The sequence below is a fragment of the Oncorhynchus gorbuscha genome, linkage group LG07 (genome assembly GCF_021184085.1).
Source record: "Oncorhynchus gorbuscha isolate QuinsamMale2020 ecotype Even-year linkage group LG07, OgorEven_v1.0, whole genome shotgun sequence".
Taxonomy (NCBI): domain Eukaryota; kingdom Metazoa; phylum Chordata; class Actinopteri; order Salmoniformes; family Salmonidae; genus Oncorhynchus; species Oncorhynchus gorbuscha.
The window spans coordinates 44,116,044-44,260,222 of record NC_060179.1 but is presented as its reverse complement, the minus strand read 5'-3'; the positions used below and the strand labels follow the sequence as shown (position 1 = coordinate 44,260,222).

The following is a 144,179-nucleotide window of genomic DNA, read 5'->3' as shown; positions in this document are numbered from 1 at the left end:
ATGACTACAGACCCATAGCACTCATGTCCATAGCCATGAAGTGCTTTGAAAGGCGGGTAATGGCTCACAATAACACCATTATCCCAGAATACCGCACAAACAGATCCACAGATGATGTAATCTCTATTGCACTCCACACTGCCCTTTCCCACCTGGACAAAATGAACACCTACGTGAGAATGGTATTAATTGTCTACAGCTCAGCGTTAAACCCTCAAAACTCATCACTAAGATAAGGATCCCGGGACTTAACACCTCCCTCTGCAACTGGATCCTGGACTTCCCGATGGGCCACACCCAGGTTGTGAGGGTAGGTTGCAACACATCCACCGTACTGATTCTCAACACTGGAGCCCCTCAGGGGTGCATGCTCAGACCCCTCCTGTACTCCCTGTTCACCAACGACTGCATGGCCAGGCACGACTCCAACACTATCATTAAGTTTACAGATGACACAACAGTGGTAAGCCTGATCACCGACAACGACAAGACAGCCTATAAGGAGGAGGTCAGAGACCTGGTCGGGTGGTGCCAGAATAACAACCTATCCCTCAACATAATCAAGACAAAGGAGATGATTGTGGCTACAGGAAAAGGAATGGTGAGCACGCCCCTATTCTCATCGACGGGGCTGTAGTGGAGCAGGTTGAGAGCTTCAAGTTCCTTGGTGTCCACATCACCAACAAACTAGAATGTTCCAAACACACCAAGACAGTCGTGAAGAGGGCACGACAAAGCCTATTCCCCCCCAAGAAACTAAAATGATTTGGCATGGGTCCTGAGATCCTTAAAATGTTTTATTGCTGCAACATCGAGAGCATCCACCACTGCCTGGTACGGCAACTGTTCGGCCTCCGACCGCAAGGCACTACAGTGCGTATGGCCCAGTACATCGCTGGGGCTAAAATGCCTGCCATCCAGGACCTCTACACCAGGCGATGTCAAAGGAAGGCCCTAAAAATTGTCAAAGACCCCAGCCACCCCAGTCAGACTGTTCTCTCTACTACCGCAAGTCTAGGACCAAAAGGCTTCTCAACAGTTTTCCCCCCAAGCCATAAGACTCCTGAACAAGTAATCAAATGGCTACCCGGACTATTTGCATTGTCTCGCCACCCAACCCCTCCCCTACTCTGTTTGTCATATATGCAAAGTCACTTTAACTACACATTCATGTACATACCACCTCAATTATCCCGACTAACCGGTGCCCCCACACATTGGCTACCCGGATTATCTGCATTGTGTCCCACCACCCACCAACGGCCAACCTCTCTTTTACGCAACTGCTACTCTCTGTTTATCATATATACATAGTCACGTTAACCATACCTACATGTACATTACATACTACCTCAATTATCCCGACTAACCGGTGCCTTGCTTCTGTCTTTTACTGTTGTTTTTATTTATCTATGTATCTATTATCTGTTGTTTTGACTTATCTATTGTTCACCTAATACCTATTTTCTTTAATGAAAAAGGTATTCCCTGTTGTATTCAGGGGATAAATAAAATGTGATTTGATCCCCAGCAGAAATGTATTTGGCATAATACAAAAATCCTCAGATAAATCTTCAAAAATCCTCAGTTTAAATTAGAGATATCAGCTTTGCATTGGATCTGTCTCAATCCACCGCGTTCGCCTATGTCGCACTTCCGCATCTGCGGTGAGAGGTGACAGAGCGACAGCGGTGTTTGTCAGACCATGAGACATCCTGAAAATGGATCTTCTCGCAAGGTTTTTCGAAATCTCTTCACAAACTTTTTAGTTGACAAGCAACTTTGCCACTACTTTCTATCTACTTTGAAATCACTTAGCGTGTTAGTTAACCCTTCCCTTACCCCTAACATCCAAAAGATGACTGTCACGAACACAATGGTGTTCTCCCTTTCGCTCTACTACCTCCACAAGCGTATTGGGACTTGTCCTAAGTCGGTACACACGATCTACCAACTTCTGTCTGTTTAGTCCGAACAGTTTAGGCCACTAATTGGACTCCTCTGTGGAAAGTCTAATGTTAATAAAGTCTAATATGGTCTAATGTTGTTATGGTCTAATGTTGTTATGGTCTAATGGTCTAATGTTGTTATCGTAGAATGTATGCACACATGACTGTAAGTCGCTTTGGATAAAAGCGTCTGCTAAATGGCATATATTATTATATTATTATTATTATTATTATTAACTAGCAAATCTAGTGCAGTCCATGTTGTTATGATCTAATTGTCTAATGTTGTTATGGTCTAATGGTCTAATGTTGTTATGATCTAATGGTCTAATGTTGTTATGGTCTAATGTTGTTATGGTCTAATGTTGTTATGGTCTAATGTTGTTATGGTCTAATGTTGTTATGGTCTAATGATCTAATGTTGTTATGATCTAATGCTGTTATGATCTAATGATCTAATGTTGTTATGGTCTAATGTTGTTATGGTCTAATGGTCTAATGTTGTTATGATCTAATGGTCTAATGTTGTTATGGTCTAATGGTCTAATGTTGTTATGGTCTAATGGTCTAATGTTGTTATGGTCTAATGGTCTAATGTTGTTATGGTCTAATGTTGTTATGTTCTAATGTTGTTATGGTCTAATGGTCTAATGTTGTTATGGTCTAATGTTGTTATGATCTAATGGTCTAATGTTGTTATGGTCTAATGGTCTAATGTTGTTATGGTCTAATGTTGTTATGTTCTAATGTTGTTATGTTCTAATGTTGTTATGGTCTAATGGTCTAATGTTGTTATGGTCTAATGGTCTAATGTTGTTATGGTCTAATGTTGTTATGGTCTAATGTTGTTATGATCTAATGGTCTAATGTTGTTATGGTCTAATGTTGTTATGGTCTAATGGTCTAATGTTGTTATGGTCTAATGGTCTAATGTTGTTATGGTCTAATGTTGTTATGGTCTAATGTTGTTATGTTCTAATGTTGTTATGGTCTAATGGTCTAATGTTGTTATGGTCTAATGTTGTTATGATCTAATGGTCTAATGTTGTTATGGTCTAATGGTCTAATGTTGTTATGGTCTAATGGTCTAATGGTGTTATGGTCTAATGGTCTAATGTTGTTATGGTCTAATGTTGTTATGGTCTAATGTTGTTATGGTCTAATGTTGTTATGGTCTAATGTTGTTATGATCTAATGTTGTTATGGTCTAATGTTGTTATGGTCTAATGTTGTTATGGTCTAATGTTGTTATGGTCTAATGTTGTTATGGTCTAATGGTCTAATGCTGTTATGATCTAATGTTGTTACGATCTAATGTTGTTATGATCTAATTGTCTAATGTTGTTATGGTCTAATGGTCTAATGTTGTTATGATCTAATGGTCTAATGTTGTTATGGTCTAATGTTGTTATGGTCTAATGTTGTTATGGTCTAATGTTGTTATGGTCTAATGTTGTTATGGTCTAATGGTCTAATGTTGTTATGATCTAATGTTGTTATGATCTAATGTTGTTATGATCTAATGGTCTAATGCTGTTATGGTCTAATGGTCTAATGTTGTTATGGTCTAATGTTGTTATGGTCTAATGGTCTAATGTTGTTATCGTAGAATGTATGCACACATGACTGTAAGTCGCTTTGGATAAAAGCGTCTGCTAAATGGCATATATTATTATTATTATTATTATAACACTGGGGCCCATCAGGGGTGCATGCTTAGTCTCCTCCTGTACTCCCTGTTCATCCACTACTGCGTCGCCAAACAAGACTCCAACACCATCATTAAGTTTGCTGATGACACAACAGTAGTAGGCCTGATCACCGACAACGATGAGACAGCCTATAGGGAGGAGGACAGAGACCTGGCAGTTTGGTGCCAGGACAACAACCTCTCCATCAATGTGAGTAAGACAAAGGAGCTGATCGTGGACTATAGGAAAAGGAGGGTAGAACAGGCAGGCCCTCAGTAACGTAGATGAGGCTGAAATAGAGCAGGTAGAGAGCTTCAAGCTCCTTGTGGTCCACATCACCAACAAACTAACATGATCCAAGCACACCAAGACAGTTGTGAAGAGGGCACGACAAAACCTATTCCCCCTCAGGAGACTGAAAAGATTTAGCATGGGTCCTCAGATCCTAAAAACGTTCTACATCTCCACCATGGAGAGCATCCTGACCGGTTGCATCACCGCCTGGTATGGCAACTGCTATATACTAGGCAGTGTCAGAGGAAGGCCCAAAAAATGGTCAAAAACTCCAGTCACCCAAGTCATAGACTGTTCTCTCTGCTACAGCACGGCAAGCGGTACTGGAGCGCTCTGATCAGGCCCTACACCCAAACAAGGGCACTGCGTTCATCCACCTCTGGCCTGCTCGCCTCCCTACCACTGAGGAAGTACAGTTCCCGCTCAGCCCAGTCAAAACTGTTCGCTGCTCTGGCCCCCCAATGGTGGAACAAACTCCCTCACGACGCCAGGACAGCGGAGTCAATCACCACCTTCCGGAGACACCTGAAACCCCACCTCTTTAAGGAATACCTAGGATAAAGTAATCCTTCTCACCCCCCCCCTTTAAGATTTAGATGCACTATTGTAAAGTGACTGTTCCACTGGATGTCATAAGGTGAATGCACCAATTTGTAAGTCGCTCTGGATAAGAGCGTCTGCTAAATGACTTAAATGTAAAATGTAAAATGAAAGGTGAGACTCTCAAACACGTAGAGCCTGGTTGTTTTGCTCCAGGACGCCCACAGGCCTCACAAGACTCAAGACAACAAAAAAATCCAGAGACAAACAGATCCAGAGAGGGAGGGACAACAAACAGATCCAGAGAGAGAGAGAGAGAGGGACAACAAACAGATCCAGACAGGGAAGGACAACAAACAGATCCAGACAGGGAGGGACCACAAACAGATCCAGAGAGAGAGAGAGAGAGAGGGACAACAAACAGATCCAGACAGGGAGGGACAACAAACAGATCCAGAGAGAGAGAGAGAGAGGGACAACAAACAGATCCAGACAGGGAGGGACAACAAACAGATCCAGACAGGGAGGGACAACAAACAGATCCAGACAGGGAGGGACCACAAACAGATCCAGAGAGAGAGAGACAACAAACAGATCCAGAGAGAGAGGGACAACAAACAGATCCAGAGAGGGAGGGACAACAAACAGATCCAGAGAGAGAGGGACAACAAACAGATCCAGAGAGGGAGGGACAACAAACAGATCCAGAGAGAGAGAGACAAAAAACAGATCCAGACAGGGAGGGACAACAAACAGATCCAGAGAGAGAGAGACAACAAACAGATCCAGAGAGGGAGGGACAACAAACAGATCCAGAGAGAGAGGGACAACAAACAGATCCAGAGAGGGAGGGACAACAAACAGATCCAGAGAGGGAGGGACAACAAACAGATCCAGAGAGGGAGGGACAACAAACAGATCCAGAGAGAGAGGGACAACAAACAGATCCAGAGAGGGAGGGACAACAAACAGATCCAGAGAGGGAGGGACAACAAACAGATCCAGAGAGGGAGGGACAACAAACAGATCCAGAGAGAGAGGGACAACAAACAGATCCAGAGAGAGAGAGAGACAACAAACAGATCCAGAGACAAACAGATCCAGAGAGGGAGGGATAACAAACAGATCCAGAGAGAGAGAGACAACAAACAGATCCAGAGAGGGAGAGACAACAAACAGATCCAGAGAGGGAGGGACAACAAACAGATCCAGAGAGAGAGAGACAACAAACAGATCCAGAGAGAGAGAGACAACAAACAGATCCAGACAGAGAGAGACAACAAACAGATCCAGAGACAAACAGATCCAGAGAGGGAGGGATAACAAACAGATCCAGAGAGAGAGAGACAACAAACAGATCCAGAGAGAGAGAGACAACAAACAGATCCAGAGAGAGAGAGAGGGATAACAAACAGATCCAGAGAGTGAGAGAGGGATAACAAACAGATCCAGAGAGTGAGAGAGGGATAACAAACAGATCCAGAGAGTGAGAGAGGGATAACAAACAGATCCAGAGAGGGAGAGACAACAAACAGATCCAGAGAGAGAGGGACAACAAACAGATACAGAGAGGGAGGGACAACAAACAGATCCAGAGAGGGAGGGACAACAAACAGATCCAGAGAGGGAGGGACAACAAACAGATCCAGAGATAGAGAGACAACAAACAGATCCAGAGAGGGAGGGACAACAAACAGATCCAGAGAGGGAGGGACAACAAACAGATCCAGAGAGGGAGGGACAACAAACAGATCCAGAGAGAGAGAGACAACAAACAGATCCAGAGAGAGAGAGACAAAAAACAGATCCAGACAGAAAGAGACAACAAACAGATCCAGAGACAAACAGATCCAGAGAGGGAGGGATAACAAACAGATCCAGAGAGAGAGAGACAACAAACAGATCCAGAGAGAGAGAGACAACAAACAGATCCAGAGAGAGAGAGAGGGATAACAAACAGATCCAGAGAGTGAGAGAGGGATAACAAACAGATCCAGAGAGGGAGAGACAACAAACAGATCCAGAGAGAGAGAGACAACAAACAGATCCAGAGAGAGACAGAGAGGGATAACAAACAGATCCAGAGAGTGAGAGAGGGATAACAAACAGATCCAGAGAGAGAGAGACAACAAACAGATCCAGAGAGAGAGAGAGGGATAACAAACAGATCCAGAGAGTGAGAGAGGGATAACAAACAGATCCAGAGAGAGAGAGACAACAAACAGATCCAGAGAGAGAGACACAACAAACAGATCCAGAGAGAGAGGGACAACAAACAGATCCAGAGAGGGAGAGACAACAAACAGATCAAGAGAGGGAGAGAGGGATAAGAAACAGATCCAGAGAGTGAGAGAGGGATAACAAACAGATCCAGAGAGGGAGAGAGGGACAACAAACAGATCCAGAGAGGGAGGGACAACAAACAGATCCAGACAGGGAGGGATAACAAACAGATGCAGAGAGAGAGAGACAACAAACAGATCCAGAGAGGGAGAGACAACAAACAGATCCAGAGAGGGAGAGACAACAAACAGATCCAGAGAGGGAGGGACCACAAACAGATCCAGAGAGAGAGAGACAACAAACAGATCCAGAGAGGGAGAGACAACAAACAGATCCAGAGAGGGAGGGACAACAAACAGATCCAGAGAGAGAGAGACAACAAACAGATCCAGAGAGGGAGGGACCACAAACAGATCCAGAGAGAGAGAGAGGGATAACAAACAGATCCAGAGAGGGAGAGAGGGACAACAAACAGATCCAGAGAGGGAGGGACAACAAACAGATCCAGAGAGAGAGAGACAACAAACAGATCCAGAGAGGGAGAGACAACAAACAGATCCAGAGAGGGAGAGAGGGATAACAAACAGATCCAGAGAGTGAGAGAGGGATAACAAACAGATCCAGAGAGGGAGGGACAACAAACAGATCCAGAGAGGTGGGGACAACAAACAGATCCAGAGAGGGAGGGACAACAAACAGATCCAGAGAGGGAGGGACAACAAACAGATCCAGAGAGGGAGGGACAACAAACAGATGCAGAGAGAGAGGGACAACAAACAGATGCAGAGAGAGAGAGACAACAAACAGATCCAGAGAGGGAGGGACAACAAACAGATCCAGAGAGGGAGGGAGAACAAACAGATCCAGAGAGGGAGGGACAACAAACAGATCCAGAGAGGGAGGGACAACAAACAGATCCAGAGAGGGAGGGACAACAAACAGATCCAGAGAGAGAGAGACAACAAACAGATCCAGAGAGGGAGGGACAACAAACAGATCCAGAGAGGGAGGGACCACAAACAGATCCAGAGAGAGAGAGACAACAAACAGATCCAGAGAGGGAGAGACAACAAACAGATCCAGAGAGAGAGGGACCACAAACAGATCCAGAGAGAGAGAGACAACAAACAGATCCAGAGAGGGAGAGACAACAAACAGATCCAGAGAGGGAGGGACAACAAACAGATCCAGAGAGAGAGAGACAACAAACAGATCCAGAGAGAGAGAGACAACAAACAGATCCAGAGAGAGAGAGACAACAAACAGATCCAGAGAGAGAGAGAGGGACAACAAACAGATCCAGAGAGAGAGAGACAACAAACAGATCCAGAGAGAGAGAGAGAGGGACAACAAACAGATCCAGAGAGAGAGAGACAACAAACAGATCCAGAGAGAGAGAGAGAGACAACAAACAGATCCAGAGAGAGAGGGAGAGGGACAACAAACAGATCCAGAGAGGGAGGGACAACAAACAGATCCAGAGAGAGAGAGACAACAAACAGATCCAGAGAGAGAGAGACAACAAACAGATCCAGAGAGAGAGGGACCACAAACAGATCCAGAGAGAGAGAGACAACAAACAGATCCAGAGAGGGAGAGACAACAAACAGATCCAGAGAGGGAGGGACAACAAACAGATCCAGAGAGAGAGAGACAACAAACAGATCCAGAGAGAGAGAGACAACAAACAGATCCAGAGAGAGAGAGACAACAAACAGATCCAGAGAGAGAGAGAGAGGGACAACAAACAGATCCAGAGAGAGAGAGAGAGGGACAACAAACAGATCCAGAGAGAGAGAGACAACAAACAGATCCAGAGAGAGAGAGACAACAAACAGATCCAGAGAGAGAGAGAGAGAGACAACAAACAGATCCAGAGAGAGAGAGTGTCATGTTTTGTCTTATATTGTCTTGTCATTTTGCTTTTCCTTCTGTTCGATTTCCCCCTGCTGGTCTTTTTAGGTTCGTTCCCTTTTTTCTTTCTCCCTCCCTCTCTCTCTTCTCTCTATCGTTCCGTTCCTGCTCCCAGCTGTTCCTATTCCCCTAATCAATCATTTAGTCTTCCACACCTGTTCCCTATCTTTTCCCCTGATTAGAGTCCCTATTTCTCCCCTTGTTTTCCGTTTCTGTCCTGTCGGATCCTTGTATATTGTTCACCGTGCTGTGTCTTTGTATCGCCCTGTCGTGTCGTGTTTCCCTCAGATGCTGCGTGGTGAGCAGGTGTCTGAGTCTGCTACGGTCAAGTGCCTTCCCGAGGCAACCTACAGTTTATGATCGAGTCTCCAGTCTGTTCTCGTCATTACGAGTGGAATTGTTTTTTATGCTTTATTTACCGCTCCAATTTGTCTAGGAGTATTGCATATTTCCTTTACTGGATTAAAGACTCTGTTTTCGCCAAGTCGCTTTTGGGTCCTCATTCACCTGCATAACAGAGAGAGAGGGACAACAAACAGATCCAGAGAGAGAGAGACAACAAACAGATCCAGAGAGAGAGAGAGAGGGACAACAAACAGATCCAGAGAGGGAGAGACAACAAACAGATCCAGAGAGAGAGAGACAACAAACAGATCCAGAGAGAGAGAGAGAGGGACAACAAACAGATCCAGAGAGGGAGGGACAATAAACAGTTATCTGATTCAGTCCCTTCTTTCTATAACAGAGGGACTTCATACATCCTCTGTATTTGCCACTGATGTTTCAGTCCCTTCTTTCTATAACTGAGGGACTTTAGAAGTTCTCTGTATTTACTACTGATGTTTCAGTCCCTTCTTTCTATAACTGGGGGACTTCATACGTTCTCCATCGTGTATTTGCTACTGATGTTTCATTCCCTTCTTTCTATAACTGAGGGACTTCATACGTTCTCTGTATTTACTACTGATGTTTCAGTCCCTTCTTTCTATTACTGAGGGACGTCATACGTTCTCTGTATTTACTACTGATGTTTCAGTCCCTTCTTTCTATAACTGAGGGACTTCATAAATTCTCTGTATTTGCTACTGATGTTTCAGTCCCTTCTTTCTATAACTGGGGGACTTCATACGTTCTCCATCGTGTATTTGCTACTGATGTTTCAGTTTCGTCTTTCTGTGACTGAGGGACTTCATAAGTTCTCTGTATTTACTACTGATGTTTCAGTCCCTTCTTTCTATAACTGATGGACTTCATAAGTTCCCTGTATTTGCGACTGATGTTTCAGCCTCTTCTTTCTATAACTGAGGGACTTCATAAGTTCTCTGTATTTGCTACTGATGTTTCAGTCCCTTCTTTCTGTAAGTGAGGGACTTCATAAATTATCTATATTTGCTACTGATGTTTCAGTCCCTTCTTTCTGTAACAGAGGGACTTCATAAGTTCTCTGTATTTACTACTGATGTTTCAGTCCCTTCTTTCTGTAACAGAGGGACTTCATAAGTTCTCTGTATTTGTTACTGATGTTTCAGTCCCTTCTTTCTATAACTGAGGGACTTCATAAGTTCTCTGTATTTGCTACTGATGTTTCAGTCCCTTCTGTCTATAACTGAGGGACTTCATAAGTTCTCTGTATTTGCTACTGAAGTTTGAGTCCCTTCTTTCTAAAACTGGGGGACTTCATACGTTCTCCATCGTGTATTTGCTACTGATGTTTCAGTTTCGTCTTTCTGTAACAGAGGTACTTCATAAGTTCTCTGTATTTGCTACTGATGTTTCAGTCCCTTCTTTCTATAACTGAGGGACTTCATAAGTTCCTTGGATTTGCGACTGATGTTTCTGTCATGTTTTGTCATAGATTGTCATGTCTTGTCCTTGTGCTTCCTCTTCTATTCGTTTCCCCCTGCTGGTCTTATTAGGTTCTTTCCCTCTTTCTATCCCTCTCTCTCCCCCTCCCTCTCTCTCTCTCTCTCTCTCTATCGTTCCGTTCCTGCTCCCAGCTGTTCCTCATTCTCCTAACTACCTCATTTACTCTTTCACACCTGTTCCCTATTTTGCCCTCTGATTAAGTCCCTATTTCTCTCTTTGTTTTCACTTCTGTCCTTGTCGGATCCTTGTTTGCTGTACTGTGTCCTTGTTCCGTCCTGTCGTGTTTTTGCCTTCTTCAGATGCTGCGTGTGAGCAGGTGTCTATACCAGCTACGGCCTTCGCCTTCCCGAAGTTCTCTGCAGTCTGTGGTCGCATCTGATGTTGTTCCCCTTTCTAATGACTAGAGGGTTTCAGTTTTCCTGTTTTGACTTTACCTGTGATAGTATCCAGGATTATCGTTTTTGTTAAAGACTGGAATAAACTCTGTTTTGTTAAGATGTTTCAGTCCTCATTCACCTGCATAACAGAAGGATCCGACCAAGAATGGACCCTGTAGCGACTGATGGATTCTCGCAACTCAGCCGTCAGATCCAGGGAGTTTCAGTGCTCTGTGACACGAGCAGGAATTGTCTGCTGCTCGTCATGCCGTTGAGACCCTGGCCGACTTCAGGTCTCCGACCTCTCAAGTCAGTTTCAGAGTCTCCGTCTCGAGCCACCAGCTACTTCCTGGTCTTCCGAGTCTCCGGAACCTAGGGTTAATAACCCACCATGTTACTCTGGGCAGCCCACTGAGTGCCGCTCCTTTCTCACCCAGTGTGATATTGTGTCTCTCCAGCCCAACACATACTCAAGAGAGAGAGCTTGGATCGCCTCGTCATATCACTCCTTACTGGACGGGCTCAGGAGTGGGGCACAGCTATCTGGGAGGCAAGGGCTGAGTGTACTAACGAGTATCAGAACTTTAAAGAGGAGATGATACGGGTTTTTGATCGTTCAGTTTTTGGGAGGGAGGCTTCCAGGGCCCTGGCTTCCCTATGTCAAGGTGATCGATCCATAACGGATTACTCTATAGAGTTTCGCACTCTTGCTGCCTCCAGTGACTGGAACGAGCCGGCGTTGCTCGCTCGTTTTCTGGAGGGACTCCACGCTGAGGTTAAGGATGAGATTCTCTCCCGGGAGGTTCCTTCCAGCGTGGATTCTTTGATTGCACTCCTCATCCGCATAGAACGACGGGTAGATCTTCGTCACCGAGCTCGTGGAAGAGAGCTCGCGTTAACGGTGTTCCCCCTCTCCGCATCTCAACCATCTCCTCCCACTGGCTCAGAGATTGAGCCCATGCAGCTGGGAGGTATTCACATCTCGACTAAGGAGAGGGAACTTCACCAACCGCCTTTGCTTCTATTGCGGTTCTGCTGGACATTTTGTCATTTCATGTCCAGTAAAAGGCCAGAGCTCATCAGTAAGCGGAGGGCTACTGGTGAGCGCTACTACTCAGGTCTCTCCATCAAGATTGCACGCTTGGATTGCGTCCTACCTGACAGGTCGCTCCTACCAGGTGGCGTGGCGAGAATCTGTCTCCTCACCACGCGCTCTCACCACTGGTGTCCCCCAGGGCTCTGTTCTAGGCCCTCTCCTATTCTCGCTATACACCAAGTCACTTGGCTCTGTCATAACCTCACATGGTCTCTCCTATCATTGCTATGCAGACGATTAATCTTCTCCTTTCCCCCTTCTGATGACCGGGTGGCGAATCGCATCTCTGCATGTCTGGCAGACATATCAGTGTGATGACGGATCACCACCTCAAGCTGAACTCAAGACGGAGCTGCTCTTCCTCCCGGGAAGGACTGCCTCATTCCATGATCTCAGCCATCACGGAATGACAACTCCATTGTGTCCTCCTCCCAGAGCGCTAAGAACCTTGGCGTGATCCTGGACAACAAACTGTCGCTCTCAACTAACATCAAGGCGGTGGCCGTTCCTGTAGGTTCATGCTCTACAACATCCGCAGAGTCGACCCTGCCTCACACAGGAAGCGGCGCAGGTCCCGGAATCCAGGCACTTGTCATCTCCCGTCTGGATTACTGCAACTCGCTGTTGGCTGGGCTCCCTGCCTGTGCCATTAAACCCCAGCCCAACACATACTACAACTCATCCAGAACGCCGCAGCCCGTCTAGTGTTCAACCTTCCCAAGTTTTCTCACGTCACCCCGCTCCTCCGCTCTCTCCACTGGCTTCCAGTTGAAGCTCGCATCCGCTACAAGACCATGGTGCTTGCCTACGGGCTGTGAGGGGAACGGCACCTCAGTACCTCCAGGCTCTGATCAGGCCCTAACCCAAATAAGGGCACTGCGTTCATCCACCTCTGGCCTGCTCGCCTCCCTACCACTGAGGAAGTATGAGTTCCCGCCCAGCTCAGTCAAAACTGTTCGCTGATCTGGCTCCCCAATGGTGGAACAAACTCCCTCACGAAGAGGACAGCGGAGTCAATCACCACCTTCCGGCTCAGACACCTGAAACCCCACCAGCTTTAAGGAATACCTAGGATAGGATAAAGTAATCCTTCTCACCCGCCCCCCTTAAAATATTTAGATGCACTATTGTAAAGTGGTTGTTCCATTGGATGTCAGTAAGGTGAATGCACAATTTGTAAGTCGCTCTGGATAAGAGCGTCTGCTAAATGATTTAAATGTAAATGTAAGATCCTGTACTACCTTGTCGGTCCATCTACGCTGGACCGGTTCGGCAGCTTCCTGCAGTGCCTTGATAGACTCTGGGGCTGAGGGTTGTTTTATGGACGAAGCATGGGCTCGGAAACATGACATTCCTCTCAGACAGTTAGGGAAGCCCACGCCCATGTTCGCCTTAGATGGTATTCTTCTCCCCAGTATCATATGTGAGACACTACCTTTAACCCTCACAGTATCTGGTAACCACAGTGAGACCATTTCCTTTTTGATTTTTCGTTCACCTTTTACACCTGTTGTTTTGGGTCATCCCTGGCTAGTATGTCATAATCCTTCTATTAATTGGTCTAGTAATTCTATCCTATCCTGGAACGTTTCTTGTCATGTGAAGTGTTTAATGTCTGCTATCCCTCCTGTTTCTTCTGTCCCCTCTTCTCAGGAGGAACCTGGTGATTTGACAGGAGTGCCGGAGGAATATCATGATCTGCGCACGGTCTTCAGTCGGTCCAGAGCCGGAGGAATATCATGATCTGCGCACGGTCTTCAGTCGGTCCAGAGCCAACTACCCCGAGGGGGAGTGGTCCCCGGAAGGAGATCAATACAACAATCAACTCCCTTCCTCCTCACCGGTCGTATGATTGTTGTATTGATCTCCTTCCGGGGACCACTCCCCTCGGGGTAGACTATACTCTCTGTCGGCTCCCGAACGTAAGGCTCTCGAAGATTATCTGTCTGTTTCTCTCGACGCCGGTACCGTTGTGCCTTCTTCCTCTCCCGCCGGAGCGGGGTTTTTTTTGTTAAGAAGAAGGACGGTACCCTGCGTCCCTGCGTGGATTGTCGAGGGCTGAATGACATAACGGTTAAGAATCGTTATCCGCTTCCCCTTATGTCGTCAGCCTTCGAGATTCTGCAGGGAGCCAGGTTCTTTACTAAGTTGGACCTTCGTAACGCTTACCATCTCGTGCGCATCAGAGAGGGGGACGAGTGGAAAACGGCGTTTAACACTCCGTTAGGGCATTTTGAATACCGGGTTCTGCCGTTCGGTCTCGCTAATGCTCCAGCTGTCTTTCAGGCATTAGTGAATGATGTACTGAGAGACATGCTGAACATCTTTGTTTTCGTTTACCTTGACGATATCCTGATTTTTTCACCGTCACTCCAGATTCATGTTCAGCACGTTCGACGTGTACTCCAGCGCCTTTTAGAGAATTGTCTCTATGTGAAGGCTGAGAAGTGCGCCTTTCATGTCTCCTCCTTCACATTTCTCGGTTCTGTTATTTCCGCTGAAGGCATTCAGATGGATCCCGCTAAGGTCCATGCTGTCAGCGATTGGCCCGTCCCTAAGTCACATGTCGAGTTGCAGCGCTTTCTCGGTTTCGCGAATTTCTATCGGCGTTTCATTCGTAATTTCGGTCAAGTGGCTGCCACTCTCACAGCCCTTACTTCTGTCAAGACGTGCTTTAAGTGGTCCGGTTCCGCCCAGGGAGCTTTTGATCTCCTCAAGAAGCGTTTTACATCCGCTCCTATCCTTGTTACTCCTGACGTCACTAAACAATTCATTGTCTAGGTTGACGCTTCAGAGGTGGGCGTGGGCGCCATTCTGTCCCAGCGCTTCCATTCTGACGATAAGGTCCATCCTTGCGCGTATTTTTCTCATCGCCTGTCGCCATCGGAACGCAACTATGATGTGGGTAACCGCGAACTGCTCGCCATCCGCTTAGCCCTAGGCGAACGGCGACAGTGGTTGGAGGGGGCGACCGTTCCTTTTGTCATTTGGACTGACCATAAGAACCTTGAGTACATCCGTTCAGCCAAACGACTCAATGCGCGTTAAGCTCGTTGGGCGTTGTTTTTCGCTCATTTCAAGTTCGTTATTTCTTATCGCCCGGGAAATAAGAACACCAAGCCTGATGCCTTATCCCGTCTCTTCAGTTCTTCTGTAGCTTCTACCGACCCCGAGGGGATTCTCCCTGAAGGGCGTGTTGTCGGGTTGACTGTCTGGGGAATTGAGAGACAGGTCAAGCAAGCACTCACTCACACTGCGTCGCCGCGCGCTTGTCCTAGTAACCTTCTTTTCGTTCCTGTCTCTACTCGTCTGGCTGTTCTTCAGTGGGCTCACTCTGCCAAGTTAGCTGGCCACCCCGGCGTTCGGGGTACGCTTGCTTCTATTCGCCAGCGGTTTTGGTGGCCTACTCAGGAGCGTGACACGCGCCGTTTCGTGGCTGCTTGTTCGGACTGCGCGCAGACTAAGTCAGGTAACTCTCCTCCTGCCGGTCGTCTCAGACCGCTTCCCATTCCTTCTCGACCATGGTCTCACATCGCCTTAGACTTTATTACCGGTCTGCCTTCGTCTGCGGGGAAGACTGTGATTCTTACGGTTGTCGATAGGTTCTCTAAGGCGGCTCATTTTATTCCCCTCGCTAAGCTTCCTTCCGCTAAGGAGACGGCACAGATCATCATTGAGAATGTGTTCAGAATTCATGGCCTCCCGTTAGACGCCGTTTCGGACAGAGGTCCGCAATTCGCGTCACAGTTTTGGAGGGAGTTCTGTCGTTTGATTGGTACTTCCGTCAGTCTCTCTTCCGGGTTTCATCCCCAGTCTAACGGTCAAGCAGAACGGGCCAATCAGACGATTGGTCGCATATTACGCAGTCTTTCTTTTCGAAACCCTGCGTCTTGGGCAGAACAGATCCCCTGGGCAGAATACGCTCACAACTCGCTTCCTTCGTCTGCTACCGGGCTATCTCCTTTTCAGAGTAGTCTTGGGTACCAGCCTCCTCTGTTCTCGTCCCAGCTCGCCGAGTCCAGCGTTCCCTCCGCTCAGGCTTTTGTCCAACGTTGTGAGCGCACCTGGAGGAGGGTCAGGTCTGCACTTTGCCGTTATAGGGCGCAGACTGTGAGAGCCGCCAATAAACGTAGGATTAAGAGTCCTAGGTATTGTCGCGGTCAGAGAGTGTGGCTTTCCACTCATAACCTTCCCCTTACGACAGCTTCTCGCAAGTTGACTCCGCGGTTCATTGGTCCGTTCCGTGTTTCTCAGGTCGTTAATCCTGTCGCAGTGCGACTGCTTCTTCCGCGACATCTTCGTCGCGTCCACCCAGTCTTCCATGTCTCCTGTGTCAAGCCTTTTCTTCGCGCCCCCGTTCGTCTCCCCCCCCCCCGTCCTTGTCGAGGGCGCACCTATTTACAGGGTACGGAAGATCATGGACATGCGTTCTCGGGGACGTGGTCACCAGTACTTAGTGGATTGGGAGGGTTACGGTCCTGAGGAGAGGAGTTGGGTTCCATCTCGGGACGTACTGGACCGTTCGTTGATTGATGATTTCCTCCGTTGCCGCCAGGGTTCCTCCTCGAGTGCGCCAGGAGGCGCTCGGTGAGTGGGGGGGGTACTGTCATGTTTTGTCATAGATTGTCATGTCTTGTCCCTGTGCTTCCTCTTCTATTCGTTTCCCCCTGCTGGTCTTATTAGGTTCTTTCCCTCTTTCTATCCCTCTCTCTCCCCCTCCCTCTCTCTCTCTCTCTCTCTCTCTATCGTTCCGTTCCTGCTCCCAGCTGTTCCTCATTCTCCTAACTACCTCATTTACTCTTTCACACCTGTTCCCTATTTTGCCCTCTGATTAAGTCCCTATTTCTCTCTCTGTTTTCGCTTCTGTCCTTGTCGGATCCTTGTTTGCTGTTCTGTGTCCTTGTTCCGTCCTGTCGTGTTTTTGCCTTCTTCAGATGCTGCGTGTGAGCAGGTGTCTATATCAGCTACGGCCTGCGCCTTCCCGAAGCGACCTGCAGTCTGTGGTCGCATCTCCAGTTGTTCCCCTCTACTGACTAGAGGGTTTCAGTTTTCCTGTTTTGACTTTACCTGTGATAGTATCCAGGATTATCGTTTTTTGTTAAAGACTGGAATAAACTCTGTTTCTGTTAAGTCGCTTTTGGGTCCTCATTCACCAACATAACACTTTCTATAACTGAGGGACTTCATAAGTTCCCTGTATTTGTGAATGATGTTTCAGTCCCTTCTTTCTGTAACAGAGGGACTTCATAAGTTCTCTTTATTTACTACTGATGTTTCAGCCCCTTCTTTCTATAACTGAGGGACTTCATAAGTTCTCTGTTTTTACTACTGATGTTTCAGTTTCGTCTTTCTGTAACAGAGGGACTTCATAAGTTCTCTGTATTTGCTACTGATGTTTCAGTCTCTTCTGTCTATAACTGAGGGACTTCATAAGTTCTCTGTATTTGCTACTGATGTTTCAGTCCCTTCTTTCTATAACCGAGGGACTTCATAAGTTCCTTGGATTTGCGACTGATGTTTCAGCCCCTTCGTTCTATAACTGAGGGACTTCATAAGTTCTCTGTATTTGCTACTGATGTTTCAGTCCCTTCTTTCCAGAACTGAGGGACTTCATAAATTCTCTGTATTTGCTACTGATGTTTGAGTCCCTTCTTTCTATAACTGAGGGACTTCATAAGTTCTCCATCGTGTATTTTCTACTGATGTTTCAGTCTCGTCTTTCTGTAACTGAGGGACTTCATAAGTTCTCTGTATTTGCTACTGATGTTTCAGTCCCTTCTTTCTATAACTGAGAGACTTCATAATTTCTCCACTGTGTATTTGCGACTGATGTTTCAGTCCCTTCTTTCTATAACTGAGGGACGTCATAAGTTCTCTGTATTTGCTACTGATGTTTCAGTCCCTTCTTTCTATAACTGAGGGACTTCATAAGTTCTCTGTAGTTGCTACTGATGTTTCAGTCCCTTCTTTCTATTACTGAGGGACTTCATAAATTCTCTGTATTTTCTACTGATGTTTCAGTCCCTTCTTTCTATAACTGAGAGACTTCATAAGTTCTCTGTATTTACTACTGATGTTTAAGTCCCTTCTTTCTATAACTGAGGGACTTCATAAGTTCTCTGTAGTTGCTACTGATGTTTCAGTCCCTTCATTCTATTACTGAGGGACTTCATAAATTCTCTGTATTTGCTACTGATGTTTCAACCCCTTCTTTCTATAACTGAGGGACTTCATAAGTTCTCTGTATTTGCTACTGATGTTTCAGTCCCTTCTTTCTGTAACTGAGGGACTTCATAAGTTCTCCATCGTGTATTTGCTACTGATGTTTTAGTCTCATCTTTCTATAAATAACGGACTCCACAAGTTCCTCCAGAAAGAGACTGTAGATCTGGCAGAAGCTTGTTTCGGCAAACAAGCTGTATGTTACACACTGAAAGTTAAACGCACAGATGCATTTGCCATGTAACTTTATGACAGAACCAAAGCACTCTTTGAAATTCACAATATTCCAGAGGCAGATGCAGCAAGAAAGTGCAAACAATGGAAAATTAGAGACTTGGTGGTGGAGACCTCCTTGGGTTTAGACACAGAATTGTCATGTTCCCAAACAATTAAAAAGGAGTTGTTGCTCCCATGCTTGGAGAGGATGGTTCGTGAGCTTGACCAGTGATTCTCGACTGTAGATGCAGGTCCGCTCAAAGGCATACAGGCTTGCAACCCCAACTCAAACATCCTAGATACATCATGCTGAACTGAGTTTGCCAAGCACTACGGTACTGATGTTAAAACAGAAGAGTTGTTGGTGGCCAGAAACTTTCTTGCCCAGAAAAGAGAGGCTGGACGTCCTCCCAAAGATATGCTTGCTGTGTATAACCTCCTGGATGATGATATGTTTCCTTCTCTGAAGGAAATCATTCGGGTTGCCCTCACAGTTCCAGTGAGCAGCTGCTCCTGTGAAAGGTCCTTTAGTGCACTGTGCCTGCTGCACTCCTGGATGTGTAAGACAATGGGTCAGAAAAGGCTTGCAAGTCTTGCAGTCATGTCCATTGCGGGTGAAGTGCTTGGGTCACTAAGCCACAATAGTGTCATTGTCCGCTTTGCCACCTTTAAAAATAGGAGATACACTTTGATGCATCCAACCACAAAATAACCATCAAAAGAGAGAAGCAGGAAGAGCAGTTCTGTAATATAGGTTGTAATATTTGTTTGCGATCTTACTTTTTTTAATGAGATTTCATTCCTAATTATTTTTCTGTTTTTTACATTTTATTTGGCTCATTAGTTGAATTTAGTTTTGCCCCATTGTGGATGATACTGTTTTAAGATGTTCCATGTGACTGAATTATTGGGTTAATTTTTTTAGCAACAATTAACAAAAAGGTGAAATTTAAATAAATATTTTTTTCTACTGGTATAGTATGACCTGCATGTCTTTACATTTGTTTCTCTCTCTCTCTCTCTCTCTCAAAATAACATCCAAAAAGTATTTTGGCTCGATAGTACAGGCATATTTGTGCTTTTTGTTGGTGTTGGATGGATGGGGACAGAGTGGACTTTAATTTCATTATTTGGATAGAATTTAACCAAGACATATTAGATCAGTGTCTAACACAAACTATGAGGTATACTTTTAGCCAACCTTGACCAAAAATAACCTTATTTGAATCGATTTTACACCAGTTGTAACTCTAACAATACGTGATGAAAAGACGTTTTGGGGGCTTTAAATCAAATCCTGGGGGAGTATGCCCAGACCCCCCTAAAAGAGGCTTATCCCCCCCTATCCATGAATCTCTAGTGACGTCCCTGATACATGGAATTGGGTGCCAATTGGGACGCCATCCCGATCGTCTCTCGACGATGAGAAACTAGTCACATTTTCTGCTGTTTCAGCTTCATAATCCAGCCTCAATGATGTGTCCAATACATTACAATAGCCATTTTAGTCTCTCCGGGGGAAAAATACAAATGAAGTCCATTCTTGATCTATTTTGCAAACACAAATACATTCAGTCCATTATTCAGTCACACACATTCGGTCATCAACATTGATTTGTAGGTTTGAGGGGACATTGTGGGGGAGTTAGTTGTGGTCTTTCTATTGATTTCAATGCCGTGAATACCTTCTGACTGCTTGCTTGGCGGCTACTCTCGGGCCCAACCCTGTGTCTGTTATCACGGTGTGGTTTTGATTGGACGGCGTCCTTATCGGTTGGCAGCAGGCAGGAAGAGACCCGGACGCAGCCAAACTCCACAGCACTGGCAGCGGGCAACACAGTACTGAAACAACAACCTGCAGATCAAACATGATTAGTCAACTCCACTTTCTTAAAGGTGCAATCTGCAGTTCAAACGATGACAAAGCAGGTGCCTCGACACTGTTTTGGTAAATGGCTCAGGGATGGGCTGGAGAAATGTTACCACTCTCAAATTCATAGATGGAGCTATAGATGCAAGGACCGAATTAAAATGACAGTTTGATCCACGTTTTGCTACACTGTTTGTTTACAATTACATTGTTTGTAATTCTAGGAGTAAAGCAATCTACATGGTGAATGTAAGGTATTTGACTGACTGGTGGTGCTCTTTCCTCCTCTTCCTTACTGTCTCCCAAATGGCTCCATTTTCCCAATACACTGAGTGTAGAAAACATTAGGAACATATTCCTAATATTGACGAGATACAACAGTTGAAATAAGCTCTTGAGGCATGTATAAGTTATATTATTCAAGAATCAATGGCTGTGTGTATGTGTGCAGTGTATTCTAATAAATCTCTAATATCAACTGTGTCATAACTCTTCTGAGATTGTTGAATAATCTCAGTTTACTATAGAGAACATATGGGACCACAGGTGGGGTACTTGAAATCTGTAAAGCTGTTGGTCAAAATACAAGCTTTTGGAAGACCTTATAATACCAAACAAATGGAGTTTCATTATTATGTAGGAAAATGATTTCAGATTTCAGTAGCCTATGTCCTTTCAGTGTGTAAATGCATTGCGCTCCGTGGCTTCCGCTTGCACCATCATTATTTGTCATAATTGGCAGGATCACACGCTTGGATGAAGCCATCCATAGGCGGCCTCACCTTGCGTGTCGTGTCCCTGCCAATTTCCGATGGCTACAGCAGTGTTGCTTAGTTTTCTGGTTGCGTGGAAACTGAAAGGCTGCATTGAGCGAGCACCCAAGTAAAGGTACATTACTGTGTTGCGCACCGTTGTCAGTGTGGGTCTTCGCACAAATTGGCCGAATTGCAACAGAGGACCTCATTGACGCGATCGAAAATATTGGCGAATTGCAGTTTGGAGTGGAATGAATTCTGATATATTTTGACCATTTGAAACTGTTCTGAAACTAAAGTGATTATGTTGCGATGCGAAGGAGAGGAAGAATGCTAAAGATGTAAGTGATGCTTGTGCATGTTCTTATGCAAAATGCATGCATTTTACTGTGACTTCAATATACAGACATTAACATCTACTTTTAAATACAGCATGCAGTATCTTGTAGGCTAGTTATTTGAGATACACTTAGCCTATAACGGGGGAAAAAATAACTGCAACGTATTTAATACATTCAGGCTCAGAAAAGTATTGTTTAAGAATAAACCAAACCGTGTTAGCTTATCAAAAAGCTATCAATTCCCCAGGAGGCATTGGTGACACGCTTTTTGCTTACAATGACATTTCTGAATATTAAAGCAGAGAAAAGGAGTAGGTCAAATATTTGTGAGTGTGTAAATAACAGTAAAGAATAGCGTCATAATTTCCCAAGTGGTAATCATGTCATTATTTATGATTAAGTCATTTTATGTATGAATGTATTGTATGTCTGAATACCCTTCAAAGTGAACAATTTAATAAAAAACTTGATCCATCCTTAAATAATTCCTTCATTGCTTTCATTTGAATTGATAAAACATTTCAAAGGCAGGGGTAAACATTCAAAATGTAAATTAATTCCTGCAGCTGTATATTATTATATGGACTAATAAATCTAAATTGTGTTCTACTTAAAGGGACAATCTGTGATTCTTTTTATTTTATTTTTACTTTTCAATTACTTATATGTATGGTACCGATTGATTTTTGAAGAATATAACTTATAAATGCCTCGAGCTTACCCCATCACAACCCAAAATATAAGCTTGTTTTATTCCATGGTTTGTAAACAATGTAATAAAAAAACACTAACTATATAGCCCTATACTTGTATATATAATATCAAGTATGGTCAGTCCGTGTATCCATAGGTATGTGTATGAATTTGTGAGTGGTTACATTTCTCCAGCCTTATCCCTTAGCTGTTTACTTAAACAGTAGCGTGGTGACTCTTTATTATAGTTTAAACTGCGTATTGCCCCTTTAATGAAAACGTGTGTTCCTGTTTCTCTACCAGAATGTATTATTCTGTAAATAAATGCACGAGGGCTTCCAATGGAAATCAGGCAGGCATTCAACAATAATCTGAGTCCCTAATCAGACACAAATGTTTTTGTGATTTGGGTGGACAGGGACCGAAGAGTGGTGTTTGGAGAGAATGGTAATAAGGTTAGACTGATATCTAAGTGCCTGCATCTCAAAATAACATATTGATATTTCCCTCAAAGCTCTTCTCTATCTCTCTCTCTCTCTCTGCCCCGTTTCCATGTATCATCCTCATGACCTGCTTAGACAGGTCAGGCCTATCATTGGTTGTCTGGACAGAAAGATAATACAATTAACAATCACACCAAATCATACATGAACAACTTTGACAATCCTTTGCACTGAGGACATCGTAGTTGAATTCCTCAATGATTATTATGTTGATTAATAATGAAAAGGGAACCTGTATCTCATTCGGCTCAAGCTGTTGTTTGGCTGAGTTGTGGAGCAAATTTAGGACCCGTTTAAATGATTACTCTTGCGCACTTGGCGTCTGAGATGTATTATTGTAATATTGACTGCAGTCAATTTATGAACTGCCAAAACTGAGCTTTGGGCTCTTGTCTTGAGAGTCGTGTCAAATTAAATTATGAATCAACAATGTTTCCACATCATTTCAACAAAGACATTCAATGTGATGACGTTGAATTACATTTACGTGATTTAGCAAACGCTCTTATCTGAAGCGAATTACAAGAGCAGTTAGGGTTAAGTGCCTTGCTCAAGGGCACACTGACATTGTCCACCTTTTTTCTCACCCAACTTCTAAGCTAAATCCAATGACATGGTGACATTTTCTATTGGTTTAACGTTGAAGTCACCTTAGTTGACTATTCAACCATATGTAAATCAAAACTAGACATTGAAATTACATCTGTGCCCAGTGGGTTGTGGACAGAATGAATTTAACCCAATGTACTGATCTATTGATTTAAAGTCCCAGTGCAGTCAAGAACGGGATTTACCTGTGTTTCTAGATCTATTTCCACACTGAGGTTGAAAGTGAAAACGATGATAGTGTAAGAGCTGTTTGAAAATATTGTTTTGGTGGGAGGGAATTTTGGCCATCCACGGTGACATCACCATGTGTTAAATTCGTTAACAGACCAATAAGAAAGAGTTCCAAAACTCACTGCCAATTATTTGACATTGAGATAAACGGATTGGACCTTTTTGATGAGGTTGTTGTTGCTCTCTTTCTCTCCTCCTGATGTCCCATAGCTTTATCCAGACACTCACTCTTGTCTCTCCATCACCATATCCATCCCTCTGTCATCCATCCTCCACCTTTCATTGACAGACATGCAAATATTTCCCCCTTTCCGCTATACATTTCATTCATCTCTCTTCAGTGTTCCTTCCTCTGTGTTCATCTCCGTTGTCATTGTAATGTTACCTCCTCTCCTCAGACCCCCCCTCTCTCTCTCTCTCTCTCTCTCGATGTCATTCTCTCTCTTTGGACTCTCACAACTCTGTCCTCATGTGTCCAATTTCCTTTGGGTCTCCATAGCTCTGCCCCCTCCCTCCCCAAGTCAGTGAAATGTCAGGGCCACGTGGAGCATGATGGAAGAACGACCACTTGTCTTACACAGGAACACCGTGTTACACCCCGTTCAATTTAGGCAGCCTTTTCACATCCCTGGGCATTTGGTGTCATCTGTAGTCAGTGTTGTTCCACTATATACCCTTTCAATAAGACCGCAGACTAAAATACGTCGGGCTTCTTTGTTTAGCACTAAGGAAGAATTGGGGATAATCATCTGAGTGGGTCTTTGTGAGGAGGAAGTACAGGGCAGGGCTGATAGGGACGGTCTTGATCTACTCTGGGTGCTTTGGACATATCTCTCTTTCTCCCCAGACTCATTACAAGGGCTATTGCCCTGGCATTCCTTCAACTGGTCTGGTCTATTGCAATGAGTCTTATTAGGATGCGTCCCTTAGACGACTCCCTCCGTCATGTGATACTAAGAGGTACTTAGAGATCGATTTCATTTTTTAATCTGGGTAAGTGGATCTTGCCCTGGTCTCCAGCCATTTTGAAGAACCAGCCAAAGTCAGAGAGTTTAATGCTCTATTGTTTTTACAGGAGAGGATATGGCTGCTCGCACCACGTGCTAAGGCTGTTTTGATTGCCTTTGATGCTTTTTTAGCATTTAGCCGTACAATGGTGTTGGATGGCCAACGTACAATGACGTTCCATTGACATTAAGTTGTTTTTTTTCCCTAAGAGGATTAGTAATGGGATAGCAGATGGTTGGTGTTCAGGTATTAATGAAGTGTGTTAACGGTCGGAGGACAGACTATTTTTAGAGGCTTACATGCAAAATAAAAAGTGTGAATTACAGGACACACAAACAAGTTGTTACCTCAGTGTTACTTGCACTTCAGACAAAATGACCCTGGTTCTGAGCACATAAGTACGTTTATTGATTAGCCTAATGAACACAGTGGTGGCGCTGAATGACCAAATGGCCAAGCGGCTCTGGCAATGTTACTAAATACAGTAAACAATTTCGCAATAGCACAAAGAATATACAAAGCTCAAAGAGAATGATAGATTCTGGAGTCCTTGTTGGTAGAATGTTAGAGGTATAGTACAGAACGGCATTCCCATTGTGTATAATATAATGTGTCGGGTATTTTTGTGAAATATGTCTAAGGACGAAAGCATTTTGTTCATATCCCTGTCACTGTGGTGCAGACATGGATTATGTTAATGGGATCAGCAGCTCTGCACTGTAATAGGCCAGCACTGCAGGGAAGTCAATTATCATAGACTCACGGTGACACCAAAGCTCTCTTTGCTTGATGCTTGTTTTTGCCAGTGTGATTTTTGATTTGGATCCTCATCCTTTCCCTAAAGCTAGACCTGTAAACATGGTCTAGTCAACCAACTGTGCTGAAACAAGACTGCGAGATCCCCTCTGCCTCCTCACCGCAGGGCTAGTTATCCTGCATCTGTGTATAAAATAACTTTCTTGAGCACATCTACTTTTAACTTTTTTACATTACATTTTAGTCATTTAGCAGATTCTCTTATCCAGAGTGACTTAAAGGAGCAATAAGGGTTCCTTGCTCAAGGGCACGTCAACAGATTTTTCACCTAGTCAGCTCGGGATTCGAACCAGCAACCTTTCGGTTACTGGCCAAACACTATTTATCGTCGATTTTTTGCACGGTTGGTGACGAATTGCAGCTACTGGAGGGTGTTAATTTGTACCTCTCCTATCAGTAGGTTGTGTTGTCTCCCTCCACCAATCCTGCTTCCTGTTTCTCTATAGGCTTGACAGCCATTGGGGAGGTTGACACTGGCTCCGCCCCTTCTCCCAGGTTGGTCTTCTCTGGAACATGCCCATATCGCACCATGCCCCTTCTGGAGAGTGGCTGGCTACTGCGCCACTCGGTGGTCATGTGTCTGCTGCTGCACAGCCTGGTACTGATGACCTTCTGCTTCCACCATGCCTCCACCAGCTGCTCCCAGGGCTGCTACTGCTCCGAGAGCGACGGCCGTGGCAAGACGGTGCGGTGCAGCAACCTGCGTCTCACCGAGATCCCCCAGGACCTGCCCAATGATACGCAACGCATCTACCTGGACTTCAACCTGCTCACTGTGGTCCCCAGCAACGCCTTCTGGGACCTGCCCATGCTCAGCGAGCTGGACCTTTCGAACAATGAGCTGGCCCAGCTGGAGCCAGGGGCCTTCAGGGGCCTGGGGCCCTCGCTCACCTTTCTGGACCTGTCCTCCAACAAACTGGTCAACTTTAACCCTGAGGCTTTCGAGGGGCTGCGGGCGCGCGCCAACCTGACCAACAACCCGTGGCACTGCGACTGCAGCCTGCAGCTGGCCATGCCCTTCATCCACCTGGAGCCCCTGTCGCTGACGGGCATCGTGTGCGAGACGTCAGAGCCGCCCGACGTGGGGGCAGAGGGCGTGCCCTTCCTGCTGGCCCAGGACCTGGACCTGTGCGTGGTGATGAAGAAGACCACAGACGTGGCCATGCTGGTCACAATGTTCGGCTGGTTCACCATGGTCATCTCCTACCTGGTCTACTACGTCCGGAACAACACAGAGGACGCCCGCCGCCACCTGGAGTACCTCAAGTCTCTGCCCACCAAGCAGGAACAGTCCGAGGCCTCTTCTACCATCAGCACTGTTGTATAGCCCAGGGCCAGAGGGGAGCTAAGGCTGGAGGGATAAACCTGGAGGGCTAAGACAGGTGGTTATAGGGCTGTATGTGGAGGCGAAAGAAACTGCACACCTGTTTAGGCGAGGCCACTGTACTAGAATCTGCCTATACTGTATTCAGGCTAGCAGAGTAGAACACTTTAAAAAAGCAAGGAGAGCCGCACACTCTTATAGAGCCATAACCTAGCTATAGGGCCGTAACCTAGCTGCACCCACACCCCAGGCCATTCAGGGCCAGCCAAGGACAGCTCTGCCTGGCTGTTACGTGGGTGCCACAGCGGCTCCAGGATTTGTGCCCATGTATGCAGGAAGCCTGTCCAGACCTGGGCACCATACAGTACGTAATCCAGATGAATAATTCAACCAGAAGTGGCCCATTAATAGTTCCTGTTGACTGAGTGGATAGTCTGTCTGGGATTTAAAATGGATTAAATGGGATTCATCCAGTGATGCAGGCACCTTGATGCACTCTTATCAAAAGGGGGCCACTCAAGGGGCCTGTGATGGGTCCTTTGGACACGTCAAACAGCAATAACAACCGTATAGCAACAAGCAGCAACACAAACTCTATTAACAACTCTGTCACTCATATCCTTCCATGTAGTATTATTGTTTTACGTACAACATCCTTACAGTATACAGTCTATAAACAGGGGAATGTAGTTCTTTTCAATTAAATCATGTATTTTATGGATTTCATTTTTTATTATTGTTGGTTCTAAATTTGATTGGTCTTTTTCTACCTCAAGAAATTCAGCAAATGTATGTGCATGGGTGAACTAGACCATCAATTGAATCTGCCTATACTGTATTCAGGCCACTGTACTAGAATCTGCCCATACTGTATTCAGGCCACTGTACTAGAATCTGCCCATACTGTATTCAGGCCACTGTACTAGAATCTGCCTATACTGTATTCAGGCCACTGTACTAGAATCTGCCCATACTGTATTCAGGCCACTGTACTAGAATCTGCCCATACTGTATTCAGGCCACTGTACTAGAATCTGCCTATACTGTATTCAGGCCACTGTACTAGAATCTGCCTATACTGTATTCAGGCCACTGTACTAGAATCTGCCCATACTGTATTCAGGCCACTGTACTAGAATCTGCCTATACTGTATTCAGGCCACTGTACTAGAATCTGCCTATACTGTATTCAGGCCACTGTACTAGAATCTGCCTATACTGTATTCAGGCCACTGTACTAGAATCTGCCTATACTGTATTCAGGCCACTGTACTAGAATCTGCCTATACTGTATTCAGGCCACTGTACTAGAATATGATGCACATTAATAATTCATCAATGAAACACTCATACCGGTAAAAGGCTCAGAGATCTGATTGATGTACTGTACATAATTTTATACATGCAATTCATGCTTGCTTGCTTGCTCGCTCGCACACACACACACACACACACACACACACACACACACACACACACACACACACACACACACACACACACACACACACACACACACACACACACACACACACACACACACACACACACACACACACACACACACACGCACACACACACGCATAAATCAGTACACCTACAAGCTGCATTTCTTTGCAGTAGAAGGTCTATACAGAAACCCCTCCAAGCTGTACTGTAAGATCCTTTATTATTCTCACCAAGACAAAAAAGAAACCGCCATCCCTACGTACTATGGCACAATGATCCTTCATGCATAAATAACCCCTACTGTGTTCCTACTGTGTTCGCTCTTGTTCCTCGTGATGCTTCAAAAACTCTGGTGCGAGTCCGCCGGGACTAAAATTGTCCGAAAGAGCTCGTACTCACGTTCATTAGATAGAATATTTGAAAACAAAGGCTGAAAAGAAAAATGAATAATTAAATGTTTCAATTTTTATATTCAGCAGAACTAGCATCATGGTGGGTTCCAAGAAACAGAAAGAGATGAGATTGTACTTTATTAAGCCCCAAAGGAAAGAAATTAGCTTGTCATACCCTGGTGGGAAAAAAGCTGCTGGGACATTCAGGTAGTCCTAGTGAGAAAGTTTGGGAACCTCTGAGTTAGCGGTAGTCTATCCCTCTGTGGTGAGGGAAACACCACGACTGACTTACCTAGTGGTGAAGGGCGCAGTCAGTCAGTCTGCCGGTAGCTGAAATCCACAAACTTCCCACTACTGGCAGCCATAACATTAGTGTCACATGATCAGGAAAACATCCCAGACATATCACAAATGAAACGAGAAAAGGAATAGGAAGCTTAAGACTATTGGGACACCTCCTGCCCTCTTCTTCCTCCTAGTGTCTCTGAGAGGTCCTGGGGTCATGGTGGGATCCAAACTGTCTGCCGTGGCCATTCCCCTGGGTTTTCTCAAACTGCATATCAGAGTTCCATGACCTGCCAGTCCATTTGCTGCTGCAGTAGAGGAAATGCATGGAAGGAAACGCATGTCCATTTCTCCTCAATGTATTCTGATAGGAGAGGAAAGAGAAGAAATAGGATAAAGGGAGTTAAGTAGAGTGAAATAAAACATAATTGAACAAGACACAGCAGTGGGCTCCCAAGTGGCGCAGTGGTCTAAGGCACTGCAGCTCAGTGCAAGAGGTGTCACTACAGACCCTGGTTCGATCCCGGGTTGTATCACAACCAGCCGTGATTGGGAGTAGCATAAGGCAGCGCACAATTGGCTCAGCGTCGTCCGGGTTAGGGGAGGGTTTGGCCATCATTGTAAACAAGACTTTGTTCTTAACTGACTTGCCTAGGTAAATAAAAACATACACCAAGAGAGAGAACTCCTTATTCATTCTTGTTCTGAGGGCAACTCTGCCTCCAGAGCAGGTTGAATGGAAGCTCAACAATCAGCACACTGAGATTGAAATAAACAATAGGCTCACAGGTTGCCACACACAAGGATGTTAAAAGCCCAACCCCAACCTCTAAACTTAATCAAATGAAATGACCTGCCCTCGAGGCAGAGCTGCCCTTAGAACGAGATGGAATAAGGAAAACTCCAATTTGTATTTAATAACTTTATTATTACTATGCAGGTTGCAAAGGACACAACATACGGTACATACTTTAATCTCTTATTAGAACAAGTGAAGGAACACACGTAAAATGCTGCATTTGTGTCTATTCTACATGAATTGGTGAGATTTAACACAGAACATGATGATGAATAATGGAATTGGCTGTTGGAACAGTATGCCCGACAACTGGGTTTGTCAACAAGGGTATCCCTGCATCAAAAATACCAAATGCCTCCAGAGCAGAGCACGCCAATAAACTATGTATGATGGACATAAAAAGACTTGAGAGAAAGTCCAAAAGAAAGGAATCCATCAACTCGGTGTGACCCAGTTCTGGTGGTGAGAAGGGAAGAGTGTGACCACCTGGCCCTCTCTGTGTTGCCTGGCCAGGAGGTGACCTGCCTGGGTAGAGCTCTCTCCAAGTGACCTTGAGCTGCCCAGCAGAGTGGCCGCCTTCCGTTGTCACATCCTTCTAACTCTTCCTTAGTCCCTAAGGCAACACCTCAGCTTTAAGAGTCCTCTGTCTCCGGTAGCTTGTTCATCCATTTTGAACTCTTACTATAGAGGGTCATCTCAAGGACACTCTAAGACATTCTTTAATACCTTTGTCATTTGTTTGTTGTGATATGCTCCCTCATGCATCAGCATTTCTCCACATCACTGCTCCCCCTGGCTGCTTTACAGGGCCGTTTTATTGATCCTAACAGAGCTTATCTCAAGCCCAAATACAGCAGGCTCCCGTGATGAGCAGGAGGCTCAACAGCACTGAAATATAAATGGTAAGCCTCCCTCGCTGACATTTCTTACCACACACACAGCTAGCTGGCCTGTCCCGCCCTCCCCGGTAAGCATGCTTGTCTGTGTGTGTGTGTGTGTGGGGGGGTGTTGTGGTAGAGAAGAAAGACATTCTGTGTGTGTTTGAGTGTGTGACACAAATGAGTTCTGTGTGTGTATTTGTGTATCTGCATGTATTTCTTTGTGAGTATGTGGGGCGGCACAGATGTAATGTAACACCCCCTGTTCCCTAGCTGTCGCTGTGGTTCATTTAAATGTACATTTCAGGCCAGCTCAGCTCACCTTGCCCGCCCGCTACCCCCAGACACGTCACACTGGTGTGAGCATTACAACTGCTGGGTAATGGGACACAAAGTGGGGGATAGGGTGACACATCCAATCCCACAGAGCGCAGCTCCGCAGCCCCACTTGGCATTGGGTTGCAGATTCAAATGTGTCCAGCGGGGGCCTGGCAGCATGGGGGCTCACAGTGAGGGCTTGGAAGGCCAGATTGTTTCCTCTTCCGGCCTGAAGTGAAGACTATTGATGAACAGTTAGTGAGGATGCCCGTGGGGATAAATCAATAGTGTAAAGTTTATTCCTGTCCTTGCCTACTTTCCTTCACTTACAGTGCCAGTCAAAAGTTTGAACACACCTAATCCTTAAAGGGTTTTTTCTTTATTTTTACTAATTTCTACATTATGTAATAGTGAAGACATCAGAACTATGAAATAACACATATGGAATCATGTAGTAACCAAAAAAGTGAAAACAAATCATATTTTATATTTAAGATTCTTCAAAGTAGCCAACCTTTGCCTTGATGACAGCTTTGCACACTCTTGGCATTCTCTCACCAAAGTTGAGTAGAAAACGCCTGTAAAAATTGGTAAACAAACCTGAGGAAATGCTGGACCTGCTTGAGTTTTATTTTATTTATTTATTTCCCCTTTATTTAACCAGGTAAGCTAGTTGAGAACAAGTTCTCATTTACATCTGCGACCTGGCCAAGATAAAGCAAAGCAGTGCGACACAAACACTGAGTTACACATGGAATAAACAAGCGTACAGTCAATAACACAATAGAAAAAAAATAAGGTCTATATACAGTGTGGGCAAATGGCATGATGAGGTAGGCAATAAATAGGCCATAGTAGTAAAGTAATTGCAATTTAGCAGATTACCACTGGAGTGATAGATGGGCAGATGATGATGAGCAGATGATGTGCAAGTAGTGATACTGGTGTGCAAAAGAGCACAAAAGCAAATAAAAACAATATGGGGATGAGGTGGGTAGATTGGGTGGGATATTTACAGATGGACTATGTACAGCTGCAGCGTTCAGTTAGCTGTTCGGTTAGCTGATGTTTAGTGAGGAAAATGTACGTCTCCAACTTCAGCGATTTTTGCAATTCGTTCCAGTCACCTGCAGCAGAGAACTGGAAGGAAAGGCGGCAAAAGGAGGGGTTGGCTTTGGGTATGACCAGTGAGATATACCCGCTGGAGCGTGTGCTACTGGTGGGTGTTATCGTGACCAGTGAGCTGAGATAAGGCGGAGCTTTACCTAGCATAGACTTATAGATGACCTGGAGCCAGTGGGTCTGGCGATGAATATGTAGCGAGGGCCAGCCGACTAGAGCATACAGGTCTCAGTGGGATAAGGGTATAAGGGGCTTTGGTAACAAAACGGATGGCACTATGATAGACTGCATCCAGTTTGCTGAGTAGAGTATTGGAAGCTATTTTGTAAATGACATCACCAAAGTCGAGGATCGGTAGGATAGTCAGTTTAACTTAACCTCTTGGATTTAGGGGGTGCTATTTGAATTTTTGGATGAAAAACGTTCCCGTTTTAAACAAGATATTTTGTCACAAAAAGATGCTCGACTATGCATATAATTGACAGCTTTGGAAAGAAGGTACTATGACGTTTCCAAAACTGCAAAGATATTGTCTGTGAGTGCCACAGAACTGATGTTAAAGGCGAAACCCAGATAAAAATCCAACCAGGAAGTGCCGCATTTTTTAAAACCGCCTCATGCCGATGACTCCTTATATGGCTGTGAATGAGCTACGAATGAGCTTACGTTTTCCACGTATTCCCCAAGGTGTCTACAGCATTGTGACGTCTTTTTATGCATTTCCATTGAAGAATATCCGTAAGAGAGCATATTTAGCAAGTGGTCACATGGTGTCTCCTGCAGAAAATCTTGCGTAAAATACTGAGGTAGCCATTTTTCCAATCACTTCTTATGAGAAACCAATTGCCTCAATGGATATATTATCGAACATATATGTTAAAAACACCTTGAGGATGGATCCTAAACAGCGTTTGCCGTGTTTCTGTCGATATTATGGAGTTCATTTTGAAAAAAGTTCGGCGTTGTAATGGTAGCATTTTCCGGTCGATTTCTCATCCAAGCATGATGAACAAACGGGAGCAATTTCGCCTACAAAAATAATATTTTTGGAAAAAAGGAACATTTGCTATCTAACTGGGAGTCTCCTGAGTGAAAGCATTCAAAGTTCTTCAAAGGTAAATTATTTAATTTGGTTGCTTTTTTTCGTGTAAATGTTGCCTGCTGCCAGCAGAGCTAGCATAGCATTATGCCATGATAAACTTACACAAATGCTTGTCTATCATTGGCTGTAACAGTGTTGTTAACAAAAGGCTAAGCTTGTGTTTGAATATATTTATTTAATTTCATTTGCGATTTTCATGAATATGAAAAGTTACTAGGGGTATTTATGTCCGCTGCGTTATGCTAATTCGTTTTAGGCTATGATTACGCTTCCGGGTTTGCTCGTCGCAAGAGGTTAACTTAACTACAGTTTTATTTTACTTTGTTGCGAAATAGAAAGCAGATTCTAGATTTGATTTTGGATTGGAGATGTTTAATAGGAGTCTGGAAGGAGAGTTTACAATCTAGCCAGACACCTAGGTATTTGTAGTTGTCCACGTATTCTAGGTCAGAACCGTCCAGGGTAGTGATGCTAGTCAGGCGGGCGGTTGCAGGCAGCGAACGGTTGAAAAGCATGCTTTTAGTTTTACTAGCGTTTAAGAGCAGTTGGAGGCCATGGAAGGAGCGTTGTATGGCATTGAAGCTCGTTTGGAGGTTAGTTAACAGTCTCCAAGGAAGGGCCAGATGTATACAGAATGGTGTCGTCTGCGTAGACGTGGATCAATGAATCACCCGCAGCAAGAGCGGCATCATTGATGTATACAGAGAAAAGAGTCGGCTCGAGAATTGAACCCTGTGGTATTGCCGTAGAGACTGTCAGAGGTCCGGACAACAGGCCCTCCAATTTGACACACTGTTCATATTTTAAATATTTTAATAAACACTGAAAACAAAACAATAAACAACCAACGAACAGTCCTGTAAGGTGCAACACAACACTAAACAGAAAATAACCACCCAACAAACACAATGGAAAACAGGCTACCTAAATATGGTTCTCAATCAGGGACAACGATTGACAGCTGCCTCTGATTGAGAACCATACCAGGCCAAACACAGAAATAGAAAATCATAGACAAACTAACATAGACAACCCACCCAACTCACGCCCTGACCATACTAAAACAAAAGACAAAACAAAGGAACTAAGGTCAGAACGTGACAGTACCCCCCCCAAAGGTGTGGACTCCGGCCGCAAAACCTGAACCTATAGGGGAGGGTCTGTGTGGGTGTCTGTCCGCGGTGGAGGCTCTGGTGTGGGACGTGGACCCCACTCCACTATAGTCTTTCTCTGCCTCCTTCACCGCCTATCTGGCCTCTTAAGAGCGGCGACCCTCGCCGGAGACGGAGAGACAGCCTGGTGCGGGGGGCTTCCACCGGAGGGCTAGTGCGTGGAGGTGGCACCGGATAGACTGGACCGTGAAGGCGCACTGGAGCTCTTGAGCACCGAGCCTGCCCAACCTTACCTGGTTGAATGCTCCCTGTAGCCAGGCCAGTGCGCCGAGGTGGAATAGCCCTCACTGGGCTGTGCTGGCGTACCGGGGACACCATGCGTAAGGCTGGTGCCATGTACACCGGCCCGCGGAGACGCACTGGAGACCAGATGTGCGGAGCCGGCTTCATGGCACCTGGCTCGATGCCCACCCCAGCCCGGCCGATACGAGATGCTGCAATGTACCGCACCGTGCTATGCACAGGGAGTTGGCGCAGGTCTCCTACCTGACTTCGCCACACTCCCTGTGTGCCACCCCCCAAGACATTTTTGGGGCTGCCTCTCGGGCTTCCAACCGCGCCGCCGTACTGCCTCCTCATACCACCGCCTCTCAGCTTTCACTGCCTCCAGCTCAGCCTTGGGGCGGCGATATTCTCCAGCCTGTACTCATGGTCCCTTGCCATCCAGAATCTCCTCCCATGTCCAGGAGTCCTGCGATTCCGGCCGCTGCTGCTGCTGCCTGTTACCACGCTGCTTGGTCCTTTCTTGGTGGGTGGTTCTGTAATGATCATATGTGGTGAAGGAAGGTGAGGAGGACCAAGGTGCAGCATGGTAAGTGTTGGGAAGCTACCTAAATATGGTTCTCAATCAGGGACAACGATTGACAGCTGCCTCTGATTGAGAACCATACCAGGCCAAACACAGAAATAGAAAATCATAGACAAACTAACATAGACAACCCACCCAACTCACACCCTGACCATAATAAAATAAAAGACAAAACAAAGGAACTAAGGTCAGAACGTGACATGACCTGCTCGGAAACCGGATTGCACAGCGGAGAAGGTACGGTGGGATTCGAAATGGTCATTGATCTGTTTATTTACTTGGCTTTTAATAAAGACTTTAGAAAGGCAGGGCAGGATGGATATACAGTGCCTTGCGAAAGTATTCGGCCCCCTTGAACTTTGCGACCTTTTGCCACATTTCAGGCTTCAAACATAAAGATATAAAACTGTATTTTTTTGTGAAGAATCAACAACAAGTGGGACACAATCATGAAGTGGAACGACATTTATTAGATATTTCAAACCTTTTTAACAAATCAAAAACTGAAAAATTGGGTGTGCAAAATGATTCAGCCCCCTTAAGTTAATAATTTGTAGCGCCACCTTTTGCTGCGATTACAGCTGTAAGTCGCTTGGGGTATGTCTCTATCAGTTTTGCAAATCGAGAGACTGACATTTTTTCCCATTCCTCCTTGCAAAACAGCTCGAGCTCAGTGAGGTTGGATGGAGAGCATTTGTGAACAGCAGTTTTCAGTTCTTTCCACAGATTCTCGATTGGATTCAGGTCTGGACTTTGACTTGGCCATTCTAATACCTGGATATGTTCATTTTTTAACCATTCCATTGTAGATTTTGCTTTATGTTTTGGATCATTGTCTTGTTGGAAGACAAATCTCCGTCCCAGTCTTAGGTCTTTTGCAGACTCCATCAGATTTTCTTCCAGAATGGTCCTGTATTTGGCTCCATCCATCTTCCCATCAATTTTAACCATCTTCCCTGTCCCTGCTGAAGAAAAGCAGGCCCAAACCATGATGCTGCCACCACTGTGTTTGACAGTGGGGATGTTGTGTTCAGGGTGATGAGCTGTGTTGCTTTTACGCCAAACATAACGTTTTGCATTGTTGCCAAAAAGTTCAATTTTGGTTTCATCTGACCAGAGCACCTTCTTCCACATGTTTGGTGTGTCTCCCAGGTGGCTTGTGGCAAACTTTAAAACAACACTTTTTATGGATATCTTTAAGAAATGGCTTTCTTCTTGCCACTTTTCCATAAAGGCCAGATTTGTGCAATATACAACTGATTGTTGTCCTATGGACAGAGTCTCCCACCTTAGCTGTAGATCTCTGCAGTTCATCCAGAGTGATCATGGGCCTCTTGGCTGCATCTCTGATCAGTCTTCTCCTTGTATGAGCTGAAAGTTTAGAGGGACGGCCAGGTCTTGGTAGATTTGCAGTGGTCTGATATTCCTTCCATTTCAATATTATCGCTTGCACAGTGCCTCTTGGGATGTTTAAAGCTTGGTAAATCTTTTTGTATCCAAATCCGGCTTTAAACTTCTTCACAACAGTATCTCGGACCTGCCTGGTGTGTTCCTTGTTCTTCATGATGCTCTCTGCGCTTTTAACGGACCTCTGAGACTATCACAGCGCAGGTGCATTTATACGGAGACTTGATTACACACAGGTGGATTGTATTTATCATCATTAGTCATTTAGGTCAACATTGGATCATTCAGAGATCCTCACTGAACTTCTGGAGAGAGTTTGCTGCACTGAAAGTAAAAGGGCTGAATAATTTTGCACGCCCAATTTTTCAGTTTTTGATTTGTTAAAAAGGTTTGAAATATCCAATAAATGTTGTTCTACTTCATGAGTGTCCCACTTGTTGTTGATTCTTCACAAAAAAATACAGTTTTATATCTTTATGTTGAAGCCTGAAATGTGGCAAAAGGTCGCAAAGTTCAAGGGGGCCGAATACTTTCGCAAGGCGCTATAGGTCTATAACAGTTTGGGTCTAGTGTCACCCCCTTTGAGAGCTTTCCAATCTTTAGGGATCTCGGACGATACTGAAGGAGAGATTGAACAGACTGGTAATAGGGGTTGCAACAATGGTGGCGGATCATTTTAGAAAGAGAGGGTCCAGATTGTCCAGACCAGCTGATTTGTACAGATCCAGGTTTTGCAGCTCTTTCAGAACATCTGCTATCTGGATTTGGGTGAAGGAGAAGCTGGGGATTATTGGGTAAGTAGCTGCGGGGGGTGCGGAGCTGTTGGCCGGTGTTGGGGTAGCCAGGAGGAAAGCATGGCCAGCCGTAGAGAAATGCTTAAGAACATTTTTAATTATCATGGATTTATCAGTGGTGACCGTATTACCTAGCCTCAGTGCAGTGGGCAGATGGGAGGAGGTGCTATTGTTCTTCATGGACTTTACAGTGTCCCAAAACTTGGAGTTAGAGCTACAGGATACACATTTCTGTTTGAAGAAGCTAAACTTTGCTTTCATGACTGACTGCATGTATTGGTTCCTAACTTCCCTGAAGAGTTGCATATCGTGGGGACTATTCGATGCTTTTGCAGTCTGCCACAGGATGTTTTTTTGCTGGTCTGGGGCAGTCAGGTCTGGAGTGAACCAAGGGCTATATCTGTTTTTAGTTCTACATTTTTTGAAAGGGGCATGCTTATTTAAGATGGTGAGGAAATTACTTTAAAGAACGACCAGGCATCATCTACTGACGGGATGAGGTCAATATCCTTCCAGGGTACCCGGGCCAGGTCGATTAGAAAGGCCTGCTTGCAGAAGTGTTTTAGGGAGTGTTTGACAGTGATGAGGGGTGGTCGTTTGACCACGGAAAGGACATCAGGGTTGGCGGAGTGTGCTAAAGCAGTGAGTAAAACAAACTTAGGGAGGAGGCTTCTGATGTCAACATGCATGAGACCAAGGCTTTTTCGATTACAGAAGTTAACAAATGAGAGTGCCTGTGGACACGCAGGGCCTGGGTTAACCTCCACATCACCTGAGGAACAGAGGCGGAGTAGGATGAGGGTATGGCCTTGGCTATCAAAACTGGTCGTCTAGTGCGTTGGGGGTGGAGAATAAAAGGAGCAAATTTCTGGTCGTGGTAGAATTAGATTCAGGGCATAATGTGCAGACAGGGGTATGGTGGGGTGCGGGTACAGTGGAGGTAAGCCCAGGCACTGAGTGATGATATGAGAGGTTGCATCTCTGGATGTTCTGGTTATATTGGGTGAGGTCACCGCATGTGTGTGGGGGGGGGGACAAAGGAGGAATCTGATATATATAGAGTGAGACTCGGGGCTCCACTGTAAACTAAAACAATGATAACTATTCTAAACAACAGTATACAAGGCATATTGACATTTGAGAGAGACATAAAGCGAGGCATAAAGCAATCACAGGTGTTGATTGGAAGAGCTAGCTGAGACAACAACAGGTAAAATGGCGATGAATGGGCAGAGAGGGTTGGTTAACTACACACAGGGCCCGAGTTTGGGGCTAGGGCCGACATGTAAAAAGTAAAGTGGAGTATCGTGATAAATGAACAGTCCAGCAGGCATCAGCTATGTAGCCAAGTGATCATTGGGACGCTGGCATGCGGGAGACACAGCGTTTAAAGTTAGCAGGCCGGGGTGAGTAGAAGCATCTGCTCTGACGTCCACGTCTGCTCTGAGTGAGGTGGGACAGGGCCAGTCGGCGATCTCTTCAACCTTTACGGGGTCCATTTGGATGGCTACGGTAGAGATAATGTGACCCATGAAGGAAACCTGGGATACATGGAACTCACAGTTCTTTACCTCGACATATAGTTGGCTCTGCAGGAGGCGTCTCAGGACTTGGCGGACAAGCAGTATGTGTTCCGGAATGATTTTGGAGAAGTCCAGGATGTCATCGAGGTAAACAAAGATGAACAGATTCAACACATCGGTAAGAGTGGTATTGACCAGTGCTTGAAAGACTGCTGGTGAGTTCGATAATCCGAAGGGCATGAGTAAATACTCATAGTGACCACTAGGGATGTTAAAGACAGTTTTCCACTCATCTCCCTCCCTGATTCTCACCAGATTATAAGCATTGCGGAGGTCCAGTTTGGTGAAGAATTTGGCCCCTTGAGCCAACTCCAAGGTCGAGGACATCAGGGGTAGGGAGTAACAATTCTTGATCATAATCCGGTTCAGCCCTCTGTAATCGATGCAAGGATGCAGGCCTCCATCCTTCTTACCCACGAAGAAGCCAGCACCAGCTGGGGATGTAGTGGGGCGAATGAAAGAGTACAGACGGTCTCGGGGAGGTGTGGAACCGGGTAGGAGTTCTATGGCACAGTTGTATGGACGATGGTGGGGAAGAGTGGTGGCTTGCCTCTTACTGAAGGTCCCCCTGAGGTCGAAGTATGGGAGGGATAGCGGGAGGGATAGCGGAGAAGTCTTGGACTTTAATGGATGCAGGAGGAGCCGGCAAGGTTCTTGGTGGGCAGTCCTTGCCCCAGTCTAGTAGGTGTCCTGTAGACCAGGAGAATAGTGGGTTATGTAGCGCTAGCCAGGGGTACCCTAGAACGAGGGGGTTCTCGGGAGCAGTGATCAAAAGAAAACTAAGAGTCTCTGAGTGGTTCACACCGACCCCCGGAGCCAATGGGCCATCCGTCGAGGGCTCGAATCTGCAGGGGATTTGTAATTCTCTGGCGAAGTCCTGATATATGAAATTATCTGCAGCCCCGGAGTCGACGAAGGCTTAAATCTGGTGCTGACGATTGTACCAGTGGATGATTGCGGGTAGTGACAGACGGTGACAGGGTAGCCGGGGGGTAACTGCACAGCTCGTCAGGGTCTCCCCTTGTCCTGGCGAGCCCTGGCGTTCCCCATCAGCTCTGGGCATAGACCTCCGCAGTAGAGGCATCAGCCTTCGTTCATGTACCTGTCATGTACCTCTGGGCTCAGACGTGTGTGTCCCAGCTGCATGTGCTTCTCAATGCTAGGGTCAGGGGGTTCCTGGAGTGGTGTCAAAAAGGAACTGTCTCACACGTTCTCGGAGGCGGTTGTCGATCCTAATTGCAAGCGTTATCAGGGACTTGGGGTCCTCTCCCTGTTCCCAAGAGGCCAGTTCATCCTTGATGGAGTAAGATAAACCCTGATGGAAAGCGGTGACCAGGGCCTACGTATTCCACCAGTTTCCGGTGGAGATGGTGCGGAACTCAATGGCAAAGTCAGCCTCTGGTCTGGCCCCTTGGCGGATGTTGAACAGTCGGCTGGCCGCTTCTCGTCCGTCGACTAGCTGGTCGATGACTCGTTGCAGCTCGGCAATGAAGGCTAATATGGAGCTACAGGATGGTGACTGCTGTTCCCACACCGCCGTTGCCCATGCCCAAGAGTAGAGAGATGATGTAGGCGATCATCAGACTGTAGCTCGAACACTTGTGAGGAACCCCTTGCATCCTCCCAGGTGGCCGTCATACCACTCGGGGGCAGGGATCTTGGGTTCCTGGTGCAGGTTCCCTGGAGGAACTACGGCAACGGCTATAGCACTGGGCAAGGTTGGACTGTGGTTGGAGGGAGTCGGCAAGTGCCTGGAGGGTCTCTGATATTTTGGAGAGTTGTTCTTTCTGCCTCTCCAGCAGTGCTCCTTGGTGGGTTACAACATTCTTGATCTGGGCCATGTTTAGGCAGAAGCTTGCTGTGACGTGGTAAGGTTGGACCCAGGTGCAGAGAAGAGACAGACGAGGAATCAGTGGTTAATGTCTCTAGGACGGTCTCTGCCCTCTGGTGACAGGTGGAACCATGACACTCTTTTCTCTTCCAATTGCCTTACTCTCTCTCCCTGTTCTATTGGTAGACAACAGCTCCCCCTGTCCCCAAGTATGTGTAAAATGAGGGCAGAGTAAAAAGGCTTCCCCAGTTTTGATCAACATTTCCAAACCCCAACCGGGTGATTATCTAAGCCAAATACCGACACTTACAACTATACCAGTCATATTGGTCACAGCAGGGTGAATTTTGCAACTAGATAGATAGCAGTTCATTTTGATCAGTTTCAACAAGGCTTTTGCCAGCTTATGCCCAGTCTACTCAGATGAAGTGATACATACAGTACACAGTTTAAATGCAAGAAAAATATAGGTCAGTTTAATGTTTTTGAGGGAAAGAGGAAGGAAGAGTGGGGATAAACCATCTGCTTTAGAACAGACCGACTCAAGGACTACTAAAAGGATGACATTTTATCAGAATAGCGAAGCCCATGGGTAGTGCCTGCCGTGTTGTCGCCCATTTCAAGAAGTTGATGTCATCGTTTTGCTGAATACACTCCACAGTAACCAATTCTGCTTGCTCAAATCCTCCATTCCTCCACCAGCAAACCGGGAATATTCCCAGAACATTAGCGAAGATTCCCATGAATGTTTAGTTACGGTTTTATCTAACATTAGGATGAGAACATCCCCCCCCCTCCAAAATGGTTTTGGTTTTAAATGAAATATCCTTGGAATGTTATCCTAACATTCACTAAAATATTGTGCACAACATCTGTAACAACCCACACAGAACATTCCCCAAAATATCTCATTAGGTTTCCAGTTAATGTGATACATAGGTTGGTGCCACCTTATTTGGGGAGGACAGGATCGTGGTAATGGCTGAAGTGGAATGGTATTATAATACACGAAACACGTGGTTCCCATGTATTTTATGCCATTCCATTCACTCCTTTCCAGACATTACCAGCTGTCCTCACCTCAGCTACCTCCACTAATGTAATAACACAATGTACCAGTACAATTTTCCTAGCTAACCCATAATGACAAAGCAAAAATGGATTTTTAGAAATTTGATTGACCATCGGGTACTTGGTCAACTCCCTGATGGAGGCCACTGTTTTTGGTGGGGACCTTCAATGCTGCAGATATTTTTGGATTCCCCAGATCTGATCCTTGACAAAATCCTGTCTCGTAGCTAATCATGAGAGAGGAAGATTATGTGGAGCTATTGAAGCAACATCTCAAGACATCAAGTCAGGAAGGTAAAGCTTGGTCGCAAATGGTTCTTCCAAATGGACAATGGCCCCAAGCATTCTTCCAAAGTTGTGACAAAATGGCTTAAGGACAACAAAGTCAAGGTATTGGAGTGACCATCACAAAGCCCTGACCTCAATCAAATGAAACATTTGTTAGCATAACTGAAAAAGCGTGTGCGAGCAAGGAGGCCTACAAACCTGACTCTGTTACACCAGCTCTGTCAGGAGGAATGGGCCAAAATGCACCCAACTTATTGCGGGACGCTTGTGGAAGGATACCCGAAACATTTGACCCAAGTTAAACAATTTAAAGGCAATGCTACCAAATACTAATTGAGTGTCTGTAAACTTCTGACCCACTGGGAATGTGATGAAAGAAAAGCTGAAATAATTCTCTACTATTATTCTGACATTAAAATAATGTGGTGATCGTAACTAACCTAAGACAGGGAATGTTTACTAGGATTAAATGTCAGGAATTGTGAAAAACTGAGTTTAAATGCATTTGGCTAAGGTGTATGTAAACTTCCGACTTCAACTGTACGTGGCCTTTAAGGCCAGATCATTTTTCAAGATGTTCAAACGTCCATAGATGACCAGCAGGGATAGATAATAACCATGATGCCTGTAGAGGGTGCAACACAAGATTCAACATCAGTTGGCTTTTCATAGTCAGGGATTCAAAGTCAGCTCGTTAAATTTCTGCCGATAGTTTACCATGGCAGCTCTATGTGCCGTTATTGTGAAAAGGAGATGTCAAGGAGCAACAACGACTCAGTCGCGAAGTGGTAGGCCATACAAGCTCACAGAAAGGGACAGCCGAGTGCTGACGCATAAAAATCATAGGTCCTCGGTTGCAACCCACTTTTTTTGTATTTGCCATGGTAAAGTAGGACAGGGGGTGTCTTGTAAAAGCACTAGTTCGTTAACCTTGTGTATAGATGCTTAGTTGATCATTTAAAGAGGAATTTCAGGATTACTCAACACAGTGAGTAAGCATCTTCTGCAATGTGGGATTATGGTTACTGTGGTCTTTCGCTGGGTCGTATTCAATAGTTACCAAACGGACTGAAACAGGGAGGGATTAACTAAACTTGCCCAATAAGAAACTCGTTTAGATTTCTGTGGTAAAATGTTATGCTACGATGTGCCCTAATGAATATGGCCCTGTGTCTCAACAGTGTTAATTTCAAGAACTACATATCAATGTCATGTGATCATGACATTCACGAGCCATATTTTTTTACGACAAAATTCAAAGCCAGTCAAGGCAGGACGTCACTGTAAACAATGATACTGGTAACCTATTACTCTCTTACAGTGCTGAAGGTCAATTAACTTGTATTCAACTTTGTGTTTAAGTGAAAATGATAGAAATCTGAAAGATATCAGCATAAATTAACATACATTTGACATGATTCTTTATTATAAAAAGACATTATGTACATTGTATCGATTGGATGCCAGGGGAGTAAAACACCGATATAGCTAACCATAGAGATCAAAATGAAAGACAAACTACCTTCAAATGAATGATGGATGCAACCATGGTTTAATAACATGACTATTTGGTCACCAACTCAGGAGTACGCCGAAACTGGCATGTCTATGCCAGGGTGATGAAACTAAGAAATTGGGTTCGGCCCCGAGTGACTGGTGGAATAGAATTCATGGAGAAGGCGGTGGTGGGTTGCCGTGCAGTGGACACCATTAGGGGTCTATAAGGCTGAGATGGCCTTGGCTGCCACCCTCCTCCCCAGGGGCAGAGTCAAGTCTGTGATTCCCAAGACCACCCTGGGCTTGGCCAGCGCAGGAAGTTTCACCAGCTCCGAGACCTGGGGAAGGAGACACACACACACGTGAACAGCTGTGGCATTCTCCGCATTCTTCACCACCACTCTAAAACCCATCATGGCAGTAATCTAACTTGTATTACGTAAATATCTCATGCTGGAGGTCTCATGCACAATTACTATCAAAGTTGTCAATCACCAAATGCTATCACATGGATAACCCTAGCTTCCCTCTCACTACGGTCACGACCCCTCCTCTGCAGTGCAGGGGCGGTTCTTCCTGCAGGCAGAGGGTCGCTAGTGATTTGGAGTCACCTGGGCTCAGGGTATTTAAACTGCTTAACGAATCACTCGTCTCTCTCTGCTCCTCCAGGTATGATCCTATTTGTTTGTTCCTTTGTAGTTTTACTTAGTTTTCACTCAGTCATATTCACACACACACTCACGCATCCATCCATGCACTTTACATACACCTTACATTATGATACTTTCACACCTCATTCCCTTTTCTTTGTTTAAAGTGAATAGTTTTGGTTTTACAATAAAGAACCTTTTTGATTGGCCTAGTTGTTCGTGTCCCCTCATTTTTGCTACAGGCTATGAGCCCGCCTGTGACACTACTCACCATGGTGAAAGGCATGAACTGCAGAATGCTTCCACGGCTGCCCTGCTCCAGACACTCCACACACTCCTCCATGAAGCTCTGCACGAACTGGGTGTGTGGCCCTGCCGTCTTGGAGCCCAGGATGGATGAGATCAGCAGGAAGAGGTTGGCTTCAGAGGAAAAGAGCATGGCAGATGTAAGAGAGGTCAATTAGAGACAAGGAGACAGATTTATCAAGCATTTTTTTAATTAAACAGAAGTTCGAATTAAATCGTAAAATGATCATTATGAGAAGCAATACAAAGGCACAACTGTCAATTGCTTAGTAACAGAACATGCCTTGGTAAGCCATAATGGTAAACCATGATGCCTGCGAGGTGCTAAAGGTTTAAGACAGGTGCGTGGTTCTAACCTAGGACGCGGTTGAGAGGGTCCCTCATGTTGACCGTGTGGAGCTGGGAGGCCGACAGGGAGGTGGACATGGACCGGTCACCTAACACAACCACAGGAGACAAGGTAAAGATCAAAGGTCATTATATTGACAATCAATAGGAAAGGAGAAGGGGAAAAGGTCTTCAATAGCAAAGACAAGAGAGTAGGGGGTTATAGGCAGCCAAGGTTAAAGACCCCATAGGGAAGTTTTGTCAATACATGTCACTGCTCTGATAACTTTCTTATTCAAAGACTCTCCGTATGTCTCAAATCCATAACATCCTGCTCTAAGTTGGCACTGGTCCACTTCCCTTAACTTCTTGGATATATTTCAATGTTTGGATGAAAAACGTTCCCGTTTTAAACAAGATATTTTGTCATGAAAAGATGCTCGACCTATGCATATAATTGACAGCTTTGGAAAGAAAACACTGATGTTTCCAAAACTGCAAAGATATTGTCTGTGAGTGCCATAGAACTGATGTTACAGAAAAAACCCAGATAAAAATACAATCAGGAAGTGCCGCATTTTTTGAAACCGCCTCATGGCAATGACTCCTTATATGGCTGTGGAGGAGCTAGGAGTCAGCTTACCTTTTCCACATTTTCCCCAAGGTGTCTGCAGGATTGTGACTTATTTGTAGGCATATCATTGGAAGATTGACCATAAGACACTTTGTGTCCTCCGTCGCAATTATTGCGTCATCTCCAGCTGCAGTATTTTTCCGTTTGCCTCGGATGAGAAACCGACTGCCAGGAATGATTTTTCATCGAATAGAATTGTGAAAAACACCTTGAGGATTGATTCTAAACAACGTTTGCCATGTTTCTGTCGATATTATGGAGCTAATTTGGAAAAAAGTTTGGCGTTGTGTTGACTGCATTTTAGTTTTTTTTTCTTAGCCAAACGTGATGAACAAAACGGAGCTATTTCTCTTACACAAATAATCTTTTTGGAAAAAATGAACATTTTCTATCTAACTGAGAGTCTCGTCATTGAAAACATCTGAAGTTCTTCAAAGGTAAATTATTTTATTTGAATGCTTTTCTTGTTTTTGTGAAAATGTTGCCTGCTGAATGCTAGGCTTAATGCTATGCTAGGCTATCAATACTCTTACACAAATGCTTGTGTAGCTTTGGTTAAAGCATATTTTGAAAATCTGATATGACAGTGTTGTTAACAAAAGGCTAAGCTTGTGTTTCAATATATTTATTTCATTTGCGATTTTCATGAATAGGAAACGTTGCGTTATGGTAATGAGCTCGAGGCTATGATTACGCTCCCGGATACAGGATTGCTCGACGCTAGAGGTTAATGGATTTCAAAGGAAAGGGCCGGTGTCAGAAAAGGAGGGTGTAAAAGGGCCGGTGTCAGAAAAGGAGGGTGTAAAAGGGCCGGTGTCAGAAAAGGAGGGTGTAAAAGGGCTGGTGTCAGAAAAGGAGGGTGTAAAAGGGCCGGTGTCAGAAAAGGAGGGTGTAAAAGGACAGGTGTCAGAAAAGAAAGGAAGAAGGGGAGGGGAAATGGTGATACCTAGTCAGTTGTACAACTGAATGCCTTCAACTAAAATGTGTCTTCAGCATTTAACCCTCTGAATCAGAGAGATGCGGGGGCTGCATTAATCGACATCCTCGTCTTCGGCGCCCAGGGAACAGTGGGTTAACTGCCTTGCTCAGGGGCAGAACGACTGATTTTTACCTTGTCAGCTCGGGGAGTCAATCCAGCAACCTTTTGGTTATGGCCCAATGCTCTAACCACTAGGCTACCTGCCGCCCTGGTGTAGGAAACGAAGGGTAAAAAGGACTGCGTCTAAGGACACTGCTTCCTATTTCAGGGAAATGGCAGAGGAAGACAAATGTCTAAATAACTGTTTTCAATCCACTACATCTCACTTCACTTAGTGTGTGTTTGCCCAAAATGTCCCTCTTCATCCCCTTTTTGCACATTGGGATTCTACCAGACACTAATTAGTTTAATTACACTAGTGGCGTTATTACTAATGCCCCTATCACCCTAGTGACATGAATTGTTTCAAAGTAACAAAAGCCTTGATGAACCATGAGCCATGCAAGCGTCATCTTGCTGACAAAGTGAGGTTCCGAAGACAGTATTTCATAAAAGTCTTACACTGCTTGGAAGGCTCAGGCACAAGCTCATTTGCCAGTCATTTGGTTGAGAGAACTTGTGTCTACTTGCAGTTGACTGGGGTTCAAAACCTTACTCTGTTTTAACCTTCATAGAATCTGGGTGGAGGCATTCATCCCGAGGCAATTGGGATGTCACATGAAAAGATTGTATATTCACAACTCACAGTAAAAAGCCACGTAAAAAAAAAGACTTGAAACTTGAGCTCTCCTGCAGTGAGCAGAAGATAACAATAATACTATCAACTATTATCGTTATATGCAGGGCTGCATTAAGCAGGCACGACGTTGTGGAACATTTCAGACAGAAATATATGATGCTGGGAACAAACATGCCTCTGACTAGAATAAGGAACCATATGAGCTCTATTCATAACATTTTTACTTACAACGTTTGTCCACTGAACCTGCCGCTGATGTACTTTCTTTGACACCAGAAAACAGCAAACTGACCTGGACTAGAAAGGACCACCGGCTCGTCCTCGTTGGAGCTGAGCAGACGCATGAGCTTTGAGGGCTGCGTATCGTCTAGAGGGAACAAGCTACTGTAGTCCTGGGGTCAACAAGAGGCATGTTAGACTACATTACCCATAGCACTGCGGAAACACGACAATATAGTTTGTGTGCGCATAAAGTGTGTTGTAACTTCATTAAACGCACTTTAAATCAATTGTGATTTGGTTTTTGCCTGTGTTGTTACCTCGATATCCTCCCGTTGCCTCTTGCGTTGTCGAGCTGAGGCCTGGCCTTTGTGGTGAGTGGAGAAGGAACTGAGAGCACACCATACAGACAGCCTGGAGAACAAGACGACAAGACTGTCAACAATGGAATACTGCCAAAACCAACAGTAAAGATGCAGAGTTGAGGAATATATTTGTTAAAATAAGATAACCAATTTATTCAGTAATTCATAACATATATACTGTACAGGGAAGATACATAACTAGGGCCTGCTTCACAGGCAAAGATTAAGCCTAGTCCTGGGGCCGTATCCACAAAGCATCTCAGAAAAGGTCCTAGGAATTCTGTTAAAACCTGTTTTAAGACCATAACAAAAACTCCCAGCTCAGAGTAGGTTTAATTTCAGTCAAAATTGTGGAGGTTGGAATAACACCGAAAAATCTAGATAATGCCCTTTTAGTGTAAAAGCTGTTAGAAAAGACAGCCTGAAATTTGCGCCAGTTTGGTGGGATTAAATTGACCTGTTTTGGTGACATCACCAGGCGGTAAATTAGATAATAAGCCAATAAGAAAGAGAGTTCCAAACCTCTGCCCATAACAGTTCCCTTCCTCACTCAGACCACTCCCATACAGTCCTATCTAAATTCTTGCTTTGTGACTTTGACCATTTTAATTTAAAACAATCAATCATAGTAAGGTACTTAAAAGGGAGTGTGGCACCCATTTCTCAATGCCAGAAACACATAATAGTAACTTAGAGCACCGGAAACAATCCAACACCCCGCCGACAGCATCACACAATGAATGAAATAAGTATTAAAAAGCAGGATACATGTGAGAATGAGGCAGGCGAATTGGGCTCATCAAGCATCCCAAACAGCCAGAAGCACCAGCAGAGACCGAGCATTATCATGGCCTTCAGTGAGCATGGAAGTGAAACGGGTAAATGAAAGAGCTAGCTTGCTATCTCTATGCTAACTTTAGCTAGCTATAGCGCATTTAGCTCATGTCTTCCTTCTAAATAACACTGATAAAAAAAACTCAAATGTAAGCATGACTGCTAACTGCTGATGCTGTCATACTATAGATATGCTTGTACAATGAGAAAGAGTAGTTTTGACCGCGATGGAGGTCACTAGGCAGGTTTCCATTGACCCAGGTTTATTCAACCAAAGCAATGGCGCGAAAAAATATATAATTCCGACATGTAATGGAATCGGCAGATATAGGAGAAATGTTCTAAAGATCGTCTAAATTTGTAGGGTGGATTTTTCTGCTGTCTGACTTTATGGGCGACAAGTGATGGTGGAAACTGTTTTTCCAAATAAATCATTATTGCCTAATCATTTTGAAGGAACGTGGGGCACGTGATATCACCGTGTAACTAGAAAGCTCCACTCCACAATTATTTCTAGAGGCCTGTCTTGCAAAATAAAAAATATTAAACTATAAAAAACAAGATTTCTCTGCAGGACAAGAGTTTTCCTGACTTTCAAGAATGCCTGAATTGCTCCTCCGTTCTCTCCACTGGCTTCCAGTTGAAGCTCGCATCCGCTACAAGACCATGGTGCTTGCCTACGGAGCTGTGAGGGGAACGGCACCTCAGTACCTCCAGGCTCTGATCAGGCCCTACACCCAAACAAGGGCACTGCGTTCATCCACCTCTGGCCTGCTCGCCTCCCTACCACTGAGGAAGTACAGCTCCCGCTCAGCCCAGTCAAAACTGTTCGCTGCCCTGGCCCCCCAATGGTGGAACAAACTCCCTCACGACGCCAGGACAGCGGAGTCAATCACCACCTTCCGGAGACACCTGAAACCCCACCTCTTTAAGGAATACCTAGGATAGGTTAAGTAATCCCTCTCACCCCACCCCCCCTAAGTTTTAGATGCACTATTGTTAAGTGACTGTCCCACTGGATGTCATAAGGTGAATGCACCAATTTGTAAGTCGCTCTGGATAAGAGCGTCTGCTAAATGACTTAAATGTAAATGTAAATGTCTTTGGTTTTGCTACTATTACTGTATAGGGCAAGTTTTGCTGTAATTCAGCCATTCTGTGGCTCAGAAGTTTTATATACAGCCCACCAAGTGTGGGCTAAACTAAAATGCCACACTTCAGCCATGGATCCGATTACGGATCTGGTGGCATTTCAGAGAAGCTTATGGTGAAAAATTGCATGATTATGTTAATACTTTTATTGCATCAAATGGTTGTTTTATGCAACAGAATAGAGGATTCTTATAACTGTTGTGTCTCTGGGAGATAACACTGACAGGAGATTTACAATGTCTTTTGGGTGATAAACCTAGATATCACATTCCAGAGCATGAGTTAATGTTTCTGTTCTATATGGTACCAGGGAGACATAACCCCAGAGCTAGACCCTGGTCTGTACAATGAAAGATAACTGAAAAGTATCTGTCATACAAATCTTAGCCTTGTGACCCATTCTACACATCTGTTGTTCGTCATGTAGGTTGAAAGGGGTGTATCTTGGCTACAAAATACCTTTGTACTTTTGACTCTGGGCTCTCAATGAATCACCTGAGCGTGAATCGTCAAACAGCCATCATTGTCGTAGAGCACTCAATGGATGTGTTGTATTGACCTGCTTCCTTATTAACAAGTGATTAAAGACTTAGTTTAAGTACAACTCTGACTTGCGATAAGTTTGTCTCTCATTTGATCATTTCTTTACGAGAAACCACAAGCTCCATAGCCATGCTTTCTTTGGAGGGGTGCATTGTATATTTGGCTCAATGGGAAAGTTTATTTTGGGATCAATGTTGTCATAGTAGCTTCTTTAACAAGAAGCAACTAACATTATCTTGCTATAGTTAGCTATCCTCTTCTGCCATTTCTGAATTAATTAATGGCTATTTCTTTCTAGCTGGCGAAATGAGCTTGATTTTGTTTGTGTACTGCCATATGTCGATAACATAGCAAAGTTTGTTACTGGTATGGGCTATTAAATATGCTAAATCTAGCCAGCTAGATGGTGATAGCCGCAAGCGAAAACCGGGGAGAGAATCGACTTTGTTTCATCTGCTGCTGGCTTGCTAATGTTCACTCAAATACTTATTTATTTTAAACTTATTTCCACATGTAATTGATTATGTCAATATGTTGTGAATATTGTAGAAAAATCCTCAGACGTTTTCCATACTAGAAAGCTAAGGGGCACTTACAGTTGACCATGTACATTAGGCTATACAGGCAATATGTTCCTCCACTGTGAGTCCGATATTACGATCTTGCGTTCAGGGCTTTCTGGCAGTCAGTTCTTTTTTAATTTATATGCAGGAACATAAATTGTACAATTATAAACAAATACTTCAAGTCATAATATCACTGTTATATCAACACACTCGTCATTCCCGTTTAACCACTAAATCGCGTAGGCACAGTAGGCGTCAAGTCACAAATGTTGCATAAAACATTTGAAAGGTATATCATTTTCATCAAACACAATCAACGTTAACATAGGCCCTAGATACCTTCAATTGCTTAATTTATTGGAATGTCCAATTTAGGCATCTTTTTGAAATACCAAGATGTAGGTTAATTAAAGAAAATAACGTGAATATTTATTAGCATAGTGGTTATAAGTCTGTATAGGCACCTCATGTGAAATTATCGAAAGCGCTGAATGTAGGTCTAGATTTATTCATCTAGGCAAGTCAGTTAAGAACAAATTATTATTTACAATGACGGCCTACCCTGGTTAAACCCGGACGATGCTGGGCCAATTATGCACCGCCCTATGGGACTCACAATCACGTCCGGATGTGATACTGCCTGGATTCGAATCAGGGACTGTAGTGACGCCTCTCGCACTAAGATGCAGTGCCTTAGACCGCTGCGCCACTCGGGAGACCCAATTTATGGATATAGAAATATCAAAACAGTCATTCAACAACTCCAAAGCAGACTGCATGTGGCACAGGAAACACTTAACCACTGCCCTTTATCATTAATGAACAAGTTATCTGGTGGTAACACTTAAGTGGTTAGGACAGCTCATGAGGTCTAAAAAGCATGCTCAATGGGGAATCTCAATCGAAAGTGATTTTTTTTGTTCAGGACTAGGCTTAAATCTGTGTTCTGGAAACTGGCCCCTACAGTCACCTATTAAGCCAGGTAGCTAGCTAGCACACGGCACAGACATCACATAGTCACCGAGAGACTACACTAGGAGGACTGTCTTACTTGGCCAAGGCCTTGCCGGGCGGGTCTGCCAGGCTGTGCCAGTGGGCGGAGTCTGTGAGCAGGTTGGGCAGGATGTGGCCCAGCAGGGTGAGAGTGATCTGCTGGGTGTCCAGGCAGAAGATGCTGTAGAGCAGTTCCACCACCCGGTTGGCCCACTCCTGGCGAGTCTCCTTCAGCAGCTCCTGAGTCACACATAGAAATTAGGAATGGATTAATACACACCCTATACCCTCCATACTCAGCTGGCGGGCTGGATCTGGACTCGGTCGTGCTTCGACCCCTGGGATCATATAAACACACATAAGACATGGAAGAATGTATATAATTGCAGGAAATAAAACATAAAGAAAAACAGCAAAACAAATCTCTGCCCATGCGAAATGTGTAGAATTGTGGGAAATTAGCTTGAAAACGGCAAAATTCTCTCCGCCAACAAGAGGGGTGTGAACAGTTTGGGGTCACATGGGTTGAGAGGTGGGGGTTTGTTATTAGGCCGATAAATTTTATTTTCCATCCGGACCTTTGCCACCTAGGAAATGTGTGTGACCGGACCTTCTCAAATAGTAGTCGAGTACCCCTGCCCTATATAGTTAGAGTAAATGCTCACATACACACAACTTGAATATTCAAAAATCACTATTGAGTGGTCAGATTTTTTGGGGGACAAGTGCAGTTGATTTTTAAGTAAAAGTTGTCTAAATTTTAAAAAAACATATCCATGTGACTTTTGTTACATGCAAGGATATACAATCACATTGCAAATAGTTTTAAAATGAAAACACATTGAAATGTAGTCATTTGAGATTGAGTAACTGCAGCTTTAGACAACACATGGCTTTTTTTACAATAAGGCTGCATCTTTTGGTGGTTTTAGTGCGCACCATGTGATTGTCATTTTCTAGTTAATTTTCTCTCTCTCCTGTTGCATTTCACATGAAAAGGCAAATGTACTTTGGTAGCGCGCATTTATCCCTCTCCGGCCTGACACACAACTGTTTGCATTTTCCCCAATTCAAATAGACCGGTTATCTGACACAAATCCAAATTCAGCAAACTATAAAATAAAACCGATCGCATGTAGAGGTACACAAATACTGCTGTCAACACAGGGAGTACTTACAACATTTAAAAACTAAATGTCACTGCCATGAGTACAAAAATATGGTCATACCGTGGCGGTTGAGATGGTACAGTATGAGGATACACAGAAACTGCTGCACCAATAGAAATCCCCGATCACGCATGTATGCGATGTTATGGCCACGTTAGCTAGCTAAGCTCATGCACAGAAAAACGTCATCAGGTATACCGGTCTGTCGCGCGAAACTGCGCATGTGCAGGGCATTAAATCAAGGCACCTCTTCGATATAAAGCTGTTTTTGATGAAAATGAAAACGTCTCAGTTACAACCTTGTGACAATGACAATTTCAGCTAATTGAGATATTGTCTCGAATCGAGGTTTTGCATTTAGGCTGAGAAAATTAACATATAAGGAAAATGTTTCACTTTCCAAACCCAGGTCTGGTCGGACGAGGCTGCTTCGCATGCGTTCCCAGAAGTCTCAAAGTCGCGCCACTGGGTTTAGAAACTGTGGCCAACATTTTATTCATACGCAGTCGACTGAAATGCAACGCTATAGGCTTGCTAGCACTGGCAGCCACCCAAAAGTCATTTAGTTAACCAAAACAGGAACATAGCAAAATGAGGCAAGAACACATGGCGTACAAAACGATTATTTTCAGACAGTGCGACATGACGTTAAAAGGTTTTTTATCATGGCGAACATCGGCTTCATCTTACACAGCAACGCTATCCCATGCTTCTTTATTACGACGGGACGCTCGATTTCAGAACCCTGGACAGCGGTTGATGTACACAACAATAACAGCCTTAAACTAAGCTTACAGAGAGAAAAATCCCATCTGTCCTTTAAAATCAACAAAGAAACGACTGAAACAACTTTGGATTTTTTTTTAAATCGACTTGAAATCAGTAAGTAAAATCACAACCAAGACATCTTAAAATCAAATTAATAAACACAAACCTATTGTCAATGCACAATGCAGTTGAATGTGGGAAAATGTAGTCTGCCTATACATTTCATTTAGCAAAAATGTACCATTTAGTTTTCCACAGGCATTATTGACGCTTATGATGAGAGCTAAGTTCCTAAAGAGAATCTACTCAAACGGTCTCCTGATCACTACCCTTTCACCATGGGAAATATGCATTCTCTCTTGCCCAGCTATCAGAAGGCGGCTGGAGATGGGCCCGCAATGTTGGGCAACGACAACAGTTCAGAACAGCAGGAACACCAAAGAGAAGAACCTGAAGCATCGCTCGCTCATCAACATAAAGCGGAAGAAGGGCTCCAAGAAGGCACAGCCTAACGGGAACAACCAGAACAATGTGACCCACCTCAACAATGAGAACCTGGGGAAGTCCAAGTCCCGCACCAATCTGTACACACACAACCAGGACCAGAACACCCCAGACCTGGGACAGGAGCTCTGACAATGCCTCCTAGCTGGACAAGAACACCCCCCTGACACCCAAGAGGCAAGCTGCTGCGCTTTCTGTTCCTAACGACATAGGGCTGTGGCTGCAGAGCATGGACTGCTTCCTGCTCCATCACGATTGGGGGAATCAGAGCATGCTCACCCCCAGCCAACGTGGTGTTTGTCTACATGCTTTGCCGCAAGGTGGTCTTCGCCGAGGCAGCCACCGAGCACCAGCTGGAGGCCATGGTGATCACCTGCCTCTATCTGACCTGCTCCTACTTGGGCAACAAGACCTCCCCACTCAGACCCTTCCTGGTGGAGAGGTCCAGGTATATCTTCTGGGAGCGCTGCCTGTCCATCATCAACCTATCGAGTGCCAACATGCTCAAGATGAGCACGAACCTGCATTATTTCTTTCAGCTGAAGAACGAGAGCCAGAAAGAAGATGAGCTGCTTACTCAACGTTAGCTCATCTGATGTTGTAACGTTAGCTACCGTTAACATTAGCTGTCTGACTATTAGCCAGCTAATTTTCACACCATAACTGATTTAAATAATTGAGTTTAAGTTGGCAAATGTTGCTCAACATTTCTCTGGCTTGCTAATGGAGAATTCGATCCAGCTAGCAAGATACTTAATGCTAACAATACTTGTTCCACCACACTTTCTCCCTCACCTCGAACTTTACAAATGCCAGTTTTCAGTTACAGCTCATGAAGTACACCTCATCACCTTGTCACCCCCGTCTCCGTGGTCAGGCTTCTCACCTAACGTTACCTCTTCGTTATCATTCAGGGGACGCGCTGCTGTAACTGAAGAGTTAGATTGCCACTCTCCGCTGTCTTTCCAGAGCGTGTGCTGATGCAGTAACGAGCAAGCCGTCTCTTCAGTTGCGTGCTGATGCTGGAACCAGCAAGCCGTCTCTTCAGTTGCGTGCTGATGCTGTAACTAGCAAGCCGTCTCTCCTCAGTTGCGTGCTGATGCTGTAACTAGCAAGCCGTCTCTCCTCAGTTGCGTGCTGATGCTGTAACTAGCAAGCTGTCTCTTCAGTTGTGTGCTGTGCTGCATTCTGTTATTTGAATGATTGGCTGAACCTTGGATACAGCCAGTATTACTCCCAATGTGCATCACTACACTTACAGCCAGTATTACTCCCAATGTGCATCACTACACATACAGCCAGTAGTGATCCAAAGCCCCACCCCCTAAACGTCTCATCGGATCTACATGAATCACGTATGTCACCTATTTTGGATTCAAAACGGCAAATTTTCCAGAAAGGTGACTAGTTTGCATCCCTGTTCTTTCCATTTGATATGTAAATTAAGTGCATCTGCATTAGTCAAAACTAGTTTAGCTATGCTTGCTAATAGGCTATTTGATTACCAGGGAATTACTTTATACCTTTGTCAAAGTAGAAAAAAAGATGTCCAATTCATATTGTGCTATAAGACATATAAGCATAACAATGTTTAACTAGTGCTCCATCTTTGATAAATCTTGTAGGCGTGAAAACGCATCAAAAGAAATCGTAGCCCATTGTCACCTTGCAAGGTTTCCAAAAGACCAAAGTACAGTAACTCCACTGTTGTACAGGTCAACCGCCCCTTTACCCGCACCCCATCTCATAACATTCACTAACCTTGACCAGGTTGTTGGTGAACCAGAACACCCCTCCTGTGTGCAGCAGGCTCTCAAAGAGGTGTAGCGCGCCGCTGTCCACCCAGCCCTTCCACAGCACAGAGCGGAATTGCTTGCGGAGGGCCTCATGGATGGGCTCCTTGGCCGAGAGCAGGTTGCGGTAGGGGATGGGTTCCTGGCCCTCCATGGGCGGCCGCAGGGCCAGGCCTGTCTGCTGGAACACATCAGCACACATGTTCTCCAGGATGGAACTCATGATCACCACCCTGGGGGAGGGTGGGAGAGATGGAAGGGTTAAATGAGCTTGTGTGATTTTCAGTCTGGTTGCTATACATTGGTGGTGAATTATGAGAGTTGCCTGATTATAATGTGAAATGGGTTGAACACTAAGGAAGGTGAAGGTGATACAAATCATTCAATCCGTTCCCGTCATCATCGGCTGACCCCCTTTTAAAACGTCAGTGTTAACTAGAATTTGTCTGGTTGATTAGACATCTGCTCAGTGGCTAAATAATCAGGCTAATTCTTTGGTTGTTCAAAAACATTGTCCAGTGGCAGTGCATGTGTAGACACACGCCACAGCTCACTCTACACATGCACTGCCACTGGACAATGTTTTTGAATAAAGTACTCAGACCCTTTACTAAGTACTTTGTTGAAGCACCGTTGGCAGTGATTACAGTCTCGAGTCTTCTTGGGTATGACTCTACAAGCTTGGCACACCTGTATTTGGGGAGTTTCTCCCATTCTTTTCTGCAGATCCTCTCAAGCTCTGTCAGGTTGGATGGGGAGCGTTGTTGCACAGCTGTTTTCAGGTCTCTCCAGAGATGTTCAATCGGGTTCAAGTTCGGGCTCTGGCTGGGCCACTCAAAGACATGGTCCCGAAGCCACTCCTGCATTGTCTTGGCTGTGTGCTTAGGGTCGTTGTCCTGTTGGAAGATGAACCTTCACCCCAGTCTGAGGTCCTGAGTGCTCTGGAGCAGGTTTTCATCAAGGATCTCTCTGTACTTTGTTCTGTTCATCTTTCCCTCGATCCTGACTAGTCTCCCAGTCCCTGCCGCTGAAAACATACCCACAGCATGATGCTGCTGCCACCACCATGATTAACCCTTTGGGATGATGCTAGGTTTTCTCCAGACGTGATGCTTGTTATTCAGGCCAGAGTTCAATCTTGGTTTCATCAGACCAGAGAATCTTGTTTCTCATGGTCAGTCTTTAGGTGAATTTTGACAAACTCCAAGCGGGCCGTCATGCACCTTTTTATGAGGATTGGCTTCCGTCTGGCTACTCTACCATAAAGGCATGATTGTTGGAGTGTTGCGGAGATGGTCCTTTTGGAAGGTTCTCCCAACTCCACAGAGGAACTCTAGAACTGTCAGAGTGACCATCCCTGACCAAGGCCCTTCTACCCCAATTGCTCAATTTTGCCGGGAGGCAAGCTCTAGGAAGAGTCTTGGTGGTGATGGAGACCACTGTGTTCTTGGGGACCTTCAATGCTCCAGAAATGTTCTGGTACCCTTCCCCAGATCTGTGCCTCGACACAATCCTGTCTCGGAGCTCTACGGACAATTCCTTCGACCTCGTGGCTTGGTTTTTGATCTGACATGCACTGTCAACTGCAGGACCTTATATAGACCGGTGTGTGCCTTTCCAAATCATGTCCATTCAATTGAATTTACCACAGGTGGACTCCAATCAAGTTGTAGAAAGGATGATCAATGGAAACAGGATGCACCTGAGCTCAATTTCGACTCTCATAGCAAGGAGTCTGAATGCTTACGTAAATAGGCTTTTTTGTGTGCAAAGTTTGCTTTGTCATTATGGGGTAGTGTGTAGATTGCTGAGGATTTTTATTTATTTAATTTTAGAATAAGGCTGTAACATAACAAAATGTGGAAAAAGTCAATGGGTCTGAATACTTTCCAAAGGCACTGTATTTAACACCCAAGTCTAGTGTGTGTACCGTTCATTGTAGAACTGCAGAGTATTCTCCCCATACAGCGGGGTCATGAGCTGGCGGATCATGGTCTGGGGCTTCTCCCTCTCATCCAGGCCCAGCATCCTCACATGGGCTACCAGCCAGGCCACAGCACAGATAGCCATGCTGCATACCTTGCCCTTGATGTTGTCTGTTATCTTCTACACTCGGGAGTGGGGAGCGAGAGAGAGCAAGAGGAGAAAGAAAAAGGAGAAGAGGGGAAGACGAGTGAGTGTGTGTGACCTCTGCACATGCTTCCGGGCCACAATTAACTTTATAAATGGTTTAAATGAGGAAGAGACCAAAATTAAATAGATGCAAGCTCTAACCATTATGTCAGCAGAGCGATTTAGACCTACACGCTATGACCAATCATTTTCCACTATGTCAAGAGCAAGTTCACTTCTGTGATTCAACGGTTCACTGTCCACGTAGTATTGAGCTCAAAGTAGGACAAAATAGACGACACACAAGACGGGACTCACCTGTACAGCCTCCACAGAGAGCACGCCATTCTCCCAGGCATTCAACACCTCCAAGATGGCTGCCGGCGTGCTGAGGCAAATCTCGTGCCATTTCATCTGACTGACACACAGTGGTAGATACATCGGTACAGGTTCAAGAAAAACAATGCCAATAAATAGATTTAAGGAAGGATAAGAGATGGTGCACATGGGCTCCAGTTTAAATAATGTCCCCCCCCACACTGGTTTAAATTATGCTCCTCAAAAAGAGACATTTGAACATGGCGGACATTTCAACCATAGCCTGGACTTCTTCCTTTGTTCTTTTTTAACCCAGCAGTAAAGAAACATTGAATTCCAGTCTGATTCTGACCCTAGAGTGAAAAGATAGAACCCCATCACTCACACTAGCTTCATCTCAGATGAGTTGTTGAGGAGGGCCACCAGGCTCTCCACCTTGCCAGACTCGGGCCTGAAGCAGGGGTGGTCTGGATTCAGGGTCTTGCCCTCTTCTGGCATGCAGGTTTGCAGCCACGTCTCAAAGAACGGGGTCTCCCCCGAGGGGCTGGGATCCGACAGGATCACCTGGAGGGGTCACAACAGAGTCATATGGTATAATAAAATAGAGCGGGGGATATTGTTTAATAATTTGTTGTTTTATTTAACTATGATATAATATAAATCTACCAGGGACAGGTTCTGACCATGAAACTTATTTAACATGAGTCATATTACCCATCATAGAAATGTGGCAAAGACATCACAGCTGTGCCATTCAGATAGCACAAGCAGAAAGCGATTGCGTGTTTTGGCCACCTAGTGGAGCTGTGCTGAAAAAGCTGGACAATGATGCAAAATCTACAGGAGAAGTGAACGGGGGGGGGGGCTGACCCTAGTTCAGCTCTCCTGCTCTGAGACACTTTCTGAATACGGACCTAGATCACTTACATAGATAGCGTGAGTACTAGGTGTGAGACCAACCTCTGATCCGTAGGTCTGCACCACGTGACACAGCATGAGGAAGGAGATGTCGAACAGCAGGGCTCGCACTGAGGCCGACTTGGCTACAACAAGGTAGAAAAAAGGGAGACCATGTCAAAATCAAATCCATGTTAAATGTTATTCAGAAAGTCCCATACTCAGCAACACTCATGTACTCACATCCTTCTCCACTGATGTGCTTCGGAAACTCATTCAGCCTGAAAAGCAAAGACCGAGCATCAATAAATAATCTCCTTAAACACTGTCCCCCTCTTACATCATGTATATTTTCCCATTTTGCCCTTAAAAAAAAAAAAAAAAAGACTCCACAGTAATATGGTTTGAGTCTGTCAATAAATTGTATTAAACAGTTTCTGATGGACTATTAGTGGCTTGATGTGTGTCTCACTTGATGAACTTCCGGGCGAAGGACTTGAGTTTTCCCGTGGCTGCGGCAGCAGCCAGGAGGAGGTCCAGGCTCTTCCCAGAGAGCATGTGTCCCAGCACCCCCAGAAGGCCCTCTGGAGACTTGGAGTGGTCTGCGTCCACCGTCTAACACAAAAGGAGAAGACAGACATAGAACACAGTAATGAGAGTGTGATATGGGTGACCTGGAAGTTGTTTTGCAAAAGTTGGAGCTCTGGGATAGCTTTATGATGAGGTTGACTAACTGTCTTTACATCAGTAATTATTCAGGGATATAGTACAAGATAAAAGTCAGCATCGTGTTCATTAGGGCACACTGTAGCTAAACAGTTTGAAATGGAAAACGACAACAAGCGTTTCTATTAGACAAGTTGAAATAGAACCTCCCGCTGACTGTAAAGCTAGGTAGGGTAGGCATGGGGAGAACGAGGACCTTGAGGATGTTGGTGACAGTGGGCTCGGCTCGCAGGATGAGGCCTGGGTTGGGCTGAATGTTGGCGTTTTCTGCAGTCTTTAGCCGTGGCGCATACTCCCTGTCCTCAGCCCTCAAGAAAAAGTTACACACAAGAGATAAAGAAAGAAAGAGGGAAACAGAGGAGAGTGAAAGAAGGAGAGCAAGACACTGACAGACAAGCAAAGAGAGAAAGAATAATGTAGTGATAGGAAAGAGAGGAGGAGACAGAATGAAAGATTTTAGTGGCAAACTTGATGCATTTATACTGTATCATTCTCTTTCAGTGATGTTACACATATGAAGGGGCATGATGGCTACCCGTACCGTTTAGAAGTGAGGTTGGTCGTGTTGGAGTCCGACAGGAGAGACAGCTTGTTGCACTCCTGCAGTAGCATACTTAGACAGTCGCAGCTGTAAAAAACAGACACGGAGTAAAAAGCTTGTCAGACACTGTATAACCTGTCTGAGTGTTATAAAGATGCTTATAACATAATGCTTCCTCTGTTCAGTTTTCCATTATCACTCACTTGCATCTCTGGTCCGCCTTGTCCAGCAGTGGTGTGAGCTTCAGCAGGTACTCAAAGGCAATGTTCACGTCATCCATGAAGTCCTGCTGCAGATTGACCATAACGCATGTCAAGACAGAGACCAGCACTCTTCACTATCCTACATTCATATGGTGATTAATATTGAGTTATATTGAGTTATTATACCATGGTATTGTTGAAGACTCGTTTCTGATTGGCTTAAAGGGCATTCTAGCAAAATCATCATAATCAGAACAAAACTTAAGTGAGATAAAAAGTTTTCAGAGTTTTACTCTGACTTTGGCAGTGCATTGCCGGAAAAACCAAGTGTCGGCCCTGGGAAGTAACATTTTAAAGGCCCATGTCTTGGCAACGAAGAGAAATGTTGCAGTTTAAGTTAAATATGCTGCAATTCTTCACATTTTGCCATTAGGCAGAGAGAAAACATTGCAGTGTTAAAGCTTAAATTACAGTGCATTTATGTACAAAAACAAAACAAATGAGGGGGGGGGATACAAGTATTGAATTCACAAATGGATAATTAGTGAAATACTGTGAATACCAATATCACTGAGCTTCCCAAGCCCATGTTTACCAGGACTAAGAACATAAATTGTAGATGAATAATGACAGCGTTGTATTGTATTAGACACTTTAGACTTCTCTCACGGATCATTTTGCCTAAGGTTGTTTAATCTGCTGTTAATAATATTCAACAGCGATGCCAACTTCCACACATTGGGCGTGAGACATGCATTGGACCCTCTTCACACGCCATGTCTCTTATTTCTAACACATTGGAAAAAGTAGGCCTACTGCTTTTATTTTCGGATATACAGTGTATATTCAGCGCATTAGCTTTTCAACTGAACCTCCAAATTGTTTTGAAATCACAAGCTTTTAAAAAACAATGAGCTGATCAGTTTATGAACTTAATTATCGTAAGAGCAGCAAGGCCACATTATTCACCCCCTGTGCTCATTTGCAATTCAGCACTAGGTCCATTAGTCTGTAACAAGGAAAAGGCAGCAATTGAGCAGGAATTCTGGTGACCTGACTTGTATAACTGTATGATGAACATTATCTTGCTCTAACAGATTGTGTAACTGATTCTAGTGGGGACAACAATACAGGGAAATATATTTTGGGGTTGTGTGTAGGAGTAGGCGGTCTCATCTGGTCTTCAGGAGATTTTATTTATCCTTTACATTTATTTGGTCTTTCACAATAGCTGATGTAAGTCATAAGAACAATTCCCATCCCCTACAATGGGCTAAACTATAGACTAATTAGTGTGCTCATCTCAGCAAGAACACTACTGTTATTCCTCATAGTTGTATTATTTCACTTCTAACCAATTTTGCTGGTGTAATTAGGTTATTTTAAATCTAATGCCAACGTGTGTCTTTGAAAATATATAAATCAGGGAGTGCTGGGAGTGCTGGACAGTGATGAAGATAGACAGTAATAAAATGAGAATAGGCTATATTGAAATGCCCCTTATCCTAGTTTGTCATTTTTGTACTGTGCACAAGCTGCTAGGCAGAAATAATAAAAGAGCTTGCTGATGTAGGCAAGATGGCAAGGTTTTGCAAATCAGCCTCAGCCACCAGAAGAGTGGTATTCGTTAGATTTTTCTTGAATGTGGGATAATTTGTCAGATGAACATATTCAAACCCCCAGTATTTGGGAAACATAGATCAGGGATGGCCAACCCCCTCGGAGAGCTACCTCTCGGCAAGATTATTTTTTCTACGGTCCTATTTTAAAAAGGGATAGTTCACCCAAAGGAAGGACTTATTTCCATGCTGTTCTTATGGACAAGGAGAGAGTGCAAACCATCCTATGGTTAGCCACTTTAACCAACCATTATTATTAGCATTTTCTAACCAAAAACCAACATAATTATATCTTCCCCAGAGAACATACTCTCAATTTCATGCCCAAATCATTTCAAAGTAACTGCAAACCAAGTCAGTGTGTTTTACGTGTATATTCAACTTTAAAAGAATCCTAAATACACTTGACCTGTGATTAAAACATTTGATTCCACCCTGGTCATGGGCCATGTGAAAATATAAATTGCAGGAAATTAGCTTTAAAACTGTATTTTTCCAAGGACGGGACGCCCATACTCCCACATTCAGGAGAGATCTCATTCCAAGGTATCTTCAAAAGTGGTCAGCCCTGTATTCAATAACGTTTGTGGTTTCATGTATTTATTAATTTGTCTGCAGACTCCCTGCAGTACCTCCCCTGTTCTGGAGCGTAAATTATTGCCCTGCAATACACGGCATAATTCAATGGCTAGGAAGTTCATTCTTACATCTTCTATGTTTGAGCTGCTTATGAAAGCAAAAAAAATCGAATTGAAAATATTACTGGCATTGCTTAATTCGATTTTCATAATAGCAAGCTAGGACGGACGGCTTGGTTAACCAAGCCAGCAAGTCTGTTTGGTTACCAAGGCAACGACTGCACCTATCCCATAAACTTGCTAGCTACTTCAGTGAGCTTTGGAAAGCATTTCTACCAGCAAATGTGTTCAATTACAGCCTTGGTATAAAAGGGATAACCAACTCGGGGCTCTCTGCGTTCTCAGGAAAATAATGCAACTCCGTGCATGGTTAGTTGTCCTCTATTATTTTCCACAGAATGCATAGCCCCTCGATTACCCCTTTCATATTTCCAATGTATATTACAAGTAAATACACTTGAAACAGATCTTATAACCATTGATTGCTTTGGATGTAAAGAGAATAAATAACTCAGTACTATACCTGTACCTTCTCACCCTGGGGATACTTCTTTAGCCTGAGGAGAACCTGGGGGATCTACAGATGAGAGGATGGTCAGTAAGATGGTGACATGTCATGGGCTCCAATGAAAAGAAAACATTCAAATGCTTGCTCCAAGGACCATGAAACATTTATATACTGTAACTATCTGGCATTCATTGTGAGAAGTACCTTAAGGAAGGTGAAGGCGGTCCACTTGAGTTCCTCGGTGCCCTCTGGTGACTCGATGAGGCCAGTGAAACACGCCTTCCAGATCTCCAACACAAAGAGCGGCGCAGGGATACGCTGCACAGGGGAATGCACCGGGCTTGGGGGGTCAATATTCCATTTCAATTCAGTCAATTCAGGAAGTAAACGGATTTACAACTTCCCTCAACTAAAAGCGAAACTCAAAGTGAAAGTTGCATATGCTTTGCATACGTTAACTCTAGACCAATTAAGGCTCACCTGCATCCTCTTGATCATCATGAGCTGCTCCACCAGTGGCTGAGTCTCCCCTGTCAGGTTCATGGTTCCTTCCAGCATGATGAAGGCGTGGACCGACGGGAACAACGAGTGGTGCGGGGGGTCTGACTGTTCAGACAGAATCGTAGGAATACTGAGGGGGAAGATTGGTCAGATGATTATAAAAACATCCATCGTGGCTTCAATTATTGTTTACAAAGTCCATTGGCTTGTACCCCATAAGTGCTACATTCTCACCTCTTCACCAATGATATGCACTCCTCCAGCTTGCCTCTCAGTGTCTGATTGGTCAGACTGTTGAGCCCCTCTGTCACTTTGATCAAAGCTTGCTCCACATTGGTCCAGGAAGCTTTGGAAACATATCATATGATGTGGAGTCAAACATACCAATGAAATTAATTCAAATCAAATGCTACACCAATATGAATACATTGTTACTTCAGTTTAATCAAAATAATATGCAGCTAACTACATGTAAACTCAGCAAAAAAAGAAACGTCCTCTCACTGTCAACTGCATTTATTTTCAGACTTAACATGTGTAAATATAGGTAACAAGATTCAACAACAGACAAACTGAACAAGTTACACAGACATGTGACTAACATAAATGGAATAATGTTTCCCTGAATAAAGGGGGGGTCAAAATCAAAAGTAACAGTCAGTATCTGGTGTGGCCACCAGCTGCATTAAGTACTGCAGTGCATCTCCTCCTCAGACTGCACCAGAACACTGACATTCCTGTCTTGCAGGAAATCACGCACAGAACGAGCATTATGGCTAGTGGCATCGTCATGCTGGAGGGTCATGTCAGGATGACATGACAGGATGACAGGGTGCCACATGAGGGAGGTCTTCCCTGTAACGCACAGCATTGAGATTGCAGGCAATGACAAGCTCAGTCCGATGATGCTGTGACACACCGCCCCAGACCATGACGGACCCTCCACCTCCAAATCAATCCCGCTCCAGAGTACAGGCCTTGATGTAACGCGCATTCCTTTGACGATAAATGAGAATCCGACCAACAACCCTGGTGAGACAAAACCGCAACTCGTCAGTGAAGAGCAATTTTTGCCAGTCCTGTCTGGTCCAACAATGGTGGGTTTGTGTCCATAGGGGACGGTATTGCCGGTGATGTCTGGTGAGGACCTGCCTTACAACAGGCCTAAAAGCCCTCAGTCCAGCCTCTCAGCCTACTGCGGACAGTCTGAGCACTGATGGAGGGATTGTGCGTTCCTGGTGTAACTCGGGCAGTTGTTGTTGCCATCCTGTACCTGTCCCGCAGGTGTGATGTTCGGATGTACCGATCATGTGCAGGTATTGTTACACGTGGTCTGCCACTGCGAGGACGATCAACTGTCCGTCCTGTCTCCCTGTAGCGCTGTCTTAGGCATCTCACAGTACAAACATTGCAATTTATTGCCCTGGCCACATCTGCAGTCCTCATGCCTCCTTGCAGCATGCCTAAGGCACGTTCACGCAGATGAGCAGGGACCCTGGGTATCTTTCTTTTGGTATTTTTCAGAGTCAGTAGAAAGGCCTCTTTAGTGTCCTAAGTTTTCATAACTGTGACCTTAATTACCTACCGTCTGTAAGCTGTTAGTGTCTTAACAACCGTTCCACAGGTGCATGTTCATTAAATTGTTCATGGTTCATTGAACAAGCATGGGAAACAGTGTTTAAACCCTTTACAATGAAGATCTGTGAAGTTACTTGGATTTTTATGAATTATCTTTGAAAGGGACACTTTTTTTGCTGAGTTTAGTTATAGGACAACCTCTTAGAAGATTCTGTATCCCCTGACTGACCTTGGTCCTCCAGGCGAGCGATGTGGACTAGGGCCCTGTTCTTCTGGCTGTTCACCAACTCCCTTAGCCTCTCCAGGCAGGCCCTCAGGTTGGCTTCTGTGCTGGCCGACGGCCCCAGCTCCCTGAGCCTCTCGCAGTAGCAGGCGCAGCCCGTCAGGAGCCACACTACCACACCCAGAAGGGCCCGGCACAGCCCGATGCACTCCTCCGCCTTCCCGTGGCAGCTGGGATGGAGGGTGGGTGGGGTTAGAATTGATGTTTGGGATTATTCTGGGGTATTATTTTTCAATGTGAAAGATGACTTGTCAGAAATGCACTCGCTCTCTGACGCTCGGAGATAATCATTCAACCAGCAGACTCGTAACTATTAGTGCTTCAACCATATTTAACGCACATTAAAAAAAAGAAAGTTGCATCTCTTTCTCAGCAGAGCCAGGATTAAACATTTTCTAGGGCTAACACCATTGTCAAATTTAAAGGAAGGAAGAATATAACAGGATGGGAGTGGGACGGGATAAAGCAAGTGTGTAGTACCTGAGACGGTGGCAGAACATGTCCATGATCTCCAACAGGGACTTGACGCAGAGCTCTCTGGAGAAGTCATCAAACTGCGGAACAAAAAGGAGCATGTCAGACAAGCTGTCATCCGATGAAAGCATGCATGTCTGGTAGCAGTCAAGACCATTGTTACTGGCCAGAGTGACAGAAAGAGGAACCCAACTCACCTTACTGATGGCTAAGAGAACATTTGAATAAGAGACCATCTGAGGAAATACAATGGCTTCCATTAATAATAATTGTGCATAAATCAAACACCTTTTGTCACTTTTCACCAGCAAATCTCCTACACTGTCTTGCCTACCATGGGAAGGAAGAATATGCAGATTAACCCTTCAATATCACAACAACTAAAGACAGATCTTATATTAGTCCAAGCAATATGACATGTGATATGTTCCCTGTTTCATAAAAGCATGAAACTTAGTACACTTGTACTGTTTGGGGCCCTGAACATTTTCAGATATGGAGCCGTCGCAGAAATGCCTCCCCCTGACCATTTTCCACTCCGTCATAACAAAAAAACATTTATTTTGTGTCATATCTCCTGAACCAAACATGATAACACAGAAAGGGTGAGGTTTGCAACTATGTTTTGCTGGTCAATGATTACAACGGTGCCATGTACACCAGAAACAGTTCTGATTATTATATAACATGGTCAAGTGCCATGGGAAACAACGGGAAGAACTCCAATAAAATCACTTTCTGACAACGTATGCAAAATAATATTATTTCTGCTGTCGTCTTTCTGCTGGTTGTGAAAGTGTATACTGTGTAAATTCATGGAACACAGGAAGGCCTTTGAAAATATCTGGACACAGATTTTATAATGTTCATTTGGGTAGGTGTTTGTCCTATTTCACAATGTGTTGGAAAAACCAAGCCATGAGGTTGAAGAAATTGTCCGCAGAGCTCGGAGAAAGGATTGTGTCGAGGCACAGATCTGGGAAAGGGTACCAAAACATCATAATCTTGAAGTGATTGGCCTGACTGAAACATGGCTTAAGCCTGATGAATTTACTGTGTTAAATGAAGACTCACCTCCTGGGTACACTAGTGACCATAGCCCTGTGCATCCTGCAAAGGCAGAGGTGTTGCTAACACTTATGAGAGCAAATTGCAATTTACAGAAAAAAATACTGTCTTTTGAGCTTCTAGTCATGAAATATATGTAGCCCAGTCAATCACTTTTTATAGCTACTCTTTACTGGACTCCTGGGCCGTATACAGCGTTCCTCACAGAGTTCCCTGAATAACTAAATCAGACCTCGTAGTCATGGCAGATATTCACATTTTTGGTGACTTCAATATTCACATGGAAAAGTCCACAGACCCACTCCAAAGGGCTTACGGAGCCATCATCGACTCAGTGAGTTTTGTCCAACGTGTCTCTGGACCTACTCACTGCCAGAGTCATACTCTGGACCTAGTTTTGTCCTGTAGAATAAATGTTGTGGATCTTAATGTTTTTCCTCATAATCCTGGACAATCGGACCACAATTTTATTACGTTTGCAATCACAACAAATAATCTGCTCAGACCCCAACCAAGGATAATCAAAAGCCGTGCTATAAATTCTCAGACAACCCAAATATTCATAGATGCCCTTCCAGACTCCCTCCACCTACCCAAGGACATTGGCGTACACAAATCGGTTCACCACTTAACTGAGGATCTTAATTTAACCTTGCCTAATACCCTAGGATACAGTCAAATCCATAAAAACAAAACATTGGGCACAATAAATTTTCTCCCTGGTAAACAGAAAATACCAGAGCCCTGAAGAAAGCTTCCAAAAAAATTGGAACGGAAATGGCGCTCTATCATTTCCGTTGCAACTAACTTGGAAAGACAGTACCGTGCAATATCGAAGAGCCCTCACTGCTGCTCGATCATCCTATTTTTACAACCTAATTGAGAAGAATAAGAACAATCCAAAATGTATTTTTAATCCTGTCGCAAAGCGAACTAAAAAGCAGCATTCAACAGATGTTAGCTTTCACTTCAGCAGTGATAAATTCAAACTTCGATGAAAAGATCATTAAAAAAATTATTACAGACTCCACTTTGAATCTGCGTATTTCTCCAAAGCGCAGTTGAACCGAAAGAGCTACTTCCGGTGCTTGGCCCTCCTGTTGAACAATACAAATGGCTCCCTATCCAGTATTAAAGCCTCTTGAAAAATCCAAACCTTGACCCGGAAAATATATTTTTTTAACTAATCGGCCTATATCGAATCTCCCATTCCTCTCAATATTTTTGGAAAAAGCTGTTTTGCAGCAACTAACTGCGTTCCTGAAGACAAATCATGTATACAAAATGCTTCAGTCACAAGGCGCAGGCCTCCTTATTGTCCCTAGAATTTCTGAGCAAACAGCTGGAGGCAGGGCTTTCTCCTATAGAGCTCCATTTCTATGGAATGATCTGCCTATCCATGTGAAAGACGCAGACTCGGTCTCGACCTTAAGAGTACTTACTGAAGACTCATCTCTTCAGTAGGTCCTATGATTGAGTGTAGTGTGGCCCAGGTTTGTGAAGGTGAATGGCAAGACACTGGAGTGACGAACTGCCCTTGATGTTTCTGCCTGGCCGGCTCCTCTCTCCACTGGGATTCTCTGACTTCTCTGATCCTATTACAGGGGCTGAGTCACTGGCTTACTAGTGCTCTTCCATGTCGTCCCTAGGAGGGGTGCATCACTTGAGTGAGTTGCGTCACAGACGTGATCTTTCTGTCCGGTATTGCGCCCCATCGGGCTTGTGTGGTGGAGGACATATTTGTGGGCTATTCTCAGCCTTGTCTCAGGGTAGTCGGTTCCTGGCCCGTTGATATCCCCTCTAGTGGTGTGGGGGCTGTGCATTGGCAAAGTGGGTGTGGTTGTATCCTGCCTGGTTGGCCCTGTCCGGGGGTATCGTCGGACGGGGCCACAGTGTCCCTTGACCCACTGCATGTCTCCAGTATCTATTCTGCAATAGTCTATGTGCCAGGGGGCTAGGGTCAGTCTGTTATATCTGGTGTAATTCTCCTTATCTGGTGTCCTGTGTGAATTTAAGTATGCTCCCTCTAATTTTGTCTCTCTCCCTCCCGGAGGACATGAGCCCTAGGATCATGGCTCAGAACTACCTGGCCTGATGACTCCTTGCTGTCCGCAGTCCACCTGGTCGTGCTGCTGCTCCAGTTTCAACTGTTCTGCCTGCGGCAAGGGAATCCTGACCTGTGCACCGGATGTGCTACCTGGAGTCTCTCCGACTCTCTGCTCGGCTATGAAAAGCCATTTACTCCTGAGGTACTGACCGGTTGCCCTCTACAACCACTGCGATTATTATTTGACCCTGCCGGTCATCTATGAACATCTTGAAGAACAATCTGGCCTTAAAATGGCCATGTACTCTTATAACCTCCACCCAGCACAGCCAGAAGAGGACAGGCAACACCTCAGTCTGGTTCACCTCTAGGTTTCTTTCTAGGTTCGAGCCTTTCTGAGTTTTTTTTTCTACAGAGCCCTTGATCTATCTAGCTGGCTAGACATCTGATTGAAATATCACTGACTATTTACTCATTCTCCGTGAGTCAGAGGGTTTTTGTTTGGGGGATTTCTGTTGACACGGCAGAGTTTCCCGTTTGACAAAGTGGTGAATGAATGCGCTGGTAACAAGGCAAAACCGGGGGAGCTTGCAAATATAACAAGCATACATGAATCCATCACTCGTTCAGAGTTAGGCGCGATTAGAACTCAGATCAAGAAGCCTTGAGCAAAAATGGAAATGAAATAAGTGCGTAAACGCTTATGAACAAAACAACAAAGGTGCGTAAACGGCATTTACCCTCCACTACATCCCTGGTTGGGTCTGGCAAAACCCATTCATAAACATCAATATCCCGCCAGGCAAGAATGAATCTATACTTGCCTGGCATTTTAGCTATCAATGTGACATTTGGCGGCTAATCAGTCAGTTCTGTACCTGCCTGTCTGAGTGGCAGTGTGGGTGGAATGAGCGAGCGAGCCTGGCAACCAGAACGTGAAGCACATGACGAAATAAAACTCTGTAGTCTGCATGGAAATTAATTCGCTACACCAAGGCATTTTTCTAATATTTTTCATATTAACATATTTCCTAATTTTCTGTTCTCCTCTCATTTCAATTCAAGTACTTTTTAAATACCGACTTGAGAAAACGTCTGAATTTAAAGGTATTCCAGTACTCAACCATTATATAATAATCTGAACTGTTTATGTTGTTGTACATGGCACCATTGTAATCCTTGACCATCAAAACATAGAACGTGTAATGTCTAACCCCATGTTTTCATGTTTGGTTCAGGAGATATGACGCAAAATACATTATTTGGTTATGGTGGAATGGAAAATGGCTGCCATGAGTCGTTTTTGTGATGGTTTTTGTGATCCATATCTGAAAATGTTCAGGGCCTCAAACTGTACAGGTGAACCAAGTTTCATGATTTTATCAAAAAGTTAGAATTTTCACTTATGGCCTGGAATATGTGTATATTTTGAGGTTATATATATGGTAAAATATGGGTTTCAAAATGTAAACCTTACCTGGGAACTGATGGCATACTTGAGGTAGGACAAGATGAGTGGGTTGGGAGAAGGGCCAATCATTGCCTGCTCCATGAGAGCCTCTGGAACATAGGGAAATATAACAATAATGAAATCATACACATTCATTGGTGACTTTCCATTTCCCAAACATTGATATTGTTGATCAACATAAATCAACTGACCTGCCAAGTTGAGGTAGTCCCATGTGGCTCCCTTTGGGAAGTTCTTTTTTATGTTGATGGCCCATTGATAGTCGCTCCAGCGCTCCTTCCAAGCCTGGAGGATGGCTTGTTTCAAATTGACCACCTTCATACTGACAAGTGCCACACACATTATCTATCAACCACATGCCTTACATGGAATTCAAGAGTTCGTTTTTTGCACATGTCAATGTCATACGATGTATAAGCTCCATGATGTACGTTTTTCTTGGTGAAACTAGCAACAAAGTTGTGCCTAGTCGACACTGCCGGCTCACGACTTAGATGCTATGCATTTACCTCTGGTTCATGCGCTATGCGTCGGACCGCAATGACCCTTGTAGTGCAGATCCGACACGCATGCATGACCCAGAAACAGTCTGGTTGTAAACAAAGTGTTAAAGAGTTGTGTAATTTCTCCAAAATACGAATAAACACTGCCCACACAGAATTTGTCCGCGATCAACCAACATCGTTGCTTTGGTGAGAAGTAACAAAAGTATTGAAGCAATCTGCAAAGGAGAATGCTCCGGCGCACGTAACGCGTCGCTATGCCCATGAACCAGGCATAACTACTACATACACACTTTTACCGTACCGGATGAGACTTTCTGGCTCCTTTATTGTTTTCCCCCGTGTAGACTATGTTCGCAAGACAGTTGTTCACGTATTACAATGTGCATTTGAGAAATATTATTATCTACCAAAAACATGACAAGCTAGCAATCGGTCTTCCTCCGCAAAGTGGCTAGCTAGCTACAGCTAGCTGTCTGTCTGTGCAGGTAGGGTGAAGTTGAACGAGAGCCCTGGCGTATTCAATATGAACACTATGGTATTACGTAACGTTAGATAGATAAACTACCAGTTCAATATATACTCACATGAAATGTCGAGAATGTATAAATGTAACGTTAGCCAAACGTGGTACTCAGTCAGATTTACAAGACAATGAACGCCATCTTTTTCTATTTTTTTTCTACTTTAACAACATCGTTAGCATTGATTGGTCAAGAGAAACAGCTCTGAGTAAACAGCAAACCCATTGGTTTCTTTTCGTTCAAACCTGTCATCACCGCTTTTTGCCACTAGAGCTCACCACATTCCCACTTACAGTTCCAGTCAAAATTTAGGACACACCGAGTCATTCAAGGGTTTTTCTTCATGTTTTACTATTTTCTACAATGTAGAATAATAGTGAAGACTTAAAAACTATGAAATAACACATATGGAATCATGCTCTTTTGCACACCAGTATTTCTAGTTGCACATCCTTATCTGCACATCTGTCACTCCAGTGTTATTTGCTAAATTGTAATTACTTCGCCACTATGGCCTATTTATTGCTTTACCTCCTTACTTCATTTGCACACACTATACATATTTTCTATTGAGTTATTGACTGTGCGTTTGTTTATCCCATGTGTAACTTTGTGTTGTTGTTTTTGTCGCACTGCTTTGCTTTATCTTGACCAGGTCGCATTTGTAAATGAGAACTTGTTCTCAACTTGCCTACCTGGTTAAATGAATGTGAAAAAAAATAATCTGTTAAACAAATCAAAATATATTTTAGATTTTAGATTCTTCAAAGCAGCCACTTTGCCTTGATGACAGCTTTGCACACTCTTGACATTCTCTCAACCAGTATGATGAGGTAGTCACCTGGAATGCATTTAAATGCCTTATTAAAAGTTCATTTGTGGAATTTCTTTCTTTTCCTAATGCGTTTGAGCCAATCTGTTGTATTGTGACAATATGGGCATGGTGATACAAGAGATAGCCAAGACCAAGTCCATATTATAAGCAAAGAGAAACGACAGTCCATCATTACTTTAAGACATGAAGGTCAGTCAATGTGGAACATTTCAAGAACATTGAGCATTTCTTCAAGTGCAGTTGCAAAAACCATCAAGTGCAATGAAACTGGCTCTCATAAGGACCGCCACATGAAAGGAAGACCCAGAGTTACCTCTGCTGCAGAGGATAAGTTCATTAGAGTTACCAGCCTCAGAAATTCCAGCCCAAATAAACGAGTTCAAGTAAAAGACACATTTCAACATCAAGTGTTCAGAGGAGACTGCGTGAATCAAGCCTTCATGGTCGTATTGCTGCATAGAAACAACTAATAAAGGACACCAATAATAAGAAGAGATTTACTTGGGCCAAGAAACATGAGCAATGGGCATTAGACCTGTGGAAATCTCTCCTTTGGTCTAATGAGGCCAAATTTTGATTTTTGGTTCCAACCGCTGTGTCTTTGTGTGACGCAGAGTAGATGAGCAGATGATCTCTGCATGTGTAGTTCCCACCATGAAGCATGGAGGAGGAGGTGTGATGGTGTGGGGGTGCTTTGCTGGTGACACTGTCAGTGATTTATTTAGAATTCAAGGCAAACTTAACCAGTATGGCTACCACAACATTCTGCAGTGATACGCCATCCCATCTGGTTTGCGATTTGTGGGACTATCATTTGTTTTCAATAGGACATTGACCCAACACACCTCCAGGCTATGTAAGGGCTATTTGACCAAGAAGGAGAGTGGTGGAGTGCTGAATCAGATGACCTGACCTCAACACAACTGAGATAGTTTTGGATGAGTTGGACCGCAGTGAAGGAAAAGCAGCCAACAAGTGTTCATCATATGTGGGAACTCCTTCAAGACTGTTGGGAAAGCATTCCAGGTGAAGCTGGATGAAAGAATACCAAGAGTGTGGAAAGCTGTCATCAAGGCAAAGGGTGGCTACTTTGAAGAATCTAAAATATATTTTAATTTGTTTAATACTTTTTGGTTACTACATGATTCCATATGTGTTATTTCATAGTTTTGATGTCTTCACTATATAGAAAATAGTAAAAAATAAAGAAAAACCCTTGAATGACTAGGTGTGTCCAAACTTTTGAATGTTACTGTATGTTGGATGAGCTCCTTACCACAGAACAATTACATGTTTTGGTTTGGCTGAGAGCTTAGAGTAACAAATCACATAGACTTAGACAATTCCAGTGCCAGAGAGCCCATTTTAGCATGGGCGGCGCCATTGAGGAATTTCACATGTTGAAGTCGTCAACTTGGTGGGACTTCCTATGGGTTAAAGAAAGGATCACATAATTCCATCCAGTTCACCAGGAGGGGTCAGCCAATGAATTGTACTTGTGAACAAACATTACAGCCATAACTGCAGGTGGCAGTAAATCGCCAACCTTGGCTTTATACATGTTCAAACAACACACTCCAGGTGGCAGTAGGCACCCTTTCAGTTTGTTTACCAACTCATAGCAGTAGTAGAGGAAGAAAATGGACTACTTCAAAATGGAGATGGGCTCAATGGGGCTGCACGTGCTCTCACAGACGCCATAATAGGAAAGATACAGAGATGTGTCATCTGTCTGTGTCTATGACAAATCCTCACAGAGAATAGAGTAGGTTAGGTGAAGATTAACAAAAAAAAGATGATATGGATAAACAATTACTAACAATTACTAATTTAACATATCACACTAAAAAGGCCACAATAGGCCTACTAGTTCTGAGCCATTAACCGAAATGTTGGTTCTTTTTGTTTTTTAAACAACTAATAGACAGACCGATTCAATTATTTGAATTCCATGTTGTTCTGTTTAATATGAGCTTTGCGCTGTTTCTCAAGAGATAAATCAGATACAGCCTGAACTGTGCGGTGTAGTATGGAGTTGTAGTTTCCAACAGGACCAATATTGTACATAGTGTAATGCTTAAAACTTGGTCATTAACTACAATGACCATAATCCATTAAGCATCTACTTGTCCGGTCTGTGTTTCTTTTACACCTGCTTCATTGTCATGGCTGGAATGGAATAAATGGAACGGCATCAAACACATCAAACATATGGAAACCACGTTTGACTCCGTTCCATTGATTCCACTCCAGCCATTACAATGAGCCCATCCTCCTATAGCTCCTCCCACCAGCCTCCACTGTTCACAAGGTATCTCTACCTGAAAATACATGATCCAAGTGATTGATAGTTGGTATTCATCAATCATAAAAGTATACCTTATTGACTTCAAAATAGTGATTTTTGTCAGAAAACATAGGCTGCAGCTCTATAGAGATGAGATGATGACTTGGAATGAAATAATAAAGTCATCAAATCAAACAAATGAAATATACCCAACAACTGAAATATTTTATGAACGTAAAGTAATGTGAATAAATGATGGTTAATAAGTGATAAGCAGAGTCACTACCATCATGGGACTTTAATATATTTTTTATTCTGTGTTGTTACAGCATTCAACCCACATAATGCCAGTGGTGTAAAGAACTTAAGTAAAAATACTTTAAAGAACTACTTAAATCGTTTTTTGGGGTATCTGTGCTGTACTTTACTATTTATATTTTTGACAACTTTTAATTTGACTTCACTACATTCATGAAGAAAACAATGTACTTTTTACTCTCATAGATTTTCCCTGACACTCAAAGTACTCGTTACATTTTGAATGACTAACAACAGAAAAATGGTCCAATTCACCCACTTATCAAGAGAACATCCCTGGTCACCCCTATTGCCTCTGATCTGGCGGACTCACTAAACCCAAATGCTTTGTTTGTAAATGATGTCTGAATGTTGGAGTGTTCCCCTGGTTATCCCTAAATAATAAAAAATATATTTTAAAATGGTGCCATCTGGTTTGTTTAGTATATGGAATTTGAAATTATTTCTACTTTTACTTTACTTTCAATACTTATATTTGAGCAATTACATTTACTTTTACATTTACATTTACATTTAAGTCATTTAGCAGACGCTCTTATCCAGAGCGACTTACAAATTTTTGAAACTTTTGAAACTTAGGTATATGTAAAACCATGCATGTTATTTTCTGATATCTTACATAATGTAACTATTTAATTTACCACAGTAGATTACCAAAGAGTGAATGAATGACATGAGAAAGAATGGACTTCTTATGTAATAGGGACATTCATTTTCGGGGTTCTCAGTAAGGTCCTTGTCTGTAGTAGTGGGGACCTGTCACTGTGTGTCTCCAGTTTCACTTGTCTTTGTCAGCAGCAATGTCCTCTGTCCTCTGTGTGCCCATCTCAGACGCCATATCAGTTCTGTCAGTGGCCCATCCCTAAGAGCCCGTAGTTACCATACAAACCAGTGGAGTTGAGAGGTAGTGTAGTGCATTGCATTAAATGCAGAATTCCCTGGTTAAATGCAGGACTCTTCGGTTATTGTTGTGCCTGACATAAAGTGGCATAGCCATAGACAATGTCAGGTTGGGCGAGATGCTGTCTCCCCCTAACACCCCACGCCTCCAACCCAGCCTGTCTTTGTGTGGACGTTCTGTTCCCCAGGGCCACAATGGCTCCCATTCTGCCTGACACAGGAGACTCTGTCTGGGCCGGAGCAGGGCCTGTGTCCACTGGGGACACAGTGATGTCAGTGATAGAGTAACCTAAGTTATCAGCTGTAAAAGCAACAACAGAGCGGCGTTTCTTCCTTTCTGGTCTTGACGAAATAAGAAAATGGCCAGTGGAGGTTCTCTTCTGCACTGTTGAACTAATCCAGTAAATGTGGAGGAGGAGTTAAGATATAGTGTCACCTTGTGACTTCACTAGGGGTGGGGCACTATTTTCACCTCCGGATGAAAAGCGTGCCCAAAATAGACTGCCTGCTACTCAGGCCCAGAAGCTAGGATATGCATTGGTAGATTTGGATAGAACACACTCTAAAGTTTCCAAAACTGTTAAAATAATGTCTGTGAGTATAACATAACTGATATGTCAGGCGAAAACCTGAGAAAAATCCATCCAGTAAGTGGAATTTTTTCTGTTTGTAGTTTTCTATTGAATGCCATTACAGTATCCATTGACTTAGGACTCAACTTGCACTTCCTATGGCTTCCATTAGATATCAACAGTCATTAGAAATTATTTCTGGCTTGTATTCTGAAAAATTAGGGAGTAAGACCACTGAATGAGTGGACACTGCAGTGTCCCAGAGGTTTTTCGTGCGTCTTTCTTGTTTTCCTTTTATATTGACAAAGCTTTTGTCCAGTTGAAATATTATTGAATATTATGACTAAAAACAACCTGAGGTTTGATTATAAACATCGTTTCTACAAACTTTACTGATACTTTTAGGATTTTTCGTCTGCCTGTTGTGACTGCCTTAGAGCCTGTGGATTACTGAACAAAATGCACAAACAAAACTGAGGTTTTTGGATATAAAGAGGGACTTTATCGAACAAAACAAACATTTATTGAGTAAATGGGAGTGTTGTGAGTGCAACCATATGAAGATCATCAAAGGTAAGTGATTAATTTTATTGCTATTTCTGACTTTTTTAACTCCTCTACTTGGCTGGTAACTGTTTGTAATGATTTGTCTGCTGGGCGCTGTTCTCAGATAATCGCATGGTATGCTTCGCCGTAAAGCATTTTTTAAATCTGACCGTGGATGGATTCACAAGAAGTTCATCTTTAAACCGATGTATAACACTTGTATGTTTTCTGAATTTTTATAATGAGTATTTCTGTTTTTGAATTTGGTGCTCTGCAATTTCACTGGATGTTGGCCAGGTGGGACGCTACCGTCCCACACCCCCTAGAGAGGTTTTAACATCCAAAAGTGCCCCAGGCTCGCGTTCCATTTCCCCTGAAAAACGGATGCATCTGGTTGTTTCAGACCCTGCAGAGGATGGTTATAAAGAGACAGTACTCTTGCTGGCATGGATGGAGAGACTGGAGGGTGGAAGGAGGGATAGAGAGATGAGAAACCCATCCCTGCTCTCTCCCAGTAAAAGCAGCAATAACAGGTGATGACAGAGGCCAGTCCACTCACCAGACAGACCAAAAAGCTTCCGGCTTTCTCATGACTTCACCACTCTGGGCACTATTCCAGGCTCTAATAGAGCTAACTAAGGTTACTCAGGAAGCCATTGATACTGTATTTCATTGTGATGAAGTTGGCCAATGCTTCTCATGTTGGAAGAAATGACTCATGTTTTGCTACCTTGGTGCAAAGCCACTGGATTCAGGGCTGCTGTGTGTTTACCACTTAGTAATGTTTCCTGTATCAAGGTTAGATGTGATACAAATTTGACTCGAGAAACTATTTACATAATTATAATCATCCAGTTTGCCTTGTGGCATCAAATACTCCTCACAAGGTGGAGGATTTGCAGTTGAATCTTTTTTTTACTGTATTACTTTCAAAGCAGAGGTATGCTGATTCAATAACTAAAGACCTCAAAGCTAAAAGTCTATCGCTGAGTGATATCTGGGGCGGTAGGGTAGCCTAGTGGTTAGAGCGTTGGACTAGTAACCGGAAGGTTACAACCCCTGAGCTGACAAGGTACAAATCTGTTGTTCTGCTCCTGAACAGGCAGTTAACCCACTGAGGGTAAAAACAGGGGCTACCGGTTCAGAGTCAATGTGTGGGGCACAATTTAGTGAAGGTAATTGAGGTAGTATGTAGGTAGAGTTAACGAGTTAAATAAACAGAGGGTAGCAGCAGAGTAAAGAGGCGTCTAGGTAACCATTTTAGCTGTTCAGGAGTCTTATGTCTTGGGGGTAGAAGCTGTTAAGAAGCCTTTTGGACCTAGAGTTGGCGCTCCGGTACCGCTTGCCCTGCGGTAGCAGAGAGAACAGTCTTTGACCAGGGTGATTCAGAATATCTTTTTGGTCATAAGAGACGGTGGCAGAAATATTATGCACAAAATAAGTTACAAATAACACGAAAAAACCCACACATAATAGCACAATTGGTTTGGAGGCTGTAAAACGGCAGCCATTTCCTCCGGCGCCAATTGTCTGTAGAGCTCTGAGACAGGATTGTGTCGAGTCACAGATCTGGGGAAGGATACAGAAACAATGTCCGTAGCATTGAACACAGTGGCCTCCGTTATTCTTAAATGAAAGAAGTTTGGAACCACCAAGACTCTTCCTAGAGCTGGCCTTTCTCAAACAGAAAGGGGAGAAGGGCCTCTGACAGAGATCTAGAATTCCTCTGTGGAGATGGGAGAACCTTCCAGAAGGACAACCATCTCTGCAGCACTCCACCAATAAGGCCTTTATGGTAGAATGGCCAGACAGAAGCCACTCCTCAGTAAAAGGAACATGACAGCCCACTTGGAGTTTGGTAAAAGGCACATAAAGACTCTCAGACCATGAGAAACAAGATTGTCTGGTCTGATGAAGCGTCACGTCTGGAGGAAACCAGGCACCGTTCCGAAGCATGGTGGCAGCATCATGCTGTGGGGATGTTTTTTTAGCATCATTGCCTGGGAGACTAGTCAGGATCGAGGCAAAGATGAACAGAGCAAAGTACAGAGATGAAAACCTGCTCCAGAGCGCTCAGGAAATACACTGTATCATTTAACCAAAGTATATTTGTAACCTTTCCAAATGCTTGGACACATTATCTATGAACAGGTTTTTTTAGGTCAGTGTGTTGCATAGTGGCATGTTTCTGACATATCTGAGATTAAAGTAACCCTGGTCTCACTAGTCTTAGTGACAGAAGAGCTTACATTCTCCCATGTCGTGCGAGTGCACCCTTTACATGCTGTAACATTAATCCTCCATTGATCTCTCTCTTTACATCTGTCTCTGGCTGGCCTCCAGTTCTGGTTCCTGGGGTCCCTGGGGGCCCAAAATTCCCCTGGTACCTCCAGGCATTTGGTCAACGCAGCAACGAAGATGTTGATCTGTGACCTCAGTTTGATCACATTTGTCCTCATGATCCATCTCGCTGACAGTTGGTGGATTGATTCGTCAGACCTTATAAGTAGACTACTGCCAGCGTTTAGGGTTGTTACACAACACAGATATTTTCTATGTGGGAGCAATGGTGGAAGGTTATGTTCATGCATGGCCACTGTTGTGTTGTGGGCTACTACAGTAATGTATACTGACCAAAAATATAAGCAAAATATGTAATGTGTTGGTCCCTTGTTTCATGAGCTGAAATAAGACATCCCAGAAATATTCCATACACACAAAAAGCTTATTTCTCTCAAATGTTTTGCATTCATTTGTTTACATCCCTGTTAGTGAGCATTTCTGCTTTGCCAAGTATCCATCCACCTGACAGGTGCGGCATAACAAGAAGCTGATTAAACAGCATTACCATAACACAGGTGCAGCTTGTGCTGGGGACAATTAAAGGCAACTTTTGTCACACAAGACAATGCCACAGATGTTTTAGGTTTTTCGGAAGCGGGCAATTGACAAACTGACTGGAGGAATGTCCACCAGAGCTGTTGCCAGAGAATTGAATGTTAATTTCTCTACTATAAGCTATAGAGAATTTGGCAGGACATACAACCGGCCTCACAACCACAGACCATGTGTAACCATGCCAGCCCAGAAACATCCCTTTTTCAGGACCCTGTCTTTCAAAGATAATTCGTAAAAATCCAAATGACTTCACATATCTTCATTGTAAAGGGTTGAAACACTGTTTCCCATGCTTGTTCAATGAACCTTACACACAATTCATGAACATGCACCTGTGGAACGGTTGTTAAGACACTAACAGCTTGCAGACAGTAGGCAATTAAGGTCACAGTTATGAAAACATAGGACACTAAAGAGACCTTTCTACTGACTCTGAAAAACTCCAAAAGAAAGATGCCCAGGGTCCCTGCTCATCTGTGGGAACGTGCCGTAGACATGCTGCAAGGAGGCATGAGGACTGCAGATGTGGCCAGGGCAAAGAATTGCAATGTCCGTACTGTGAGACGCCTAAGACAGTGGTACTGGGAGACAGGACGGACAGCTGATCGTCCTCTCAGTGGCAGACCACGTGTAACAACACCTGCACAGGATCGGTACATCCGAACATCACACCTGCGGGACAGGTACAGGATGGCAACAACAACTGCCCGAGTTACACCAGGAACGCACAATCCCTCCATACTGTCCACAATAGGCTGAGAGAGGCTGGATTGAGGGCTTGTAGGCCTGTTGTAAGGCAGATCCTCACCAGACATCACCGGTAACAACGTCCCCTATGGGCACAAACCCACGGTCGCTAGACCAGGCAGGACTGCAAAAAGTGCTCTTCACTGACGAGTTGCGGTTTTGTCTCACCATCGCATTTATCGTCGAAGGAATGAGCGTTACACCGAGGCCTGTACTCTGGAGCGGGATCAATTTGGAGGTGGAGGGTCCGTCATGGTCTGGGGCGGTGTGTCACATCATCGGACTGAGCTTGTTGTCATTGCAGGCAATGTCAACGCTGTGCGTTACAGGGAAGACATCCTCGTACCTCATGTGGTACCCTTTCTGCAGGCTCTTCCTGACATGACCCACCAGCATGACAATGCCACCAGCCATACTGCTGGCTCTGTGCGTGATTTCCAGGAATGTCAGTGTTCTGCCATGGCCAGCGAAGAGCCCGGATCTCAATCCCATTGAGCACGTCTGGGACCTGTTGGATCAGAGGGTGAGAGCTAGGGTCATTCCTCCCAGAAATGTCCAGGAACTTGCAGGTGCCTTGGTGGAAGAGTGGGGTAACATCTCACAGCAAGAATTGGCAAATCTGGTGCAGTCCACGAGGAAGAAATGCACTGCAGTACTTAATGCAGCTTGTGACCACAACAGATACTGACTGTTACTTTTGATTTAGACCCCCCCTTTATTCAGGGACACATTATTCATTTTGTGTTAGTCACATGTCAATGGAACTTGTTCAGTTTATGTCTCAGTTGTTTAATCTTGTTATGTTCATACAAATACCTACACGTTAAGTTTGCTGAAAATAAACGCAGTTGACGGCGAGAGGACGTTTCTTTTTTTGCTGAGTTTATGAACTGTAACTCAAGTGAAATAGTTGAAATTGTGTTTCATTTATGTTTTTGTTCAGTATTATACTAATGTTCTCATTGTTTTACAATGGTAGGTACATTGGAAAAAAATGCGCCCCATCCAGTTTTCTTTTACAATTAGGTTTTAATTGAATAATTTAATTTGCTTTGCATTATCCATTAAAATAAAAGGCCCAGGACACATTTCTTCACCTGGGCCATAGAAAGACTTCTACAGAGGTCAAATGTTTTCTAATCATCCCTTTAAGAGAAATACCCGTTTAATCAAAAGCTGAAATTAAAAACAATCTGATTTTCTGACTTTTTTCTGGTACAAAATTGATAAATATGGATGACCTTGTTATACTGTATCTCAAGGAAATACTGTCATATTAAAAACAACTTAATATAAAAATAGATGTGTTGATTTCTGTGTATGTTTAGCTGTTACCTAATATACTTTGTTGACTTTGTGCACTGTGCACATAAAATCTTTCCGGAAAAAAATAAAAAATTAAAATAAAAAGGCATGACGGAATTTTTCATTTGGGATGATGCAGCATAGAAGCTGATTATGCTTTACCATGGATACCACTGAAACATTGTAAGTAGGTACAAAGGTGTCATACATGGGATACCAGAACCTTCCCAGAAGGCAATGAGCATAAAGTCTAGGATTGGGACAAAAAGGTTTCATTCATCTCCCAAAAAATCTATATTTTCTTAAAAAAAGCAAAAATGCAACACATGATGTAGGATACCCAAGGGATAACAGGACCACTAGGAAAATATCAGTCACTGTAGCCAGCTGAATGACTATCTCATAGTTGTTTTCTTGCTTTGAAGGGCAGTGATTTTGGTGTCAGAGGAAATAGAGAAAAGTAGTATCTTAGGGGACATTAACTCCATGACACAGCATAATAAATGGTATGCTATTTCGTAGAGCAGTGCATTATGTGTAGGCATAAATTACATTTCAAATTCTACGATTCATGCCAAATATTCAAATGTGTCTGTCATGCACCTTAGTTTTACTTAGATACTGATGAAACTACTCAATTTATTGTAACGAAGACAAAAACAAATATGTACATACTAAAATAATACATTTATTTGGTTTTAAGGGAAAGGGGGAGACCTAGTCAGTTGTACAACTGAATGCCTTCAACTGAAATGTGTATTCCGCATTTAACCCGACCCCCTCTGAATCAGAGAGGTGTAGGGGGCTGGCTTAATTGACATCCACGGCACCAGTGGGTTAACTGCCTTGCTCAGGGGCAGAAAGACAGAATTTTCCCTTGTCAGCTCGGGGATTCGATCCTGTAACTTTTTTATTACAGACCCAACACTCTGACCATTAGGTTACCTGCCGCCCCCATTTAGAAATGTTTTGTTTGGTATTGTGCTTGAAGTTGAACCTAGATTATTTACATTCAAGACACTTTTTTACCTTTCTCAATTATGACTACTCTTGTTACTTCCAGTCCAAAGCATCATTGTCCAATTCGAATTTCAAGTTGCGTTTCGGTAGCTTCCCACTGTGCACACACTGGTTGAATCAACGTTGTTCCACACCAATGTGGAATAGATGTTGAATTCACGTCTGTGCGCAGTGGGTATAAGATTCCATATCAACAACACTCCTTACAAATAATTTTGTCCATATCATGCTTCATATAATGTCGTACCAAATCAAACGTAACTCAGCTGCTCAGCAACCTCTTGAGTTATCTAACTTAGGAGAGCACTCCTGTAAATGAAGAATGAAGGATGTCTATGTAACTCAAACTCAAAACATAAGTCAGAGGTGCTGTTATCTAACAGGTGCAACACAAAATAAATCTTTAGACTCAAGAAGTGGTATCCAGAAATAAAACGGAGCTTTGTGCCAATCGTCAATTATGTTGACTAAATAATAGGAAGGTGCATTTCAGTATTATTGCTTTTCGTATTGGCTGTCCAACTGATCATGTAAACCTATTGCGTCTTAGGTGTGATGGAATCAAATCACCATATCACAGATAGTTTCTTGTGCTTGATAGTGTTTTTTTTAAAAGCTTGCCCATATTTCTCTAAAATAATTGGATGAAAAATTTGAACATGATAAGGGAATATCCTGTCCCACACGCATAACCTTTGTAGGCCATTAGGAATATATTGATGACAGTTTTTGTGCAAAGTAAAACTTAACTCACAATCATTTACCTGGTAAAGTCACATTCTTTCTGCATGCACCTCATATTATTTGAACTTAGCTATCAAAAGGGATTTTATAACATACAAAAACTGCTATTTACTATAAAGATACACTATATATACAAAAGTATGTGGACATCCCTTCAAATTAGTGGATTCGGCTATTTCAGCCACACCCATAGATGAAAGTGTTTAAAATCAAGGAAATACAGCTATGCAATCTCTGTAGAAAACAATGGCAGTAGAATAGCCTTACTGAAGAGCTCAGTGACTTTCAGCACTGTCATAAGATGCCACCTTTCCAACAAATCAGTTTGTGAAATTTCTGCACTGCTTGAGCTGCCCCTGTTAACTGTAAATGCTGTTAATGTGTAGTGGAAATGTCTAGGAGCAACAGCGGCTCAGGCTCAAAATGGTAGGCCACACAAACTCACAGTACGGGACCGCCGAGCACGTACAAATGGTCTGTCCTTGGTTGCAACACTCATTACTGAGTTTCAAACTGCCTCTGGAAGCAACATCAGTGCAAGTCCATGGCTGGGCAGCCGCACACAAGCCTAAGATCACCACGCGCAATGCGAAGTGTCAGCTGGAGTGGTGTAAAACTCGCCGCCATTTAATTCTGGAGCAGTGGAAACGCATTCTCTGGACTGATGATTCACACTTCACCATCCGGCAGTCCGACAGACAAATCTGGGTTTGGCGGATGCCAGGAGAACGCTACCAGTCCGAACGCATAGTGCCAACTGTAAAGTTTGGTGGAGGAGGAGTAATGGTCTGGGATTGTTTTTCATGGTTCTGGCTAGGCCACTTAATTCCAGTGAATGGAAATCTTCCAACTGTGCTTCCAACTTCATGGCAACAGTTTGGGGGAGGCCCTTTCCTGTTTCAGCATGACAATGCCCCCATGCACAAAGCAAGGTCCATACAGAAATGGTTTGTCGAGATCGGTATGGAAGAAGTTGACTGACCTGCACAGAGCCCTGACCTCAACCCCATCGAACGCCTAATCAGTGCCCGACCTCACTAATGCTCTTGTGGCTGAATGGAAGCAAGTCCCTGCAGCAATGTTTCAACATCTATTGGAAAGCCTTCCCAGAAGAGTGGAGGCTGTTATAGCAGCAAAGGGGGAACCAACTCCATATTAATGCCCATGACTTTGGAATGAGATGCTCAATGAGCAGGTTTCCACATACTTTTGGTCATGCAGTGTAATAGAGGGTAAATTCTTTTTACATGTGAAGCCCTTCAATTCTCATTGAGTTCAGACATACTTTCATCAAACCCGTTCTCTTTGTAGAATTATGCAATGATGATTGGATTGCATCATCTCCATTGAGTTTCTGTCTCCTGATAACATTAATGATGTGCATAGATTCGTTGTAAAGAGAATAATCAAAATAATGATGAAATGTAATGATATTTTCCATATCAACAACTTAGTTGTTTCAAAATTTGTTGAGGTTAGAATAATCCTGTGTTACTTTAATGTTTTAAGCAAGGGGCATCAAAATGAACAATAAAATGTAATAAAATTAATTTATTGCATTACTATAGGGCCTACTCTTACGTTCTGCTTGTAGTGCAAATGATATCTATTCATCACAAATGGTTCAAATGAAATCCACGTTGTGAAACTGTGTTGTGCATCAGTGGCTCGTGGATGGTTAGATCATTTAGCATGGCTCATTGCTTCTGAATGTTGCAGTGAACTTTTACAGGAATTTTCAACGTGTCATCGAACTCAGTTCCAGCGATTGTGAATCCCAGCAATGTTGGAAGCTTATATGTAGCTTTAAACTGTAACGCTGCCATTTGTGCCCAATAGCAACTTGAACTAGCTAAAAATCATTTTTTAAAGATGTTTTTTAAAATATTACTCCACATGAAACATAACTTATCTAAGCAATAATATTTACACCTAGGTCCTGATTATTTGGTCTTGTCATTATACCTGTTCGATGCATCATTAAACACTCTCAACTCAAATGAAAAAATGAAGATTCAAGTTTCCATGAAGGAACAATGTCCTTCGCTGGTCTTTTCCTTTTGTTGTGGTCCTGTGGACATTCTTTACCACAGTTTTGCATGCTGCATACGTTTGCACTTTTTCCAGTGTCCCGCTTGCCCTTTCACTGTCCCCTCATGTACTTTACATCCTATTACAGTAGACAGCTTTTCCTATGGCACTGCGCATTGTTCTGCATTTTTACCCTTGGAAGGAAAGACAACGTATCGAAGTTGACCCCAGGTAGTGCAGAGGTCATATCTCCGACTCCCTGCGGTACGACCTTTGGTCCAGTCCCCTGGTGGTCTGTAGCCGCTCAAACTCGTGTCGATTGTTCCGCCCCGGACTGTTCAGGTTGGCCAACGCTCTGAACGAACCACTGCCCATGCCCATGCCCATGCCCACCACCTCCTCTTCCTCATCCTCATCCCGGCTGAGAAAGGCCAGCTCGTTCTCGTAACAGAAGGAGTTGGAGGTGGGCACCAGGAACTTGTTCTCCACCATGTCCTTGGCACTGCAGCACGGGGTGGACGGTACCTCGTAGGTCTTGTGAAAGTGAGAGTAATCCACCTTGTACAGGTTCTTCTCCTCAAAGAGCACTGGCTCGAACCGGTAACCCCACAGTACCTCCGTAGCCAGGTAGGAGCTGCGGGCCTGCGTGGTCATGGCGGTTGCCTCGACCATCCCTTCCAGTATGACCACAATCTCAAAATCCGCCGTATCCAGGTCATTTTTCCTGATCCCATAGAGTGGACTATCCTCATTGATCTCATGGATAATCGTAATGGGAGAAACCAAGAAAATCCTGTCCAGGCCTTTGTCAAAGCCCACATTGATGTCTACTTGGTCCAGGGGGATATACTCCCCTTCGTCAGTGATCCGGGGTTTGATGAGCTGAGCTCTGACATGGGCCTCTACGATGTGACTCTTCCTTAGGTTCCCCACCCTCCACATGAGGCACAGCTTGCTGTCGCGCAAAGAGATCACTGCGTTGTGGCTGAACAGTAGTGTCCGCGCACGTTTCTTGGGCCTTGCCATCTTGGCCATGATGGCGCCGATCATGAAGCAGTCGATGATGCAGCTAATGATGGACTGGAAGACCACCATGAACACGGCGACCGGACACTCCTCTGTCACACAGCGGTAGCCGTAGCCGATGGTTGACTGGGTCTCGATGGAGAACAGGAAGGCGGCCACGAAGCCGTTGACCTGCAGGACGCAAGGTGTGAAGTTGTCGTCTCCGGCCGGGTTGTCCAGGTCGCCGTGGAGCAATGCTATAACCCAGAAGGCCAGGCCAAAGGCCAGCCAGGACAGCACGAACACCAGTGTGAACAGCACCAGCATGTAGCGCCAACGGATGTCCACGCACGTGGTGAAAAGGTCGGCCATGTAGCGAGATGACTTGTCCTCCATGTTGGCGAACTGCACGTTGCACTGGCCATTCTTCTTGACAAAGCGGTTGCGGACCTTATGGCGTGTGTGGATCTTGCCGTTGCCGAAGCCGTTCATGCCGCCACCGCTGCTGCTGTGCATATTGGTGAGGCGCAGTGCCTCCTCCTCGGACGACACGATGCTGTAACGGTTGATCCGCCCAACGCTCATGCTGGCCACGTAGGCCGGGCTGCAGTGTCGGAGTAAGTGGGAAATCCTTGAGTCCCAATGTGTGATCACTCAAAGGCCCTTCCCAGGGGTATCACTGCCAGAGCCCCATCTCAGAAGGTGAAGGTGGAGGTGTGCTTTTGGGTGTTGTACTCTTGGCAGACCACTGCCTGAGGAAAGAGGAAAGGGAAACGGATGTCAGTATATCACAGCATGTCAGTATCAACATACCCCACCATGAAGAGTCTGGGAAACTGCACTACAAAGGCTGCGTTAAGACAGGCAGACAAATTCTGATATTTTTTCCACTACTAGGTGTTTTGACAAATCACATCAGATCTTTTCACATCAGATCTTTTCGGAGCTTATATGATTGGGCAAAAGTCCAATTAATGAAAAGTCTTCACAAGTATGTGTCATGTTTGTCATTTATTATCATGTCTTGTCCCTGTGCTCCCCATTCTGTTCGTTTCCCTCTGCTGGTCTTATTGGGTTCTTTCCCTCTTTCTATCCCTCTCTCTCCCCTCCCCCCTCTCACTCTCTCGCTCTCTCTTCTCTCTATCGTTCCGTTGCTCCCAGCTGTTCCTATTCCCCTAATCATCATTTAGTCTTCCCACACCTGTTCCCGATCCTTTCCCCTGATTAGAGTCCCTATTTATTCCTTTGTGTTCCGTTCCTGTCCCGTCGGTTCCTTGTTTAGTATTCACCTGCATGACAGTATGTAGTACATTTGCACAAAACTCTAAACAGATCATCAAAATGGCTAATTTTTCAATACTCGAAGTACATTTTCAATTGACTGAGTATAACAAACAAATTTGTTCACTGCACAAAATCACTCTTTCAATTTGGATACATGTTCAATCTAGTATCAGCTTTAAAAATAAAATATTCACCTTACTTTTGATTAGATTTTCTTGTCATTTGTTAACAATACAATTAATTATCACTTAATCAAACTTCTCAAAACTGAAAACTACTGAACCAAAATTGTGGAGTGCCTAGTAAACGTATATAGTTTGATAACCACGGAATACTGTAAAATACTATTATTACCTCATAAATGTATCAATTTGACATAATTGTATGTTTATGTGCTGTGAATACTACATCAATATTCTCCATCAGTCAGTGTTCTTCAATAGGATAACGTGGTAAGACTCGCTCTATATGTGCTACCATTTAGAATAATAGTGTAGAGTCAAATGCACTGCTGAAATACCTGGATTGTTTATAACAATATATTCCGCTCATTATATGAATTTCATTGATACACTGTAAGCTGATTAATTTTGAAGCAGAGAGACAGGCGATACTGTATCACTTGACAAGTCACGTAGAAATGGGGATCTTGTTACGTTTTTACAATAACCAACTGCTTTACAATACAATACAATACTATTTATACTTTATTTAACATGTGTTTTGTTATTTTTTGTTGGGGGTTACTTAAGCAATAAGGCACGAGGGGGTGTGGTGTATGGCCAATATACCACGGCTAAGGGCTATTCTTATGAATGACGCAACGCGGAATGCTTGGCCATATACCACAAACCCCTGAGGTGTCTTATTGCTACTATAAACTGGTTTCCAATATAATTAGAGCACTAAAATGAAATATTTTGTCATACCTGTGGTATACTGTCTGATACACCAAGGCGGTCAGCCAATCAGCATTCAGGGCTCGAACCACCCAGTTAATAAAACTAAATTATCCATTTCAAATTATATGTTTATAAAACATGCACCTGTAGGCTCCCCCCTACAGGTGGGTTCGAGCCCTGAATGCTGATTGGCTGACAGCCATGGTATATCAGACCGTACCACGGGTATGACTTTGGTCAGGTGATAGGATAGTATTGGTCAGGCGATGAGCGGTGCCTGGTTTCCTCCAGACGTGACACTTGGCATTCAGGTCAAAGAGTTCAATCTCGGTTTCATCAGACCAGAGAATCTTGTTATCTTGGTCTGAGAGTACTTTAGGTGCCTTATGGCAAACTCCAAGTGGGCTGTCATGTGCCTTTTACTGAGGAGTGGCATCCGTCTGGCAACTCTACTATAAAGGCCTGATTGGTGGAGGGCTGCAGAGATGGTTGTCTATCTGGAAGGTTACCCCATTTCCACATAGACTCTGGAGCTCTGTCAGAGTGACCATCTGGTTATTGGTTACCTCCCTGACCAAGGTCCTTCTCCCCCGATTGCTCAGTTTGGCTGTGCGGACAGCTCCAGGAAGAGTCTTGGTGGTTCCAAACTTCTTCCATTTAAGAATGATAGAGGCCACTGTGTTCTTGGGGACCTTCAGTGCTTTAGTAACCTTCCTCAGATTCTTGCCTCGACACAATCCTGTCTTTTAGCTCTACGGACAATTCCTTCGACCTCATGGCTTGGTTTTTGCTCTGACATGCACTGTCAACTGTGCGACCTTACATAGATAGCGTGTGTTCCAAATTATGTCCAATCAATTTAATTTACCACAGGTGGACTGCAATCAAGTTGTAGAAACATCTCAAGGATGCTCAATGGAAACAGGATGCACCTGAGCTCAATTTCAAGTTTCATCACAAAGGGTCTGAATACTTATGTAAATAAGGTAAATCAGTTCTTTTACTATCTAGATGACGTGTGTATGTTTTTGCACCGTTGGAGCTAGAAACACAAACATCTGCAAATCTATGTACAGTTCGTGACAAATAAACTTGCAGTAGATTTGATTTGGATATTGATGTATGTATGATAGCTTCAGAAGCTTGTGCATTCACCACATTTTTGGTGCTTGTTTGGAGATGTGTTCCTCAGACTTAAAAGGAAACAATTGTTGATATCTTGAAAATGATGTGTACTAGCTAAGATTATCTTAGAAAATATATTATAAAATGCATTTATCATACATTACATTGCAGTACTGTTGTTTAGAAAGAAAGATGATAAGAGTGTTTATCAACAATGTATGAATTGTCCAGTAGTGTCTTTTTCCAATGAAAGCCCCCCAAAATGTAGTGACTTAATGCAGTGTCCAGAAAAGTGGAGTGGGCATGTGTATATAGTCTCATTTACACATTTTGTTACATGTTGTTACAATGTTTCAGAAAAGTTGTAATACAAAAAAAGCATTATATTTGTCTTGTAAATTATATTTATAACAATTTTTTTTTAAATACCCTATTAGGGTGAGGTGCTTGTATACTATTCAGGCTATCTGTAAATATGCAATCCTAAGGTACTATGCCTTCTGCAGATTTTTTAAAACAGATTTTAAGAGACATTGATCAAGAAACCTTTAAGATTTCACTGTCTATTTCAGTCTCTGTAACATTCTCTAAAGGAGGATGTAAAAACCATTATGGCTCTCTAAAGTAAAAATGAAAATTAGAATATTTTCAAAATTATCATTTTTGTATTCAGCCCAGCCTTTCCCTGCATTTTCCCACTGCAACCTACGGTATATAGGTATACTGCATTTTCCTACTGCACCCTACGGTATATAGGTATACTGCATTTTCCTACTGCACCCTACGGTATATAGGTATACTGCATTTTCCTACTGCACCCTACGGTATATAGGTATACTGCATTTTCCCACTGCAACCTACGGTATATAGGTATACTGCATTTTCCTACTGCACCCTACGGTATATAGGTATACTGCATTTTTCCACTGCACCCTACGGTATATAGGTATACTGCATTTTCCTACTGCACCCTACGGTATATAGGTATACTGCATTTTCCCACTGCAACATACGGTATATAGGTATACTGCATTTTCCTACTGCACCCTACGGTATATAGGTATACTGCATTTTCCCACTGCAACCTACGGTATATAGGTATACTGCATTTTCCCACTGCACCCTACGGTATATAGGTATACTGCATTTTCCCACTGCAACCTACGGTATATAGGTATACTGCATTTTTCCACTGCACCCTACGGTATATAGGTATACTGCATTTTTCCACTGCACCCTACAGTATATAGGTATACTGCATTTTTCCACTGCAATCTACGGTATATAGGTATACTGCATTTTCCTACTGCACCCTACGGTATATAGGTATACTGCATTTTTCCACTCTGCTTGTGTGCATGTCCAATACTAGAGTGAAACCTTTCTGATGGTTAAGGGATCAATCATTCATATTTAATTTGTATCTATCGTTCAAAAGTTTGGGGTCACTTAGAAATGTCCTTGTTTTTTGAAAGACAAGCTAATTTCTTGTCCATCAAAATATCATCACATTGATCAGAAATACAGTGTAGACATTGTTAATGTTGTAAATGACTATTGTAGCTGGAAACGGCAGATTGTTAATGGAATATCTACATAGGCGTACAAAGGCCCACAATCAGCAATCATCACTCCTGTGTTCCAATGGCACGTTGTGTTAGCTAGTCCAAGTTTATAATTTTAAAAGGCTAATTGATCAATAGAAAACCCTTTTGCAATTATGTTAGTACAGCTGAAAACTGTTGTGCTGATTAAAGAAGCAGATTGGTTGAAAAGCATGCATTTAGTTTTGCTAGCGTTTAAGAGCAGTTGGAGGCCATAGAAGGAGTGTTGTATGGCATTGAAGCTCGTTTGGAGGTTTGTTTGTAAGGCATTGAAGCTCATTTGGAGATTTGTTAACACAGTGTCCAAAGAAGGGCCAGAAGTATACAGAATGGTGTCGTCTGAGTAGAGGTGGATAAAGGAATCACCCGCAGCAAGAGCGAAATCGTTGATATATACAGAGAAAAGAGTCGGCCCGAAAATTGAACCCTGTGGTACCCCTATAGAGACTGTCAGAGGTCCGGACAACAGGCTCTCCGATTTGACACACTGAACTATCTAAGAAGTAGTTGGTGAACCAGGCAAGGCAGTCATTTGAGAAATCAAGGCTGTTGAGTCTGCCGATAAGAACACGGTCATTGACAGTGTGGCCAGGTCGATGAAGACGGCTGCACAGTACAGTCTTTTATTGATGGAAGTTATGATGGAGGTTATGATATTGTTTAATACCTTGAGTGTGGCTGAGGTGCACCCGTGACCAGCTCGGAAACTGGATTGCACAGTGGAGAAAGTATGGTGGATTCGAAATGGTCAGTGATCTGTTTGTTAACTTGACTTTTGAAAACTTTAGAAAGGCAGGGCAGGATGGATATAGGTCTGTAACAGTTTGGGTCTAGAGTGTCACCCCCCTTGAAGAGGTGGATGACCACGGCAGCATTCCAATCTTTAGGAATCTCGGACAATACGAAAGAGAGGTTAAAACCTGTTGAATCTAGGGGGCACTATTTTCATTTTTGGAAAAATAACGTTCCCAAAGTAAACAGGCTATTTTGTCAGGACAAGATGCTAAAATATGCATATAATTGATAGTTTAGGATAGAAAACACTCTAAAGTTTCCAAAACTGTAAAATGATTGTCTGTGAGTTTAACAGAACTGATATTACCGGCGAAAGCCTGAGAAAAATCCAATCAGGAAGGGACTCTTATTTAGAAAGCTCTGCATTCCTATGCATCCCTATTGAGCAGTGAATGAGATATCAACCAGATTCCTTTTTCTATGGCTTCCCTAATGTGTCTAGTGTCGCAATACATAGTTTCAGGATTTTATTTTGAAAAATGAGCCTGAACTTCAACATTGCATCAGTGGTCAGCTGGAGGCTCTCAGAGTGTTTTGTGCGTAAAAGACAAATTCTGCCATTGTTTCTCTCTTTCCTACTAAGATGCCACCTGTCCCGGGTGATATATTATCAAATAGATATTTGAAAAACACCTTAAGGATTGATTATTAACAACGTTTGCCATGTTTCTGTCGATATTATGGAGCTAATTTGGAATATTTTTTGGTGTTGTTGTGACCGCAATTTCCGGGCGAATTCTCAGCCAAACGTGAAGAACTAACAGAGGTATTTCGGCTACAAAAATAATATTTTTGGAAAAAAGGAACATTTGCTATCTAACTGGGAGTCTCGTGAGTGAAAACATCCGAAGCTCATCAAAGGTAAACGATTTAATTTGATTGCTTTTCTGATTTTCGTGACCAGGTTGCCATTTTCTAATAATATTTATGTCCGTTGCATTATGCTAATTAGTGTCAGTTGATGACAATTCTCCCGGATTCGGGATGGGTAGATCCAAGAGTTAAACAGACTGGTAATAGGGGTTGCAACAATGGTGGCGGATAATTTTAGAAAGAGAGGGTCCAGATTGTCTATCCCAGCTGATTTGTACGGATCCAGGTTTTGCAGCTCTTTCAGAACATCTGCTATCTGGATTTGGGTGAAGGAGAAGCTGGGGAGGATTGTGTAAATAGCTGCGGGGGGTGCGGAGCTGTTTACTGGGGTTGGGGTAGCCAGGAGGAAAGCATGACCAGCCTTAGAGAACACTGATTGAAATTCTCGATTATTGTGGATTCATCAGTGGTGACAGTGTTTCCTACTGTCACGATCGTCGTCAGGGTGGAAATGACCTGACCAAGGAGCAGCGTGGTAAGTGCACATTCTTTTTGAGTGCCGCCAACAAAAACAAGGAATAAGGAAACTACCGTGATGCTTACTAGGTCTATACAGGCCACTAACAAAGTCAACTACCCACAACTAAGGTGGCAAAACATGCTGCCTAAGTATGATTCCCAATCAGAGACAACGATAGACGGCTGTCCCTGAATGAGAACCATACCCGGCCAAAACATAGAAACAGAAAACATTGAAATAAAGAACCTAGAATTCCCACCCTAGTCACACCCTGGTCGAACCAAAATAGAGAATAAAAGCCTCTCTATGACCAGGGTGTGACACCTACCCTCAGTGCAGTGGGCAGCTGGGAGGAGGTGCTCTTATTCTCCATGGACTTTAGTGTCCCAAGACTGTTGAGAGTTAGAACTACAAGATGCAAATTTCTGTTTGAAAAAGCTAGCCTTTGCTTTCCTAACTGACTATGCAGTCAGTATCGCGGGGACTATGCGATGCTAGTGCTCTCCGCCACAGGATGTTTTTGTGCTGGTCGAGGGCAGTCAGGTCTGGAGTGAAACAAGGGCTGTATCTGTTCTTAGTTCTACATTTTTTGAAAGGTGCATACTTATGTAAGATGTTGAGGAAATTACTTTTAAAGAACGTCCAGGCATCCTCTACTGACGGGATGAGGTCAATATCCTTCCAGGATATCTGGGCCAGGTTGATTAGAAAGGCCTGCTCGCAGAAGTGTTTTAGGGAGCATTTGACAGTGATGAGGGGTGGTTGTTTGACCGCGGACCCATTACGGATGCAGGCAATGAGGCAGTGATCACTGAGATCCTGATTGAAAACAGCAGAGGTGTATTTGGAGGGCAAGTTGGCCAGGATAATGTCTATTATCCTGGCCTGTACAGCACTTTGAGATATCAGCTGATGTACGAAGGGCTATATAAATACATTTGATTTGATTTGATATTAGGGTGCCCATGTTTACGGATTTAGAGTTGTACCTGGTGGGTTCCGTGATCATTTGTGTGATATTGAGGGCATCTAGCTTAGATTGTAGGACTGCTGGGCTATTAAGCATATCCAGGTTTAGGTCACCTAACAGAACAAACTCTGAAGATAGATGTGGGGGCAATCAATTCACATATGGTGTCCAGGGCACAGCTGGGAGCTGAGGGGGGTCTATAACAGGTGGCAACAGTGAGCGACTTATTTCTGGAGAGATACATTTTTTAAATTAGAAGCTTGAACTGTTTGGGCATGGACCTGGAAAGTGTGACAGAATTTTGCAGGCTATCTCTGCAGTATATTGCAATTCCTCCCCCTTCGCAGTTTTATCTTGACGGAAACTGTTGTAGTTGGGGATGGACATCTTAGACTTTTTGGTGGCCTTCCTAAGCCAGGATTCAGACACGGCAAGGACTTCAGGATTGGAGGAGTGTGCTAAAGCAGTGAGTAAAACAAACTTAGAGAGGAGGCTTCTGATGTTAACATGCATGAGACCAAGGCTTTTACGGTTACAGAAGTCAACAAATGAGAGCGCCTGGGGACACACAGGGCCTGGGTTAACCTCTACATCACCCGAGGAACAGAGGAGGAGTAGGATGTGAGTACGGCTAAAGGCTATCAAAACTGGTAGTCTAGTGCGTTGGGGACAGAGATTTCTGGGCGTGGTAGGATAGATTCAGGGCATAATGTACAGACAGGGGTATGGTCGGGTGCGGGTACAGTGGAGGTAACCTAGGCATTGAGTGACGATAAGAGAGGTTGCATCTCTGGATGCACTAGTTATGCTGAGATCACCGCATGTGTGGTTGGTGGGACAAAAGAGGTATCTGAGGCATGTTGAGTGGGACTAGGGGCTCCGCAGTAAACTAAAACAATTATAACTATCCTAAACAACAGTATACAAGGCATGTTGCAATCACAGGTGTTGATTGGGAGAGCTAGCTAAGACAACAACGGGTAAGACAACAACAGCTAATCAGCTAAGACAACAACAATAGAGATGAGTTAGCTTATACACTAACTTTCACACATCTAGATGGCCGGGTGAGATAGGTGTGGAGCCAGAGACATCAGGGTTTCAAACTGTAGAACCCAGTTCCTACATTTGAATATAAAACTAGATTTGATCAAACAAAACTATGCTACATTGTATCTCTGAGACCCTCAGGATGACAAATCAGAGCAAGATAACTGAATGTAAGTACATTATTTACCTTCAGAGGTGAATGTATCAAAACAGTTTCCGTGTTGTTGTGCACTCTCCTCAAGCAATAGCATGGTATTTTTTCACTGTAATAGCTACTATAATTGGACAGTGCAGTTAGATCAGCAAACATTTATGCTTTCTGCCCATATAAGACATGTCTATGTCTTGGAAAGTTTGCTGTTACTTACAACGTCATTCTAGCCACATTAGCACATGTTAACATCAACCGTCCCGGTATAGGGACACCAATCCCGTAGAGGTTTTTATAAGTGATTAGCAGTTATTAGCAGTCACTACCATCATGGGACTTGTAATTATTGTTTACTACTTTGAACAATTGACACAGGACATTTCACAAAAACATATTTAATTGAAAAAAAAAGTTTTTTATGTGACCACGTTTTCCAAAACCGATTGGAGATTCAAGGATGTCATGGGCACCTGATCTGTACTATACAGAAATGCATAATGGATTTGAATATCATTCTCTTCATGGTGGTGTATCCTGAATGGGTACACAAAGGTAACAATATGCAATATCCTTCTTTGCATATTTGGGTATGATTCTGAACACGGGCTATTATTGTAATGAGCTCCACCACTAAACAATACCTATAAAATAATCATAGATGTCAATGGTTCACAAGTTTGGACATCAGACTACAGCACAGAAGAGCAGAGTAGATTTGCCTTGATCTCTAATATTTTGGACAAAACCAAACATGGTGGTGTTCACTTTAGCAATCTCACTGGAATAAAGAATTCCTCCATTGGGGCGGTAGAGTAGCCTAGTGGTTAGATACTTGGACTAGTAACCGGAAGGTTGCAAGTTCAAACCCCGAGCTGACAAGGTACAAATCTATCGTTTTGACCCTGAACAGGCAGTTAACCCACTGTTTCTAGGCCGTCATTGAAAATAAGAATTTGTTCTTAACTGACTTGCCTAGTTAAATAAAGGTAAAAAGAAAAAAAAATACTGTCATAAATTAAAGAGATTGTGTTAACATCTCGAAATGGGACTACTAAATGTTAAATCGCTCACTTCCAAGGCAGTCAATTAACTAATTACTGATCATTAACTTGATAGGATTGGCCTGGCTTAAGCCAGAAGAATTTACTGCTCTAAATGAGGCCTCTCCTCCTGGTTACACAGGTGACCTTTTCACCTGAAGCAAACTGAAATCCCACCCAATGGATGCCGAGACTGCTCTCGCAAACCCCGCCTACCTATAATACTGGGCTATTCACAACTGTACGTTCCCTTTCAGTCGGTCACTCTGTACAACATACAATGGGGACATACAATCACACCCCAAGCCTGCCATGGAGGGTACCAAACTAGGAGACCTATTGCAGCCCAGCACATGCACGTTCTACCGACTCCAAAAAAGCACCTTTTTTCCCTAATACTTACCTGAGAAGCCTCAACTGTCACAGCCCACATAGGGAACCAGAACCAGCGGCAACTTGGCTATGCATACTGAACCGACAAGAGTTGTTGAACCATGGCAGCCTGAGGCTCAAACCCACAGAAAACCTCAGGCTCAAACCCACAGAAAACCTGCAGTAACACGGAAAACTGTGTACTCGCACGCTGCTACACACCAAAGCAGCCCAAGGCTCAAACACACAGGAAAACTGTGGTACTCTGGACAAAAAGCTGGGTAACATTGTCAACGGCAGGCCTAGTCCATAGATCCTACTGGTTCCAAAAAGGCTAACATAGAGATCTGAGGAGTCTGGAATGCCAGAACTCACACAAGGAACCGCAAGTCCAAAACAACAGGGCATCTGCTGTGACTTGATAATGTGCATTCACGTGCAGCCTCATCAACGAACCACAGCAGTCCAAGGCTCAAACCAGCAGGGTAACTGTGGTAACCTGGATAAATGCACAATATGGGCAGTCTTTTAGGAAAGGACCTTCAGGTCCACAGACTCCAATGGTTCAAACAGAGACTCAGACAGAGCATCCAGGACCAAAGCCTGAGCAACAGAAAATGTGCACTGCTCCATACAAGCAGACAGCGGGCCAGGTTAAGGAGAGTTAGAGACGATATCCCACCCTGTCTGTTGGTGCATGCCAACATCGTCGACAATCACCCAGCGCTGAAACAGACACATCAACAAAAGTCACATAGGCACCACAGCTTTCATAAACTCAGCAAAAATAGAAACGTCCTCTCACTGTCAACTGCGTTTATTTTCAGCAAACTTAACATGTGTAAATATTTGTATGAACATAACAAGATTCAATAACTGAGACATAAACTGAACAAGTTCCACAGACATGTTACTAACATAAATTGAATAATGTGTTCCTGAACAAAGGGGGGAAGGGGGGGTCAAAATCAAAAGTAACAGTCAGTATTTGGCGTGGCCACCAGCTGCATTAAGTACTGCAGTGCATCTCCTCCTCATGGACTGCACCAGATGTGCCAGTTCTTGCTGTGAGATGTTACCCTACTCTTCCACCAAGGCACTTGCAATTTCCCAGACATTTCTGGGGGGAATGGCCCTAGCCTTCACTCTCTGATCCAACAGGTCCCAGACGTGCTCAATGGGGTTGAGATCCGGGCTCTTTGCTGGCCATGGCAGAACACTGACATTCCTGTCTTGCAGGAAATCACGCACAGAACGAGCAGTATGGCTAGTGGCATTGTCATACTGGAGGGTCATGTCACGATGAGTGAATACGCTGAGCCGGAGACAAACAACATTTCTTGTGATTCACTATGAACCCCAGAGAAAACCAGAGTGGCAGTGTGGAGCTCCACCTGTTCCCTCGACTCCGCTATGACCAGTCAATCATCCAGATAAATGAAATACTCTGATCCCCTGACACTGCACCGGTGCCAAAACTGCCTCTACCACCATAGAATATGTGCGGGCAATAGGGAGATGGGGAGGATGTATAGCACTTGAAAATATGCATCCTTCAGATCTATGAATGTGAACCAATCGCTGGAGCGCACAGACTGCAAAAGCTAGTGAAGGGTGAGTAAGTCCAGGATGGAACCAAACTTTCCATCGCTCTCTGGTAACTAAGAAGTACAGGCTTTACCAACCGCTCTGTACCTCTGACACGGGACCCACACGAACAAACTGCGTTTGAAGGAGAGAGGAAATCTCCTCTCAAAAGACAGGTGCTAGGACCTCGGGGACCATTAACGTAATGAAGCCAAAAAAGGTGGATGCTGAGCGATTTGTAGACTGTACCCTTTCGCCACTGTCGTCATCACCCATGGTGAGACTGCCAGTCTCCCATAAATTAACTCCTGAAGGGGCAGCGCTCCACCCTGAGGACTGGGATAATTATTGTTTTCATATCCACCACTCTTGACAACCGTGTGTCTGAACGTGGAGAAGGAACTGTGCGTTCTGATATCCAGTCCACACCAAGTTCGGGGACTTCGGCAACCAGTAACTTGACCCCATTGAACAAGCTTGGGAGCACTTGGGAGCACTGTTGCCACAGTAAATGCTTGGGGAGGAGGTTCCAGAGCCACACAATCTTGCAGGCGAATTTAGCTCATTCAAATACATCCACCTGTCCCTCTCAGGAATCCCGAGAACCTGCACTGTTTATTCAGAGGCAGTGTGCAAGGATTAGCCCCCTTGTTATCAAATAAAATAACATTTTATTGGTCACATACACATGGCTAGCAGATGTTATTGTGAGCGTGGCGAAATGCTTATGCTTCTAGATCCAACAGTGCAGCAGTATCTAACAGGTAATATCTAACAATTCCAGAAAGAAAATCTAATATCAAACAAATTCCACAACAAAATCTAACACACAATCTAGTAAAGGAATGGGATAAGAATATATAAGTATAAAATATATGGATGAGCAGTGACAGAGCGGCTAAGATGCAATAGATAGTAAAGAATAGATAGTGAAGGATAAATTATACAGTATATACACAATCTCAATCGCACTCCACACTGCCCTTTCTCACCTTGACAAAAGGAACACCTATTTGAGAATGCTGTTCATTGACTACAGCTCAGAATTCAACACCATAGTGCCCACAAAGCTCATCACTAAGCTAAGGACTATGGGACTAAACACTTCCTCTGCAACTGGATCCTGGACTTCCTGACGGGCCCACCCAGGTGGTAAGAGTAGGCAACAACATGTCTGCCATGCTGATCCTTAACACTGGGGCCCCTCAGGGGTGTGTACTTAGTCCCCTCCTGAATTCCCTATTCACCCACGACTGCGTGGCCAAACACGACTCCAACAAGCCATCATTACGTTTGCTGACAACACAACAGCCTGCTCACTGACAACACAACAGCCTGCTCACTGACAACACAACAGCCTGCTGACTGACAACAATGAGACGGCTTATAGGGAGGAGGTCAGAGAACTGGCTGTGTGGTGCCAGGACAACAGCCTCTCCCTCAATGTGAGCAAGACAAAGGAGCTGATCGTGGACTACAGGAAAAGGCGGGTTGAACAGGCCTCATTAACATCGACAGGGCTGTAGTGGATCGGGTCGAGAGTTTCAAGTTCCTTGGTGTCCACATCACCAATGAACTATCATGGTCCAAACATACCAAGACAGTCGTGAAGAGGGCACAACAAAACCTTTTCCCCCCAGGAGACTGAAAAGATTTTGCATTGGTCTCCAGATCCTCAAAAGGTTCTACAAGTGCACCATCGAGAGCATCCTGACCGGTTGCATCACCGCCTAGTATGACAACTGCTCGGCATCTGGTATGACGGCTGTGTGGTCCGATAGTGTTTATACTTGCATACTATTGTTTGTACAGATGAACATGGTACCTTCATGCGTTTGGAAATTGCTCCCAAGGATGAACCAGATTTGTGTAGGTCTACAATTTATTTTCTGAGGTCTTGACTGATTTATTTTGATTTTCCCATGATGCCAAGCAAAGAGGCACTGAGTTTGAAGGTAGGCCTTGAAATGCATCCACAGGACTCAAATGATGTCAATTAGCCAATTAGCTTATAAAGTCAATTTTCTGGTATTTTTTTTACTTTTTAAAGGCACAGTCAACTTAGTGTATGTAAACATCTGACCCACTGGAATTGTGATACAGTGAACTGTAAGTGAAATAATCTCTATGTAAACAATTGTTGGAAAAATGACTTGTGTCATGCACAAAGTAGATGTCCTAACTGACTTGTCAAAACTATAGTTTGTTAACAAGAAATTTGTGGAGTGGTTGAGAAATGGGTTTTAATGACTCCAACCTAAATGTATGTAAACTTCCAACTTCAACTGTATCTACCTCTATCGATCTCGTGTCACTGCCCATTGTAAATAGGGAACTGACCCTGTATATAGTATGCTATATTCATCGTGTTCTTATTTCTTACTCTTATATCTTTTGAGTTTTTGTTCTACCTTGTTATTTTATCTATTACATCGTTATTGATTACTGCATTGTTGGGGTTAGAGTGTGTAAGAAAGAATTTCACTGTACATATGTGTAGCGTGGTTCGTTCTGCGTTGTGTACTTTTAATTAGGACGCTGCCACAACTGGAGGTTTGCTAGTTGAATTATTTTTTATTTGCCCTGCACACGAAGAGACAACACACATTATGTTAACCCTTGGCACAGTCTCAGCTCTCAGGCACCTTGCTAGCCAAAGGTCAGGCAAAAGAGTGCCAAAAGGAAATAACTTTTACAATCACATGTATGTACAATATTGATATGAAAAGTGTTTGTACACCAAAGAAAAACAATAGCTATGCAGTTGTAGTTAAATAAAATAATACACTGAATTATTATTATTATTATCAAATTATTAACATCCCCTCTTGACCTGGCCTATTTGAATTGGTCCTTGTGTGCAACTTGGTGCATAATCTAGAGGAACAACATCACACTGCTACATATGCATGTGACATTAAAACTGGAAATTTGAAACTTGATGCAACCGGTCAGGAAGCTCTCAATGGTGCAGTAGTATGTGGAGAGGACCAGGGGTGGAATGCCTACTTTTTTCAGCCACCTTAGGAAGTAGAGATGCTATTGCACCCTCTTGACCAGTGTGGTGGTGTTGTCCTCGGTGATGTGGACGCCGAGGAACTTAAAACTAGTGACTTTCTCTACTGCAGTCCTGTTGATGTGGAACGGGGCATGTTCCCTCCTCTGCTTCCTAAAGTAAACAATCAACTCCTTTGTTTTGCTGACGTTGATGGAGAGGTTGTTGTCATAACACCACAATGCCAGTTCACTTAGCTCCTCCCTATAGGCTGACTAATCTTTGTCAGTTATCAGGCCTACAATCGTGGTGTCGTCATTAAACTTGCTGACGCAGTTGGTTGTCTTGCAAGGCTACGCAGTAGTGGGTGAACAGGGAGTGCAGCAGAGGACTGAGGACACACCCCTGGGGGGGGACTGGGTTAAGAGTCAGTGTGGAGGAGGTGTTGTTGCCAATCCTCACAACCTGTGGTCTGTCTGTCAGGAAGTTCAGGATCCAGTTGCAGAGGGTGGTGTCCAGAACCAGCTGGAGACCACCCACACGAACGGTCTGACCCAAGGCTTCCTGAGGGTGTTCCCACCCCAGGCAACAGGACAGCACTCATGAGTATCTTTAATTTTCATTGTGAAACCACATGCCCTAGGGCACAGTCAGCGGCTCAAACTCTGCTGGTTAGCCTTTTTGAAGTCTTTCCACTGACCTTCTTACCTAAGCAAAGAAGCACCAGCTACACAAGCAGAGCAGAAAGTAGTGGGTTTTAGCCAACACAAATCCTACCCAAGCAATGAAGCATTAGCAACCCAAGCAGAGCAGAATGTATTTAGCCTTTTAGCAAACACAAAACGGATACCAAGATCCAAAACTTGAAACATCTAGGGGGACGAGCACTCTCTCCCAACTAACAGACACCTAAGTTGGAGCCGAATCTCGTAGCCTTTGTGTGCTTGAAAAGTTTGTAAATTGCGTGAAACGTTCTTCCAGGAATGATTAACAAGTATTGAAAATGATATACAGTACATAAAGGGTATGGGTGACAAAAATATTACACTATGATTCACAGGACATGTTTCCAATGGGGCAGTTAAGAGCCAGGAAGGGGGGGCTCCCGGGGTGGGCTTGGCATCCATTGGGCGTGATATCGTTTTGCTTCAGGTGAATAGGATTTGTCATTGACTCCCCATAGGATGTTATACCGAGTGAACAACTGAAAGGGAACTATGCAGCCTACTCAATAACTTTTTAAAGCTACTGTTTTACAGGCCTCCTGGGACATATACAGCGTTCCTCACTCAGTTCCCTGAATTCACATCGTACCTCGTAGTCATGGGAGATTTTTGGTGATTTTTGGTGATTTCAATATTCACAAGTCCGCAGACCCACTCGAAAAGGCTTTCAGAGCTATCATCAGGTTTTGTCCAACATGTCTCGGGACCTAAGCATCGCCAAAATCATTCCCTGTATCTAGTTTTGTCCTGTAGAATAGATATTGAGGATCTAAATGTTTTTCCTCAAAATTCTGATCTCAAAAGCTGCGCTATAAATTGTCAGACAACCCAAAGATTCCTAGATACCATTCCAGACTCCTTCCACCTACGCAAGGATGTTGGAGTACAAAAATAATTTAACCACCTAACCAAGGATGTAAACTTTACCTTGCGTAATACCCTAGATGTGGTCGCACTGCTAAAAACAAAAACAACATTTCACAAGAAACTAGCTCCCTAGTATAGAGGAAATACCCTAGCCCTGAAACAAGCTGCCCTGAAAATTGGAACAGAAATGGTGCTCCACCAAATTGGAAGTCTTCCGTCTAGTTTGGGAAGACGGTACCGTGCAATATTGAAAAGCCCTCACTGCTGCTCGATCAGCCCACTTTTCCAACCTAAATGAGGAGATTAAAAACAAATCAAACATTTGTATATCTCTAAAAAAATCTTGTATATCTCTAAAATAGTTATGGCCTCAAAACCTTCCAGCTATCTACTGGACCATATTCCATTAAACTACTGAAAGAGCTATTTCCTGTGCTTGGCCCTCCTATGTTGAATGTAGTAAATGGCTCCCTATCCTCTGGATTTGTACCAAACTCACTTAAAGTGGCAGAAATAAAGACTCTCATAAAAGAGCATAACCTTGATTCGGAAAGTGTAAAAACCTATCAGCCTATATCGAATCTCTCATTCCTCTCAACATTATTTGAAAAAGCAGTTGCTCAGGAACTCACTCCCTTCCTGAACCCCCAAAAATTATACAAAACGCTCAAGTCAGGTTGTAGGCCCCATTACAGTACTGAGACAGCACTCGTGAAGGTGGTGAATGACCTTTTAATGGCGTCAGACCAAGGCTCTGCATCTGTCATCGTGCTCCTAGACCTTAGTGCTGCTTGTACCGTTGGTCACAACATTCTTTTGGAGAGACTGGAAACCCTCATTGGTCTACCATGACAAGTTCTTGCCTGGTTTAGGTCTTATCTGTCTGAAAGAAACAGTTTGTCTCTGTGGATGGTTTTTCCTCCGACAAATCAAAGGTACGCTTCGGTGTTCCTCAAGGTTCCGTTCTAAGACCACTATTGTTTTCTTTATATATGCTACCTCTTGATGATGTCATTCAGAACCACATTGTCAACTTTCACTGCTATGCAGAAAACACATAAATGTACATTTCAATGAAACAAGGTAAAGCCGCAAACTTGCCTACCCTGTAAACCTGTTTTTCAGAAATAAGGAAGTGGATGGCGGAAAATGTCAATTTGGACAAAACTAAGTTTCTAATTCTAGATCCCCCCCCAAAAAAGAGATCTGCTGTCGGATCTGACAATGAATCTCGATAGTTGTCTCAAATAAAACTGTGAAGGACCTGCCGTTAATCTGGGCCATGATCTCTCTTTTGACGAACACATCAAAAATGCTTAAAGAGTCGCTTTTCCCCATCTTTTTAACATTACAAAAATCTCATACACTTGTCCCAAATCGATGCAGAAAAGCTAATCCATGCTTTTGTCACTTCAAGATTAGACTACTGTGTCACGCCTTGGTCATTGTATCTTGTGTTTTTGTTATATGTTTGGGTAGGCCAGGGTGTGACATGGGTTTATATGTTGTATTTCGTATTGGGGTTTGTATTAATTGGGAGTGTGTATTATTAGGGGTGTGTCTAGTTAGGCTTGGCTGCCTGAGGCGATTCCTAATTGGAGTCAGCTGATTCTCGTTGTCTCGGATTGGGAACCGTATTTAGGTAGCCTGAGTGCGCGTTGTATTTCGTGGGTGATTGTACCTGTCTCTGTGTTAGTCACCAGATAGGCTGTAATTAGTTTCACTCGTTTGTTGTTTTCTTCTTCAGTTATTTCATGTACCGCATTATCTTCATTAAAAGTCATGAGTAACCTACACGCTGCATTTCGGTCTGACTCTCTTCAAACAACAGACGAACAACGTTACAGAATCACCCACCACCATTCACAGACCGAGCAACGTGGGAACTGGCAGGATCTGAAGGTGGACGTTATGGACAACAGAAGCAAGGAGTATACTACGTGGGAAGAAATCGACAGGTGGGCGGCCGACCCAGAGCGAGTGCAGGAGCCCGCCTGGGATTCCCTACAGCAATGCGAAGAGGGCTATACACGTATGGAATCGAAAAGGAAAGCACGGCTTTACAGAGCGAAAACCGTAGGTAACGGGGGAAAGCGCAGAGAGAGAGTGGCAGAGTCAGGAGTCAGACCTGAGCCTACTCTCCCTGTTAATTGTGAGGACTTCTGGTCTTGGGAGATGATATTAGATGGTAAAGGACCCTGGGCGCAGCCGGGAGAATATCGCCTTCCCAAGGAGGAAATAGAAGCAGCTAAAGCGGAGAGGCGCAAGTATGAGGAGGCAGCACGGCGATGCGGTTGGAAACCGGAAAGTCACCCCAAAAAATGTATTGGGGGGGGAAGCTAAAAGGGAGAATAGTTATGCCAGGTAGGAAACCTGCGCATACTCCCTGTGCTCACCGTTGGGCTACAGAGACCGGGCAGGCACCGTGTTATGCTATGGAGCGCACGGTGTTTCCAGTGCGGGTGCAGAGCCAGCTGCGACACATACCAGCCCTTCCTATTGGCCGGGCTAGAGTGGGCATCGAGCCAGGTAAGCTTGGGCAGGCTCGGTGCTCAAGAGCTCCAGTGCGCCTGCACGGTCCGGTCTATCCAGAGCCACCTCTACACACTAGTCCTCCGGTAGCAGCTCCCCCGCACCAGGCTTCCTGTGCGTGTCCTCGCGCCAGTACCACCAATTCCAGCACCACGCACCAGGCCTCCAGTGCGCCTCGCCTGTTCAGCACAGCCAGTGCTTTTCTCCCCTCCTGTGCTATCGGAGTCTCCAGCCTGTTTAGAGCAGCCAGAGCCTTTCTCCTCTCCTGCGCTGGCGGAGTCTCCTGTCTGTCCAGCGCCGCCAGTGCTCCCAGTCGGCCCAGCGCGTCCAGTGCGCCTCGCCTGTTTAGCGTAGCCAGAGCCTTTCTCCTCTCCTGCGCCGCCGGAGTCTCCTGTCTGCCCAGCGCCGCCAGTCGGCCCAGCGTCACCAGTCTGCCAGGATCCACCAGAAGTGCCAGTCTGCCAGGATCCACCAGAAGTGCCAGTCTGCCAGGATCCGCCAGAAGTGCCAGTCTGCCAAGATCTTCTAGATCGGCCAGACAACCTGAATCATCCAGTTCCACCAGCCAGCCAGGATTTACCGGAGCCTACTACCTGCCTGAGCTTCCTCTCAGTACTGAGCTTCCTCTCAGTACTAGGCTTCCTCTCTGTACTGGGCTCCCTCTCAGTACCGGGCTTCCCCTCAGTACCGGGCTGCTTCGGTTCCGGGCTGCCCCTCTGTCCCGGGCTGCCCCTCTGTCCCGAGCTGCCCCGCTGTCCCGAGATGCCCATCTGTCCCGAGATGCCCCTCTGTCCCGAGATGCCCCTCGGTCCCGAGTTGCCCATCGGTCCCGAGCTGCCCCTCGGTCCCGAGCTGCCCCTCGGTCCCGAGCTGCCCCTTGGTCCCGAGCTGCCCCTCAGTTATGTGGGGATCAGGGTGAGGACTATTAGGCCATGGTCGGCGGAGAAGGTGGATTATCCTAGGACGTGAAGGGGAGGAACTAGGACATTTATGGAGTGGGGTCCATGTCCCGAGCCAGAACCGCCACCATGAACAGACGCCCACCCGGACCCTCCCTATGCTCTTGAGGTGCGTCCCGGAGTCCGCACCTTAGGGGGGGGTTCTGTCACGCCTTGGTCATTGTATCTTGTGTTTTTGTTATATGTTTGGGTAGGCCAGGGTGTGATGTGTTTATATGTTGTATTTCGTATTGGGGTTTGTATTAATTGGGAGTGTGTATTATTAGGGGTGTGTCTAGTTAGGCTTGGCTGCCTGAGGCGATTCCTAATTGGAGTCAGCTGATTCTCGTTGTCTCGGATTGGGAACCGTATTTAGGTAGCCTGAGTGCGCGTTGTATTTCGTGGGTGATTGTACCTGTCTCTGTGTTAGTCACCAGATAGGCTGTAATTAGTTTCACTCGTTTGTTGTTTTCTTCTTCAGTTATTTCATGTACCGCATTATCTTCATTAAAAGTCATGAGTAACCTACACGCTGCATTTCGGTCTGACTCTCTTCAAACAACAGATGAACAATGTTACATACTGCTATGGTCTATTCTCCGGCTACCCGGATAAGGCACTAAATTAACTTCAGCTAGGGCAAAATACGGCTACTAGAATCTTGACTAGAACCCTTCAGAATTATCATATTACTCAAGTGCTAGCCTATATTGGCTTCCTGTTAAGGCTAGGGCTGATTTGAAGATTTACTGTAAACCTACAAAGCATTACATGGACTTGCTTCTACGTATCGCTCGAATATGGTTCTGCCGTATATACCCACACATACGCTATGGTCACAAGACGCAGGCCTCCTTATTGTTCCTAGAATTTCTAAGTAAGCAGATGGAGGCAAGGCTTTCTCCTATAGAGCTCCATTTTTATGGAATGGTCTGCCGATCCATGTGAGAGACGCAAACTCGGTTTTTCAAACTTTAAGTTTTTACTGAAGACTCATCTCTTCAGTATGTCCTATGATTGAGTGTAGTCTGGCCCAGTGGTGCAAAGGTGAACGGCAAACCACCCTTGATGTCTTTTCCCTGGCCGGCTCCACTCTCTAAACTGGGATTCTCTGCCTCCGACCCTATTACAGGGACTGAGTCACTAGCTTGATCACACTCTCCCATGCTGTCCCAAGGAGGGGTGCATCACGTCGTTCCAGGATTTTTTCACTATTCTCGACTTGAGTGGGTTGAGTCACAGATGTGATCTTCCTGTCCAGTTTTGCGCCCCCTTGTGCGGTGGGGAAGATCTGTGTGCGCTATACTGGGCCTTGTCTCAGGGTAGTAAGTTAGTGGTCTGTTGATATTCCTTTGGTGGTGTGGGGGCTGTGCTTTGGCAAAATGGGTGGGGTTATATCCTAACTGGTTGGCCCTGTCTGGGTGTAAATTTGGGTGGGGCCAAAGGGTCACCCACCTCCCCTCTCTCAGTCCCCAGTATCTATGCTGCAATAGTTTATGTGCCGGTGGGCTATTGTCAGACGCTGCTGGTCATTTATGAACATTTGAAGAATGATCTGTACCTTAATTGCCATGTACTCTTATAATCTCCACCAGCACAGCCAGAAGAGGACTGGCCACCCCTCAGAACCTGGTTCCTCTCTAGGTTTCTTCCTAGGTTCCTGTCTTTCTCGGGAGTTTTTCCTAGCCACTGTGCTTCGACATCCGCATTGTTTGCTCTTTGGGGTTTTAGGTTGAGTATCTGTATAAGCACTTTTGACATCTGCTGATGTAAAAATGGCTTCATTGATTGATAGAGAACAGAACAGCACAGAAATGTGGAAGTAGAATTTAGTACAGTACAGTAGAGTAGATATGTTCAGTACAGTACAATACAATACATTATACTGTACTTTACTCTACTGTGCTAAACTGTACTGTTCCGTGTTGTCCAAACTTGTGAAACATAGAGTAGATGTCTACGATTGACACAAATCTGGTTCTACCAGGGCGTGACTGACCAAATTTCAACTACTTTTCAACATCCATGAACGTCTGATGTTGGTCGGTGCTCAGTGGTTGAGGATGCTTGTTACAGTAAAGAGGGTAGGTGGTAGATGTCATGGTAGGTATCAGTAAGAAACGGGAAAGGTGACATTAACTGGAGAGAGAGAGAGAGCAGCAGAGAGAGAGAGCGAGAGGGAGAGGGAGGGGTTGTCCAGACTGTCTTCACAGTCTTGCTTTCACTAACAGACAACAGAAATATTTTTTTAAAGTCTTATGAGCTGAACATAACAGTATGCAAGTGGAAGGGAGGACAGTAGCAAGTGACCCACCTGTGTTTTGTGGCTACTATGATTTCCCATTGTAGCCTATTCGATTGCAGTAATTCTGTTACAGAGGTTTCTGTAATTACGTTACCAATTAATACACTATAACTAACTGGTAGGTGTAACATTACTTGTTGCTTCTGTGATCTTTCAGTACTGTCCCTCACGAGGGTGAGGAATCCTGAAACGTATTAAAGACATGGGTTTTTGGTAACAGAATTACAAGTCACAAGGCAATGTTTCTTCAACTTACAGAAGGCAAATAATTTATCCAAAACAAAGTATAAGTGTTGATATTAGTTGACAGAGGTCTTTACTTCAACATTATTGTGTTTTGATGTATTTCTAATAACTTTTAAGACTTTTTCTGGTAGATGTTTAAGACCCATTTTCCATCTGTTTGGCCAGAAATCAAAGCCTAATTCTTGGGATGGAAAATGGTTTAATAATATATGTATGCCTTCATTTAAAATAAATATAGACCCTTAGCTTTCATTTGATATCCAATTTGGCATGCTCCTATAAACTTCACATGTTGTTGCTCATGGGTCCTTTTAGATGGAAATGCTCTCCCACTGATCAACACTCGGAAGGCTTGACTGATGGTGTACAACCGCCCACTGACGTGCTCTGTCAAATACCTCTGGTCCTTCCCTCTCTCTACCACAGCCTCACAGCCTCATTCCATTCACTATGAACACACAGTAATCTGCTGTGCTCTACAGCCACGTCCAACAGAGCCCTTTCTCAGTTGCTATAATATATTATGACAGCCATGTCCTATTCCAAAGGATTTAATTGTCCCCTGATAATGTCTCACACGTCCCCACTAGTGTTACTGCAGAAATACCATACAGTGCATTCGAAAAATATTCAGACCCCTTGACTTTTCCCACATTATCTTACAGCCTTATTCTAAAACTACACACAATACCCCCATAATGGAAAAGCAAAGCCTTGGTGGTTTCAAACTTCTTCCATTTACAAATGATTTATGCCACTGTGTTCTTGGGGACTTTCAATGCTGCAGAAATGTTTTTGCCTCGACACTATCCTGTCCCGGAGCTCTACGGACAATTCCATTCGACCTCATGGTTTGGTTTTTGCTCTGACATGCACTGTCAACTGTAAGACCTGATGTAGACAGGTGTGTGCCTTTCCAAATCATGTCCAATCAATTGAATTTACCACAGGTGGACTCGGATCAAGCCGTGGAAACCTCTCAAGGATGATCAATGGAAACAGGACGCACCTGAGCACAATTTCGAGTCTCATAGCAAAGGGTCTGAATACTTACGTAAATAAGGTATTTCTGTTTTTTATTTTTAATACATTTGCAAAAAATGCTAAATCCCTTTTTTCGCTTTGTCATAATGGGGTATTGTGTGTAGATTGATGAGGAATTATTTTTATATATTTTTTTTTAATTAGGCTATTTACGTAACAAAATGTGGAAAAAGGCAAGAGGTCTGAATACTTTCCGAATGCACTGTAAATCACTTGAACCAATCACAAATATCACAAAAAAATGCATCGTATACAGATGGTTTCAGCATTTCAGTATGTTTTTACCCTGTGTCATCTTTTGAAGTACATGCACGACCAGGCTGGCCTTATCCCCTTTAGACTACCAACGCCCATATCATACTGTAGTAGTATATCAGGTAACACATGAATTGTTCAAATGAAAGTAAAACTGCCTGGGTGTGTTTCAAGTCATTAGATAAAGTGCCTCCAGGTCTCTGCTAAAGAAAGCATTTAGCAACGTGCTGCATGAATAGGTTGTCAGGCAATGGACTTTGATTTGGAACTCGCTCAGAAATATCAGAGAATGTATGCCTTGTTAAAATGCCAAGGTTTTTCAGAATCGACAGTTTTTGTGACGTCTTTATAACACAGCTGAGAATAGAGTAGATTAGGCCTATGAAGTATATTGTCACCAATCCCCTTGTCTTATGTTGGAAATGGAACACATGCATGAGTAGACAAACTATTAGTTATGACTTTAGCCCTATTTGTCGCATATTTATGTGTTATAGCTTTTATTGAGATTTTGACGTTAAAATTCAGTAGATTCCCTTATGTTTCTGTTTGTGTGGGGGGTATGACGGTGTGTGTGAGTGAGACTCCCTTATGTTTCTGTTTGTGTGGGGGGTATGACGATGTGTGTGAGTGAGGTTCCCTTATGATTCTGTTTGTGTGGGGGGTATGACGGTGTGTGTGAGTGAGATTCCCTTATGTTTCTGTTTGTGTGGGGGGTTATGACGGTGTGTGTGAGTGAGGTTCCCTCATGTTTCTGTTTGTGTGGGGGGTATGACGGTGTGTGTGAGTGAGATTCCCTTATGTTTCTGTTTGTGTGGGGGGTGTGAGTGAGATTCCCTTATGTTTCTGTTTGTGTGGGGGGTATGACGGTGTGTGTGAGTGAGATTCCCTTATGTTTCTGTTTGTGTGGGGGGGTGTGAGTGAGATTCCCTTATGTTTCTGTTTGTGTCGGGGGTATGACGGTGTGTGTGAGTGAGGTTCCCTTATGATTCTGTTTGAGTGGGGGGTATGACGGTGTGTGTGAGTGAGATTCCCTTATGTTTCTGTTTGTGTGGGGGGCTATGACGGTGTGTGTGAGTGAGGTTCCCTTATGTTTCTGTTTGTGTGGGGGGTAAGACGGTGTGTGTGAGTGAGATTCCCTTATGTTTCTGTTTGTGTAGGGGGTATGACGGTGTGTGTGAGTGAGGTTCCCTTATGTTTCTGTTTGTGTGGGGGGTATGACAATGTGTGTGAGTGAGGTTCCTTTATGTTTCTGTTTGTGTGGGGGGTATGACGATGTGTGTGAGTGAGGTTCCCTTATGTTCCTGTTTGTGTGGGGGGTATGACGGTGTGTGTGAGTGAGGTTCCCTTATGTTCCTGTTTGTGTGGGGGGTATGACGGTGTGTGTGAGTGAGGTTCCCTTATGTTTCTGTTTGTGTGGGGGGTATGACGGTGTGTGTGAGTGAGGTTCCCTTATGTTTCTGTTTGTGTGGGGGGTATGACGATGTGTGTGAGTGAGGTTCCCTTATGTTTCTGTTTGTGTGGGGGGTATGACGATGTGTGTGAGTGAGGTTCCCTTATGTTTCTGTTTGTGTGGGGGGTATGACGATGTGTGTGAGTAAGGTTCCCTTATGTTTCTGTTTGTGTGGGGGGTATGACGATGTGTGTGAGTGAGGTTCCCTTATGTTTCTGTTTGTGTGGGGGGTATGACCGTGTGTGTGAGTGAGGTTCCCTTATGTTTCTGTTTGTGTGGGGGGTATGACCGTGTGTGTGAGTGAGGTTCCCTTATGTTTCTGTTTGTGTGGGGGGGTATGACCGTGTGTGTGAGTGAGGTTCCCTTATGTTTCTGTTTGTATGGGGGGGTATGACCGTGTGTGTGAGTGAGAAATGACAGGTCTGCAGAGGCAATGCCAAAAATACCACGACACGTGACGGAAGTCACACCTTGTGTGACACCATTTTGCTGCATTTCTATTTACGGTAAGTTTTTCATTGTCATTCCTTTCACTTTAAAATAACTTGACTTCTGAATGACTTTGTTGCGTCTGAAAAAACAACCAAATTATAGAACTCATGAGGGCGTCTATATAGAACGCATGATGTGGTTATTACTCACATATAACTTTAGTACAGTTGCTTCCAGGAGCACACACACACACGCCGAGTATGGAGGTGAATTGAGGGTGCAGGTAAGGTGTATTGCTTTGAATGATCCTAAGAAGTTTAGGCCTAGGGGAAAGGGGGGCACTCCATCTCAAGGAGGTAGGAAATTGAACCGGCGACTGCGATCGAGGCCACTACCCACATCCATTGTCGAGGAAGAGATCAGGTTCAGATGTCAGTGTATTTTCCTATACACCCTCTTCACTAGTGTAGTCTCAAGTGACCTACAGGTACTTTGCTATAGAGTAGCTCACATCTTAACCGTGGTACAGTACTGTACAGTATCTGCCATGGGCAGTTACATAATATTTTGTGTTTCAGACGCCATCTGAAGTTACTGTTCAGCTGGAACCAAAGAGATAAGCGTGCGTGTGTTTGTGTGAGCATTTGCATGTTTGTGTTTGTGCATTTTGTATCATTGTCATTCATTGCTTCAGGGCAGATCTGTGTTCTTTTTGTCACTGTTTAATTTGATGTAATGATCCTCCACCGTCTCTTCTATTTATGTATTACTGGACAAGACAAGCTGGCTGAATATCTCCTGTGGTCTGTTTTTTTATCCACCTCTTGATCAATTAAGTGATGACAGGTCAATCCCACTAGGGGGCACTTGCACGTAGTACTTTACTTACTGTTCTACTCACAGAGAACCACTGAGTACTTTTTAAAATATACACTTTATTGTGCATCTTCTCTCATATAGATGTACATCTGTATTGCACTTAGTGCAACATGCTGCGCAGGTCAGGAGAAATAATAGAACTCTGAAATGTCCTGAAGTATTCTGCATTTTAAGTGCCATTTAAAATGTGTTTTTAATATCTCATCAAGTATGTATAATGACTTCATTCTTTTAATACATTTTAATGGCGTCATGTATGAATGCAACATGAAGATAATGTTTGTGGTGTGCTGGTGTGCTATTGAGATAACAGGCAGGCAGGATGTGGTCATTTATCCATCTGGGAAACAGAGCACGACTGTACATCAACTTGAATCCTCTTGGTATTTTAAACTCTTTAGTTGTATCTTGAGTACAGTACTTTTGGGAGATGCACTCAGATCATACAGCATTCCTATGGATTTAATTCATGACAGCTGTCAGCTGGACAAAGCTCTATACATTATCAAGGGTACAATGTATGCATTATCCAAAATGAACTGCTTTCATTTTCGTAATTATACAAATGTCTGTCTTATATTCAGTTTAATATTCAAGTATACAATTGAAGTCGGAAGTTTACATACACCTTAGCCAAATACATCAAAACTCAGTTTTTCAGAATTCCTGTCACCTATTGTCCTGTCTTAGGTCAGTTAGGAACACCATTTTATTTTAAGAATGTGAAATGTCAGAATAATAATAGCAGATAATTATTTATTTCAGCTTTTATTTCTTTCATCACATTCCCAGTGGGTCAGACGTTTACATACACTCAATTAGTATTTGGTAGCATTGCCTTTACATTGTTTAACTTGGGTCAATTGTTTCGGGTAGCCTTCCACAAGCTTCCCACAATAAGTTGGATGCATTTTGGCCCATTCCTCCTGACAGAGCTGGTGTAACTGAGTTAGGTTTGTAGGTCTCCTTGCTCGCACACGCTTTTTCAGTTCTGCCCACAAATGTTATTTTGTGAATTGCACCAGTCCCTCCTGCAGCAAAGCACCCCCACAACATGATACGCTCACCTCCGTGCTTCACGGTTGGGATGGTGTTCCTCGGCTTGCAAGCCTCCCCCTTATTTTCTCCAAACATAACGATGGTCATTATGGCCAAACAGTTCTATTTTTGTTTCATCAGACGAGAGGACATTTCTCCAAAAAGTATGATCTTTATTCCAATGCGCAGTTGCAAACCGTAGTCTGGCTTTTTTATGCGGTTTTGGAGCAGTGGCTTCTTCCTTGCTGAGCGGCCTTTCAGGTTATGTCGATATAGGACTCGTTTTACTGTGGATATAGATACTTTTGTACATGTTTCCTCCAGCATCTTAACAAGGTCCTTTGCTGTTGTTCTGGGATTGATTTGCCCTTTTTGCACCAAGGTACGTTCATCTCTAGGAGACAGAACGCATCTCCTTCCTGATCGGTTTGACGGCTGCGGGGTCCCATGGTGTTTATACTTGCATACTATTGTTTGTACAGACGAATGTAGTACTTTCAGGCATTTGGAAATTGCTCCCAAGGATGAACCAGACTTGTGGAGGTCTACAATTTTTTTTCTGAGGTCTTGGCTGATTTCCTTTGATTGTCCCATGATGTCAAGCCAAGAGGCACTGAGTTTGAAGGTAGGCCTTGAAATGCATCCACAGGTACACCTCCAATTGACTAAAGTTATCAGAAGCTTCTAAAGCCATTGACAGAATTTTGCAAGCTGTTTAAAGGCACAGTCAACTTGGTGTATGTAAACTTCTGACCCACTAGAATTGTGATACAATACATTTTAAGTGAAATAATCTGTCTGTAAACAATTGTTGGAAAAATTACTTGTGTCATGCACAAAGAAGATTTCCTAACCGACTTTCCAAAACTATAGTTTGTTTGACAAGAAATTTGTGGAGTGGTTGAAAAACGAGTTATAATGACTCCAACATAAGTGTATGTAAACTTCCGACGTCAACTGTATCTACTTTTATCCGTTCAGAAAATCTGAAGTGCGAATCATGCTAAAAACTACTGTCATTATGTTCTGTTAATGGATTTACCTCAGAGAATTACGTATAGTCAGTGGACTTAGACATTTACTTATAATTATCAGCGTTAGAATGTGTATCATGTTTGAGACCGCAACATATTTTTTTATGTAGTACTATCTGGAACAGGTATAAGCTAAGCATCATTACAGTCCTATCTCATACCAGCTGAAGGTGTGACGTGATACTGTATGCAAGTGTCAGGAGGATCATGTACACAACTCATATTCTGTGATGTTAATGAGGAAAGCGTCACTATATCGACTCGAAGAGTTGCCTTCTCTCTTACAGAGCAACATACCTGTACTATATGAACTTAGATTGGAGAAGATAAGGGACATTGTATTTACAATTACACTAAATCCAACAACGTTATTGCTGTTCCAAACAATATTACAGCAATGATGAGGAAAAGGATTTGTTAAAAGAGCAGCATCAAACTTGATGTGAAAGTTTGATTAGTTCCTTTCTTACCTTATATTATCCACCTGGTCTTTTCTTCCCCCACTTTAGAGCTGAAATACAGTATCCTCCTAGTTCATATACCAGCTAGCCAAACTGAAGCATCATTCTTCCCTCTGAGTTTAAGCCACCAGAGCTGGTCTCTCTCTCTCTGTGATTCCTAAGGGTAGAACCACTCCATCCTTTTGAGCCACAGGCACAGAAACCCTTTGAATTTCTTCATTGTTGATCTCTATTTCTGTTTTCTATCCTTCCTCTGTTGGTTTCAGTCAGGGAGTTTCCCCGACATACAATAAATGCACCAGGTGTCAGTCGGTCCCCACAAAGACAAAAACGATGAAAAACTGGTGACTTTTCTTTTTCTGACTGAATCACTCCGTCCTCAGTTTGTCCTCTGCTGCTGGGCGTAAAAAAGGTATCTGAGAACTTCCAAATGTGGAAAAAAGGTTTTGTATCCCCATCTTATGAACTCCTTCAGCACTTCTATTCAGTCACAATCTTTAGACACATTTAAGTCCCTCGTCACATTTCCCATAAAACTGGAGAATTAAAGAGAGAAAATTAACTCTGCTTATTAGCTGAACAGCCCCTCTATCAATCTTTGCAATCTGATCTAGTTCTCCTGGCTGCAGTTCTCTCTCTTTTTCTCTCACTCTCTCACTGTTTCTTGCTCACTCACTCGCTCCCTGCCTCTTCTCTCACTCCCCCTCTTCTGTTGTGTCACAGAAGCTGCCATTTGCAGCCACGATGTGGTTTCCTCACTTCCCTCCCTCCCCCTCTCTCTCTCCCTTCCTCCCACAGCACAGCACAGTCAGTGGACAGCAACTTTATGTATATATGCATCATTAAAATGCCCAGAACAGTGTAGTAGTGTACAGTCATGGCCAAATGTTTTGAGAATGACACAAATATTAATTTTCACAAGTCTTCTGCCTCAGTTTGTATGATGGCAACTTACATATACTCCAGAATGTTATAAAGAGTGATCAGATTAATTGCAATTCATTGCAATGTCCCTCTTTGCCATACAAATGAACTGAATCCCCACCCCAAACATTTCTACTGCATTTCAGCCCTGCCACAAAAGGACCAGCTGACATCATGTCAGTAATTCTCTCGTTAACACAGGTGTGAGTGTTGATGAGCACAAGGCTGGAGATCACTCTGTCATGCTGATTGAGTTCGAATAACAGACTGGAAGCTTCAAAAGGAGGGTGGTGCTTGGAATCATTGTTCTTCCTCTGTCAACCATGGTTACCTGCAAGGAAACACGTGCCATCATCATTGCTTTGCACAAAAAGGGCTTCACAGGAAAATATATTGCTGCCGATAAGATTGCATCTAAATCAACCATTTATCGGATCATCAAGAACTTCAAGGAGAGCGGTTCAATTGTTGTGAAGAAGGTTTCAGGGCACCCAAGAAAGTCCAGCAAATGCCAGGACCGTCTCCTAAAGTTGATTCAGCTGCGGGATCGGGGCACCACCAGTACAGAGCTTGCTCAGGAATGGCAGCAGGCAGGTGTGAGTGCATCTGCACGCACAGTGAGGCTAAGACTTTTGGAGGATGGCCTTGTGTCAAGAAGGGCAGCAAAGAAGCCACTTCTCTCCAGGAAAAACATCAGGGACAGACTGACAATCTGCAAAAGGTACAGGGATTGGAAAAGTCCTTTTCTCTGATGAATCCCCTTTCTGATTGTTTGGGGCATCCGGAAAAAAGCTTGTCCGGAGAAGACAAGGTGAGCGCTACAATAAGTCCTGTGCCATGCCAACTGTAAAGCTTCCTGAGACCATTCATGTGTGGGGTTGCTTCTCAGCCAAGGGAGTGGGCTCACAATTTTGCCTAAGAACACAGCCATGACTCAAGAATCATACCAACACTTCCTAGTGCAACTTCTCCCAACCATCCAGGAACAGTTTGTTGATGAACAATGCCTTTTCCAGCATGATGGAATACCTTGACATAAGGCAAAAGTGATAACTAAGTGGCTCGGGGAACAAAACATTGATATTTTGGGTCCATGGCCAGGAAACTCTCCAGACCTTAATCCCATTGAGAATTTGTGTTCAATCCTCAAGAGGCAGGTGGACAAACAAAAAAAAACACAAAAAAACAAACCCAAATCCAAATTCTGACAAACTCCAAGCATTGACCATGCAAGAATGGGCTGCCATCAGTCAGGATGTGGCCCAGAAGTTAATTGACAGCATGCCAGGGCGGATTGCAGAGGTCTTGAAAAATAAGGGTCAACACTGCAAATATTGACTCTTTTGCATCATTCATGTAATTGTCAATAAATGCATTTGACAGTTGTGAAATGCTCGTAATTATACTTCAGTATTCCATAGTAACATCTGACAAAAATGTTGTGTCATTCTCAAAGCTTTTGGCCACGGCTGTATACATAATTGTTTCTGATCATTTAAAAAAATAATTGGATCATTTTTGGTGGGGTAAATGACAGAACTGTAAACAGAGTGTTACTGTCGGAGCACTCACATTGCTACACACTGACTGTCCAATCCACATTACAGTACCAACTTATAGTAACAACCTCTTGCCTCTATGTCCTCTCAATGGCCTAATTTCAAGACTAACTACAACATCATTATAACAGATACAGGCAACTGCCAAACTGAAGGTATCAGTTGAGTAAACGAGGGATACAAAGTATATGTCATGTATTGTATTGTCATGTCTTGTCCCTGTGCTTTCTCTTCTCTTCGTTTCCCCCTGCTGGTCTTATTAGGTTTCTTTCTCTCTCTCTATCCCTCTCTCTCTCTATCGTTCCGTTCCTGCTCCCAGTTGTTCCTCATTCTCCTAACGACCTCGTTTACTCTCTCACACCTGTCCCCTATTTTGCCCTCTGATTAGGTCCCTATTTCTCTCTCGGTTTCTGCCTCTGTCCTTGTCGGATTCTTGTTTGCTGTTTGCTGTTTGCTGTTTGCTGTTTGCTGTACCCTTGTTCCGTCCTGTTGTATTCTGCCTCGTCTTCAGATACTGCGTGTGAGCAGGTGTCTCTATCCTCTACGGCCCGCGCCTACCCGAAGGGACCTGCAGTCTGTTGCCGCAAGCCCTGCAACTCTCCTCAACTAAAGAGGATTTATGTTTTTCCTGTTTGGACATTTCCTGTTAAGGATTGAGGATTATGTTTTCTCTGTTTGGACTTTAATAAACTCAGTTTCTGTTAAGTCGCTTTTGGGTCCTCACTCACCTGCATAACAGTATATTGAAAGCCGATGCCTCCACACAGGTTTGGTTCCTCAGTTAATTGAGCAGTTTTAACATCCCGTCATACTTAGAGTCATGCATAAAAATGCCCAGCTGTCTATTATTTTGACTATGGCTAAAAGAAGAGATCTTGGTGACTTTAAAACAGGGGTCTCAAAGGAGCATAAGGGGTTAAGGGTGTGTGTGTATATGTGTGTCAGTGGAGGCTGCTGAGGGGAGGATGGCTCATAATAATGGCCAGAATGAAGCGTAATGGGTGGAATGGTATCAAGCACAAACACTCCATTCTGGCCATTATTATGAACCGTCCCCCCCTCAGCAGCCTCCACTGCTGTGTGTGTGTTTGTCTCAGTCGACAGATCTCAACCCAATTGAACACTTATGGGAGATTCTGGAGCAACATCTGCGACAGGATTTTCCACCACAGTCAATAAAACACCAAATTATGGATGGTGTCGCATCCCTCCAATAGAGTTCCAGTCACTTGTAGAATCTATTCCAAGGCGCATTGATGCTGTTCTTGCGGCTCGTGGTTGCCTAACTCCCTATTGACGTTATATGTTGGTGTTTCCTTTATTTTGGCAGTTACCTGTAGGTCTACATTCATCAAGGTCATATCAGTTTAGTTTATTTTGATGCTTTATGACAGTTGTATATTTTTGTGTGTGAAGGGGTGAGGATGGTGAGGATGTTGACTGTTTTCAACATGCATGCCTGCCTTAAATATATCTCATGCATTATTTAATAATAATAATAATAATAATAATATATGCCATTTAGCAGACGCTTTTATCCAAAGCGACTTACAGTCATGTGTGCATACATTCTACGTATTTGGTGCTCTGTGGGACTATGTCGCTCTGCCGATGGAGTGGATCCAGTGTATTGATAGACCACGTTGCTGAGCTGGGTGACTTAGTGTGGAGGGACACCATTCACACTTTTATGCTGCAGTAGTTTATGTGTCGGTGGGCTAGGGTCAGTTTGTTATATCTGGAGTACTTCTCCTTGTAACTGGATTCTTCCTGTGAAGGAGAGGCGGACCAAAATGCAGCGTGGTTATAATTCATGGTTCTTTAATAATGAAACTATACATGAATAAACTACAAAACAAGAAATGTGAAAACCCGAAACAGTCCCGTGTGGTACAAACACTGACACAGGAGACAAAACCCACAAAACCCAACACAAAACAGGCTACCTAAATATGGCTCCCAATCAGAGACAATGACTAACACTTGCCTCTGATTGAGAACCATATCAGGCCCAAACACAGAAACAGACAAACAAGACATCCACCATAGAATGCCCACTCAGATCACACCCTGACCAAACAAAACATAGAAACATACAAAGCAAACTATGGTCAGGTTGTGACACTCCTGTCCTATCCGGTGTCCTGTGTGAATTTAAGTATGCTCTCTCTAATTCTCTCTTTCTCTCTTTCTTTCTCTTGGAGGACCTGAGCCCTAGGACCATGCCTCAGGACTACCTGACATGATGACTCCTTGCTGTCCCCTGTCCACCTGGCCGTGCTGCTGCTCCAGTTTCAACTGTTCTGCCTGTGATTATTATTATTTGACAATGCTGGTCATTTATGAACATTTGAACATCTTGGCCATGTTCTGTTATAATCTCCACCCGGCACAGCCAGAAGAGGACTGGCCACCCCACATAGCCTGGTTCCTCTATGTTTCCTCCTAGGTTTTGGCCTTTCCAGGGAGTTTTTCCTAGCCACCGTGCTTCTACACCTGCATTGCTTGCTGTTTGGGGTTTTAGGCTGGGTTTCTGTACAGCACTTTGAGATATCAGCTGATGTACGAAGGGCTTTAAATACATTTGATTTGATTTTGATGAACCAGTGTGTAATCAGTATTGACCCAGGGTGTGTGTGTGTGTGTGTGTGTGTGTGTGTGTGTGTGTGTGTGTGTGTGTGTGTGTGTGTGTGTGTGTGTGTGTGTGTGTGTGTGTGTGTGTGTGTGTGTGTGTGTGTGTGTGTGTGTGTGTGTGTGTGTGTGTGTGTGTGTGTGTGTGTGTGTTTGCGGACAGCATGAAGGTTTTTGCATCCTCGCAGCAGGTATGGCATCCTAGCTGTACCAGTACTCTCCTAAAAGTGGAATTTAAGAAAAAACATGGCAGTTATTTCCATCTGTGTTGAACTCTATTTATTATGTTTTACAAGGAGATCAACAGGTAGCCTCATTTCCTGTTTGCTTCTCTTCTGTATCCAGAAAATCGAAAAACATTGAGTCATCAGTAAGAGCCTTTCAATTTCAATTAGCATATAGCACAGCAAATATTTCAATTGTTTAAGCATATGTTGCAGAACAGGGATTAGAATATTGACAAAAAAAGATTGACTCCATCAGTGACTGAGTTGACAAGCCACTGACAGAGTTCAGAAAATTAAATTACATTTTTGCCTCTAAAAATATTCAAGTTCAAAACAAATATGGGAAATTACTAATTTGAAAATCCACAACAAAACACAACCATTTTGTCAGATCTTACAGCACTCTGATGGAGTTGACAAAAATGTTTATTTTTCATTCAAGTGTTATTGTCACGATTTCTACCGAAGTCGGTCCCTCTCCTTGTCTGGCGGTGTTCGGCGGTCGACGTCACCGACCTTCTAGCCATCACTGATCCATTTTTCATTATCCATTGTTTTTTTTTCCTTCACACCTGGTTCCAATCCCAACAATTACGTATTGTGTATTTAACCCTCTGTTTCCCCTCATGTCCTTGTCGGAGATTGTTTTATTGTATGTGATTGTGCTAGTATGTGTTGGTGTGCGACAGGTTTTGTACCCACTTTGTTAATTTTATACATTTTGTTTTTTGGAGTTTTGTCAGCACTTATTAAGTGACTCCATTTATACCAAGTTCGTTCTCCTGCACCTGACTTCCCTGCCACCAACACGCACCCATTACAGTTATACACAGTAGCAATTTATTATTTGTGAAATATATTTCTGCGTTACCCTTGAACAACTCCAAGCAGGGACATTATTATCTTTGATGATGCTCTGCAAGACGAGCACGCTCTCACATTGATCAGTCAAATACTAAAGGAGATGACAATTACTCAGGGGGAGGAGAGTGAGAAGATTCTGAATACAGCCTGACTGGGCTCCCGCCCACCTTTATCACTTCTGAATCATCAGCACAGTGATACTTTTTTTGTGTGCCAGTTCACTCTCTTTTCTTTATTTAAAAAAAAAAGTTTCTCTTTTTTGGGGGTGCTCTTTCTTTTCCCCCAAACTCAGCCTATCCTGTAATTGAATCTTTTAATGTTGTCAGGAAAAGACTGCTTCTTCTTAATGGTCATCTAGTGTCATTGCATTGAGATGTATGCTGTAGATTAGCTAGAGGTCTAGAGGACATAGGGTTCTTCAATGTGCTGTTGCGTTAGTTTGCATTAGACTTCACGTTATTGTTGCTTCAATGCCTCAGTATGAAGTGTGAGTAAAGAAAACAAGAAGAACAGCAATAAAAGACAGGTGGTATATCCACACCTCACACATCCTTTGCATGATGGGGTTTGGTGTCCTAAGGAGAGGTGTGAGTGTATATATATAAGCCATGTTATTCTTCCTGGTGTCAAACTTGAAAATATCACCACAGTGAAAAAAATGAGTGCTACAGCCAACCCGCACTCACCTAAGCAGAGACCCACTGTGACCATGACTCATCATTGGAGAGAGAAGAGAGAGAGAGGACAGGAGAAGAGAGAGAGAGAAAAAGAGGGGAGAGAGAGTACAAGATTCAAGACAGAGACTATGAGAGAGGGAGAACACAAGGAATGAAAGAGAGATACCCACTCCTGTCAGCCAGCTGTACTTAGCAGCCAGGTCTAATTTGCATTAATCACCAGGCTCCTTTGAATAAACATTGTATAATAATAATGATGATATTGATTGTGTCATGTCATCCTTTTACCCAGAGTCAACAGTCTGTCTACATTCCAAATGGCACCCTATTCCATTAATAGTCTAGTACTTTTGACCATGGCCCTTATGGCTCTTGTCAAAGTAGTGCACTATATAATAAGATGCCATTTGGGACACAAACTCTGTCTGTCATTCTACTAAGGGCTATTCATTTATTATGGCTGATGGATCTATTCCACTCCATCATAGTCAGGGAATCTCATTTAGGACCTTTGACACAGACATGGAAAGGTGGACAATTTAGCCCTTCTAATAAACATGTAATCAATATTATTTTGTCCATCCAGGTGTAGGTGTACTGTAATAGTGATGTAAATTGTCTATTGTGGCCATTTTATTTTGACTTTATTTTTGCTCCAATAACTGCTTACTGCTGTATTCAGTACGGAAGACTCCTACAGGGAAGTCCTCCTTAAAATAAAAACTATAACAAATATTTAGAAGTCCTCCTTGTAAATTAAACTATACATTTTTTACCCAATGACCGAAAACTGGTTGAATCATCGTTGTTTCCACATCATAAAAAAATCTAATGTACACTGCTCAAAAAAATAAAGGGAACACTTAAACAACACAATGTAACTCCAAGTCAATCACACTTCTGTGAAATCAAACTGTCACTTAGGAAGCAACACTGATTGACAATACATTTCACATGCTGTTGTGCAAATGGGATAGACAACAGGTGGAAATGATAGGCAATTAGCAAGACACCCCCAATAAATGAGTGGTTCTGCAGGTGGTGACCACAGACCACTTCTCAGTTCCAATGCTTCCTGGCTGATGTTTTGGTCACTTTTGAATGCTGGCGGGGCTTTCGCTCTAGTGGTAGCATGAGACGGAGTCTACAACCCACACAAGTGGCTCAGGTAGTGCAGCACATCCAGGATGGCACATCAATGCGAGCTGTGGTAATTAGGTTTGCTGTGTCTGTCAGCATAGTGTCCTGAGCATGGAGGCGCTACCAGGAGACAGGCCAGTACATCAGGAGACGTGGAGGAGGCGGTAGGAGGGCAACAACCCAGCAGGAGGACCGCTACCTCTGCCTTTGTGCAAGGAGGAGCAGGATGCAAAATGATCTCCAGCAGGCCACAAATGAGCATGTGTCTGCTCAAACGGTCAGAAACAGACTCCATGAGGGTGGTATGAGGGCCCGACGTCCACAGGTGGGGGTTGTGCTTACAGCCCAACACCGTGCAGGACGTTTGGCATTTGCCAGAGAACACCAAGATTGGCAAATTCGCCACTGGCGCCCTGTGCTCTTCACAGATGAAAGCAGATTCACACTGAGCACGTGACAGACGTGACAGAGTCTGGAGACACCGTGGAGAACGTTCTGCTGCCTGCAACATCCTCCAGCATGACCGGTTTGGTGGTGGGTCAGTCATGGTGTGGGGTGGCATTTCTTTGGGGGGGCACAGAGGTAGCCTGACTGCTATTAGGTACCGAGATGAGATCCTCAGATCCCTTGTGAGACCATATGCTGGTGCGGTTGGCCCTGGGTTCCTCCTAATGCAAGACAGTGCTAGACCTCATATGGCTGGAGTGTGTCAGCAGTTCCTGCAAGAAGAAGGCATTAATGCTATGGACTGGCCCGCCCGTTGAAACCATCCGCCACCTCATCGGGAGCATGCCCAGGCGTTGTAGGGAGATCATACAGGCACGTGGAGGCCACACACACTACTGAGCCTCATTTTGACTTGTTTTAAGGACATTACATCAAAGTTGGATCAGCCTGTAGTGTGGTGTGACTCCAAATCCAGACCTCCATGGGTTGATAAATTTGATATCCATTGATCATTTTTGTGTGATTTTGTTGTCAGAACATTCAACTATGTAAAGAAAAAAGTATTTAATAAGAATATTTCATTCATTCAGATCTAGGATGTGTTATTTTAGTGTTCCCTTTATTTTTTTGAGCAGTGTATAAACAGTGGGGCAAACAAGTATATAGTCAGCCACCAATTGTGCAAGTTCTCCCACTTAAAAAGATGAGAGAGGCCTGTAATTTTCATCATAGGTACACTTCAACTATGACAGACAAAATGAGAAAAAATAATCCAGAAAATCACATTGTAGGATTTCTAAAGAATTTATTTGCAAATTATGGTGGAAAATAGGTATTTGGTCAATAACAAAAGTTTATCTCAATACTTTGTTATATAACCTTTGTTGGCATTCACAGAGGTCAAACATTTTCTGTAAGTCTTCACAAGATTTTCACACAATGTTGCTGGTGTTTTGGCCCATTCCTCCATGCAGATCTCCTCTAGAGCAGTGATGTTTTGGGGCTGTTGCTGGGCAACACGGACTTTCAACTCCCTCCAAAGATTTTCTATGGGGTTGAGATCTGGAGACTGGCTAGGCCACTCCAGGACCTTGAAATGCTTCTTACGAAGTCACTCCTTCGTTGCCTGGGCGGTGTGTTTGGGATCATTGTCATGCTGAAAGACTCAGCCACGTTTCATCTTCAATGCCCTTGCTGATGGAAGGAGTTTTTACCTCAAAATCTCACAATACATGGCCTCATTCATTTTTTCCTTTACACGGATCAGTCGTCCTGGTCCCTTTGCAGAAAAACAGCCGCAAAGCATGATGTTTCCACCCCCATGCTTCACAGTAGGTATGGTGTTTTTTGGATGCAACTCAGCATTCTTTGTCCTCCAAACACGACGAGTTGAGTTTTTACCAAAAAGTTATATTTTGGTTTCATCTGACCATATGACATTCTCCCAATCTTCTTCTGGATCATCCAAATGCTCTCTAGCAAACTTCAGACAGGCCTGGACATGTACTGGCTTAAGCAGGGGGGCACATCTGGCACTGCAGTATTTGAGTCCCTGGCGGCGTAGTGTGTTACTGATGGTAGGCTTTGTTATTTTGGTCCCAGCTCTCTGCAGGTCATTCACTAGGTCCCCCTGTGTGGTTATTGGATTTTTGCTCACCGTTCGTGGAACCCCAGATCGAGGGAGATTATCAGTGGTCTTGTATGTTTTCCATTTCCTAATAATTGCTCGCACAGTTGATTTCTTCAATCCAAGCTGCTTACCTATTGCAGATTCAGTCTTCCCAGCCTGGTGCAGGTCTACAATTTTGTTTCTGGTGTCCTTTGACAGCTCTTTGGTCTTGGCCATAGTGAAGTTTGGAGTGTGGCTGTTTGAGGTTGTTGTGGACAGGTGTCTTTTATACTGATAACAAGTTCAAAAAGGTGCCATTAATACAGGTAACAAGTGGAGGACAGAGGAGCCTCTTAAAGAAGAAGTTACAGGTCTGTGAGAGCCAGAAATCTTGCTTGTTTGTAGGTGACCAAATACTTTATTTTTTCTCATTTTGTCTGTCATAGTTGAAGTGTACCTATGATGAAAATTACAGGCCTCTCTCATCTTATTAAGTGGGAGAACTTGCACAATTGGTGGCTGACTAAATACTTTTTTGCCCCACTGTATATATATATATTTTTTTATGACGTGGGAACAACATTGATTCAACCAGGTTTTGGTCAGTGAGATGTGTAAAAGATGTATAGTTTCATTTACAAGGAGGACTTCTGAATATTTGTTATAGTTTTTAGATGTCATTCCAACGTCTATTTTTGAATTACATTTGTTTGAGTTGTCAGCGAATGTGAATTCAATGTGAAATCAACCATGACATTGAAAGGTTAAAATTCCCAGACTTTTTGCAAATCCATTCAGTTTTGACGTTGATTCAACGTCATCACGTATATCTACAGTGGGAAGAACAAGTATTTGAAACACTGCCGATTTTGCAGGTTTTCCTACTTACAAAGCATGTAGAGGTATGTCATTTTTATCATAGGTACACTTTAACTGTGAGTGCCGGAATCTAAAACAAAAATCCAGACAATCACATTGTATGATTTTTAAGTAATTCATTAGCATTTTATTGCATGACATAAGTATTTGATCACCTACCAACCAGTAAGAATTCCGGCTCTCACGGACCTGTTAGTATTTCTTTAAGAAGCCCTCCTGTTCTCCACTCATTTGTATCAACTGTACCTGTTTGAACTCGTTACCTGTATAAAAGACACCTGTCTACCCACTCAATCAAACAGACTCCAACCTCTCCACAATGGCCAAGACCAGAGAGCTGTGTAAGGACATCGGAGATAAAAAATTGTAAACCTGCACAAGGCTGGGATGGGCTACAGGACAATAGACAAGCAGCTTGGTGAGAAGGCAACAACTGTTGGCGCAATTATTAGAAAATGGAAGAAGTTCAAGATGACGGTCAATCACCCTCGGTCTGGGGCTCCATGCAAGATCTCACCTCGTGGGGCATCAATGATCATGTGGAAGGTGAGAGATCAGCCCAGAACTACAAGGCAGGACCTGATCAATGACATGAAGAGAGCTGGGACCAAAGTCTCAAAGAAAGCCACTAGTAACACACTACGCCGCAATGGATTAAAATCCTGCAGTGTATGAAAGGTCCCCCTGCTCAAGCCAGCGCATGTCCAGGTCCGTCTGAAGTTTGCCAATGACCATCCGGATGATCCAGAGGAGGAATGGGGGAAGGTCATGTGGTCTGATGAGACGAAAATAGAGCTTTTTGGTCTAAACTCCACTCGCCATGTTTAGAGGAAGAAGAAGGATGAGTACAACCCCAAGAACACCATCCCAACCGTGAAGCATGGAGGTGGAAACATCATTCTTTGGGGATGCTTTTCTGCAAAGGGTACAGGACGACTGCACCGTATTGAGGGGAGGATGGATGGGGCCATGTATCGTGAGATCTTGGCCAACAACCCCCTTCCCTCAGTAAGAGCATTGAAGATGTGTCGTGGCTGGCTCTTCCAGCATGACAACGACCCGAAACACACAGCCACGGCAACTAAGGAGTGGCTCCATAAGAAGCATCTCAAGGTCCTGGAGTGGCCTAGCCAATATAACATCTTTGAAGGGAGCTGAAAGTCCGTAATGCCCAGCGACAGCCCCGAAACCTGAAAGATCTGGAGAAGGTCTGTATGGAGGAGTGGGTCAAAATCCCTGCTGCAGTGTGTGCAAACCTGGTCAAGAACTACATGAAACGTATGTTCTCTGTAAATGCAAACAAAGGTTTCTGTACCAAATATTATGTTCTGCTTTTCTGATGTATCAAATACTTATGTCATGCAATAAAAAGCGAATTAATTACTTAAAAATCATACAATGTGATTTTCTGGATTTTTGGTTTAGATTCCGTCTGTCACAGTTGAAGTTTACCTATGATAAAAATTACAGACCTCTACATGCTTTGTAAATGGGAAAACCTGCAAAATCGGCAGTGTATCAAATACTTGTTCTCCCCACTGTATATATACGCTATAAATGATTTCCAATTCATATATACGCTATAAATTATTTCCAAATCATAAGTAAACAAAGGAACAAAAGTTTGTGACCACAATGGAAGCCATGGAGGTGTGTGTAGACATCAGAACTCTTTAACCACTAAGGGGTATCCTCAGTTTGGAATTGTGGATGACTATACACTAATACTGTGGCGTCCTTCCTTATCTCGCCTTCTCTTCCTCTTCCACTCCTCAACAGTTCCACTGCTGAACTCTTACAATACCAACACTGCCCCCTTTACCTCTCATCTGAGCTGAGTAACCTGCTACAAATGACGAAAGGAAAGACAAAAAACAGATAATCTCCTCTTCCCACACCCGGATATAGCTCTATTATGTAAAATCCCAGGAGAGTGCTGAACTGCCCCTCCTTCCCTCTCCTCCCCTGCTCTGGCTGTCTCTAAGCACCCCAATTACATTACTCTCCATGCCTCCTGTCTGACAGCGCTATTTCAGGCTTGGAGGGCCATTTAATTTCTACTCCCTTCATTTCATTTCAGCCATTATTGTATTATGGCTGTGTGAATTAAACATGATTAGTGATGTGATTTCACCACTGTTATCGTTCATGGTACTGCCAGGATACATCCGGGACGTACTGCTGAGAGAATCTATTTACCAAACTTTGGACTTTTGATGACAAGTGCCAGGATTAACCTTGTGTATAGTGTACTGTACTCGGCCTTATTAAAGTCAGACATGCAAGTGAGACGGTTAAAGCTATTGCATAATGACATCAAGCCTTCTCATTCCCTCCTCCCCACCTCCCTCTCTCTCTGTTTACTCGACTTTGTGTCCAAAAAGAAGATAATGATCAAGGTTTGATCCGATAGTCATTTATCTGCTATAACTAACCCTTGCACACCACTTGCCCCTCACTGGCACGGCCATTGGATTTTCAATGACCTCTTATGCAACCTCTTCCCATTCAACTCTAAATTATGTCTAAAAGATATTATCTTGCTTCGTCAACTCCATAAACACTGATCTGAGTCCTGCCCAGGACTAATACTGCAGCCACGATAAAATCTTCCATCCAACTAATTGTGTCTCTTTGTTACCGCATTTGAATTTATATGGCAGCTCTTAATGTACCACAGTTTCTAAATGTACGTGCTGAAAAAGTATTTCTCAATTCAAATAAAGTTATAGCAGAGAATGTTCCCATTAGATTACATTTGAAGGAAATTGAGTGTCTGGTTTGGTTGGGTTGACTCCTGCGTAGTGAATTAGATTATTTCTCAACAATACTCATAGATGACAACTGCAGTAAGTTTTCACTGTTCAGTCATAACAATAATTGTCGTTACTGTGTATTATCTTTTAGTCCTTTCACTGTTCATTGAAAAAGTATCAGTGCATAAACTGTTGACAATGTTCAAGCAGTTCGCTTGCTTTGAGATTGTGAATTCATCACATCTGTGAATGTGTACACTTGATGTCTTTAGTGATATGAAAATAGAATGGGCTTCGAAATGTGCTACAAAATATCATATTAATATATAATAATAATAATATAATAATAATAATCATATCATATTGTTAAACTTATTGGAAGCGATGTCATTGACTTAGTAGGATTGATTATTAAACCAGTATGGGACCATTATGAGCAATAATGATTGTATTTTCAGATCAATGTGGGAAGATGGGGAAGGAAACTTTCCCTTGGTGATGGATTAGCCACTTTTCATAAAAGGACCTCAAGACATTTTTCGCCAGAGAAACTAGCCTCATCAAGCTGAACATTGTGACTGAAATGCTCAAATAGACAGGATACAGCCTAAAGTTCACCTGTTCTGCACACAATTAGGTATACCTAGCATACTGTAAACAACCAACTCAAAGTGTTGTTTGTCATGCAGGTGAAAGAGGACCCAAAAGCGACTTGGCGAAAACAGAGTCTTTAATCCAGTAAAGTAAATACAATCAAAAAACACAACTTTCACTCGAAATGACGAGGACAAACTGGAGACTCGATCTTGAACAGCAGGTGAACAGCAGGTTGCCTCGGGAAGGCACTTGAACCAAACAGACTCAGACACCTGCTCACCACGCAGCATCTGAGGAAAACACGACACGACAGGGCGATACACAAACACAGCACGGTGAATTCTAGACAAGGAACCGACAGGGCAGAAACGAATAACAAGGAGAGAAATAGGGACTCTAATCAGGGAAAAGGATCGGGAACAGGTGTGGGAAGACTAAATGATTGATTAGGGGAATAGGAACAGCTGGAAGCAGGAACGGAACGATAGAGAGAAGAGAGAGCGGGAGAGTGAGAGAGGGAGGGGGAGAGAGAGGGATAGAAAGAGGGAAAGAACCTAATAAGACCAGCAGAGGGAAACGAATAGAAGGAGAAGAACAGGGACAAGGCATGATAATCAATGACAAAACATGACAGTACCCCCCACTCACCGAGCGCCTCCTGGCGCACTCGAGGAGGAATCCTGGCGGCAACGGAGGAAATCATCAATGAGTGAACGGTCCAGCACGTCCCGAGACGGAACCCAACTCCTCTCCTCAGGACCGTAACCCTCCCAATCCACTAAGTATTGGTGACCCCGTCCCCGAGAACGCATGTCCATGATCTTATGTACCTTGTAAATAGGTGCGCTCTCGACAAGGACGGGAGGGGGAGGGAAGACGAACGGGGTGCAAAGAAAGGGCTTGACACAGGAGACATGGAAGACAGGATGGACGCGACAAAGATGTCGCGGAAGAAGCAGTCGCACAGCGACAGGATTGACGACCTGGGAGACACGGAACGGACCAATGAACCGCGGAGTCAACTTACGAGAAGCTGTCGTAAGAGGAAGGTTGCGAGTGGAAAGCCACACTCTCTGGCCGCAACAATACCTTGGACTCTTAATCCTGCGTTTATTGGCGGCTCTCACAGTCTGTGCCCTGTAACGGCAAAGTGCAGACCTCACCCTCCTCCAGGTGCGCTCACAACGTTGGACAAACGCTTGAGCGGAGGGAACGCTGGACTCGGCAAGCTGGGATGAGAACAGAGGAGGCTGGTAACCCAGACTACTCTGAAACGGAGATAACCCGGTAGCAGACGAAGGAAGCGAATGTGAGCGTATTCTGCCCAGGGGAGCTGTTCTGCCCAAGACGCAGGGTTTCTGAAAGAAAGGCTGCGTAGTATGCGACCAATCGTCTGATTGGCCCTCTCTGCTTGACCGTTAGACTGGGGATGAAACCCGGAAGAGAGACTGACGGACGCACCAATCAAACGACAGAACTCCCTCCAAAACTGTGACGTGAATTGCGGGCCTCTGTCTGAAACGGCGTCTAACGGGAGGCCATGAATTCTGAATACATTCTCGATAATGATTTGTGCCGTCTCCTTAGTGGAAGGAAGTTTAGCGAGGGGAATGAAATGTGCCGCCTTAGAGAACCTATCGACAACCGTAAGAATCACAGTCTTCCCCGCAGACAAAGGCAGACCGGTAATGAAGTCTAGGGCGATGTGAGACCATGGTCGAGAAGGAATGGGGAGCGGTCTGAGACGACCGGCAGGAGGAGAGTTACCCGACTTAGTCTGCGCGCAGTCCGAACAAGCAGCCACGAAACGGCGCGTGTCACGCTCCTGAGTCGGCCACCAAAAGCGCTGGCGAATAGACGCAAGAGTGCCTCGAACACCGGGATGACCAGCTAACTTGGCAGAGTGAGCCCACTGAAGAACAGCCAGACGAGTGGAAACAGGAACGAAAAGGAGGTTACTAGGACAAGCGCGCGCGACGCAGTGTGCGTGAGTGCTTGCTTAACCTGTCTTTCAATTCCCCAGACTGTTAACCCGACAACACGCCCATAAGGAAGAATCCCCTCGGGATCAGTAGAAGCCACAGAAGAACTAAACAGACGGGATAAGGCATCAGGCTTGGTGTTCTTGCTACCCGGACGGTAAGAAATCACAAACTCGAAACGAGCGAAAAACAACGCCCAACGAGCTTGACGGGCATTAAGTCGTTTGGCAGAACGGATGTACTCAAGGTTCTTATGGTCTGTCCAAACGACAAAAGGAACGGTCGCCCCTCCAACCACTGTCGCCATTCGCCTAGGGCTAAGCGGATGGCGAGCAGTTCACGGTTACCCACATCATAGTTGCGCTCAGATGGCGACAGGCGATGAGAAAAATAAGCGCAAGGATGAACCTTATCGTCAGACTGGAAGCGCTGGGATAGAATGGCTCCCACGCCTACCTCTGAAGCGTCAACCTCGACAATGAATTGTCTAGTGACGTCAGGAGTAACGAGGATAGGAGCGGACGTAAAACGTTCTTTTAGAAGATCAAAAGCTCCCTGGGCGGAACCGGACCACTTAAAACACGTCTTGACAGAAGTAAGAGCTGTGAGAGGGGCAGCAACTTGACCGAAATTACGAATGAAACGCCGATAGAAATTAGCGAAACCTAAAAAGCGCTGCAACTCGACACGTGACCTTGGAACGGGCCAATCACTGACAGCTTGGACCTTAGCGGAATCCATCTGAATGCCTTCAGCGGAAATAACGGAACCGAGAAAAGTAACGGAGGAGACATGAAAAGAGCACTTCTCAGCCTTTACGTAGAGACAATTCTCTAAAAGGCGCTGTAGAACACGTCGAACGTGCTGAACATGAATCTCGAGTGACGGAGAAAAAATCAGGATATCGTCAAGATAGACAAAAACAAAGATGTTCAGCATTTCTCTCAGAACATCATTAACTAATGCCTGAAAAACAGCTGGCGCATTGGCGAGACCAAACGGCAGAATCCGGTACTCAAAATGCCCTAACGGAGTGTTAAACGCCGTTTTCCACTCGTCCCCCTCTCTGATGCGCACGAGATGGTAAGCGTTACGAAGGTCCAACTTAGTAAAGCACCTGGCTCCCTGCAGAATCTCGAAGGCTGATGACATAAGGGGAAGCGGATAACGATTCTTAACCGTTATGTCATTCAGCCCTCGATAATCCACGCAGGGGCGCAGAGTACCGTCCTTCTTCTTAACAAAAAGAACCCCGCCCCGGCCGGAGAGGAAGAAGGCACTATGGTACCGGCGTCAAGAGACACAGACAAATAATCCTCGAGAGCCTTACGTTCGGGAGCCGACAGAGAGTATAGTCTACCCCGAGGAGGAGTGGTCCCCGGAAGGAGATCAATACTACAATCATACGACCGGTGAGGAGGAAGGGAGTTGGCTCGGGACCGACTGAAGACCGTGCGCAGATCATGATATTCCTCCGGCACTCCTGTCAAATCGCCAGGTTCCTCCTGAGAAGTAGGGACAGAAGAAACGGGAGGGATGGCAGACATTAAACACTTCACATGACAAGAAACGTTCCAGGATAGGATAGAATTACTAGACCAATTAATAGAAGGATTATGACATACTAGCCAGGGATGACCCAAAACAACAGGTGTAAACGGTGAACGAAAAATCAAAAAAGAAATAGTCTCACTGTGGTTACCAGATACTGTGAGGGTTAAAGGTAGTGTCTCAAATCTGATACTGGGAAGATGACTACCATCTAAGGCGAACATGGGCGTAGGCTTCTCTAACTCTCTGAAAGGAATGTCATGTTTCCGAACCCATGCTTCGTCCATGAAACAACCCTCAGCCCCAGAGTCTATCAAGGCACTACATGTAGCACCCGAACCGGTCCAGCGTAGATGGACCGACAAAGTAGTACAGGATTTTGATGGAGAGACTTGAGTAGTTGCGCTCACCTGTAGCCCTCCGCTTACAGATGAGCTCTGGCTTTTACTGGACATGAATTAACAAAATGTCCAGCAACTCCGCAATAGAGGCACAGGCGGTTGGTGATCCTCCGTTCCCTCTCCTTAGTCGAGATGCGAATCCCTCCCAGCTGCATGGGCTCAGTCTCTGAGCCAGAGGAGGGAGATGGTTGCGATGCGGAGCAGGGAAACACCGTTGATGCGAGCTCTCTTCCACGAGCCCGGTGACGAAGATCTACCCGTCGTTCTATGCGGATGGCGAGAGCAATCAAAGAGTCCACATCTGAAGGAACCTCCCGGGAGAGAATCTCATCCTTAACCACTGCGTGGAGTCCCTCCAGAAAACGAGCGAGCAGCGCCGGCTCGTTCCACTCACTAGAGGCAGCAAGAGTGCGAAACTCAATAGAATAATCCGTTATGGACCGTTCACCTTGGCATAGGGAAGCCAGGGCCCTAGAAGCCTCCCTACCAAAAACTGAACGGTCAAAAACCCGAATCATCTCCTCTTTAAAGTTCTGGTACTTGTTAGAGCAATCAGCCCTTGCCTCCCAGATAGCTGTGCCCCATTCTCGAGCCCGGCCAGTAAGGAGTGAAATGACGTAAGCAACCCGAGCTCTCTCTCTAGAGTATGTGTTGGGTTGGAGAGAGAACACAATCTCACACTGCGTGAGAAAGGAGCGGCACTCAGTGGGCTGCCCGGAGTAGCAAGGTGGGTTATTAACCCTAGGTTCTGGAGGCTCGGCAGGCCAGGAAGTAACAGGTGGCACGAGACGAAGACTCTGGAACTGTCCAGAGAGGTCGGAAACCTGAGCGGCCAGGTTCTCCACGGCATGGCGAGCAGCAGACAATTCCTGCTCGTGTCTGCCGAGCATGGCTCCTTGGATCTCGACGGCAGTGTAACGAGCGTCTGAAGTCGCTGGGTCCATTCCTTGGTCGGTTCCTTCTGTCATGCAGGTGAAAGAGGACCCAAAAGCGACTTGGCGAAAACAGAGTCTTTAATCCAGTAAAGTAAATACAATCAAAAAACACAACTTTCACTCGAAATGACGAGGACAAACTGGAGACTCGATCTTGAACAGCAGGTGAACAGCAGGTTGCCTCGGGAAGGCACTTGAACCAAACAGACTCAGACACCTGCTCACCACGCAGCATCTGAGGAAAACACGACACGACAGGGCGATACACAAACACAGCACGGTGAATTCTAGACAAGGAACCGACAGGGCAGAAACGAATAACAAGGAGAGAAATAGGGACTCTAATCAGGGAAAAGGATCGGGAACAGGTGTGGGAAGACTAAATGATTGATTAGGGGAATAGGAACAGCTGGAAGCAGGAACGGAACGATAGAGAGAAGAGAGAGCGGGAGAGTGAGAGAGGGAGGGGGAGAGAGAGGGATAGAAAGAGGGAAAGAACCTAATAAGACCAGCAGAGGGAAACGAATAGAAGGAGAAGAACAGGGACAAGGCATGATAATCAATGACAAAACATGACATTGTTATTGTAGCATTTAGTATTTACATAGTTCCTAGCATAAACAGGCTGAACGTTTTGTTACTTTAGCATTAGCATAGTCCTTGGCTCTTTCTGACCTCTACGAACCTGGCATACAAACGATGTAGCTTCCATGTTAATTCTATGGCGTCTGAGCTGGCGAGGCGAGAGGGGGAGATGTTATTTAGGAAGTTGCTGTGGTGGGAAAAAGCCTAGAGAGCTCTCATGATGAGAAGCGTTGCTCTGCTACCGCACATTCCTGTGTTCTGGCCAGTCTTGAATGGACCAGGGATGGGGAATTGTGATAATGTATTGTCCGTTGGGGCAGAAAGACAACCCTATTGTAACACGCAGTTAGAGTCGCCAGTGAAAGTCTACACACCCCTTGCACAGTCTTCACATTTTGCCTTTAAATTACATCTCAAAAGGGAATACTTTAGTTTTTTTGGGAGCAGGTAGAAGCAGAGAGGAAGACGAAGGCAGTAGCTAAAGCAGAGAGGCAGCGTTATGAGGGAACACGGCTAGCAAGGAAGCCCGAGAGGCATCCCCCAAAATATGTTTGGGGGGGCACACGGGAAGTGTGGCAGAGTCAGGATTCAGACCTGAGCCAACTCCCCATGCTTACCGTGGTGAGCATGTGACTGGTCAGGCACCGTGCTATGGGGTGATGCGCACGTGTCCCGGTTGAGCATTCACAGGCCGGTAGCTCTGTGCCAGCATCCTGCATTTCCCGGGGCGAAGTGGGCATCCAGCCAGAACGGGTTGTGCTAGCTCTGCGCTCGAGACCACCAGTGCGCCTCCACAGCCCAGTGTATCCGGTGCCTCGGCGAAAGAACTAAGCCTCTTGTATGTCTCCCCAGCCTGGTGAGTCATGTGCCTGCTCCCAGAGCCAGGCCTCCTGTGTGTCTCTCCACTCCAGTGATGATCCATGGCACGAAGCCTCCAGTGATGAGCCATGGCACGAAGCCTCCAGTGATTATCCATGGCAAGAAGCCTCCAGTGATGATCCATGACAAGAAGCCTCCAGTGATGATCCATGGCAAGAAGCCTCCAGTTAGGAGTCATGGCACGAAGCCTCCAGCGACGGTCTCCGGTCCGGGGCCCGCAGCAAGGGTCCCCGTTCCGGGGCCCGCAGCAAGGGTCCTCGGTCTGGGGTCGGCGACGAGGGTTCCCGCACCAGAGGTGCCACCAAAGTGGGGTGAACCAGTGGTGGAGCGGGGTCTGCGTCCCCCACCTGAGCCGCCACCGCGGATAAATGCCCACCCAGACCCTCCCATATAGGTTCAGGTTTTGCGTCCAGAGTCCGCACCTTTGGGCGGGGGGTACTGTCACGCCCTGACCTTAGAGATCCTTTTTCTGTCTCTATTTGGTTTGGTCAGGGTGTGATTTGGGGTGGGTATTTTATATTCTATTATTTATATGTCTATGTTTTTGCCGGGTAGGGTTCTCAATCAGGGACAGCTGTCTATTGTTGTCTCTGCTTGAGAACCATACTTAGCTAGCCCTTTTCCCACCTGTCTTTGTGGGAAGTTGACTTTGTTAAGGGCACATTGCCTTTAGCTTCACGGTTTGTTTTTGTAGTGTTTATTGTTTTGTTCGGCGTCATTTTCCAAATAAAGAGAAAATGTACTCTCACCACGCTGCACCTTGGTAATCTTCTTTTAACATTCGTGACAGAACTTCACACCACAAACGGACCATGCAGCGTGGTAAGGAGGAGCAGCGTGTTCAGGAGGACTGGACATGGGAGGACATCCTAAATGGCAAAGGATCCTGGACGTGGGAGACGATCCTGGCCGGGAAGGATCGCCTGCCCTGGGAGCAGGTAGAAGCAGAGAGGAAGATGAAGGCAGCAGCTAAAGCAGAGAGGCAGCGTTATGAGGGAACACGGCTAGCAAGGAAGCCCGAGAGGCAGCCCCCAAAATATGTTTGGGGCACACGGGGAGTGTGGCAGACTCAGGATTCAGACCTGAGTCAACTCCCCATGCTTACCATGGTGAGCATGTGACTGGTCAGGCACCATGCTATGTGTCCCGGTTGAGCATTCACAGGCCGGTGTGCTCTGTGCCAGCGTCCCGCATTTCCCGGGGCGAAGTGGGAATCCAGCCAGAACGGGTTGTGCTAGCTCTGCGCTTGAGACCACCAGTGCGCCTCCACAGCCCAGTGTATCCGGTGCCTCGGCGAAAGAACTAAGCCTCTTGTATGTCTCCCTAGCCCAGTGAGTCCTGTGCCTGCTCCCAGAGCCAGGCCTCCTGTGTGTCTCTCCACTCCAGTGATGATCCATGGCAAGAAGCCTCCAGTGATTATCCATGGCACGAATCCTCCAGTGATGATCCATGGCACGAAGCTTCCAGTGATGATCCATGGCACGAAGCCTCCAGTGATTATCCATGGCAAGAAGCCTCCAGTGATGATCCATGGCAAGAAGCCTCCAGCGAAGGTCTCCGGTCCGGGGCCCACAGCAAGGGTCCCCGTTCCGGGGCCCGCAGCAAGGATCCTCGGTCTGGATTCGGCGACGAGGGTTCCCGCACCAGAGGTGCCACCAAAGTGGGGTGAACCAGTGGTGGAGCGGGGTCTGCGTCCCGCAACTGAGCCGCCACCGCGGATAGATGCCCACCCAGACCCTCCCATATAGGTTCAGGTTTTGCGTCCAGAGTCCGCACCTTTGGGCGGGGGGGGGGGTCCTTTTTCTGTCTCTATTTGGTTTGGTCAGGGTGTGATTTGGGGTGGGTATTTTATATTCTATTATTTATATGTCTATGTTTTTGCCGGGTAGGGTTCTCAATCAGGGACAGCTGTCTATTGTTGTCTCTGATTGAGAACCATACTTAGCTAGCCCTTTTCCCACCTGTCTTTGTGGGAAGTTGACTTTGTTAAGGGCACATAGCCTTTAGCTTCACGGCTTGTTTTTGTAGTGCTTATTGTTTTGTTCTGCGTCATCTTCCAAATAAAGAGAAAATGTACGCTGCACCTTGGTCCTCTTCTTTAAACGGCCGTGATACAAAGCTGTTATAGATACAAAAGGTGGTTCCAGTATTAACTCTGGTGTGTGAAGACATATACAATGTTGGTTCTAGTTTTTTATTCATTTGGAAAAAATCATTTAATTCATATCATTTTTTCTTTACTTTAGAAATGTGGAGTAGGTTGTGTCGGTAGGACAAAAATCAAATTTAATAAACGTTTTGATTTAATTTTAAGGCAGCAAAATGTGAAGACTGTGCAAGGGGTGTTTAGACTTTCACTAGGCACTGTATGCAAGCTGGACGATATTTGTGGCTCATTATAACTTTGTGGAGGGTCTGAGTACACTCTATTACACAGGATGAATGGGAGCTTTCACACTCCAGCGATGTCCAAGAGCTTGGCTCACTGTCACAGCTTCGCATGCCACCGGGGCGGGGGTGTGAGGGACGGTAGGTTACCGAACGCAGGCCTTTTTCTCAACTCAAACACAAGTGCCCAACAACAACTGGATGCTCAAATTTAGTTATTTGTTGACCACACTTTAAACTCTGTGTTAGTCCTTCAACTACAATATACATTCAAATAGCTTTCGCGAGACTCACCAGTTTCATTTGTAGGATATGAATTTGTCTCAGTACAGTAGCACTGTATAATTTCAATTCATTGCAATAACATATGGGTAAAGTTGCAGTAGCGTTCTGCTGACCATTTTGTCTAACCCTAAACCGAAATGTTTCTTCCACGTTTAGCCCAACCCCTCTGAATCACAGAGGTGCGGGGTGCTGCCTTAATCCCGTCCATGGGTTAACTGTCTTAACGGTCTTGCTCAAGTGCAGAATTGCAGATTATCAACCCTTATAGTGGTATTGTACAGGTAACACTACAGCAGCATTCTGACAATGTTCAATCTAACCCGGTGTCCTTTACCTCCACTTGCATTTTCCGGTCACAACTAGCAGACTTGTTTACATGTTGCTGTGGTTCTTCAGGACCTCCAACAGCCGAAGCTAAGTAGTAATATTGACATGATGCCTTCTAATTGCCGCCGCTGTACTCATAATATACAGGAGAACGATCGCCTTACGGCGAGGATAGCTGTGCTGCAAGCCCAGCTTCAGACGCAACCGTTAGGCAAGGGTAATTTCAGTGTAGGAAAGGATGAAACAGCGTCTGTGCCACCAGTAAGTACAGATAGTAACATTAGTATAAATCCCCGCAGCCGGACAACTTTCTCATGGCTTCTGGAGGGAAATGCTGTAGGAATGCTCAACCAGTGTCGCTCATTCAGCCGACAGAAACTTTCAGCGGGTCGGAGTCTGAGGCCGAGCCTTCTCTTGTCTCTACTCCTCCCATTACGGGTCTGAGACACCGAAGCTTCCCACCATTAGCTCTGACAAATTGAGAGCTAATGCAGGTAATGGAATCGCCCCCTAGTCATTGGCGATTCCATTACCTGCAGTAATAGACTTAAAACGAATCATCCAGCGATTATACACTGTTTACCAGGGGGCAGGGCTACCGACGTTAAGGCTAATCTGAAGATGGTGCTGGCTAAAGCTAAAACTGGTGAGTGTAGACAGTATAGAGAAATTGTTATCCACGTCGGCACAAACGATGTTAGGATGAAACAGTCAGAGGTCACCAAGCGCAACATAGCTTCAGCGTGTACATCAGCTAGAAAGATGTCGGCATCGAGTAATTGTCTCTGGCCCCCTCCCAGTTAGGGGTAGTGATGAGCTCAACAGCAATCTCACAACTCAATCGCTGGTTGAAAACTGTTTTCTGCCCCTCCCAAAAGATAGAATTTGTAGATAATTGTCCCTCTTTCTGGGACTCACCCACAAACAGGACCAAGCCTGGCCTGCTGAGGAGTGACGGACTCCATCCTAGCTGGAGGGGTGCTCTCATCTTATCTACCAACATAGACAGGTGCTCTAACTCCTCTAGCTCCACAAAGCATGGTCCAATAATAATAAGGCAGAACAGTTTAAACTGGAGCAGCAGCACGGCCAGGTGGACTGGGGACAGCAAGGAGTCATCATGTCAGGTAGTCCTGAGGCATGGTCCTAGGGCTCAGGTCCTCCAAGAGAGAGAAAGAAAGAGAGAAAGAGAGAATTAGAGAGAGCACACTTAAATTCACACAGGACACCGAATAGGACAGGAGAAGTACTCCAGATATAACCAACTGACCCTAGCCCCCGAACACATAAACTACTGCAGCATAAATACTGGAGGCTGAGACAGGAGGGGTCAGGAGACACTGTGGCCCCATCCGAGGACACCCCGGACAGGGCCAAACAGGAAGGATGTAACCCCACCCACTTTGCCAAAGCACAGCCCCCACACCACGAGAGGGATATCTTCAACCACCAACTTACCATCCTGAGACAAGGCTGAGTATAGCCCACAAAGATCTCCGCCACGGCACAACCCAAGGGGGGGCGCCAACTCAGACAGGATGATCATATCAGTGACTCAACCCACTCAGGTGACGCACCCCTCCCAGGGACGGCATGAGAGAGCCCCAGTAAGCCAGTGACTCAGCCCCTGTAATTGGATTAGAGGCAGAGAATCCCAGTGGAAAGAGGGGAACCGGTCAGGCAGAGACAGCTAAGGCAGTTCGTCACTCCAGAGCCTTTCCGTTCACCTTCCCACTCCTGGGCCAGACTACACTCAATCATATGACCCACTGAAGAGATGAGTCTTCAGTAAAGACTTAAAGGTTGAGACCGAGTTTGAGTCTCTGACATGGGTAGGCAGACTGTTCCATAAAAATGGAGCTCTATAGGAGAAAGCCCTGCCTCCAGCTGTTTGCTTAGAAATTCTAGGGACAATTAGGAGGCCTGCGTCTTGTGACTGTAGCGTACGTGTAGGTATGTACGGCAGGACCAAATCAAAGAGATAGGTAGGAGCAAGCCTACGTAATGCTTTGTAGGTTAGCAGTAAAACCTTGAAATCAGCCCTTGCTTTGACAGGAAGCCAGTGTAGGGAGGCTAGCACTGGAGTAATATGATCAAATTTTTTGGTTCTAGTCAGGATTCTAGCAGCCGTATTTAGCACTAACTGAAGTTTATTTAGTACTTTATCCGGGTAGCCGGAACGTAGAGCATTGCAGTAGTCTAACCTAGAAGAGACAAAAGCATGGATTAATTTTTCTGCATCATTTTTGGACAGAAACATTTTTGCAATGTTTACGTAGATGGAAAAAAGCTGTCCTTGAAATGGTCTTGATATGTTCTTCAAAAGAGAGATCAGGGTCCAGAGTAATGCCGAGGTCCTTCACAGTTTTATTTGAGACAACTGTTCAACCATTAAGATTAATTGTCAGATTCAACAGAAGATCTCTTTGTTTCTTGGGACCTAGAACAAGCATCTCTGTTTTGTCCGAGTTTAAAAGTAGAAAGTTTGCAGCCATCCACTTCCTTATGTCTGAAACACATGCTTCTAGCCAGGGCAATTTTGGGGCTTCACCATGTTTCATTGAAATGTACAGCTGTGTGTCATCCGCATAGCAGTGAAAGTTAACATTATGTTTTCGAAATACATCCCCAAGAGGTAAAATATATAGTGAAAACAATAGTGGTCCTAAAACGGAACCTTGAGGAACACTGAAATTTACAGTTGATTTGTCAGAGGACAAAGCATTCACAGAGACAAACTGATATCTTTCCGACAGATAAGATCTAAACCAGGCCAGAACTTGTCCGTGTAGACCAGTTTGGTTTTCCAATCTCTCCAAAAGAATGTGGTGATCGATGGTATCAAAAGCAGCACTAAGGTCTAGGAGCATGAGGACAGATGCAGAGCCTCGGTCTGACGCCATTAAAAGGTCATTTACCACCTTCACAAGTGCAGTCTCATTGCTATGATGGGGTCTAAAACCAGACTGAAGCATTTCGTATACATTGTTTGTCTTCAGGAAGGCAGTGAGTTGCTGCGCAACAGCCTTTTCTAAAAATGTTGAGAGGAATGGAAGATTCGATACAGGCCGATAGTTTTTTATATTTTCTGGGTCAAGGTTTGGCTTTTTCAAGAGAGGCTTTATTACTGCCACTTTTAGTGAGTTTGGTACACATCCGATGGATAGAGAGCCGTTTATTATGTTCAACATTGGAGGGCCAAGCACAGGAAGCAGCTCTTTCAGTAGTTTAGTTGGAATAGGGTCCAGTATGCAGCTTGAAGGTTTAGAGGCCATGATTATTTTCATCATTGTGTCAAGAGATTTAGTACTAAAACACTTGAGTGTCTCTCTTGATCCTAGGTCCTGGCAGAGTTGTGCAGACTCAGGACAACTGAGCTTTGAAGGAATACGCAGATTTAAAGAGGAGTCCCAGACCTGCTGTTTTCAACTCTCTGGAGACAGGAGAGTGTAGAGGAGGAGGAGCTGTAGAGATACTCTTAATGATCGGCTATGAAAAGCCAACTGACACTTCTGAGGTGCTGAATTGCTGCTCGACCCTCAACTACTGTGATTATTATTATTTGACCGTGCCGGTCATTTATGAACTTTTGAACAACTTGGTCATGTTCTGTCATAATCTCCACCCGGCACAGCCAGAAGAGGACTGGCCACCCCTCATAGCCTGGTTCCTCTCTAGGTTTCTTCCTAGGTTTTGGCCTTTCTAGGGAGTTTTTCCTAGCCACCATGCTTCTACACCTGCATTGCTTGCTGTTTGTAGTTATATGCTGGGTTTCTGTACAGCACTTTGAGATAATAGCTGATGTAAGAAGGGCCATATGAATAAATTTGATTTGATTTGTATTCAGGGCTTCCTAATTATCTAATGGGCTGTAATGTGATAGGTTGTGTCTAGGGTTCACTCTGGCCCTCAGGGACCCGATACTGATACCCAAGATTGAGAGAAAAGCTCCCGCCTGTCTGTCC

At 44.3% G+C, this 144,179-nt stretch overlaps 3 protein-coding genes across 6 annotated transcripts; 1 reads left to right on the top strand and 2 right to left on the bottom strand.

Moving 5' to 3' along the window:
• Positions 1-21,173: 21,173 nt before the first annotated feature.
• On the top strand, positions 21,174-27,900 carry LOC124039221 (leucine-rich repeat-containing protein 3B-like). Its single transcript, XM_046355124.1, has 2 exons — positions 21,174-21,414; positions 25,721-27,900. The coding sequence occupies exon 2, from the start codon at positions 25,804-25,806 to the stop codon at positions 26,599-26,601; it is 798 nt and encodes a 265-aa protein (XP_046211080.1). The 5' UTR covers positions 21,174-21,414; positions 25,721-25,803; the 3' UTR covers positions 26,602-27,900.
• A 15,401-nt stretch (positions 27,901-43,301) lies between these two features.
• On the bottom strand, positions 43,302-72,140 carry LOC124039906 (mediator of RNA polymerase II transcription subunit 24). Of its 4 annotated transcripts, none has more exons than XM_046356447.1 (26): positions 72,010-72,140; positions 71,111-71,241; positions 70,926-71,008; positions 66,531-66,569; positions 66,340-66,413; positions 65,806-66,029; positions 64,233-64,344; positions 63,978-64,128; positions 63,702-63,815; positions 63,513-63,566; positions 60,733-60,818; positions 60,530-60,616; positions 60,185-60,284; positions 59,735-59,877; positions 59,506-59,543; positions 59,326-59,408; positions 58,751-58,929; positions 58,366-58,465; positions 57,866-58,041; positions 55,904-56,168; positions 51,760-51,941; positions 47,569-47,662; positions 47,322-47,421; positions 44,707-44,787; positions 44,316-44,464; positions 43,302-43,732 (listed from the first exon to the last, which is right to left on the bottom strand). In XM_046356447.1, exons 2-26 carry the CDS (start codon positions 71,238-71,240, stop codon positions 43,616-43,618), a joined length of 2,961 nt encoding a protein of 986 aa, XP_046212403.1. In that variant the 5' UTR covers position 71,241; positions 72,010-72,140; the 3' UTR covers positions 43,302-43,615. The 4 variants fall into 4 exon arrangements, with proteins under 4 accessions (XP_046212403.1, XP_046212404.1, XP_046212405.1 ...); XM_046356448.1 differs by having other exon boundaries at positions 60,733-60,815; XM_046356449.1 differs by having other exon boundaries at positions 63,519-63,566.
• A 13,090-nt stretch (positions 72,141-85,230) lies between these two features.
• Positions 85,231-117,281, bottom strand: LOC124039220 (ATP-sensitive inward rectifier potassium channel 12-like). Its single transcript, XM_046355123.1, has 2 exons — positions 116,581-117,281; positions 85,231-87,906 (listed from the first exon to the last, which is right to left on the bottom strand). Exon 2 carries the CDS (start codon positions 87,737-87,739, stop codon positions 86,393-86,395), a length of 1,347 nt encoding a protein of 448 aa, XP_046211079.1. The 5' UTR covers positions 87,740-87,906; positions 116,581-117,281; the 3' UTR covers positions 85,231-86,392.
• Positions 117,282-144,179: the final 26,898 nt, after the last annotated feature.

What these genes read in the sequence shown, in the direction of transcription:
- LOC124039221 (XM_046355124.1), top strand. Translation starts at nt 25,804, where the DNA reads ATGCCCCTTCTGGAGAGTGGCTGGCTACTGCGCCACTCGGTGGTCATG.
- LOC124039906 (XM_046356447.1), bottom strand. Translation starts at nt 71,240, where the DNA reads ATGAAGGTGGTCAATTTGAAACAAGCCATCCTCCAGGCTTGGAAGGAG. An exon ending in ATGTTCTGCCACCGTCTCAG is followed by an intron (nt 66,030 to 66,339) that starts GTACTACACACT and finishes CCTCCATCCCAG; the next exon opens with CTGCCACGGGAAGGCGGAGG. An exon ending in CTGTCACCAACATCCTCAAG is followed by an intron (nt 59,878 to 60,184) that starts GTCCTCGTTCTC and finishes CTTTTGTGTTAG; the next exon opens with ACGGTGGACGCAGACCACTC.
- LOC124039220 (XM_046355123.1), bottom strand. Translation starts at nt 87,739, where the DNA reads ATGAGCGTTGGGCGGATCAACCGTTACAGCATCGTGTCGTCCGAGGAG.